Source organism: Panicum virgatum, chromosome 2N (assembly GCF_016808335.1).
Source record: "Panicum virgatum strain AP13 chromosome 2N, P.virgatum_v5, whole genome shotgun sequence".
NCBI classification, from domain to species: Eukaryota; Viridiplantae; Streptophyta; class Magnoliopsida; order Poales; family Poaceae; genus Panicum; species Panicum virgatum.
Window position 1 is genome coordinate 29657949 of NC_053146.1, and position 144179 is coordinate 29802127.

Genomic DNA, 144179 nt, shown 5'->3' on the forward strand with positions numbered 1-144179 from the left:
ATAGGTTGAAGACAATCTAATGTAGGCTTGAGAGACTTGATGAGATGAGTATTTCCATGATCTTTTGCAAGAGAACCTCACTTATGTTTGATATGCATTCTTTTGAAAACTCTTCACAATGAAACAAGGTAAATGTTTGAAGTTCGCTTAAGTTTTAGAGCATTGCATTTATCTATTATTGTGGCTTGTTCTTTAATTGCTAGTCTATCTCCCATAATGAAAAAGTAGCCGGTCACAACATGAACTTAAATGCTAAATACTTGAGAGAGCAATATGTCTTGTTATGTATGACTAAGTGCAGAGAGGACATTGAGGGGCAACGCTGATTTCTTTATAAGCAAAGCTCCTGGACTTACTCGAGGACGAGCAAGGTTTAAGCATGGGGGGAATGTTGGCGCTCCTTAAGTACCCCTTTTATTCCTTGTTTATCCTTGATAATGGCATGAATTTAAAATCAAAATCACTAACCGTCCTAACCCCAGCCTAATTATTGGTTATTTTCACACTTGCACAAATATTTTGGAGGAACTTCATTTTTGCAGGTTTTTGGCCTATTTTGAAGCATGAAATGACGAGGCCCATGATCGAGCACTAACATGGAGAAAGACGAAGGCCAAAGCCCAAAGGGAGGACCAAAGCCCATGTTGATTCGAAGCCCATTCACGCACATCCATCCTCCAAGAGAGCCCAAAGGACCGAGCCCACGAAGATGAGATCAAGATACTTCGGGATTAAGCAAAGCAAATGAAGATTTAAGGAAGGATTCCCTATCCTATCCTTTCCTCGAAGATATCTCCAAGATAATGACGTCCAAAGGGGTGCAATCGTGAAGGACATAAACTCTAGAAGATGCGAGGAGTCTACACGCGAAAGATGAGACCGAGGCGAGCCCGAAAGAGGGTAGGCTGGCCGGCCTAGGCCCATGGGGCCGGCCGGCCCTGCCCGTTTTTGAGGCGGTTTGGCCTCCCCTTCGACCGGTGGCTTCCTCGGCTTATAAATAGCTTGCACCTTATTCAACTCGAAGCATCAATCCACCCAGAACTCGACGAAAACCTAGGGCCAAGACCGGAGGAGGCTGACGGCCGCCGCGAGTCTTCGAGGGTACCTAGGAGATGGCTTAGGCCACCCCTAGCCACCATGGCCTCCCTGCGAGGTTGTGCCATAGTGGAGTTCGAGAGTCACCCCCAACATTCGTCGGGGTATGTACACACACGATGGTGATATCAATCTACTCTTTATTCTAGTTGTCTCGACTTTGGTCTACTTCAATGCATGCTTTCTTTCTCATATGTGATGCATCCATATGTTCACAATAAAATTAGATCTATTCGTGGTGATTAGTCTATATCTTGCGGATACGTTGAGGTAGCGTGTTTTAGCTAGTTGGTTGATTACCCCGGTGTGGTGACAGCATGGCGGAGGGAAAAATTCTAGCGATGACATGATGAGATGATTTCGTGTACCTTTAGTTGAGATGCAATCTATGTTTTGATCACCTTTTTGACTAGAACTGTACCTAGAGACGATAGGCCCTAGCTCCTTGGTTGTGTTATCTCATCTACGGTTGTGGGTGTGATGAACACTTATGCTTCATTCATATCTATCAAGTGTTCAGTTTATATGCAATCTTCGCTTCATGTTTAGGATAGGTTCGATAGATTAGATGGTAAACCCTAGTCGGTTCGTTTCCGATCCACGGATTGATAAACCTTGGGGAGTACTCTAAGGGAAAAGCTACCACGATCCGTGCACTTGCGGTACGTAAATTGGCGCTCTAAGGAGCGTCAACATATACTGAGGGGTGTTCTACCGGAAAATGTGAGATTGGCAGTTGTAAAACTTTGTGCATTCATGAATGAAATTTCGCAGAAAGCAATTAATCCAAATAATCTAATAAAGCTGCAGAAAGATATTGTCGAATGTCTTGTCAGCTTCGAGATGGTCTTCCCACCTTCCTTCTTCAACATTATGACACACCTTCTAGTTCATATTATGACAGAAATAACTATCCTGGGTCCTATTTTTCTACACAATATGTTCCCTTTCGAGAGGTTCATGTCAGTATTGAAGAAGTACGTGCGTAAACGTTCTCGCCCAGAAGGATGCATTGCTAAGGGCTATGGAACAGAGGAGGTCATTGAGTTTTGCGTTGACTATCTTCCTGATCTCAATCCGATTGGGCTCCCCGTGTCACACCATGAGGGGCGACTAAAGGGAAAAGGCACACTATGAAAGAAATGTAATGTGAACATCCCTTGTAGTGAATTCAGCTAAGCGAACTTCACGGTTCTTCAGAATTCATCCAAGGTGGCTCCATATATTGACGAGCACATGAATATTATACGGTCCAAAAATCCACAGAAGAATCTTGCTTGGATTACACGCCAACTTATAAAAAATTTTGACGGCTGGTTCAGACGAAAATTATTGGGCAACAACACAGTTGATCAGGAACTTCAATGGCTGGCTAGAGGACCATCAATCACTGTCCAGCAATACCAAGGGTACGAAATCAATGGGTATACATTTTACACGAGAGCTCAAGACAAAAAAAAGCACCAACCAAAACAGTGGTGTCCATATGTGTATAGTAAACAATAATGGAGAAAAGAACAACTACTATGGTGTCATAGAGGAGATATGAGAACTTGAATATGGACCCATAGTTGTCCCTCTGTTTCGTTGCAAATGGGTGGCTGGAGGAGGCGTAACGAAGGACCGGTATGGGATGACCATAGTCTATTTTAAAAAGATTGGATATAAAGATGAACCATTCGTTCTAGCCAAGGATGTGACACAAGTGTTCTATGTGAAGGACATGTCAAGCAAACCGAAGAAGAAGTCAGATAAGACGCCTGAAGCAGACAAGGCTGGAAATGAGCCGAAACGGCACATAGTTCTTCCAGGAAAAAAAAGTTGTTGGAGTTGAGGATATTTCGGACAATTCGGAAGATTATGACCAGATTGATGACCTTCCTCCATTCTCAGTTGACATTGACCCTAGCATCCTCTTATCCAAAGAGGACACACCTTACTTACGCCGTGATCACGCTCAAGGCACTTTCGTCAAAAGGAAGATTATCAATGTTCCAGTAGATAATGATAATGAGTAGTAGTTTTATATAAGTTATATATTAATTGAATTCTCTGAATCAGTGATGTAATGTAACGCAGCGCATCGTATTTATCTCAATTCTCGATACTATTTGTCCAATTATGACACAATATCATGTTCAGATAATATTATATTTTTGCATGGTATAAATATTTTTTACGCTCTCTAATTTTGCATTACTAGAAAAATTGAAACATTAAATTACAAACAAATAATCAAGTAATATGCGAATTGATTACATCATTGTATAGGCTACTATTGAAAAGTTTTTTGAATATTTTTGCATGGATCAAAATGAAACGTTTTCGATTTATTACAAATTAAAGAAACATATACACATATAAACCCTATAAGCTACACATAATTGATAATGATTGCATATTCGTTAAATTACTTCGATTACTATTATTAGTGTGTAGATATAATTAACAATATGCTAAAAAAATTTAAGATATCAATTTTTGTTATAATATTCTAATTATTAAGCCTATTAAGAATAAAATTTTGTTATATTATTGTAAATATTAAAAAATTAGGGTAAAATGGAATCGGCGCGGGCAATTTTGGTTTCGCGCCGGATGGGAACATGTTAGTGCCGGCTGGTAAATCTAGCCGGCACTAACTGTAGAACGTTAGTGCCGGCTGATCTTTCCAGCCGGTACTAACCTGCACCATCTGACGTCACGGGGTCAGGTTACTGCCGGCTGGAAAGGTCAGCCGGCACTAACATGCTGCTCTGCCCCCAAAACAGGGATCCGGCACCCACACTTGGTTATTTCTTCAGATCGACGTGCCTAGCGCCGCCGCCGCCCTCGGCTCGTCCTCGCCGCCGCCCCGGCCGGCTCCCTGACCTCACGTGTCGTCGTCCTCGTCCTCGCGCTCCCGCGCCTCATCTCCGGCGGCCTCCCCGACACGACGCCTGCCCCCGCCGCTCCGGCTCCTCGAGGTCGTCCTCGCGTCCCCCTCCGCGCCGGCGCCCTGACCTCGTCGCCACCGTGCCAGGCTGGCCAGCTGCCCCCGCGCCGCCTCGACCTCGCCATCCTTGGGCCCGCACCGCCGCGCACCTCGTCGTCGTCCAGGCCCTGCGGCCGCGCGCCTCCTCGACCTCGTCCAGTCCGCGCTGCCGCCCCTCCTCGTCCCCATCGACGCCCCGGCCAAGGTTCATCTGAATTTTGATATAATTGCTAGGGATCATAATCAAGTTTGTTCACAAATACAAACTATTTTCCGTTAACATATTTGCATGAACAAAAATCAAGCTATAGAAAGCAATAATACTGATTGCATCAATTACCCTACAACATGAACCAAGACATACATAATAATAGTCCGATCCCAATCAAGTGTTCAATGGCTCGATGTGTCACCTCCCTTTAAATTCAAAAGTGACATCTATAGCTTTCTGCAAACCAAATTCTGATCCTTTCCCAAAGCATAAGCATAGTTATGCACCGTTGCTACCAGCCAAATTTAAGGAAGTTTGGTCATAAAGAATCCAAGGTCACCGTAATTTTAATTTTTTTTAAATAGTTAAATTTAGAAACTTTATAGTTTTTGCTCTGGTACTGAACAATTAACTCTAACACAAGTTAAGGCTATCATTGGAGTCTTTAGCGGAAGAAGGGAAAATACATTTTCTGCATATTATGAAATCATTCAAAAAAATCACTTCCATACGCCTAGAGTCAAAATAGAATCAGGGGATGCATCAAATATAGCAGACCTGCATATTATGTTTACCATCAAGCAAGGCAAGTCGTGACAATTTACGCATTGAGGACATCAAGAGAAATTCGAACCTACCGCAGCAATACTGTCTGCAGGAGAAACATAGGAGCGAGAACATCTTTTTATAATATCTGGGATCAAAACACTCACCTTGATTCATCAGCCAGCTGTGACTGATGCCAGTAGATGGTATGTAAATTGGGAACTCGTATTTCGAGGTTTTGAAATTAATCCGACTGCCATATGAATTGATGCTACCTGCATAGCCCTCTAGTTAGCAAGTGTTTAGTCTAGTTCTTTTGGCGGTGCCTTTTGGCCGTGTCGGTCTCTAGAAACTTGTTCTGCTCTATGAGCGCGGTAGCTTAAAAACTTGTTTGCTCTCTGAGCGCGGTAGCTCCAAAGGTTTATTTCTCAAAGACTCTCTTTTGTTCTCTACGTTGGATACTTTGGAGACTATGTAATTTTGTTGCTGCTTGGTAATGAAATTCGGGCCCTGCCCTTCATGGAAATCTCTTAATTCATGGGAGCTGGGCTTTGTGGGGCCTATTTTTTAGCTTTGTATTATTGGAGGAAATGAGGCAATTGTTCCTTATCCTCAAAACAACTGTTTTGCTCACTGAGATACTTAGTAGCAGTTCAGCATCCATCTGCACCAGCAGACGGAACAGCCCCTATTTTTTTTCTCCTCGATGTACTTCCTAAGGTCCACTGCACCTGACTATCTATTCTGTTCTTCATGCCACTAGAGATGCCATTGGCTCTTGCTTGTTTCTACAAGCCTCTGCACCTGCGGCAACAGGCTCCACACAAGAAGCCAGATGATTCTTGTTTGGTGATCGAGGATAACCACCAGAACCAGTGTAGAAGACGTGACCATAGGTGGTCAGCAGAGAAACCTACCACTTCAATATATGGAAGAGGACACTATAACAGATGGCCATGGCTGCAGCATTATCTGGCTTGATTGTACATGATTAATATGGGTGTACTGTTGCAGTTCATCTTTTTTCCATTTGGTAATACGAGGTGCAGCCATTATCTGGCTTGATTGTACATGATTATTGAATGTTGATCAGGTTCACTGTGTACATAATATTTCAGCTGCTCGAGTATTGTGAAGTGTGAACCAATCAAATTTTGCTTTCATTCTACTTTCTTTACCACACTCTTTATTCAGAATATGCAAATGCTTTCTTTAATATGTTTTGCCAGGTCTGTACCTGTGTGCCGCTAAGAAGTTTTTCTCGCACCTACATACCATCGGTTTTCACCGTTCATGCCTTAGCTGCCCCGTCCTGTGGAAATATGCAACACTAATTTCCTATGATGCACCTAAAATATACTGCGTTTTCTAAGGAGCAAGGTATTACTTCTATGCTCATGGAGGCACACTAGACCCCGACACTGGAATGTTTGTGACTAGCGACGTACTAAGAGAGGCTGCCCAAAGACTCGACGACGCAATGAGGCGTACAGAAGAAGGAACATTCCAGCCCAACAGAGAGAATGATGAGCTGACTTACACTCTTGGGAATGTGGAACACACTGGACGGACCCGAGGCGTGGGCGTAGTTCCATGGAAATATGACTTTTCCGGAGATCTCGAAACCTACCGAAGACGATGCAGAAGCAAGACAGTAGTGACAGAGAAGATCCGTAGCCTAGAAAACCGGATAATGTCACTTGAGGCAACAGTTGGGCAACGCTCGGACCAACCAGCTACCAATGTGGAGATCAGCCCCCCTTCTCAGCGTCGTAGCAGTGTTGCTTCCACAGAGCACCCTAATTTGGGTGCCGACAGGCCGAGGGACCCCATTTACGACATCACCGTTAGGACCCAATGTGAGCTTCTGGTTCTTTATGGGAAAAAGCTCAAAGTTTGTGCTGAGGGTTATGTGGAAGTCCAAGAAGAAGGCGGGACAATACATTGCCAGCCGATTCCTGAAGGATTCGCCAGAGTCTTTGTTGACCGAATTACTGAAGAACGCTGGGAAGACATGGACCTCCCGATCCCTGTAGGTCCTGAAGAAACAGAACTACAACATGCCGTACACACATAGATCGCGTGGCCAAAGCGCGACATAAGATTGGTGCAAGCAGCCACAGATTCCGCTCGGTGCTCAAGGCAAAGATCACCAATGCCAGCTGACAGCAATCCTAGTGTTGGCCCACCTTCTCCACCGCCTGCACGGGACCCCAGCATGGATCCGCCATCACCAGCCGCACAAAGCGAGCCAATTCCGGCATCATCACCAGCCGCACAACAGAATCAGAGTCAGCGACAGAAGGCATACACGGTACCTTCGGTCCAGCCATCTCATAAGCAACAAAGAAAGAAGAAAGCGAAGGCTCCAGAAGAGGAAGAGGCAGAAGAATTGTTTCAAACCTTCTTGCTGAAGCGCAAGCTACTGAGGGAGGCTGCGAACAAGAAGCCAGAAATAGATCCGGTTGCAAAGGCACACTTCATTAAACACTTCATTAAAGAGCCCACCAAGGAGAAAGAAAACGAGTCGGATTATGATCGGCAGATCAGAAAGTGCTATAGCAACCCCAAGAATCGGCGGATTAATGCAAAGATTGTTCCCCAGCTCGGAGAGCAGTCCAAACAATCGATCCCTCCGTTGATAGTGCCGCGTGAAGAATGTCCCGATGAATCAAGAGATCCGTTGACCATGGCTGGGATGATATTGCAAACTGATCTAACAAGGGCTCAATTGCTTGGGGAGGCCCTACAGAATGCACACGGCAAGAAAAAGTTTGTACTTGGTGAACCTTTGATATGGCCAGAGTTGCTGCCATTCCTACCAACGAGAATGACCGAGTTACACAAATGGTATGCCGTGCAATCTAAAGCTAATGAATTAGAGATGTTCCCAGCTCGGATTAAAGATGAGCATTTTTGGCGGGGGGAAGATGATGTATATATCGAGTTTGCAGCACTTTACGATTTATACCATCAAGATGCCCTTCACAAGTCCCTCGTGAGTGTATGGTGCATGTAAGTATTGTCTCTTGTTTCATTATTTTTAGCCTTGTGTGTTGACTGATCCCCATTTTTCTTGTGTCCCGTAGGTCAAAAATTCAAATTTGCCAAAAAAAGAACTTCCATAACGTCGGGTTCTTCGACCCCGATATTATACACGAGAAATCGGTAGCGCAAAAAGCCTGAAGAAATAGTCGATGTTATATAAGGGGGTTGCGTAAGAATAGCATGTGTCCCTTCATTCTCTTGCCATACAACCATCAGTGAGTCGTTCTTTGTTAGCCTCTTTCTTTCAATCCCTTCGTATTAATAATACTATTTAATAACTATTATAATCAACATTAATTGGTTACGCGTATGTATATGCACAGCTTTCATTGGATATTGCTTTGTATTCGGATTGAGGAGCACAAGGTCTTGGTGTACGACTCGTTAAGGCAAGATAAATCAAAGTACCAAGATCTCATCGAGATGGTAAATACTGCATGGAGTCGCTACCTCCGCAAACACATAGGCTTGCCCATAGGTCAAATCGAGCCTCTTCGTTGGGTGACTGATTTTCCGGTATGAATATACTCTCGCAACTAATGTCATTCGCAATAAACATCAGAAAAATTCTATATCGGAACCCATATTTGTACATAGTGTTGGAGACAGGAACAAGAAAACAACTTATGTGGATACTACGTATGCGAGTGGATCAACTCTTTTGCAAGTGAAAAAGGGCAAATGACAGTGGAGGCATTCAATGTACATGAGCACAATCACATCTGCTCATTATTTTAATTCATTATTTTTTATTCTCATGTTTTTATCGAAAAATGTGACAGCGTTGGTTGATGAAAGAAGAACTCATTGAAATGGCTCGGATCAGGGCAATTCAAGAAGCTATATGCGGATTCCTGCTCGATGAAGTCATAAATCCTAAGGGCGAATTTCATGGCGATCTCCGTACAAGCGTCGCCAAAGAAGATCCGACGACAGGGAAGCTGATAAATTACTATAGTTGATGTGCTTAATAATTTGTAATATCTCAAGTACTTTTGAACTCCTAAGTGTTCCATACATGACGAGAATATATATATATATATATAATATTATTGTAATATGCTGTCTTAATATTATAATATTACTGTGCAATGCAAAGAGTACGACTATGTAGTCACATACGGTAGAAATACGCATAGCCATACGTATAAAAACGAAAAAGAAAATAAACATAAAGAAGAAAAAATATTTAGTGCCGGCTAGTTATACCAGCCGGCACTAACCTTGCTGCCGGGGGGCGGGCGGGGTCGGGCACGTTAGTGCCGGCTGGTATTTCGGACCGGCACTAACATGCGCACGTTAGTGCCGGTCAGAGTAGCCGGCACTAACGACGGTCACATTAGTGCCGGCCATTTAGTGCCGGCCACTGGGACCGGCACTAAGCCGTCCTGTGACCGGCACTGATGTGCCTTTCTCCAACAGTGAAGGTTGAGCCTATGACATGTGGGCCCGATGGTTCTAGAAGGACTTGGCTGAACCCTTGCGAGAGAACCAATATTTGATTGAATTAGTCTTCAGTTATTAAAGATATGGCTTCTAGAAGGAGAAAACAAATTGAGAGCCAATGCCTCGCGTGATGGCCATATCCTGCTCATCTACGTGTGCTATCACGATTTGAAGTACATTGGTCTAAGAGCTGGCCTGCCTGTCAGTGTCCACGAAAGTGCACGAATCCAAGCTCCTAGAGATAATTGATAGAATCTGGACTCCTCGATTGCCTTGCGGATAGAGTTAATCAGTTTTGTTTTAACGGAATACACAGGCTGATCTCGTTGGAGATAAAGATACGCACTCTGGATGAAAGAATCCAATTAGTTTAAGCTCCTACACGGGCTGCAGTTCTATCCCAACAAATACGTGCAGAGTCCGGCTGATTTAGTAATCAAGCTGGCCCACCTGTCATTGGGTATAGGAGTCAAATCAAGTGTATCATACGGCGGCTGGTCAGTTTGTTTTACTTAGATACTTTGAGATAAAGATATGCTTGTGCTTGCCGTTAGTAGAGATAAAGCCTTGGAGATAAAGATGAGCACGTAACAGGCAGAGGCATCGACGCATTGAGCAGACGCATCACGCACACAAGCAAGCGCTCGCTGCACGCACACGCCGCCGGAGAGCCGCCGCCGTCGCCTTGCCGGAGAGCCGCCGCTGTCAACAAGCAAGCGCACGCCATCTCCGCCAGCTTGCCGCATCCGCCGTCGAGCGACTCTGAGCGACTCTGTTGCCGCATCTCGCCGCCGGCCAGCCGTTCATCAACTCGCTCGCCATGATTTACGGTGAGCATGCAGCCCAGATACGATGAGTATCTGCACCAAACCTTTCTCTTTCCTCCCCCCTCCGAGCGGTAGCTCAGTATTCTTCACAACGGCGGATGCTCCAAGCAATACTGCAATGATCTCCAATGATCTGTACTACGGTGAATGCTCCTGGCAATGGCTCGAGTAAATAGATTTCATAGCGACAGTACTCGGATGAGATAAGCTACGGCTATCCCCGAGTTGAGATGGCTACAAAAAAAAGATTCCATAGCGGCAGTGTACTCGGATGAGATAAGCTACGGCTATCCCCAAGTTGAGATGGCTACAAAAAAGATTTCATAGCGACAGTGCACTTGGATGAGATAAGCTACGGCTATCCCCGAGTTGAGATGGCTACAAAAAAGATTATATAGTGACAGTGCACTAGGATGAGATAAGCTACGACTATCCCCGAGTTGATGAATACATAGCGACGGCGTCCTCGGAAGGAAACGGTCATGACTTGCATTCCCGATTTCCCCGAGATGACACGGCTATAATTGTTATGCAAATTGTTTTCTAGCCATCTCAACTCGGGGATAGCCGTAGCTTATCTCATCCGGGTGCACTGTCACTATGTAATCTTTTTGTAGCCATCACAACTCAGGGATAGACGTAGCTTATCTCATCCGAGTGCACTGTCGCTATGTAATCTATTTTGTAGCCATCTCAACTCGAGGATAGCCGTAGCTTATCTCATCCGAGGACACTGTCGCTATGTAATCTATTTTGTAGCCATCTCAACTCGAGGATAGCCGTAGCTTATCTCATCCGAGGACACTGTCGCTATGTAATCTATTTACTCGAGCCATTGCCAGGAGTATCCACCATATCTCATCCGAGGACACTGTCGCTATGTAATCTATTTACTCGAGCCATTGCCAGGAGTATCCACCATAGTACAGATCATTGGAGATTATTGGAGTATTGCTTGGAGTATTGCTTGGAGCATCCGCCGTTGTGAAGAATACTGAGCTACCGCTCGGAGGGGGAGAAAATACTCATCATATCTGGGCTGCATGCTCACTGTAAATCATGGCGAGCGAGTTGATGAACAGCTGTCTCGGCGGCGAGATGCGGCTGGTTGATGGGGTTGCTCGACGGCGGCGGCAGCAAACTAACGGCGTGCGCTTGCTTGTCGACGGCGGCGGCTCTCCGGCAAGGCGACGACGGCGGCTCTCCGGCGGCGTGTGCGTGCGCTTGCTTGTGTGCGTGATGCCTCTGCTCAATGCGTCGATGCCTCTGCGTGGATGAATGTGTGTATGCGTGCCCTCTAGCTTGGGGTCTCGGCTGCTTTATATAGGTAGAGGAGGAGGCCCTTTGACCCTCCGCCAAGAAACAACCGATCTTGTTTAACCTAACCAGAACTTTATCTCTACTAACGGCAAGCACAATATCTTTTATCTCAAAGTATTCAGTAAATTAAACTGACCGGCCGCTGCTTGACTTAGATCTCGTTGGAGCCCAATGACAGGTGGGCCAGCTTGATCAATGAAACTCCTAGCAGTAGCACACGTGCTTGAGAAAGCTAAGAAACTAACTAACGCGTGCATGCGTAGCTTTATCTTTAAATCCAGATCAGCTTGTACACGGCCAATCCAACAAAATATATGGGTTTAACAACCGGACTCTATCTCTAATCAAACGAGAAATTGTCCAAGATATGCTGGCCTTATCTCTAATCAACCGGCCTGGATGCCAATCAACACAAACCAACGTGGATAGAGATCTTGCATGGGTACCGACAGGTGGGCCGGCTTATAGAACATCCAACATAAATCAATTCGTGAGATACACGCGTACGTGATTAAGCCTCACCTGACGAACTACCAACGGCACCAAGCTTTAGCTATTTCTTTTCTTCTTCTAGAAGCAAAATAATTTAAGATTAATTCGTTAAACCTTGGTGCTCTCTCAGGGAAGCTATGCAAGAGTTTAGCCAGGATCACTACTGGAAAAATGCACATTTGTCCGCGGCCGTTAGTACCGGTCACGGCTTTGGCCGGTACTAACGTTCAAATTTAGTACCGGGCCAAATGAACAATGGCCCTGGAGCCTATTAGAACCGGCTGGTGGCTCCAACCGGCACTAAAGTGCGCCACCGACAGGCTCTGACCTCCGCCTGCAACGGCTAGTGACAATTTAGTACCGGCTGGAGAGTACCGGCTGGTGGCTCTAGCCGGTACTAAATGTGGCGCGTTAGTACCGGCTCGAGCCACCAGCCGGTACTAATGCACCCACTATAAATTGGCGCCTTCTTCCTCTCCGAGCCCGAGCCAGTGCCATTTCACCAGAGAAGCTCGAGCTCGGGGTTGTTCTTCCCCTTAGAGAATTGCCGCCATTTGTTCTAGTTTTAGTGAGTGTTCTTGTCATCCAAGTGCGCCAAAGTTTGCAACTTCATCCTCTCTTCATTGATAGTCTTTATTCTTCGTTTTATGCTCCATAGTTAGAGAAATTTGTGCCTTTTGAAAATAGTGAGGATGAGCATGATTTCTTTGATTTATGCAATGATTTGAGATATATAGAACCGATGACTTGAATGTGGGAGTAGGTTTATTGGCTAGGTTGAATATGGAAAATTTATAGACATATTTTCAATCATTTTCTATATATTAGAAATGACCGTAGCATATTTTTTATTTTTAGATTAAGATGAGCATGTGGATAGTAGAAATTTTTAGAATGAGTGCAAACAAAGCATGTGATTGTAGTAGATATGACCATAATGTGAATAGTTAATTTTTTTATAATAAATTAATGAAAGAATTATAATAGATTTTTTATTATGAATTGATTATTTTGACACTCTAGTGATGACACTAGAGTATACGTCGTTAATCTCCATCCAACAGTGATGACACTACCTTTCGGGGATACACAATGTGCTATATGGATGTCGCGAATCGGCTGGTCTCATCACCAGCACTTCCGATTGATAAGAAGACAGCATTTGATGCAGTCAGCGTGGCCGTTGTTGCACTGAGAGCATATCAACGAGCATGCTGCCTGTGCCAAGTGCTATGTTCCTATTAACCGGAAATGTTAGTGCTGCGACTGGCCGATTTGTGACATCCGTGTACCGCACCGTGTCCCCCCGAAAGGCAGTGTCATCACCACAGGGTCGAGGTTACCGACATATACATTTTCCGAAATAAAGTTTTTTTTTCTTCTAGATGGTTTCTGGATATTGAAAAGAGTGTTCTCCTGGAACTAAAGGGTGTCAAAATAATTAAGAGTTATAGAGACTTATTTCAATTAATTAGAGATTTCTTTCAATTAATTTATTTAGGTTTTTCTGATTGAGAATTAATGTGATTTTGCATTGTAGTTCACAGACACTTACCAGCAAGTGTGAAATGTAAACGAAATAGTGTTGCTATTGGGGCATTAGTTACATTGTGCCTGCTCTGTCACATATCTTTCTAGACCCTTCATTATGTAGATAGGGTGAGGTCAGGACCGACGAAGAATAAGGGCTTAGACAAAGTTGTGACATAGCACGGCACACAATGATAACTAATGCATCAATAGCAACTCTAATTTCATTACATTTCAGATTTCGTTGTAAGTACTTGTGCAATTCGAATATGAGGATATAATGATGTACATATTTACATTGTAATTGTAAGAGTTTTTTCAATCAATTTGCAAATTAATGTGATTTATTTTAATTAATTTATTCAGATTTTATTGTAATTGTAAGAATTTATAATGTTGTAAAAAATAATAGTGTTTTCCAGTAAAATATGGCTTCAGCAGCTGGAGGGAGTGGCGCCGATGGGGTGATTATTGTGGAATGTATGTGCTGTGGAATAAAATGTGTATGTGTTGTGGAATCTATGTATGTGTTGTGGAATAAATTGTGTTGGATGTAATTAAAATATTTGTTATTACAAAATTGTGAAGTTCTTTTCCACTGAATGAAATTGCTTATCCAACGAGAATATATTATTTGTAGATGGATCGACAATGGATGTACGGCCATCATTGCACAATGGATTGGATTAACGGTCTTAAAACTTTCCTCGATGTTGCTGAGGCCCACAAGTCGTCGAAAGGTTTCAAGTTCTGTCCATGTCGCATTTGCAGAAATCAAAAGGAGTTCTCAAGAAGACATACTCTACATGTCCACCTTTCTGAAAAGGGTTTCATGGATAACTATACTCTTTGGACCAAGCACGGTGAACCTGGAGTTCTGATGGAAGACAATGAAGAAAATAATGATGATGATAACATCCCAGACTGGGCTCACTTGTATGAAGCGGGTGTCTTTGAAGATGAACCAATGCATAAGGCAGAAGCAAATGCTGCAGAAGAACAACAACCACCCGACGAACTAGGTCAGGTTTTAGTCGATGCACACAGAGACGTTGAAACTTTAAAGGAGTCAAAGAAGTTTGAGAAGATGTTGGAGGATCACAAAAAAATGTTGTATCCAGATTGAAATCAAGGGTTAAAAAAATTGGGAACCACACTAGAAATGCTGCAGTGGAAGTCAGCTAATGGTGTTTCAGATAAGGGATTTGAGGAGCTACTAGGACTTGTAAGGAAGATGCTTCTAGAGGGGAACGAACTGCCCCCGACAACTTACGAAGCAAAAAAGATTGTTTGCCCTCTTGTGTTGGACGTACAGAAGATTCACGCATGTCCTAACGATTGTATCATCTATCGCGGTGAATACGAGGAACTGGATGCATGTCCTATATGTGACGCAAAGCGGTATAAGATCAGGCAAAATGATCTTGGTGATGTCGACGGTGAGCCCGCAAGGAAAAAAGTACCGGCTAAGGTGATGTGATATTTTCCGATAATACCACGCTTGAAGCGCTTGTTCAGAAACAAAACAAACGCTAAGTTGATGCGGTGGCACAAAGGAGAGCGTAAGCAAGATCAGCTGATGAGACACCCTGCAGATGGGTCTCAGTGGAGAAACGTGGATAGACAATTCCCAGATTTTGACAGGGACCCAAGGAACATAAGGTTTGGTTTAAGTACAGATGGAATGAATCCATTCAGTGAGTGGGGGAGCAGTCACAGTACATGGCCTGTGACCCTTTGTATGTTTAACCTTCCTTCTTGGTTATGCATGAAGAGGAAGTATATATTGATGCCGGTGCTTATCCAAGGCCCCAAACAACTTGGCAACGATATTGATGTGTACCTAAGACCGTTGGTTGATGAGCTTTTATTGTTGTGGAAGTCAGAAGGTGTACGTGTGTGGGATGAGTACAAAGAAGAGAATTTCGACCTCCGAGCATTGCTTTTTGTAACCATCAACGATTGACCTGCACTTAGCAACCTGTCCAGGCTATCGAACAAGGGATATCAGGCCTGCACTCATTGCTTAGATGAAACCGACAGCTTGTACCTAAAAAATTCTTGAAAGGTCGTCTATATGGGCCATCATCGATTTCTGCCCCTCAAACACCCCTTGAGAAGAAAAGGGAAACATTTCAAAGGGGAACCAGAAACTCGTGCTAAGCCTATGTTCCATGATGGAAAGCATGTTTTCTCGATGATAAAGGATGTTCATGTAGTGTTCGGAAAGGGTCGCGGCAGCCAACCAGTTCTGAATGATGAAAATGGCCATGCACCGATGTGGAACAAGAAGTCTATATTGTGGGAGCTACCTTATTGGGAAGCCTTGGAGGTCTGCAACGCAATTGACGTCATGCACCTGACAAAGAATCTTTGCGTGAATGTACTATGTTTCCTTGGTACTTATGCTCTGGGAAAAGATACACTCGAAACAAGACGCGACCTGAAAGAAATGAAACAACGAGAAGATCTTCAACCTGAGAAGAGAGAGAAGGGACAACACTATTTACGTCCTGCTAGCTACACTCTCAGTAAAGAGGAGAAGCAAAGCATGTTTGATTGCTTGAACAGTATAAAGGTACCGTCCGGGTACTCGTCAAATATACAAGGAAGATTAAACATGAAGGAAAAAAAGTTTACAAATTTAAAGTCTCATGACTGTCACGTCCTAATGACACAATTGCTTCTAGTTGTGTTGAGGGGTATTCTACTGGAGAATGTTAGATTGGCAATCATGAAGTTATGTGCTTTCCTCAACAAAATTTCACAGAAGGCAATCAATCCGGAGAAGCTCATACAACTACAGAATGACGTTGTGCAATGTCTTGTCAGCTTTAAGATGGTGTTTCCACCTTCGTTCTTTAATATTATGACATATCTCTTGGTTCATATTGTCAAAGAGATAAATATTCTGGGACCTGTATTCCTGCACAACATGTTCCCTTTCGAGAGATACATGTCAGTTCTTAAGAAGTATGTTCGCAATCGTTCTCGACCAGAAGGTTGTATCGCCAAGGGCTATGGAACAGAGGAGGTCATTGAGTTTTATGTTGACTTTATTGATGATCTTAATCCAATAGGGGTCCCCATGTCACGCCACGAGGGGAGATTGAAGGGAAAGTGCATACTAGGGAAGAAATCTAATATGCACATCCCACAGAGTGAAATCCGCAATGCAAACTTCACAGTTCTACAAAATTCATCCCTCGTGGCTCCATATATGGATGAGCACATGAATATCGTAAGGTCTGAAAACCCAGGGAAGCCTGAGACCTGGATTACTAAGCATCACATTTATAACTTTGCTGTTTGGCTTAGAGCAAAGTTGATGGGTGACGGCACGATTGCAGAGCAACTTCAATGGCTGGCAAGGGGCCCATCAATGACAATCATGCAGTACCAAGGGTACGAGATTAATGGGTATATATTTTACACAAGAGCTCAAGATGAAAAGAGCACCAACCAAAATAGTGGTGTGCGTATAGACGCAATAGGCAATGATGGAAATAAGGATAGCTACTTCGGAGTCATAGAGGAGATATGGGAACTAGAATATGGGCATTTGATGATTCCTTTGTTTCGGTGCCAATGGGTGAACCGAGCTGGAGGCGGCATAACGATAGGCCGGTATGTGATGACAATTGCGGACTTCAAAAAAATTGGATATAAAGACGAACCATTCGTCCTAGCCAAGGATGTCGCACAGGTGTTCTACGTGAAGGACATGTCAAGCAAGCCTAGGAAAAATTCATTCAAGTCCGACGACGAGCCAAAACGCCACATAGTTCTTCCAGGAAAACGAAAAATCATTGGAGTTGAGGATATTTCGGACAAGTCAGAAGACTTTGTTCAGTTTGATGACCGTCCTCCGTTCTCGGTTGATGTTGACCCAAGCATCTTGTTAGCCAAAGAGGAAACTCCTTATTTACGCCGCGATCATGACCAAGGGACGTTCGTCAAAAATAAAATTGTAAATGTTCCATTAAATAATGTTGAGTTATAGTATTGTGTATCCATTATATTTTACTTTATTGTTAATTTCATTAAGTGATTTTTGTAATATACATTAGCATTTTCATGAATTTTTTGTGATCATAAATCACTAATAGAATCTACTACGTTCCCTGGTGCCAAGGACACAAGGGAAAGAGCTGGAAATACTGGGAAATTCCTTTCCCTAGTGCCAACACTAGGGATTAGTCACTCGGGAGAGAAAAGTAGGGAAAACATTGGATTTCCCGAGTGTTTTCAGAAAACACATAGGAACTACTATAATTTTCCGTGTGTTATGATTCCCGAGTGTTTTAAAGGAACACATAGGAACTACTATAGTTTACCATGTGTTCTGATTTCCGAGTGTTTTAAAGGAACACATGGGAACTTACTATAAGCTACCATGTGTCAATTCAACACACGGGAATTCTAGCACAAGGGAACAATGCGTAGTCTCCGTTAGGTAACAGTAACAGTAGCAAAGTTCCCATGTGTTTTTTAGTTAGTGACACATGGGAGAGACATGTGCATGGATAAATAGTTTGATGACACGTGTAGTTTTTAATTCCCGTGTGTTTGAGAAAAACACACAACAAACTGTATTTACATATGTTTTTACTATTGACACGTGGCCCTACTTTCCCTGTTTTTTTATTATACAGGCAAGAATCACCACAATGACTCAATAGACCTCTTCAATCTTACATATTTTTGACTTTTATACACACCAGCACTACAAGCACATAATCGAGCATCCACAGAAATAATAGATGATCAAATCCAACTTTACTTTAATGGCAGCGGTCACTGAAACAGTACATGCATAGGCTTAAGTCTGGATAACTAGTACTTGAATAGATGGTTCATATATACAAATATACAAAACAAAGAAACGGTTTGTTGAACATACTGACATTATTCAACAAAACCATTGCTGCCAAGAAAGAAAATTATGAGGTAAATCCTAGAATTGCCATGCTAACCATTGCATCTGATGAACCAATCTCTCTTGCTACCATACTTGGAGCATTTGAGGCATGGCCCAAGTTTCATGTAGACTGAAAGAGAACAAGTAGTGAACATGAGCAACACTAACTTAAATAAGTACAATAATATAACTATATTATTCAGTGCTTACCAGATGAGAAAATATTGCATGTCCAGGATGTGGAGGTGGAGGAAGGTCCATCTGTAGGCGTTCTGTAATGGCCTGCATATACATGCTATGTTACATTTCTAATGCATTTCTAGAAAAGGGAAAGATGTTGCATATAAACTTACAGATATGACAGTTTTATAGTACTCCCTCTCCGGTTGTATCTCAGACTCCCACGCCTCACGTTCCTGTTGTAGCTTTTGTTCCATCTGAGCGTGCTTCTGCTGCATCTTCCGCTCCATGTCCTCACGCTCCTGCTGCTGCTTCCGCTCCATCTCCTCGCGCTCCTGCTGCAGCTTCCGCTCCATCACCTCATGCTCCTGCTGCCGCCATCGCTCCATCTCTTCATACATGTGCTGCTCAATCTGCTACGCTTCTTCAGGATTAAGTCGACGTCTTTGTTGTTGTGGTGGTGGTTGGTCTGTTGGCTCGCCTGCAGTGCTGGATACTCGCACCTCACGTAGCACTGTTGGTGTGCTGACCATGCCATCTCCGACTAGATAACGACCATGCTTCTTGCCATGCCCCGTCTTGTATGCAGCTACACCATCAATGGGTTATTTGTCCCATTCGAAGTCAGGACCATGCAATGCTTCACAAGCTTCTGCATATGCCATCTATAGATGCCAAGTGTTTTCTATGAGAAAGTTAATTTTGCCTCAAAATCAGTTTCTCTTGAGTTTATGATCCAAGAACTTACAACATTATCATGAGCATCAATATCAGCATAATCTTTCCCCTCTTCTGTTCTTGCCATTAGGTAGGCCTCAATTTCAGGAACTGGCCTCTTCAACTTCTTCTCCTACAACCAGGCACAATGTAAATTGGGATTCACTCAACATCATCCTAGGGAAATGAAGCTAAGGTTCACAATCAGCTAAGTAATTGTCACATATTTCTCAATTGTCATATTTTTCATGTTCTATAACACTATTCGCTTGTATATAGGAGACTAGAAAGTTATTCTATTCCATATCTGTATAAGAGCATCCATAATAATCATGTAATTTAAAGAAACAATGTTGTGGCCTAGTACAAACTGATTCTGTAAACTAAGCTTACCATATTTCTTTGGTACCTAGCAGCAGAAGCACTTCCTTGGCGATGGATTCGAAGTTTCTTCTCCTTCCGTGCCCTGCCTGCTCTTGATTTAGCTATCCATTCAGGGGTGTTCCACATCTCTGCGAGCATCCGCCATGCGTTTGGGCACGTTGCAAACCAATAAGGAATTGCCTACAATATCACCATATGTTAAGTTTATCCATGGTAATAAAGTAATTAATACTAGTGTCTATTCAGTTTAAAGTCAGTGCTATTTTTTTTCTTGAACAGTAAATAATTGACCCTATTTCATCAACTAGTTTAATAAATTGTGCCATAATGGTGTGCATTGTTGTATAGAAAACTATTTTCACGAAGCACCAAAAAAATTGCAGCTAACCTGCATGTACTGCTGCACTGGGGGGTACATCTTGCATGCCTCACTTCTACTGATGTAACTTTGCGAACATGCCTGTGGTTTTCTGCATCCACTCCTCACTAATCTCATCCCGATTCCTACGCCCAGTGTACATCCAACTACGGTGGTTTGCCATCCTATCCTTTGAAAAGTGGCACATAATTGTTAGTTACAGAATTTATTTTTTCATAAACTGAGGGGAGTAATAAGGTTCCAGACCAACTTATTTAATTCAAGAAACAAAAATTCTATTATGCATACACATAATCAGTACTAGAATCAACAATTCAATGTGTGCATTCACAAACCCAGTTGGTAACTGACATATCTGACAAAACAGAGCAGCATACATGGACGGATATGATCCACAAACTAAAGATCATATTAGATTGTTTTTAGCCCATCAGATTGAGTTTCAGAATATGGCTAGCAACACTACGTCAAAATATAAGTGCGTACTACATCTAATTTGTTGCTAATTAGAAGAAACCAGGAGTACTTTAGCAATAAAAGATTGATGAAAATTGGATGAACAATCGTGCTTAAACGTCATGTCAGACATAAAGAAAAAACAAGAGGATGTCAATCTTGCCAATCAAAGACAGACTTAATTTAAATAGCAGTTGTACAACAACCTAATATAGAATGAGAATAAATTATACAGCGACTAATCCTCTAAAACGTAACCAAATCGAATTTTCTGGAAGAATCAAAAAGGAAGAATCATTAAGACGTGAGGAAAGAACCCGTTGGATCCCATATGCACTCACCTGAGTTGGAGGGACTTTGGCCCGTTCTAATCTGCAATGGCGGTGATGGAAGGAGCACCGACCAGATCCTCGGCACGCGTACGACAACATTGAGCAGCCACGGTGCCCCCAATGTGCAACAGAGTCGGGTCACCTGGCGTCAGGTGTACGGCGGCGGGATTCGATTGGAGAACGGAGGGAGGCTGGGTTCGTAATGGGAGGAGGAAGGATGCGGCGGCGTGAGCTAGATTATAGGATGACGTGCAGTGTTAGTTTTTACTTTATGGGTCCAAGCCCGCCATATTTGCTGGGTGGCGCGCGCAAGTCAGCGAAAAATATTTTAGGATGGCGGGAGCGGAGTTGGTCCACTGATCAAAAAATTGGAAGAGTTAATCTCTGAGGATAAGTGGAGAATCCATGTTCTGGGCGAGCTGAATTTGAAGCTTCTGTTTGGTGGAAAAAAATGAAGCGACAAGAAACTTTGGGAGGAAATGGGAATAAGCGTATCCAGTTATAGAGAGAAAAAAAATCACGTTTATGCTGTTCATCTTCTTTTTCGTGCACTGCAAACAAGATACAGCTACTCAATAATTTTTTCGAGCAAATTCAATAGCCAAATCCACTAGAAACCAAGTTTATTGCAGAAAAGAAACATCAGGAAGACATCCATAACCTACCAATTCCCTGCATCAGTCCCCAAATCTCAATACTTGCTGACCACATATGATCCGTGCTAGGTCGGAGAAGGGCAGTTTGATTCGAGGCTCCACGCACTTGCATCTGCTCCGGATGCTCCATTAATGGTTGGGATGGGAGACGATATGAGCTTGAGAGCGTGGAGTGAAGAAAAATGTTTCTGCTCATAGCAGCAAGGATAGGATAAGAACGAAGATCGGATCTGTGGTGGAAGGTGAACCGTGAGTGAAATCCAGTGTGTGGGGCATGGCCATGGGCCCCACTTTGAGGAGGGTCACTATATAAGTAATTCCATATGCAGGTATGTTTGTTAATTAATTTTATCACTTAGTATAAAAGTTATTTATTTTTTTCTATTAGGCTGAAATGGTTATACTATAATTTCAAAAATAACACTATCGCTCAATTGATGTGCAAATAAATAGATTCACTTCACGATATAGGCTCCATTTGGATCCTTTTGCTTAAGTTTAGTTGTTAAAATTTAGCAACTTTGGATCCAAATAGATATTAATAAAATCTCACAAAACTATTGTGGGACCCCAAAATGAGCTGTACTCCATTCATTCAACTAACCAAGATCCATTTGTTTTTGTCTCAAAGACCAAAGAAGAGTTAAGCTGAAGAAAAATATAATTAATTTGTCCCCGTTTAACGCATACAGTTTAGCACTGGAATCCAATGAGCATGGGTGGACGTGCGATAGGTTAGAAAAAAAACTATGGTGCCACAATAAATCTGGGGACGGAGTTACTCCGCAACGGTCCACAAAGTGTCGCACGCCATGACTCCGAGAAAAATTGGAATAGGCCTTGCATACCTGGATTTTTCAGATTTTTTAATAGACCTTGGATAGTTGGATGGAGGGAGTAGTTATTAGCCAGTCAAGTGTTGCTAAAAAATTTAAAGTGAGAAAAAGTTCAAAAATATCCTCTGTAATAACTCCATTGGAGATCTTGGAGAAACAAAGCACACGTAGGAGGTTGATGCAGAGAAATTATTGATCTAAAAAGAAAGACATTTAGAAATTATTTTAATATTTTAATAAATACTTTGCCTCCCGTACACTTGGATTTCCAACTGTAGGGCCCCCATGTTATTCAAATAACTTTGCGAAACAAAATAAAAAGTTCATGAGGTTCGAACCCATGAGCTGCTCTACTGTTTATGGCGGACTAGCCACTACAATGAAATTTGATTTGTACAAGATCAGTATTTTACTAATTTTAAATAAACCCATTGTTTTTATTGCTCCTCAAATTGTCCCGTGTGTTTACATAACAGACATGGGAAAAGTCATATTTCCTTCCGTTAGCTCCCGTTACTTGGCTGATGATCATCTTTTCTCTGCACAGTAAACAAAAAGCTTGCCGTGTGCACTTATGACCACTAGGGAAATTTTCCCAGAATTTTACCGTGCGTTATAACCCATCCCATGTGTTCAATTGCAACACAAGGAAAGATAAATATGATCCCGTGTGCAGAAAAAAGTTTCCCGAGTGTCCATTAACAACACATGGGAAATATTAGAAAGTTACCAAGTATCTTTTAAAATCCCGTGTGTTCAATTGCAACTCTAGGAAAGATAAATATGATCCCGTGTGCTGAAATAGTTTCCCGTGCGTCGATTATAAACACATGGAAAATATTAGGAGATTACCAAGTGTTTGTAGAAAACACACGGGAGTCCCTCTTGACACTAGGGGGCGTTGCCGATTCTAGTAGTGAATAATATATTAGCACAAGTAATATCAATTAGTAGCCAAAGATGTTACCATAAGTAATATATAGTACCAAAGCGATGTTACCATTTTTCTTGATCTAAATAACATATATTAGCATTTTCATGAATTTTTTAAATATATGTTACACACCAGAAACATATAAAAGGAAAGTGAAACAAATATTATACGCATAAACATATTCTACAATTTTTTGTTAATGAAAAGTATTATACAATAATTTTGCATGTTCAAAATATTATATCCTTCTATTTTAAATTAAATTATCAATTTTTTACCGATTAGAAATGCATAATCCATTACCAAAAACAATGGCAACAAAATATAAAAAGTTTTGTTTTAGTACCGGGCCAAGGCTTTGCTCGGTACTAAACTGCCTCCACGAAATTTTCCCACCGGTGGAGGCAGTTTAGTACCGGGCAGAGTCTTGGCCCGGTACTAAAGTGAACAGATTAGTACCAGGTCGTGGCTGCGCCCGGTACTAAACTGCCACAGGCCGCACATATATAACCGAGCACTTAAACGATTTCCCCATTCGCCCTCTCGATCTCACTCCCTCACTCACGTCGTTGTCGTCGCCGCCGTCCCGCGACCGCCGCCGCTGCAGGAGGACCTTCCGACGACCTCCGCCGCCGGACCTCCACACCGAGCGCACCCATGCACGCCGACCCGCGGCGCGCGTCCCGCTCGCCGGTCCCTGCCTCGACGACACCCGACCACGCGCTCGCCCCGCCGCCGCTTTATGCTTCCTCGACCGCCGTGCCCTCGTCGCCGCCCCACCGCCCCGGGCGCCCCCTTCAACACCGACACGTGCCGCGGGACCCGCTTCGGTCGACCGCCGCCGCCCCGCACCGCCCCCCGGCCGCCCACGACGGCCGCCGTCCCTACCGCGCGCCGCCCCTGGACTGCCGACGTGCCGCCCTCCTGCCCCGGACCGCCGGCGCCCCTTCCGCGCGGTAGCCGCCCTGTTCGCCGGCCGGCGACACCCTGCCGCCCCCAGTTCGACGCAGGGCAACGTAAGCCCTTGCTGACGTCAGCACTACTACGTGCTGACATCAGCTTTTTTTTATTATTCGGACTATTGTAAGAATTGTAGAAAATAGTTAGAAAATATAGAAAATTGTTAGGAAATATAGAAAATAGTTGGGGAATTATAGAAAATACTTAGGATTTTTTTAATTATGTTGGAAAAGTCAAAAAACATAGGAAATAAATAGGAGAAAATAGTTAGGAAATTATAAAAATAGGTAGAACACTATAGAAATAGATAGAAAAATCATAGATAATTTAGAAAATTGTTGGAGGATCATGGAAAATTGTTGGAGAATCGTAGAATCATTTCGTTATTGTCGAAACTTGTTAGAGAATCGTAGAATCATTTCCTTATTGTTGAAAATTTTGGAAAATTGTATAATCATGTATTATATATATGAGTTTAATATTTTTTATGTTGTTGTAATATGATGTATACCTAATGTATTTATGATGTATTCATGTTATAAATTTCTCTTATATTCATGAAAATTTCATATTATCCGCTGTATTCATATTTTCATGACACATATTTATTGTTGAAAATTGTTGGAAAATTGTATAATCATGTATTATATATATGAGTTTATTTTTTTTATATTGTTGCAATATGATGTATACCTGATGTATTTCTGATGTATTCATGTTTTAAATTTCTCTTATATTCGTGAAAAATTCATATTATCTGTTGTATTCATATTATCATGACACGTAATTCCATATGTATCACCCTAAACTCCGCGTATTATTATATGTTTGCATAGGGATCGAGATAGATCCCTTTCAACGTGATTTCGAAGACGACGAGTACGCGCTCCATAAATGATCCAAGCAGGCACCGAGGCCGCAGGATCTTTCCAAGACGAACAAAATGAGGATGATGGCAGCCAGTATCTCAATGATATTGGTGATGGTGATGCCGAAACTAGGGAAGAAATGCATGTGGAAGATGACATCCCCGAGATATATGGAATCCGATCACAGAATATGACATACTTTTGTATCGCAAACGTGTAGTTATATATATACATATATATAATTTCAGGCTTCCGGATCAAAGAGCTCGAAACGTAAACGAGGCTCGAAGAAAAAGATGGAGGGCCGTACGACGATCACCTCGTTGCACCCGGATGGGGAACCCAAGTCTCCCAAGGGGGTTAAGACGACTGTGGTGAATCAGTGCAGATGTTATGTCAGGGAGAACATCCACATTAGCTTCAAGCTCTGGAAGAAAACCAAAAGCATAGATAATGATGCTGACATCGTCCCTGAAACAGAGAAGCAAATGCTATGGAATGATGTGAAACAACACTTTAGTTCCCAGAGGACAAAGAAGAAATCTTTAAGGATTGGGTCATGGAGAAGATGGCTATTTCTTTCCAGACGTTCAAGAAGAACTTGAACAAAGACTACATAAAGAAGGGCCGCGTGCCAGACTTCGAGAAGCACTTCAAGAAGCCACATCCATTTTGGGATGCATTTGTGCAGTACAAATTGTCCGAGGCTAGTGAGAAAAGGACAGCACAAGCCAAAGAGAATGCGAGCAAGAAGATACACTTTCATCATCTTGGGCAAGGAGGTTATTCGACGGCGATCCCCAAATGGCAGAAAATGGAAGACGACCTCACTGCGAGGGGAATCGTACCGGCGACTTTTGATTGGCCAGAGGGAGCAAAGCATTTCTTCTAGGCTCATGGAGGCTCCCTAAACCTGGAAGATGGCTCGCTTATTACTAGCGATGCCATAAGAGAAGCGGCCAACAGGATGGATGAGGCACTAAAGGCCATGTCCGAAGGCAGTTTCAAGCCCGACAGAGAGAAAGATGAGCTGACGTATGCTCTCGGGACACCGGAACACACAGGACATGTGCGAGGTATGGGTGTAGTTCCATGGAAGCATGGCTTTAGTGCTGACATTGAGACCTATCGAAGCAGATCCAGGAAGAAGGCTGAACAGGAAGATAAGATGCGTGCCCTAGAACAGAGGATAGCTTCGATTGAAGGGGCAATGGCAGGTAGCAGCCAGTCACACCAACAAGAAGCCAGATCAGCCGCCAATTTGGAGAGCAGCCCCGGCTCGCAACGCCATAGCAGCGTCGCTTCCACGGAGCACCCAGCCGGAGGTCAACCCACAGTGGTTGCGGACGAGTCAGAACATTACCCGGTGGATGACATCACCGTGAGGACACCCTGCGAGCTTCTGTATCAGCAGAGGAAAAAGATAAAACTGGTCGCGCACGGCATTGCTGAAGTGCCTGTCCAAGGTGGGACAATTCATGGCAGGCCGATTCCGGAAGGATATGCTATGGTCATGGTCGATCGAGTCGAGCCAAGATGGGAAGACCTCGACCTCGAGATCCCTGGAGGCAATGGAGAAGAGGAACTCGGACACGCCATGCACACGTGGATCTGTTGGAACAAGCAGTACATACGATTGGCCTCTAGGATACAATTTGCCGATACATCAACAGCCCAAAGAGGTCCCAGTCAGAGTCCAGCTCCGAGATCACCACCGGCAGCACATAAGAGTCCCAGTCTAGCTCCGAGATCACCATCGGCACCACAAATGAGTCCCAGTCCGGCTCCAAGCTCAGCACCGACAGCAGAAAAGAGTCCCAGTCCGGCTCCCGATGATGCAAGGGACTCAAGTGCCAGCTCAGGGCCTTGGGTCCCACCGTCACTGCCTCCGAAGGCGAAGAAGGAGAGCGCGAAGCCTTCGGTCCCACCGCCACTGCCTCCGAAGGCGAGGAAGAGCACAAAGGTCACGCCGCCTCCTAAGAAGAGGAACACCCCTAAGAAGAAGAAAGAAAAGCCTCCACCACCGAAGTTAGCATACCATAAGACTCAGGATGAATTGGAAGAAACTATGCGCGAGCAAGTCAGAGCTCATTTCGCGCCAAAAAAGCCTCCACCGGTGCATCAATGGTCAAAGGCAGATAAGAAATCCTTCAGATCTTTACTCCAACCGAAGTACAGCGCACCCCTATCGGACTACGACCGCCAGATCACAAAGTCCTGGGAGAAGCCAAGAAACCGTCTGCACAACCAAGTTCCCCAGCTCGGACAACAGTTAAAGCAATCGAAACCCCCGCTCAAAGTCCTCTCCGACCAGGATGCAGCTACTGCTCAGTTTGTGCTGGAAAGCGGCCTCACAAAAGCTCAGCTGCTCGAAGAGGCTCCAATCGAGGTTCACCTAGGGGCAAATAAAAAACCTTTCGTGTTGGGGGAACCTCTTATGTGGGAAGAGTTGATTCCAACGCTACCAACTAGGATGCGTGAGTTGCATGCATGGTATATGAAAGCAAGTGCATCGAAGGATATATGTTTTCATGCCCGAGTACAAGATAGGCATTTCCATCGGGGGTTGGATGACATATGGATTTATTTTGAAAATCTTTATGATCTGTACCATCAAGACGTCCTAGACAAGTCTCTCCTCTATGTATTTTGTATGTAAGTGTACTTCGTCCTACCATTTGTATATAGTACCATAGCTCTACTAATTGTGTGTTTTCTCATCCTCTTCCTTCATTTTTAATCGTGTAGGATGAAGGTTCAAGAATGCCAGAGAAAAGGGATATATCACGTCGGCTTCATAGACCCATGTAATATACATGAGGAGAGTGTCAGGAAATGGCCTAATCGGACCGAGAACAACATACTCAGGGCCTTGCATAAGCAGAATACTTGTCAATTCATTCTACTTCCATACAACTTCGAGTGAGTTCTTTATCTTTTTTCTTGACTTAACTGTATATATGTGTATATATATCCAACATTTCTTATACATATATGTGCATGAAACAGGTTTCACTAGATCCTTCTTATTATCGAGATCGATAGATGCCGAGTTCGGGTGTACGACTCCTTGAGGAAGCCAACATATTATTACCAAGACCTCATAAACATCATCCAAAAAGCATGGGCTCGCTTCCTCCAAAAACATATAGGAATATCGTCACCTCCAGCCCCACTAGAATTCACAACTAACTGGCCGGTATGAATACATATCGCACATCTACTGTCATTTCTTTAATCAACATCAATATTTCATAACCCATATATATATATATACATATGTATGTATATATAGATTTTGAGACAGGCGGAAGGAAACAACCTATGTGGCTACTACGTTTGTGACTACATGATGGATTTTTGCTGCCGCTGCTCGATATCACAACATGAATTCAATGTACGTAGAACAACATTACTAACAATTACTTGCATTTAGTTCCGTCTAGGTACTAATTCAAAATATTGGTGTTTGCACTTGACAGATTTCTTGCATGGAGAATGCCCTCATCCAACCGGAAAGAATCAAAGCAATTCAAGAATCAATCTGTGGATTCCTCCTAGATGAGGTCATAAATCCAACTGGAGAATTTTACGCGAATCCTTGGATAAGTGTGGGTCGAGCGGATCCGAATAAGGACATCAACGATGATGAGGCGCCTAAAGACCCTTAGTATCTTGTAAAAATTTGTTGGACAAAACTTATGTGCACGACGACTAGTAAATATATTATGAATCCTGAGTTTATTATTAACATATTTATATTAGAAGTACATATAATATTTCAAGTTTATGTAATTATAATAAAGGTATTCAATTGTATGCTAGATACAAATATATACGAATACGTAGACGTGCTAGAATGTGAATACGCAGACGTACACGAATACAAATACGCAAACATATATGAATTAGTTGAAACCCAAAAAATAGAAAAGCAGAAAAGAAAAAAAAAAGACATTTAGTACCGGTCGGTAACACCGACCGGTACTAAAGTGCTCCAGCTGCCGCGCCTGCGTGGCAGGCACTTTAGTATCGGGCGGCCTGACCGGTACTAAATGGCGGCCCACTTAGTACCGGCCAGGCGGTACCAGGCGGGCGCCCGGTACTAACCGAGGGTTCCCGCCCGGTACTTATGCGCTTTTTTCTAGCAGTGGATTCTCCTGGAATCATGAGTGATGGGGCCCACAAGTCACAGGCTCAACCATGAAAAGTAACTCAACACATGCATATCACGTACATATATTTTGGTGCATCTTATTATTATATATATATATATATTTAAAAATAATCATCAAACACACCAAATCAGAATGAAAGGGTCCAACCAGCTCACGACTTCTTTTATTACCCCTTTCGGCATGTACTGCTACATTACGATACCCTTTGGCCTTAGAAACGCTGGAGCCACATACCAGCGATGCATGCTTCACGTGTTTAGAGACCATATCGGGCGAACTGTAGAGGCGTATGTCGATGACATCGTTGTAAAATCCAGGAAGGCGGACGACCTAGTAGCTGATCTCTGGATCGCATTTGATTGCCTTAGGGCTAAAGGGGTAAAGCTCAACCCCGAGAAGTGCGTGTTCGGAGTCCCTCGAGGCATGCTCTTGGGTTTCATTGTCTCCCAGCAGGGCATCGAACCCAACCCTGAGAAATTTTCGGCCATCACTCAGATGGGACTGATCCGAGACCTAAAGGGGGTACAGAAGGTCATGGGTTGCCTAGCAGCTCTCAGCCAATTCATCTCACGCCTCAGTGAGAAAGGCTTGCCTCTGTATCGGCTCCTAAGAAAATCCGAACGCTTTTCGGGGACCCCCGAGGCCCAAGAGGCCCTCGACAAACTCAAGGCGTCGCTCACAAGCGCTCCGATCCTAACGCCACCGATGGACAGCGAGCCCCTGTACCTATACGTGGCAGCCATGACTTAGGTCGTCAGCGCAGCCATCGTTGTGGAATGACAAGAGGAGGGACACGCTCTACCTGTCCAGAGGCCGGTGTACTTCATCAGTGAAGTACTGTCTGAAACCAAGACACGGTACCTACAGATCCAAAAGCTGCTTTATGTAGTGATCTTGGCTCGGTGCAAGCTACGCCACTATTTCGAGTCTCACCCCGTCATCGTGGTCTCGTCCTTCCCCCTCGGGAAGATAATCCACAATCGGGAGGTCACGGGTAGGATAGCCAAGTGGCCAGTGGAGCTAATGGGAGAGACTCTCACCTATGCACCTCGCAAGGAGGTCAAATCCTAGATCTTGGCAGACTTCATCGCTGAATGGACCGACACTCAGCTGCCCCCACCCCAGATTCAAGCCGAATGATGGCTCATGTACTTCGACGGGTCGGTGATGAAGACCGGCGCAGGCGCGGGCCTGCTTTTTGTCTCACCCCTTGGAGAACACATGCACTACATGGTACGCATGCACTTCCCGATGTCGAATAACATGGCAGAATACGAGGCCTTCCTCAGTGGGCTCCGCATCGCCATTGATCTCGGCATCAAGCGCCTCGACATCCGGGGACACTCTCAGCTCATCATCGACCAGGTGATGAAGGAGGCCAGCTGCCACAACGAGAAGATGGAGGCGTATTGCAACGCTGTACGTCTCCTCAAAGACAAGTTCGATGGGCTCGAGCTCAACCACATCGTGTGCAAGTACAATGAGGAAGCGGACGAATTGGCCAAGATCGCGTCTGGGCGAACCACCGTTCCCCCTAACATCTTCGCCCGCGACCTCACCAAGCCATCCGTCGACTTCAAGAACTCTGCGGAAGCCACCGGAGCAACACCCGAACCCTTGGGGGCTGCAACCATCGAACCATCGGCTGAAGACCTCTCGGCAGAGGAGTCTGAGGCCCTAGACGCTGAATCTGAGACCTCCTCGACGGACGAGGCAGAAGCAATGGAGATCGACGACGCCCTGCCTCCGCGAGACTGGCGCACCCAGTACCTCGACCGAATGATTCGGTGGGTCCTACCCTCGGACCATGCTCATGCGCGGCGCATCGATAGGCGGGCCAAGTCCTTCGTCTAGATCGACGATGAGCTGTACAAGCGCAGTCCTTCGGGCGTCCAGCAACATTGTATCCCTATCCCCGAAGGCAAGGAATTGATCCGAGATATCCACGCGGGCATCTGCGGCAACCACGCTATGCCACGGACCCTCGTGGGCAACGCGTTTCGACAAGGCTTTTACTGGCCCACCGCAGTCACCGACGCCACCGACGTCGTGCGAACCTTCGAGGGCTGCCAGTTCTACGCTCGGAAGACACACCTCCCGGCTCACGCTCTGCAAACCATTCCCATCACATGGCCTTTCGCCGTGTGGGGATTGGACCTCGTCGGGCCTTTGTAGAAAGCGCCTGGGGGCTTCACTCACTTGTTGGTAGCGATCGACAAGTTCTCCAAGTGGATCGAGGCTCGACCCATCGGCAAAATCAAATTCGAGCAAGCTGTGCTATTCTTCACCGACATAGTCTTCAGGTTCGGGGTTCTGAACTCGATCATCACCGACAACGGCACCCAGTTCACGGGTAAGAAGTTCTTGGCGTTCTATGACAATTACCACATACGTGTGGATTGGTCGGCTGTGGCACACCCGCAAACAAATGGCCAAGTAGAGCGTGCCAACGGCATGATACTACAAGGCTTCAAGCCAAGGATCTTCAACAAGCTGAACAAGTTTGGCCGAAGGTGGCTCGCAGAGCTACCCTCGGTTATCTGGAGCCTGAGAACAACCCTGAGCAGAGCCATGAGCTTCACTCTATTCTTCCTCATCTATGGCGCCGAGGCTATCCTCCCCAAGGACATGGAGTACGGATCGCCAAGGCTCAAGGCTTACCAAGAGCAGCAGAACCAGCAAGCCCGCGAGGACTCGCTAGACCAAGTAGATGAGGCTCGAGACGTGGCGCTCCTGCACTCAGCGAGATACCAGCAGTCCCTACGACGATATCAAGCACAGTGGGTTCGACATTGAGACCTCAACAAGGGAGACTTGGTGCTGAGGCTTCGACAGGACAATAGGGGGCGCCACAAACTCTCTCCGCCATGGGAAGGGCCATACATCGTCGCTGAAGTACTCAAGCCTGGCACGTACAAGCTAGCAAACAAGAATGGCGAAGTCTTCACCAATGCTTGGAACATTCAGCAGCTACGTCGCTTCTATCCTTGAAATTCCAAGCTATTTGTACATAGTTTGTACTTATATTTCAAATTTCCCGAAGTAATAAAGAGCATGCTTTACTTATTTATTTTTTGGGAACCTTCCGAACCCTCGGGGGCTCGGACGCTCATGAACACTGAGGTAGGCTCGGCTTTACCCTCGGCAAAGCCGAACCTTCCTCGGGGGCTACTGCGGGGCGAACACCCGAACGTCCCCAAAAATGCCAACATTTTTTTTTGAAAAATTTCCGTGTCCAAGTTTCTCGTATACTTAGAAAGATGGACGCAAGGCATAAGCGACTATGGAATGGGATTGGCTGAGCCACGGGACCACTTACACCTCCGGGATACGGCATCCCCACTCACCTCCCTACGCCTAAGTTGCTTATGAACGCTAACTTCCTCGCAGAAGCCTATCTAAGACGCACACGAGAACACGAAAATAATGTAAAGAAAACGAGGGCACGAATACACAAGGCCTCGAGTGGCCACACTGTCAACATGCATTAACTAGTTCTCTCACAGAAAAACAGTTAAGACAAAATACTAATTCATTTACATGGGCTCCGAGGCCCAGACTTCCTACAGGTTGCCTTCTCCCCCCTGCGGATTCTCAGCAGCAATGTCTTCGGCTTCGGGGAGGAGATCATCCTCAATCTTCTTGGACAAGGCGGCGGCGTCAGCCTCTTCCATAGCAGCCATCGCAGCATCCCCCTCGATGCCAGGCGCGATGACGTATCCCATCGACACCCGCTCGAGGTTCATGTCGTAGTGCGTCGAGGCCACAGCGAGGGTCCTCTGAACGCTAAGGAGGAAGGCGCTTCTGATACACTCGGCCACCCAACTGCCCAGCGATCGTAGGCGACTGGCCACCGAGCTACCGGATGAGGCTCCCTCCCCCTTGAGTTCCTGACACACGGCCATGGCGGTCTGCTCCAGGTCTGCATGTTCAACTTGCGCCGCTGTGAATGCAACCTTTACGGCTTCCTTCGCCGATGTCTCGTCTGCCACCGTCTTGCTCAGCTTTGAATGAGAAAACAAAGATAAGTTTCGGCAAGCTAAGAAGCAATTCTAGCAAAAACCTCAGATACTTACCCTTAATGCATTCTTGCGCCTCCTCCAGCTGAGCCCGCGCGGCGTCCGCCTGCTCCCGGAGCGCGGACAAGGAGGCCTCCCTCTCCTTGAGGGCGGCTTCTGCGTGTTGGGCGGCCGCCTCCTGCGCCTTGAGGACGACGTCCTTCTCCGTGAGGGTGACGGTAAGCGTGGTGACGGCCACTTTCTCGCGCTGGAGCTCAGTCTCCTTGCCCTGGAGCTCGCCTTCCTTCACTGCGAGCGCTTGGTCTTTCTGACGCAGCTCGGCTGCCTGCTCGTCGACCACCTGGGCCTTGTGCTTGGCTGCGGCTCTCTACCTTTCGCGCTCGTGGTGGGCTTGGGCCAGCTCCTCCTCCCGCACGTGGTCCCACTGCTCTAGCTCGTCCACCCGGGCGTTGACTTCGCTTATCTGCGTAAGCAGACGGGTGTTGTCCTCTGCGAGCAAGTACGCCCTGGTGTACTGGCTGCCCAGCTCTTCGCTGTTGTCGAGCGACATTTGTTTCAGCTGCTGCAAAAAGAAAGATGTGAGCAAGAAATCATGAAGCGCAAAGTGATAAAAATCGCAGGACAGTTACTTACATTCTCAGTCTGGAGGTGCTGCTCCTGGAGGACGTCCAGAGCGAACCAGAGCGCGCGCTCGATGTCGCCGCTGGCCCGATCAAAGCCCTCCCAGGCCTCGGTCTCCGTCTGTTCGTTACGGTCGAAGGCAGGGGGATCCCAGGCTTGATCGCCGCCCAAGTCCCCTCGCGCACGGACCTCCTGGGCAACCAGATGTTGGCGCCACCCTCGGACATCCCCGCACAGCCCAAGGAGGCCGAAACAAATTCGGCGATCCTGGCAGCTGTAACACCCTAATTTAAATTTCAGCTTTTATTAAAAAATTTAATTGGCTTTAATTAATTTTCTAAGGATTATTGTGTTTAGTTGGCATTTAATCTAATGTTTGATCCTCAAGTATTTAAAATTTTATCATAGGTTTAAATTTTGTTGTTGCATTCATGCTGGTGCATAGTTTTTAATTGAGTGAGTGTGTTTTGAATTCAAATTTGAATTTGAATTCAAATGAGTTTGGTTTGTTTTGAAATAGAAATAGGAAAAGAGTAAACCCAAAACCCCAACCAGCCCAAAACTCCAAAAACAACCCAGCCAGCTCCCCTTCTCTTCTTTCCCCGCGGGCCCAGTAACTCCCCGGCCCACTTCCCTTCCCCCGGGTCCAGCCCGATCCCTTCCCCTTTCTACCCCTCACGGGCCTGTCTCGCCCACGCGACGCTCGCCCCGGGCCCAACCCGGATGCTAGTGCCCAGCCCCGCAGCTCTCCCCTCTCGCTGGCAGCCCGGTCCCACAGGACAGACTCATCCCCTTCCCCCGCGCCGCGCTCCCCTGTTCCGCGCTCGCCGCTCTCCCTTGCTGGCCGTGGCCCCGCTCTGCCCCGCGCGCGCCCGAGGCCCATTGGCCGGCTTCCCAGAGTCCTCCTCCTTCTAGAAACCCCGCCCCGGCCGGATTCAACGGGGATCGGTGCTCGATCCACTCTCCCCGCGCGGCACCGAACCCGGCCGCAATCTCCGGCCTTCCAAACCCGGGCGCGGACGCCGAGATCCCCACGCTAGCCCTTTAAACCACCCAGCGGACCCCCCCTGCGTCATCAATCGCCCCACATCGCCGCCCAAACCCTAGCTCTGCCCACACCCCTCTGCTCCGCCACACCGAGCCCCTGCGCCGCCGTAGGCTAGCCACCTCGGTGCCTCCTAGCTCCGGCCCAGGGCCACAGCATCTCCGCTTTGGGCTCCGGAAGCTCCTCGAGTCCTCTGCCCCCGACTCCGGACCTCGCCATCGACGAATCGCGTTCCATCCACCCGCAGGTGAGCAAGCGCCGCCACCAAAATTCCTCGCCGCCAGCGACTTTGGAACCCCCCTGACCCCCGTAGTCTTTCCACAGGGCCGCGTCGACCTTACCCGAGGGTCAGAAGGACCGAAGCACGACCTGCAGCGCCATCTCCCCGCGCTCCGCACCATCGCCGCCGCCTACCTCACCAATGACTCCCCTCGGCGCCGCATCTCCGGCTGTTTCCAAGCCCGGTGAGCATCGCTTGGACCTTCTCTCTCTTGTGCTCTTGTTGTCTTAGATCGTAGGCCGCTCTAGTGCTTAGGACTTCGTTCGCCGGCAAACCCCGCAGCTCAGCGCCGCCCCCGCCGTGGCAAGCTCCGACCAGGCCCCCAATCCTTTGTTTTGTGGTCTCAGGTGAATCACACATGTCGCCCTCGTGCCCCTGGGCCACATTCTAGGCCAAGCCGAGCCCGGAAACCCCAGAATCGCCACACGCAAGCGAACCCCCGCCGCGGGAGCACGCCGCCGGTGCGTTCCACCGCCGCCCTGCGCGCCCAAACCGCCAGATCCGTTCGATCCAAAACCAACGGCCAGGATTAGATCGTTGTTTGGTTAGATCTGAGCCGCGGGATCGTGATCCAACGGATCAGATCCGCGCATACCCCTTCGGCCTGGCTCTTTTTCTAAAGAGTCCCTAAAGTTTCCTAGATTCAACCCGAGCTCCTGGCCAGTTCAAAAGAAATTAGATTTAGGTCCAGTTTTTAGCACTTAACACCCTGAGTTTCTTTAAAATAGAACCCACCGTCCCGACGAGGCCTTTTTGCAGGTCAGACCCTAAACTTTCCAGTTTTTATATTTAGGCCCTCAGTTTTAGCAGAAAAGTCCCTGGGACCCTGTTTTTATTACAAATAAGCCCCTAGAACTTGTTTTTAGCCTAGAATATGCGTTTTAGCTCCGTTTTAGGTGATCTTTATGTTCACGCGATCGTTGTAACGCGTAGAATAGTTTTAGACTAGTTTAGGGTGCTGTTTCTATGTATTGATGTACTGTTTCCTAGATTTTGTTAGTGTTTGCTTGTATGTTTATGTTGTGCTTTGTTTTTGGCCATGTGTTCGTGAGTAGACGCTGAGCTACCGGAGGAGCCCCAGTACCAGTACCCGGAGTAGCCGTCTTCCGAGCACTTTGAGCAGTAGCAGGAGCAGTACGAGGAAGGCAAGTATAACATGAACAACCTATCATCTTTAAATACAATTTCATACTGCATTTTAGTACTGTATGCCCATAAGGACTTTCCTAGCCACTTTATATCCTTTATATATACCTTTGGGTTGCTATTTTTTTGGTTAGTTGTGCTAGGTGCCGCGCTATAACACACTCTGGTCCTTTCTAATTAATTTGATTAATGGTTTACTTGAACTTAATTCTGAGAGTGGCCCTCTATGTGGATGAGTGGCTCACGTCTCGTTAAAAGATGGTTTTTGTAGAAACATGGTTTAGGGGGCCAGCACGGTGCTTAGTGCTTGGTTGGCCACTCTCCATAAGGACCGGTTCATAGAGCGAAAACCTGGGACAACAGCGCTACCACAAGGCTAGAATGGGATAGACTTGGCTTACTAATTAGGTCTTTTTGGTTTGGAGTAACTTACCTGCGGGGCAAGAGTAGTAAGCTTCAATGGTCCCTGCTCCTCCGGCTGGTCTGTGCTTGGTTTGCGCACCTGTGCTTGTACCCCCGTGAGGTGGGCCCCATCGTCGCTGACCTAACTCTTGCGGTTACGCCTTACCAACGAGATTCTTTGTAACGGCCTCGTAGTGAGTCGCTAGCCATCTCACCTAAGGAAGTGTGATGAACCTCTAGCGTAGCTCATGACTTGTGGGTAAAGATGTGCAACCTCTGCAGAGTGTAAAACTGGTATACTAGCTGTGCTCACGGTTATGAGCGGCCCAGATCCTCCTTTTGATTAGTGGGGTTGTCTCCTTCCGACGAGGGAGGTGCCTCTCGGGGTTACCTTGGTGGCTTGGTTTTGGTTTGGTTCTCAGTAGTTTCTTAATTAATTTTGATTAATTAGTATGTAACTGGGTTAATGGTAATTCATCAACTCGTAGTAAATAGCTTTAATAAAATTTTGCCAACACTTAAAAGCTAATGCAGTTGAGTCAGCCAACCTTAGAGCCTCATAATTTGTGTTATACTTGTTGAGTATAAGTTGTGTACTCACTCTTGCCTCTTCTCTACTTTTTCCTCTTGGCTACGCTACTGCTGCTCAGTTCCTGCCGACACGAGAGAGTTCGCTCAGTGCTATCAGGACTACGAGGACTTCTAGGCGTTCGTCTCCCAGTCGACGTCCCTGTGGCGCCCTGCTCAGCTTCGGAGAGTTTTATCGTATTTGTACTTCGCTTCCGCTGTATCAGACATTTTGTCATTAATGTAATAAATAACATTCGTATTTCGATTTATTATGTCTTTTTACGTGATATGTGCTGTGATATACTGTTCATTCTGTTGTATATACGTGTGACTTGATCCTGGCACGTATATGATTGCTCGGTTTATGTCCTTTTATAAACCGGGTGTTACAGCAGCACCGCTAGCCGTGGCCGCCGAGTCGATCTCCTCTGAGTCCCCAAACTCCTCGTCCGTCGGCGTCTCCTCCACCGGCACCTCCACCGAGGGCGCCGTCTGCGCCGCCGCCGATGCTGCGGCACCCTCGACCCATACCCTCGTGGGCTCTGGGACGAGGGTCTCTTCCTCCTCCTGGCCGGCGGGGTGCTCCGAAGCATCCCCGCCACCAGTCTCTCCTCCCCCTCCTGCTCTCGGCTGGGCGGCATCACAGGGACCACCTCGGCCGGTGTCATCCCCGGCTCCCGGCCGGGCGGCGTCCTCTGTGTCACCTCGGCCGGACCCAACTTTGGCTTCCCGTCGGGAGGCGTCCTCCATGTCGCCTCGGCCGGGCTCGACTCCGACATCCGGCCTGGCGGCGTCCTCCTTGCCGCCTCGGCCGGCCTCCTCCTCGGTGTTGGCCCGAGTGGCCGTTGCTGCGCCACTCTGGTCGGCATCATTCCCGCCCTCCTGCGCTCGGGTCTACTGGGCCGATTGGGCCACCCAGGCCACCACCTCCCGGAGCGCCTCAACAGCCGCCTCAAGCAACTGGGACCCTCCGGTCGGGGGCTGCGACGCCGAATGTGGGGTCGCACTCGCCCCAATCTTGAGGGCCTTGGTTGGCGCAAGGCGGACCAAACCCTTGGTAGCGGCCCTGTGACTGGACCAAGCGGGAGAGAATGCCAAGATCAGTAGGGACTGGTGAATCTAACGAACAAGTACGAAAAATAGAATCAAAATCACTTACTTCGACAGGGAGCTCAGCTTGCGCTAGCCCGTGCCGCTCCTCTGGGCTCGCGGCACGCTGACGCCCCTGACGACTGGCCTGGGGGCATCACCCTCGGGCTAGCCTAAACCCTCGGGACCGTCCGCCCGGGAGTTTCTGCGTCTGCCATGGACGCCCCGCCACTCGTCAATGTCGCGGACGCAGATGTCCGCTTGCCCATCGCTGCCGCTGGCGTGGGCGATCCCCTGTTCGTCGCCGGCGCGGATGAATCCTTGCCCGACGCTGGCACGGGCGACCTCTGCCCCGCCGCCAGCGTGGGTGACCTCCGATCCTCCCTTGCTGCGGGCGTCTTGATAAGCATCGCTGGCACGAGCGTCCTCTCGCCCAAAGACAACATCGAAGCCTCGATGCCACCCCCTCGATGGGCCGGAGGAGGACTCGTGCCCGTCACCACCTCGAAGTCGTCAGACTCCGAGAAATCTACCCCGCCGGTCGAGTCGTCTTCCTCCTCGATGGACTCGGGCATGGTCGGCGGGGAGAGTCCCTCCCTCTTCGCTTTGGCGCACGCCTTCTCGTGCTTCTCCTTCCTCTCTCTCTTTCTGGCAGCCTTCGCTTCGTCCTTCCTTTTCTTGTTTGCCGCCGCGCGCAGGTGGTTCGCTTCACGGACCTCGGGGAGCGGGGGCTTCGAGACATAAACCTTATGGCTCAGTCCCTGCACACACGAACCAGATCAAAAATAAGAAGAAGGAAAAGCGACAGCGCAAAATTGACAACAATCAAAAGCCAGACTCACCAGACTGATGTCCCCTCCTCGGGGCGCATCTTGATCTTCCAGAGATCCTCGGGGTCGGAGGGGAAGTGCGGCACCGCACTCTTCGCCCTCAGGGCAGCGGCGTCGGGCGAGAGCAGCACACTCGACATCCTCGAGCCCTCGGCTGCGGCCTCGAGAGTCAGCTCAAAGATCGCCAACCTCCTCTCCATGAGGGGAGTCACCCTCTGCCGGTGAAAATTCGCGATTACGGTGGGCACCGTCAGCCCCTTCCTCGCCAAGCGCTGCAGCGCATTGGTGAGCACCTTGTGCCTGGACTGGCGCTCGTGGGGCACCCCCCACTTCCATGCATCTAGTTTCTCCCGGAGCACCTTGTCGATGAACGCCGGGAGCCACTCATCGTTGTTGTGCAGATAAAACCACCCTCGGGTCCACCTGGCATTGTTTGTGGTCATCTTGCAGGGGATGTACAGATGCCCCCTATTCTCGCGCACCTATAGCGTGAGGTCACCCGCGTGCGCGTATCTCCTTGCCTGTCCCTGGACGTACTCGGTGTAGAGTTCGCCGCGGAACAGATGCACCCATAGGTCCTAGTGCGCCTCCACCCCCAAAAAGCCCTCGCAAACGGCGACGAAGACCGCCGCCTGCGAGATGGAATTGGGGGCGAAGTTGTGCAGTTCCATCCGGTAGAGGTGGCAGAGCGTGCGGACGAACTTGCCGGCGGGGACGCCGAATCCTCGCTCGTGGAGCCGCACGAGGCTCATGATGTAGCCGCTCGGGGGCTTCGGCTCCCTCTCCTCTGGCCTCGGGGTGATCCACACCGGCTGCGACGGCTCGGTGTTCGGCTGCAGGAGCCCCTCGTCGACCAGCGCCTCCAGGACCGCCTCGGTGGCGGTGGACTTGCTCCATGGTGCCGGCTCCGCAAACTGCGCCATCACTTCAACCGATGGGGAACACGGGGAATGGCTCGAATGAAGGCAAAGGCACGCTCCCTCCTCCTCTTCTTCTTCCTCTCGCTTCTTGGCTTTGGATGCAGGGGAGGCGAAGGAAGCAGGGAAGGCAAGAGCAAAGGGCCAGGTGAGCTGAACCAACCCCCCCCCCCCCTTCTCGCTTTTTATCTACTGCGCCGGGCGGATTCATCGCAGCGACCCCAGATTTGCCGCATTGAATGCGGTAGATGTTGCGGCCGCTGACAGCCGGGTCCCACGCCTGAGAAACCCCCACACATGCGCACAATAAATACCGCGGTGCGGTAACCGACAAGGCGCGACGGACTGTAGCGCCGTCTCATCGGCCAGTCGCCGCCCATGCCTCTCCGCCTACCCGAGACGGCCGCCTGAAACGGCGCGCCCGCACCGCATGCCCCGAGCCACGTCACCCATGATCAGCAGGAGACCCGCACGACCCGTGGCTCCACGCCATTTACTAACTGAGACGGAATATTCCCTCCGGGGTTCCTTATCGTCGAGGGAACTTTTATTTCGAGGACTTACTGATCAGGTGTTCGAAGCCTAGCCATCGAGGGTTCGACAGGTGCCCCAGATCACCAGAGTCAGGGACTACATGGACGTGCCATACAAGCTACCCTCGAATGCTGAGTTCGAGACGCCCTACGTAGTGTTCAAGGCCAACCGTGGGTGCCTAGTAGGGGGATCCCACCGAGGGAGAGCGTCGAGCCCTCGGATCCTATCGAATGGGTCCGAGCCCCGCCTAGTGAACCCTTGCAAGCACTTTATGAGACGTGTCTATGGACCACGAGCCGACCCTTATCGAATGGGGCACGAACGTCCACTTGAACTACCTGCTAATAGCTCACCGAAGCAGCCATAGTTCGCGGCCCGAGCATGGGTAGCATAGCGTGCTTCACCCCTCCTCCCTGCGGAAGGGCGACAAGGGTCGTAATACGAAAGTCGAGGGTCCCCTGAACGCCTTCACACTGGCCAAAGGCTTGGGGGCTCCTCACACGCCACAGCTCAGTTCGCACCCCCGAATAGATCGGCCACCGCCGATTGTGAAGTTCCACGTGTCGAACAAATCCCCCCCCCCACACGATCGTCTAAAGGGCAACGGGCTACTGTGTTAGCACTAAAAAACGCTGAGGCCGGCTGAAAGGAACATCGAGGCCAGTTGAAAAGGAAGCTGAGCGGTCACCCCACCCGATCAATCATGCTACACAACGTTTATAGCCCTTGGATGAGTGCTAGCACTCCTCCAAGGCCTCGGGGGCTACACCCGCGGGTGCGCTGACGCGCCCCCACGGAGGAAACTTCACATATTCGAGAATCAAAACCCCCAGCCTAGCACCCGAGCCTTCACCTCGTTCTAGCTAGTGTTGGGTTCGAAGTCGGACCCGTCTCCACCCATGGCCTCCAGCTCCAAATAAGGCCGAGAGTACCCCACTCTTTTCCTCGTTTCTATCTTGCTCCACAAAGCAGCTCAAACCCTCCCGTTAGTGCGGCGACGACACCCCCAGCGGCGACGCCATGGTACTCGAGGCGACTATGATCTGCATAGACAACTCGGAGTGGCCCTGCCGCCGCTTCTCTGTCGGCGAACTCCGATCTCGAACTAATCTCCTCCAACGACAACCGCGGGTGCACTGACACGCCCCCGCGAGGAAACCAAAACCCCTACAGTCAGCATTCGAGTCACAGCTTCGAGGGATCAAGCCTCTGTAGGGCTGATGCTCATCCCTACAAAGCCTCAGGGGCTACTGTCGGGTACCATGATTTGGGGCACCCTAACCCAGGGACTAAATCACCCCTAAAAATGCAAAATACAGTTGGGCAACCGGGCTCAGCTCAGTTCCGCTCCGCGGTACAGCCCATCCGAGGACCCCCCCCTTGAACCCGCAGAACAATCTCCGCCTCGCTCGAGGCCTCCCCGCCGAGACCCTCAACAGAGCACCGCGTCTCCGCCTCGCTCGAGGGTAGCGGACCTACCCTCGGGCAAGCGGGATAACTCCGCCTCGCTCGAGGCAACCCCTCGGCCGACGGAGATAGCGATCCACCGGCTCACCCGCCCGCCTGACAGAGGCAATAAATGCCAACCACTCCACCGCGGAGTGGGGAGTCAAGCTGTGTCAGGCCACCACGCCGCACAGTAGCTATGACCGGAGTCCCGTCCGCCAACTCCGGTCACTGCTCCGCCATCCCCGGCCCTGTGGCGACACTGTGGGAACCTGCGGCGCCCTGTGCGTGTTGACACTAGATTTTGGTAAATCTGATGTAATATGAATCATGAAGCAATCAATTGTCTGTGTACTTGGACAAGAGTATCAATTTGGAAGCCGATATGCATTGGTGGTTGCTAGTGGAGCTTAGAGCATGCAAGTATGTGAAGGCAAAGGGAGAAAGCTAATAAAGCTTGCATACATATGCGTAGCTATATCTGTGAATGATCTTCATTAATGAAATGGGATTAGCATCATGGCCGGATTATTTTATATGATAATGAAGGAGAATCAGATGGGAAATCAAATATGCATGCGTCCATGGACTTATGTTACAGATGGCGTAGGAATTATTCAGCTTAATCTGACCGGGTAATCGCGTGATTGGCATGCAAAATAAAGAAAGCAAGCTTCCTGTGCGAGAGGCCGGAAAGGGAAAGATGCATGTGCATGTATAGACAAACAAGAGGCATGCGGGAAGGGAAAGATGCATATGCATGTTAGCATGTATAGACAAACAAGAGGCAAAGCTCCCGCATGGTGGTTTCCATAATTAATACGGGTGATGATTTAATTAAAATAAAGGAAAGAGAGGCTACGGCTTGGATGAATGACCCGTGCGAGAGGTCTGGTTAATCACGCATGTGAAATTGCCTTATCGTGGACAGATCGGCGAGAATGCTTCATTTGTGAGGATTCTGTAGAAAGGAAATCAGAGTCCATGTATCTTAATATTAATTTGTTTAGATATTTCTTCTTTAGCAAGTCTGGTATGCCGTGACTGGCTAGGTTGTCTAGGCTATAAATATGTACTCCCATCCATTGTAAAAAATTTGTCACACGACCAATCAACAAACTCTACTTTTTTCTAGCAATTTACTTTTCTGTCGGCGACTTCGCTATTTTCTTTTTCTACGAGTTCTTTCAAGTTGATCAAGGACGCCTCATATTCGAGCGACTTGATCTGCTGGTAAGTTTTCGTTTACCGAGTAAATCTGAGCTTTAACTTCCGGGCGCATCGCTGTCGCTTCGTTCAGATCTATTCTAAAGTTATCGAATTCATGTAGGCTTTGATCTCTGGCGCATCGTTATTTTCTCGTCTAGATTTATTCACAATACACGGCTTAGCAATCTATTTAATCGGCTATTAGTTCCTTTGTTGTAGCGTTAGATCTTGAAAAGCTGATTAGATCAGTTGTAAGCTTAGCGTTGCTCAGATCCATACATTCGTGGGTTTGTGCATTGTTATCTGGCATGTGTCGGCTTTAGATATAGCCGTCTGTTGCTACCTACATCGGCAGCTTCATGCCGATCTCTCGCAGATCGCTTTAAATACTTGTTTATCCCGTTCGATCTGTCATTTTCTACCTACATCGGCAGCTTCATGCCGATCTCTCACAGATCGCTTTAAATACTTGTTTATCCCGTTCGATCTGTCATTTTCTGTATCGACAGCTCCTTGCTGATACGCTGTGTGAGGGTTATTCGGAAATCCAGCCGATATACCCTCGAATTTAACGTGTACCGTGTTTCCTTGTCAATCAACAGGTCAGATTGACTAGCATGCTTGGTTTGTATTCTGAAGCTTGGCGAACGGTGTCTTCAGATTCCAGTGTGCTGATTTTTGCATCAACACATCTTTTGGCACGCCCAGTGGGACACGACAGTGGAATTATCATCATGGATTTTCCAATGGATGCAACTAAGTTACTAGAGACGATTGATCAAGCTATGAAACAAGCAATGATCAACTGGACTAATAGCCTGGCGAGCACGGCGAATAATACAGTCGAAGGTGTGGATGCTAATAAAATTGTTCATCAGTTTGATTATCATACCTCACAGCCGATGGTTTTTCAGCACCAAACATCGGCTCAGACGTGCGGTTATCAATATTATGCATCGGCTTCGCAGCCGATGACTTGTCGGCAACCATAGTTAACAGTTCAACAGCCACAACATGTGAATCAGCCACTGCGGCCGATGGTTTATCGGTTACAACAACCAGCAAACTATCAGCTACAGACGTTGACCCCTTCACTGATGAGTTATCAACCACAACAGTCAGGCGATTACCAGCCAGGCATCGGCCTATCAGCCAATAAGTATCAACCAAGATTTGGTTGCATCCTGCATGGCCAAAGTGGACAACGAAGATAAGTGTGTCGAGTCTGAAAATTTGAATTCCCGAATGACTGATAAATCAAGAGACATAGATTATAAAGTACAAAATTCAGTTAACAAATTCAAAGACGAAGACCAGTATGGAGAAGGACATAGTTTTGAAAAGCACGAAGAGGAAGCTCCAACCGTTGAGAAGGAAGAGGGTGAAATTGGGTAAAGAATATAAAGCTGACCTCATGCCCATACGTCAAAGAAGAACCTGAGAAGTCTGGATCAATGGAAATTGCTATGCTTGATGGCCGTCTTCCAAGAGTGGCCAATATTTTATTCTTCCAGTTTGAAATAGTCGATGGATGGATGAAGATTGCGGAGGCAGGGAAGAAGATGGTTTCTTGGAATAATTATTGCCCACCTCCCAGAAATATTGCTCAGAATTATCGGCTACTTGGAGATTATTTTCTCTGGGATCCAGGTGGATAAGAGCTGCATGTGGACATCTAAAATAAGATACATGCACGAGCTACCTTGGGGAAGCACCTACCAATGGAATCGAGTGTTGGGGTTGACGATACCAGCGACGATCGGCAGAAACATAGAGCCGATAGTTTGCCGGATGGCAAGGGAAATATCGGCTGATTGGTGTTGGCATTGTTGTTAAAAGAATGACAAGGTTAATCAAATGCAGCTGATGGTTTCAGAAAACATGATAGATGAATTAGCCATATTCTTCTCAATCAACAGTCATAATTATTGATGGGGCAGAAGATCACGGTTGATTTATGAAAACATAGCTTGAGTATTTTTCGGCTTGGTGAGATGGGATATTTTAAATGGCCGATAGATCACTCACTGGTCGCAGTTTAAGGAGTATCGGCCCATGAAGAATATGGAGCCGATAAAGAGGAGTTAGCAGATAGGGGCCAATCCGTCGGTTCACTGGAGTTAATTTCTTCATCGGCAATATGGATAATACATGGAAGATTACTGCACATCCGAGGTGTACTTACATAATTATGCTATCAGCTGATTGTTTTGAATGGCACCATTCACGGATATGCCTCAGTCACTAGTGGTGGAGTTGATGCCGATGAGAAGATATAAACAATACGTTGGGCATTGATGTTTATTCTAGATCTTCATGACATCTTCATTAATGGTAGATTGTCTGGAATATCTGTTTCTCTTTCGACGTCGGCACAAAACACAAGCTGAGCATGACCACTAACGATGATGGCTGCGATGCTGCCGACGATGTCATAAGTGCGTCAACGCCGGAGACGTACTCACTTCTGCAAAGAACTGATGGTCTAGTGCTTAATTCTCGTTAGGTCGTCACTCTGCCATTATAATGTGCATCTACCCACAAAGAACTACACGACCAATGCAAAGAATCTCCTGTCAGGCTGATGCTGACATCATTATTGGGAGCCGATGAAGTTACTATTGGTCAGGTGATTATTTAAATATTGAGTGACCGTCACGAATTTGTCGGTTAGAAAATATATTGTGGCACAACTCTTCAAGCCTGGCATGTCAGATAATTAATCGGCTAATTGATGATCAGTACATACTTCTATAATGTGCTCGTGGTACCAGTACATGCATGTAGAATACAAGGGGCCGATCGTCTTGATATGGTGTAGTTAATAGCCAGCTGATGGTTCTAGTTGATAACGTGCCAGCAGATGAAAGGAAGAGACAGGCCATCTGTTTGAGTTTCTGCTGCCGCTAACAAGAATAGCCAGTGGAGTTGTTGGACTAGTTCATCGGCTGCCCTGTTTTCAGCTGTGGAGGATTGATAGGCAACAAGAGGTATATAATATTATTTCCTGGCCGATGATATGCAACCGATGGTCCGGTTTGAGCATTAGCCGATCTGCACTTCCATTGGATACGTGAAGATAGTTACTTTTTGACTTGGTCGACTGCTTTGGAGTTCATTGGCCATGGAGTCGGATCATCGGAGTTAACTTCCTTGATATATATATATATATATATATATATATATATATATATATATATATATATATATATATATATATATATATATATATCATAGTAAGAAAATGAAACAGGGCATCAATGTGATGTGTTATTTTTTTTTAGCATCAATATGATACGGTACATGGTGTCTGCTTTTATCGGCTAGTCACATGCAGAGAATTAATAGCCGATAGCAAAGGAAGAAGACAATGTAGATGCTAATTACTTCCTGGTGGTCTATTGTACATGTCGTGAGGGTATGGGCAATCCACTGGTCGCCAGCCTATATTTCGTCAATAAGATTTGGCCAAGGGAAGTAATGAAAGACGATTTTTAAAAGAAAAGCATTATTTTATACTTGGCCGGTGTCTTTCCAATGAGTGATTGCGCCAATATATCTTTCTCGAGCTATCAGTTTCAAGGCACCAAGCCGGGCTCCTGGTTGCAAAATACAGAGATCGGCCAAGGACAGTCCATCTCCAGTACACTTCACCATTATTCGAAGTGAGACATTGATTGTTGTTTGGAAATGGATTTGACAGTATGGGAATATAATAGTCTGATGCTCGATGAATCGGCAGCTAATGAGATCATGGTATTTCTGGGCAAGTGAAATAATTTGTGAGCACCATTTTGGTCAGATTAGTGAAAAGCCGATAGAAGATTCGGCTAGTCCCATGTTAATGTATCAAGCAATTCAGTATACATCGAAGTGTACTTAATATCTGACTACCGGACAGAGCGGATGTATGCAATGTCAATGAATGTTAGTTCTACAATAAGAAAAAGTATACATCGGCTATACGAAGGTACGAGATCAGAATGGCTGCTATATATAATGTATATATATATCTTCCAGTCAAACGATCAAGCAAAGGAGAAGCTGATGTCCATGCTTATTACCTTCGGGCAGCAAATTCTGAATATGTATCCCAGGGGCATCGACAATCAATTTAAAAGTGATGAACTGATCAGGGCGTTACAAGGCCGATAGGGAATTCGGCTATCTGCAGATTAATGTATCGAGCAACTCAGCATGTGCTCAAGGGGGCTCAATATACATAATCTGAATCTAACACTGATTGGTGCAAGTTTTATAAAGTATATACCAGCTGAGCAAAGATCAGGAAGATTCTGCAGCTCGGTTTGTTGAGAGCCAGCCGGTCGGGCAGAAAAGTAGTAGCCATGCGTGTGCAGAGTTTAACCCGGCGACCTTCAAGATTCTTATCTACACCTGCTCGGAAGTACTCTCGATAACCCACGTATCAGCAAGTTGAAGTAGCCATGGTTTTTCTGTTCATCTTGGGCATTATGTATCATGCACATGCTCGCAGTCTGATCGAGAAGTAATTCGCTCGATATGTCGCCGGCTGCATCAGGGCAATGAGTTCTAGCCGGATGAGGACTTGATGCCCACCAGGCCGGCGGCAATGTCGCAAGTGTGCAACACGTGGCTTACATAGGAGACTGCTCACTTCGCCATCTGCTCGTCTTATCACCGAGCTCGGTGCTTTGGGCACCAGGATCAGTGGTGCCACCAGCTCACCATCGCCGGTCACTGAGAAGATGATGAAGCCATCAGCCGGAAGCAATAGACGACGAGCACTAGAGGAGGTCGACGGGCTGATCAGATATTGGGTCTGGACTAGACAGCCAATAGTTCTTTATTTGTTGGCTTGGCTTTTGAATAGCCGATATATATGCACCTATCGGCCAACTCTCGGATAATAGTGGGAATTCCATCGGCTATTGGACGGTTCCTGGATGATGCCGATGATGTCATGCTCGTGGGGACGTAATGCAGCTACGTTGGTACTACTATACCATACGACCCATGAGCTTCGAAGGCTATGTCGACAGCCAATTCTGGCAGTTTATAGGCCGACCGGTCTGTCCAGTTGTAATCCGAGTAGACTTCGTTTTATTTTGGAAATTCTTGTATAAACCGACTTGGAGACTCGGCCTATAAATATAAGGGCTAAGGCCGATTGAGGTATTCCCGATCGAATCAATCAAAATATCGCATTACTTTGTATCTCTCAAACCCTAGTCTTTTCCAACCCTAAATTACTTTCTTCTTTCGTCTCGACGACGTTTGAAGACGTTCTGAGTGGCCTGCCGACCTCAGAGCAACCCTAGCCGCGCAAGCTTCGACAAGGTCCCTCCCAAGCTCGTGTTTCTAGATCTTCGCGGTTCTCTGCTCCACACCAGTCAGACCGGTCTGCGGAACCGGTCAGACCGGTCCGCAAGGGCATCGCTGGTTCAGATCGTTTTGACGATCTCCTGCGCGTTCTAGCGCATTCGAGTGTGTTGGTGCGATTTTGTGTCAACACATTTTTTGGCGACTCCGCTGGGGACAGATTAATCTGGTTTTAAAACCGATCTAATCTACTCCTTGAAGAAGATGGGCTCTTCAGAGATCGACAAGGAAAACATCATCCCGGCTACAATGGAGGAACTCACCGAAGAGGAGCGCAAGTCCTACCTTCTTGTGGAGGAGCACGTCAAGGCACAATTCTTGAAAGGATTTAAGAAGGATCGTGGTGGCCTCGTCAACAGGGTGGAGGAGTTCGTACTGCCGTCTCTCAAGCTTAGCAAGGATAAGATTGAAGAGATCCCCAATGTATGCCTCTCTCCCTCTGATATGTTTGATAGAATGTCATCCATAATGGATCAAAAGATTGTTGCTGCACAAGCTGCTGCGGGTGACATTTTGATTAAATTGAGTAGTGATGTTGATGCGCTTAAAGGTAAACAACCCATGTCAGATCCTAACTCATTAGATCCGAGTTCGGCTACCCCTGAGTTCACATCTGAACCACTCTATGGTATGCCACCGAACTCGTTCTTAGGGCAAACCACGCCACCATCGACCGTGCACACAGCACCAGCCGGACCGGTCCCACAGACCGCTCAGACCGGTTACTTAGTACCGTCGCCGACGCCTCTCGAGACAATTCCAGGTTCGGCTACCCTAGCCAAACTAATGAATTGTCACTGTATACACCACCTCGCACTACTACTGTAGCAGGAGGGCCATGAGGATCTGGACCTAACCAAGGACCGATTCCGACTTCTTTACAGACGATGGCGCATGGAAATTCTAATGCACATCGTTTTTTCTGAGTTTTATACCAGCCAGCACTATCAGGCCGATCTCCTTAGGTTCAAAGAGGATCTGGCAAATGCGATTAAAAGTAAGCTTGGGGTGATATGGGTACTACACGTTTATATCAAAAACCTTATCCTGCTGAGTTTGATTTTACTCCTTTTCCTGTTGGTTGGCGTATTCCTGAGTTTACTAAACTTAATGGTGATGATTCTCGTACAACTTGGGAACACATTAGTCAATATGTCTTGCAATTAGGAGAAGCCGGTTTCAATGATGCTTTACGTGTGCGTTTATTTTCATTATCTTTGACTGGAACGGCTTTCTCTTGGTTTTCCTCGCTTGCTCCTAATTCTATTCGCAATTGGGCTCAGTTAGAGCATAAGTTTCATGATCACTTCTTTAGTGGGGAAACCGAAGCAAAATTGTTGGACTTAACATCGATTAAGCAAGGACGTGATGAATCTTCTTCGGATTATTTCAAAAGATTTAAAGAAATTAAAAATCGGTGTTTTAGTTTGACAATTTCCGAAAAGGATTTGGCGGATTTGGCGTTTAATGGTTTACCTTCTTATTTGAAAGAGAAACTCGAGGGCTTTGAATATCATACTGTGAATTTCTTGCAAGTCAAAGTCATAGGTTTAGAGTTTAAACTTAAAAATGCCAAAGATACTTTAAAGCCTCATCGGTCCAACACACATATTCTTGATCATGATTCGGATAGTTCGGACGATGATAGCAAGGAGGTATATGCTGCTAAATTTGTTTGGCCATCAAAGGCCAAACCCGGTTCAGTTCTGTCTCTCAAGCCAATTCAAAAGAATTGGCAAGAGGAGCTGAAATTTACTTTTTATGTTTCTAAGTGTGATCAGATTTTTGATGAATTGCTTAAGAATGGTAACATCCGATTGTCACATGCTATTCCATCTCCCGACGAACTTAAACGACATGCATATTGTAAGTGGCATAACTCTACATCTCATGCTACTAATGATTGTAATGTTTTTCGTCGACAGGTACAATCGGCCATTAATGAAGGACAATTGGTACTTTCTGAGATGCAAATTGACAAGGCTCCTTTCCCTGTTCATACGCTGGAATTGAACAATCCAAAGGTGCTCATTCGGCCGGAACAAGCCGAAGGAGCTAAGGGGAAGCATGTTGTCATCTATGATCCAAGACCGATGAATACAAGTGACAAGATCCTTGCCCGGGAAGTTATCAAAGAGAAGACTGATGATGGCAAGGATACTCTGAAGATCATTATCAGAAATCCCAGACTCGGGGGGGCCAAGGAAGTTCTCCACCAGAAAATCGGTCTGCTGATCAGGCACGACCGGTCAGACCGGTCCGACCGGTCAGACCGGTTCCTCCAGCCGGTCAGACCGCTCTGATGACGGTCCCCGGACTTTCAAGCCGCGTCCAGAAGTGGGTACTTGGAAGACCAACAAGGTGAAGGTGCAGGGAAGGGCTGCTAATCAGAAGCCCACCTTCGACCAGTTGTTGAACAAGTACACAAAGGCCGTTCAAAAAGATCGGCCGCTAAAAAAGAGACCGCGATCGCCACCGCGCCAAGATCGTCCAGTGTCTCCAAGGAGGGAATCCGGCAGGCGCAGAGGTGATGTTGTCACATTGTATCCTCCCCAGAAGATGTATGCTACCATGCCATGTGTGCCACCGGCGTCAAGTGCAACAAATCCGGCATGGGAGCATGAAGGGATATGGATGCAGTGTTTCCCGATGCCTTATCCTCCACATTATCAAGGGGAAAGCTCCAGGGTGCCCGTGCACGACCGATTGGGACCACGCCAATCTGGTCCAGTGCGGCAGGCTGCACCGGTCAGACCGGTCACCTCTGACCGGTCAGACCGGTCTCACCAGAGGCCTGGCCAGGTTCCTGCTCCAAGATTCGAGTTTCACATCAAGGAAAAGAAAGAGGAGCAGAAGCCTATTGCTGATCCAGAGAAGCCTAAAACCGATGTTGTTCAAATCGGTGAAGTCAAGGTGCCCATAAAGGATACGGGAAAAAAGCCGATGGATATTGAAGAATCGGCTGATGTTCCTTCACAAAAGCCGCTCATAGCTAATGATCATGAGGTCGGTAGCAGCAAGAGCGTAGAGGACAAGTACCATCAGCCTAGGTGGTGCCCTTCTAGTTTAACTCATACACAGAAGAGGAAATTACAGTGCCTTCGCAACGAAGAAAAGAAGGAGCAGGAGAAAGAGAATATGAAGGATGAGGACTTCAACAGATACAGGCCCATGTTCCCTCAGAGCAAGGTTTGGAAGGTCAAGACAGCTGATCAGCTAGCCAGACCGGTCGGACCGCCGCAGCCGACCGGTCAGACTGCTCTGACCAATCGGTCAGACCGGTAGAGCCTATTGCAGAGCCAGTAGCCGAATCGGCACCGCCAGTTTCGGTTACTTCTGTAGACGAAGCCCCAGCAGTTCCTCTAACAGCAGAAGACGAGGAATTGGTGGATTATGAAGCGTCTCCGGAGCGCACCAACTTGGAAATTAATGTGGTGCACTTGTCTTCGGATTACTTCATGGTTTCGGAAGAGGATTTGGCTCATCTTCAGTTTGGGCCCCGTGAAGCTATATTCCAGAAGCCAAGCGAGAAGGACAACCATCTGAAGGCTCTTTACCTGAGGGGACACATCAACGGGAAGCCGATGACTTGCATGCTAGTGGATGGTGGGGCCATTGTAAATCTTATGCCCTACTCGCTGTACAAGAAGCTCGGTGGCCAAGACGAGGACTTGATCAAGATAAACATGATGGTCAGTGGTGTTGGAGGTAGCGAGCCCCTTAGCGCCAAGGGAGCTGCTTCCATGGAGCTCATCATTGGGAGCAAGACGCTTGCTACGGCTTTCTTCGTCTCGGAGGTGCAAGGTAACTACAATTTGATTCTTGGGAGGGATTGGATTCATGCAAATCAGTGTGTTCCTTCACCTTGCATCAATTTCTTGTTCAGTGGATCGGCGATGAGGTTGAGATTGTCCATGGGGACACTTCATCCTTTATTGCTTTAGCCGATTCGGATTCTATTAGTGCACACGACAACGTCAAGTGTTTATCGGGTGTGGATCTGTCCGATTATGATTTGATTAGTTACACTAAGGATGGTTTTGTTTCTGCTGTACTAAAGCCGATGGATAATCGGCTAAATCATTTAATATAAATCAGATGAGTACAACAGAAGCTCCAGAAGTGACCGGTCAGACCACTTGTGCCGACCGGTCAGATCGGTCCAGTCCCGTTCGGTGCACAGAGCCGACCGGTCAGATCGGTCCAGTCCCGTTCGGTGCACAGAGCCGACCGGTCAGACCGGTCCAACACAGAGTGGTTACAAGCAGAGGCTAGATCAGTATCGAGCACGTACAAACGATATATGTGAAGCTATTGAAGATTTTGATGATCTAGACAAGCTGGGCCAAGGGTTTGCATCGGCCGATCCTTTAGAAAAGGTAGACATTGGTGATGGAACTATCCCTAGGCTGACCTTTGTAAACAAAAATTTATCGGCTGAATATAAAGCCGATTTGGTTAATTTATTGAAGGAATATGTTGATTGCTTTGTTTGGGAGTATCATGAAATGCCCGGTTTAAGTCGTGATCTTGTTGAGCATCGTTTACCGATTAAAACCGGTTTTAGACCTTATAGACAACCGGTTAGGCATTTCAATCCCATTATTAATGATCGAATTAAAACTGAAATTAATCGTTTACTTTATGCTGGATTTATTCGGCCTTGTCGTTATGCTGATTGGATCTCTAATATTGTGCCCGTTGAGAAATAGGATTCGGGGAAAATTAGTGTGTGCATTGATTTTAGAGATCTTAATAAAGCTACTCCCAAGGATGAATATCCTATGCCTATAGCCGATATGTTGATCAATGAGGCTTCCGGACATCGTGTCATTAGTTTTCTTGATGGTAACGCTGGTTACAATCAAATATTCATGGCCAAAGAAGATATATCTAAAACGGTCTTTAGATGTCCAGGATTTGTCGGCTTGTTTGAGTGGGTTGTTATGACTTTTGTTTTGAAAAATGCAGGTGCTATTATCAAAGAGCTATGAATTTAATCTTCCATGATTTGCTTGGTGTCATCTTGGAGGTGTACATTGATGATATTGTCATTAAATCGGCCGATTTAGATAATCATTTAGCCGATTTGAGACTTGCTCTTGAGAGGATGCGCCAGTATGGTTTGAAGATGAATCCACTCAAATGTGCTTTTGGTGTATCGGCTGGAAAGTTTCTTGGCTTCATTGTTCATGAGAAGGGAATATAGGTTAATCCTAAAAGAATTGAAGCCATGAGGAAGGTTGAAGCCCCTACATGCAAGAAGAATTTACAGAAGTTCTTGGGCAAGGTAAATTGCTTGAGAAGGTTTATATCTAACTTGTCCGGGAAGATTGATGCTTTTACTCCTATTCTTCGGTTAAAAGATGAAACCAAATTTACTTGGGGGGAAAATAGCAAGAAGCGTTTGAGAAGATCAAGATTTATTTGTCTTCGCCACCCGTACTCAAAGCACCTAGGAGAGGAGTACCTTTCAAACTTTATGTGGCTGCTGAAAACAAGGTTATTGGGGCTGTTTTGACTCAAGAAACCGAAAGGAAGGAGTATATCATTACATATTTAAGCCGACGACTTATTGATGCGGAGACGAGGTATACATTTATTGAGAAGTTGTGTTTGTCTCTTTATTATGCTTGTACCAAATTAAGGCATTATCTACTATCTAGTACTTGCACTAGTAGTATGTCAGACCGATGTGATCAAACATATGTTACAAAAACCGGTTTTGAGTGGTAGAATCGGCAAGTGGGCTTATGCTTTGGTTGAATATGATTTGGCTTGTGAACCTTTAAAATCTATGAGAGGCCAAATTGTAGCGGATTTTATTGTTGAGCATCGGATTAATGACAAGCATGATCTAGAAGTCAGCTATATTACTTGCACACAATGAAAGTTGTACTTTGATGGATCGGTTTGTGATGATGGTCAAGGGATTGGTGTTGTTCTTATTTCTCCGAATGGTGCTGTTTTTGAATTTTCAAACCGATTGGAAGAAGAGTGCACAAATAACCAAGTTGAATATGAGGCTCTTCTATTTGGCTTGGAATTCTTGCAATCCATGGGCGTGAAGCATGTTGAAGCCTTTGGAGATTCTCTTTTGGTGGTGCAGCAAGTATCTAAGGTATGCCAGTGCTATAATGGTTCTCTAAATGCATATCTTGATAAATTCCTCGATATTATTTCTTCTTTCGATAAATTTATTATCAAACATATTCCGAGGGAAGAGAATGGAAAGACAAATACTCTGGCTCAGCAAGCATCTGGCTATAATGTTACGAAAAAATATTTCAACATTCGCAAGCCGATGCAAACGAAAGCCGAGTGTCTAGTTCTGGATGCACCGGTCCGACCGGTCAGCGAGACCGGTCTAACCGGTCTGACCGGTGATGCAGCTGCTGGTTCTGATTCGGCCAAAAAAGATGACTCAATTGTCCCAGCCGAAGCCCAGGATTGGAAGGTTCCTCTTATATCGTATTTGAGAGATCCTGGTCGTGGAGCGGAGAGAAATATTCGGCGTTTGGCTTTTAAGTATGTTTTAATTGACGATGAGCTTTATCGTCGAACTGCCGAAGTTTTGATTCTCAAGTGTTTAGACTCGGATCAGGCCCGGGTTGCTATGGGTGAGGTTCATGAAGGTATTTGTGGTACTCATCAATCGGCTCCCAAGATGAAGTGGTTACTTAGAAGACCCGGTTTCTATTGGCCCACCTTGTTATTTGATTGTTTCAAGTACTATAAAGGATGTGAAGAATGTCAGCGGTTTGGTGATTTGCAATTGGTGGCTGCTGTGTTGATGCATTCTATTATTAAACCATGGCCATTCCGAGGTTGGGGGTTGGATTTCATTGGACAAATTAATCCTCCGTCTTCAAAGGGGCATCGCTTCGTGTTGGTTACTACGGATTATTTCACTAAATGGACCGAAGCGGTTTCTTTGAAGAATATGACACATAAGGAGGCAATTGAGTTTATTACTGAGCATATTATTCATAGATTCGGCATTCCACAAACTTTGACAACGGATTAAGGTTCTTCATTTATATCAAAGGAGGTGTGTGCCTTTGCCGAATCTTAGAAGATTAAGTTGCTAAATTCATCTCCATACTATGCTCAGGCCAATAGGCAGGCCGAGTCTAGTAATAAGATTTTGATCAAACTTGTTAAGAAGAAGCTAGAAAAAAATCCTAAGAGGTGGCATGAAGTGTTATCCGAAGCATTGTGGGCTCATCGTATATCTAGACATGATGCTACTAAGGTTACTCATTTTGAGCTTGTGTATGGTCAAGAGGCCGTTTTACCTGTTGAGGTAAATCTGGATGCATATAGATTGGCAAAGTAAAATGACCTTTCCGCTGTTGATTACCATGATTTGATGATGGATAATATTGATAAGGTGGCCGACAAGCGTTTGAAGGCTTTGAAGGAGATTGAGAAAGACAAGCTTCGGGTGGCCAGAGCTTACAACAAAAAGATAAAACTTAAATCTTTTCAGGTTGGAGATCTGGTTTGGAAGATAATTTTGCCTCTTGGGATGAAAAGCAACAAGTTTGGCAAATGGTCGCCAAGTTGGGAGGGTCCATACAAGATTATCAAAGTTATCTCTGGTAATTCGTATATGGTGGAGACGGTGCAAGGTGAGCGTCTACCAAGGGCTATCAATGGGAGGTACTTGAAGAAGTTCTATCCTAGTGTATGGAAAGGTGCATGAGGACGAAGATGACTGGTATTGGATACCGCCCTTAGTTTTATTTTTAGACTTGTATGCTGTGTAAAACATGTACATCAGGATAGTTCTTGCTTTTTGACTTGTGAAACTCACCAAAAAGCAGGGGGGGCATATATTAACAGCCAATTCTGGCAGTTTAGAGGCCGACCGGTCAGACCGGTCTGTCCAGTTGTAATCCGAGTAGTCTTCGTTTTATTTTGGAAATTCTTATATAAACCGACTTGGAGAGGGGTACGACTTCCCCGGCCTATAAATATAAGGGCTAAGGCCGATTGAGGTATTCCCAATCGAATCAATCAAAATATCGCATTACTTTTTATCTCTCAAACCCTAGTCTTTTACAACCCTAAATTGCTTTTTTCTTTCGTCTCGACGACATTTGAAGACATTCTGAGTGGCCTGCCGACCTCAGAGCAACCCTAGCCGCGCAAGCTCCGACGGGGTCCCTCCCGAGCTCGCATTTCTAGGTCTTCGCGGTTCTCAGCTCCACACCGGGCAGACCGGTCTGTGGAACCGGTCAGACCGGTCCGCCAGGGCATCGCTGGTTCAGATCGTTTTGACGATCTCCTGCGCGTTCTAGCGCATTTGAGTGTGTTGGCGCGATTCTGTCAACAGGAAGACCTTACTTCTCGACATGCAAACAAGGAGATCACGTGGCCCTTATGTGGCTCCTCGGAACACTTCGTCCGCATCGCCGTGGGTTAGCAGTGCTGCCAACTCATCATGGCCTGGCCATTGCTAGCATAAGGCCTCTGAGGTGCCAGATATGATCTACATCACCGTTGATAGCATTATGCTGGAAGTGCCGCCATGATGATATAAGATTGCCGGAGCTTAAGGAAAGGGTGGTGCCATTGATGACGACGACGATGATTACTGAGCTGCATGGATTGACAATTACCACATTATAATGCTGCCGCTCTACTGCCATACTGGTATGATCAAAGAGACCTTGCTTCTTACTGCAGAAATACTTGGGGCTTTATTTTGCGAAAAAATAAAAATAGCTTAGCTCCTCAATGACATGATAAATTCTTACCAGAGCCATATGTTGACATATCTTTGAGAACCTTTTACATATGCTACTTGTGGTTGCATTGAGTATTGTCAAACTGTTTGTGACCCTTGTGAGATTCATTTCATGCTTTTAAGATCAAGATCACGTACACTCCACATATGTTTCCATTGCTGGGTATTCTAGATATTGATTTTCATTGCTGTTGTTTTATCTAGATTCACCTACCTAGCAACTCATATGCTGACTTCTACAATGGAAGTGATGCAAAGAAAAACATGCCTTCCATTCAAAAAAAATGCTCCATCCTTTTAACATGACCCTGATATTCATCTTGCAAAAAGATATGGGCTATGAAAAAAAGGTATATCAGTGCCTAGAAGTATAAAAAAAGGGAAAAAAAGAAAAAGAGAAGACAAGAAAGATAGCCCATATCTCAAATAAAAGATAGAGTCATGTAGAAAGGGGTGCGAGTTACAACTAGAAAAATTCTGCACACATGCAAATCTTGATCTGATTGTATGACTTGTTTTCATCATTGGATCTGGTTTTTGACTTTGCAAAATATACAGTACAAGTATGCTTCTTCTTCATCCCCTACCCTGAGCTCTACCAAAAAGCCTTATTAGAAATAGGGAGAAGGGAGGCGACACAATGCTTTGGTGAAGAATCATATACAATGAGCGATCTGAAAGAGTCATTTGAGGAGCAAAGTTTTATTTTGATTTAATAAAAAATCTTTCAAAGACCCAAGTTGTTTAACAGGAAGAGTATGGTTGACTTGATTCTTCACGTTGGTTTTAAAAATTCTGACAAGAAACTTGAAGTAAGACATCGGCTATGAAAGAGCAACATCGGAAAAGCCGAGGTCTCCTATCCATGAAGTGATTGAGCAAATTGAGGCATTAGATTTACAGAGTTTCGAAGCATGAAGTCTTCATACTCCGAAATTGGGGGGCTTGTGTTCACACCAAATTTTGATAAATCTGATGTAATCTGAATCGTGAAGCAATCAATTGTCTGTGTACTTGGACAAGAGTATCAATGTGGAAGCCGATATGCATTGGTGGTTGCTAGTGGAGCTTAGAGCATGCAAGTATGTGAAGGCAAATGGAGAAAGCTAATAAAGCTTGCATACATATGCGTAGCTATATCTGTGAATGATCTTCATTAATCAAATGGGATTAGTATCATGGCCGGATTATTTTATATGATAATGAAGGAGAATCAGATGGGAAATCAAATATGCATGCGTCCATGGACTTATGTTACAGATGGCGTAGGAATTATTCGGCTTAATCTGGCTGGGTAATCGCGTGATTGGCATGCAAAATAAAGAAAGCAAGCTTCCTGTGCGAGAGGCCGGAAAGGGAAGGATGCATGTGCATGTATAGACAAACAAGAGGCAAAGCTCCCGCATGGTGGTTTCCATAATTAATACGGGTGTTGATTTGATTAAAATAAAGGAAAGAGAGGCTACGGCTTGGATGAATGGCCCGTGCGAGAGGTCTGGTTAATCACGCATGTGAGGATTCTGTAGAAAGGAGATCAGAGTCCATGTATCATTTGTGAGGATTCTGTAGAAAGGAGATCAGAGTCCATGTATCTTAATATTAGTTTGTTTAGATATTTCTTCTTTAGCAAGTTTGGTATGCCGTGACTGGCTAGGTTGTCTAGGCTATAAATATGTACTCCCATCCATTGTGAAAGATTTGTCACATGACCAATCAACAAACTCTATTTTTTCCTAGCAATTTACTTTTCTATCGGCGACTTCGCTATTTTCTTTTTTTGCGAGTTCTTTCGAGTTGATCAAGGACGCCTCATATTCGAGCGACTTGATCTGCTGGTAAATTTTCATTTACCGAGTAAATCTGAACTTTAGCTTCCGGGCGTATCGCTGTTGCTTCGTTCAGATCTATTCAAAATTTATCGAATTCATCTAGGCTTTGATCTCTGACGCATCGTTGTTTTCTCGTCTAGATTTATTCACAATACACGGCTTAGCAATCTGTTTAATCGGCTATTAGTTCCTTTGTTGTAGTGTTAGATCTTGTAAAGCTGATTAGATCGGGTGTAAGCTTAGCTTTACTCAGATCCATACATTTGTGGGTTTGTGCATTGTTATCTGGCACGTGTCGGCTTTAGATATAGCCGTCTATTGCTACCTACATCGGCAGGTTCTTGCCGATCTCTCACAGATCGCTTTAAATACTTGTTTATCCCGTTCGATTGTCGTTTTCTGTATCGGCAGCTCCTTGCCGATACGCTGCGTCAGGGTTATTCGGAAATCCAGCCGATACAACCTCGAATTTAACGTGTACCATGTTTCCTTGTCAATCAACAGGTCAGATTGACTGGCACGCTTGGTTTGTATTCTGAAGCTTGGCGAACGGTGTCTTCAGATTCTAGTGTGTTGATTTTTGCTTCAACAGTGCGGACGTGCCCGGCACTGCTCCCGCCACTGGGCTACCAACCCCGCGTACTTTTCTCTACTGCAAAACCCTCGACAAGTATGGGCGCGACCCTCGAACGCGGCCCGTGCCTTGACCAGAGCAAGACCCCCTCCCGCAGGACCCTCGAGATGCCTACACGTCAGGTATGGAGGACGGTACCCTCTACAGAAGACACCACGACACCCACAGGAGTCACAAGGACGCCGACGCGATCTCCGCAAAACCGAGGACGACGCCTAGGACAACTGCCACGCCCGGCGCCTTACTCTCCGGTGCCACACAGTGTACTTTCTACAGCACACATCCACCGCGCGCCCCCGTTTCGGGGAGAAGACGACGACTTCTAACCCCCTGCGTAAATGTACTCCGCCCCTCCTTGTGTCTATAAAAGGAGGAGGCGGGCCTCTCATCCGCTGGCCTGATACGACCAACTCCTTAGCTTCACTCGCTCACTTTCCTGATATTGGCACGTGCCTCAATCACTTAGCAGAGACCTGGGAGCTTTCCACCCCTCTCGCCTCGCTTGTACCCCTACTACAAGTACCCCGGTGCAAAATAGTACAGTACACTCGCACACTCCTTTGCTGGACGTACGGCCCCGCGGCCGGAAACAGGATAAACCCGTGCGTTACTGTGTTGCCTCTTGCATCAACCATCTAGGGTGAGGGATCACGCAGCATCTTCACTAGTTGGTGCCGGACCGCCGGGTCTGGACACCGACAAAATGAAACTAATCGATTATTCAATACCTTCAATCTGCGAGTATCCACCATCTGATTGTGCAATTATCTTTTTTCATATTTATGGTTAACAGAAGGTAGAAATAATTAAAATTTATACAGTAAAGATGAATAAGATAAACTGCAAATCTATACGGACTTGCTTGCTGTTAGTTTCGCTGGCATGCCTTTGGTATTTTAGGGTCTTAATTTGATGATTAATTTTTTTTTGAAAACTGGTGATCTCTTTTATACACATGCGTGCATACCCACGTGCACTCTACTGATGCCTCGTTTAGTTACGTGTGTAAAGTTTTTGAAATAGAATATTTGCACATTTAAAATACTAAACATAGATTAATCACAAAACTAATTATCGAACTCGTCTGTAAACTATAAGATGAATTTATTAAGTCTAATTAATTCATCATTAGCATGTTATTGTAGCAATTTAGTGTCATCATAGCCTAATTAGACTCATTAGATTAGTCTCACAATTTACAAACAAACTATGCAATTCGATTTTTATTCTATCTTGATTTTGCAACTAAACAAGGCCTGAATAATAGAAAAGGGTTCATATCTGTACCCCGCAAGCTTCACTCCATGTCCCCAAGCAGCCTAAATCGATTACGCGTGAAATTTGCACTCCATGTCCCCAAGCAGCCTAAGGCCCTGTTTGGGTAGCTAGAGCTTTTCCAAAAGCTGCTGGTCTGAGAAGCTCATCTGCTGGTCCGAAAAGCTGCTGGTCTGAGAATCTACTGGTCTGATAAGCTGGCTTGTTTGGCAACCTAACTTTTGGATGGCTGGCTGCTGAGCTGAGGAGTGGAAAGTCTGAAATACCCTCTAGTATAACGAATACCTAATTACTTGTGAACTGTAATGATTCGTCTGATCAGCTTGGTTAATAAATATTTTGTATTATTTTTTGATAGCTTAATATTTAAGATGGCCTATTAAATCATACTATTTCAATTATTTCATTGAGCTTACACAAAAGCACATCGGAAGCATGACTAATATTTTTGAAGCCATACAAAATACCAAAGGCCTACTATTTACAAACAAAATGAGTTGTGCACCATCACAACTTGTCTACCCTCTATCTGCCATCAAGGAGTTCGCAATGAAATCACGAAATGCACACATATCAACATCATCTGATGATGGACCACTGTTATGCACTTCTTCTTCTGATGATGAATCAACCTCTGGCATGTATTCTTCATCCTCATCGCACATTTGAAATAGCTCATCACTCAAAGTGCTATCACGAATAAAGTTATGAAGTGCCATGCATGCAATGATGATCTTCTTTTGCTTCTCAACCGGGAAACTTAGCATATGTAACAGAACTCGTCATTTCATTTTCAGCACCCCAAAAGAACGTTCAATCACATTACGAAGTGAGGAGTGAGCATGGTTAAAAACCTCTTTAAGACCACTTGGCCTTTGGCCACCTTGAAATTCAGGTAAATGATACCTTTGCCCTCTGTAGGGAGCTAGGAAACCTTTCTTGTTGGGATATCCAGAATCAACAAGATAATATTTTCCTATATATCAAAATAATATGAGATCACATATATGGAACAACATGACAAATAAAGATTGACATGATTTTCGGCCATTACCTTCAGGAGGATGTGGGAATGCATCTGAGTAGCGGCACAAAGTATCATTGAATATTCGAGAGTCATGCGCAGATCCAGGCCATCCAGCTACAACAAATGTGAATCTCACATCAAAATCACACACAGCCATGACATTCTGTGTTGGGTATCCATGACGGCCAATGTGAGGAATCATCTCATTTGCTGGCACGACAACACGTACATGTGTGCCATCAATGGCACTTATGCAATTGTTGAAGTGGGGTGAAAACCGATCATCTTGAAGCCTTGGATGCACTGTTCTGAATTGTGGATCTTTTGGTTTGATGATGTCTCCAGCTAGTAGATTGACAGACTCTAGCACATCATTAAATTTTCGACTAATTGTTTCAGTGGATCTCTTGAATATATTCTCAGCAGTGATAAATGATTGAGGACCGCCACACATCCACAAGAACATTCCTAGGGCTTCAACAGAACTCATACGTCTTGTGCACTTAAGCTCATAATTCTCAACCAATGTTTCATGCAACCTGGCAAAAACATGACAATTCATACGAAACATGTTGTAGCAATCTTTGTTGACTTGCAGCTGATCCATGACCCATTGATACCCAGATTGGCGAGGAGGAGGTCTCTTTCTTTTACCAAGATATTTTTCACTGTGATCCATAGCAATGAGAGTGACTATTGATGCTACCAATACTTCTGTTGAATCAGTGTCACTTTCACTCTCACTAGATGAATCAGTGTCACTTTTACTTGATGTGCTCATCTAAAAAATAGGTTGACAATAATCAGCTAGCACATACAATAGGAAATAAAAAGAGAGCATTACATAGACACGGCTGAAATAAAAAGGTAGCATTACATAGACACAACTAGAATAAAAAGGTAGCATTACATAGAATGACTGCTGAAATAAAAAGGTAGCATTACATAGACACAGCTGAAATAAAAGGGTAGCATTACATAAAAGGATACAACACATGAGTGAGACTAGTCTATTTCCTTTTCCTCTCTTCATACATCCTCTTCAGCCAAGCCACCTTTCCTTCATTACTTTTGATGGAACGAAACACTGCACGATTTTCGCGCTTAACAAAGAGTTGGCTGGCCATAAAATGCTCATCACTCCCTTCCCTAGCCCCTGCATTGACAGCTTGATCCATGAGCTCTATGATGTCATCTTCAACCTTTTGGTCATTTTTGCTCTTACTAGTAGCCAGCACATCGATAAGTCGTGACACTTGCTTAACCATAGGGTTCCTACCCTTCTTCTTAGGGCTAAAAATATTATCAACAACATTAGCTTTATGTTTTACTTCCTTTTTTGCATCCTGTCCAGTATGTCCATTGTCTTCGTTGTCATTACTATCATCATCAACATCAATGGGAGCTGTTGTTTTTTAAACTCCTGGAATGACCGAAGATAAACCTGTGACATTGATGTGTTGAAACATAACTTCAAGCTCATCAAGGTTGTCCATAGGTGCTTCACGAAAGGCTGCATATTTCTTGTTTTGCTGAAAAAGAAGTCATATGTGTTATTTATCAGAACTTTGTTTTCAAGGATAAAAAAATAACCAACTTTCAATTTTACTAACCGCTATCTTGTCCTCCCACCATTCATCACTTGCTGTAATTATCCTCTTTGTAACATCGAAACCAAGACCAGTTGCAGCCCTCTTCAAATCCAACCACAAGTTGTACTGTGGCTTCAAAGCATCCCATTTGTTCTTTAATTTTCCATGTGGATAGTGTCGTTTGGTGACAGCAAAAAAATTTTCCTCAAGATTCTTGTACCCAATGGAACTCAAGGTAGTCCCTGGCCTATTCCTAGCTAGAGTTTCTTCCTTACAAATCTGGCAAAAAAATTTGGTTGCATATGCATCCCATACTGCTTTTGGTGTCTTCAACTTTGCTTTGTCCATCTATATTAACAAAATTACTCAACAATAAGCAACATACAACTACTCATACCCATACATCTATCTACGCTCATCCAATGTTCAGTCATGAACTAATCAAATCCAAACTCTATGCATAAATCCCTAACTAGTGTGGGATGGAAGTTGTGCTTACCATGGCTACACGGAGCTGGGCCGCTGGTCAGAGAGGAAACGGATCTCCGGCAGGCGAAGCTGCGAGGCCATCGGACGGAGCTGCTACACGGCGTCGTACCTCCGGCCGAACGGGCGAGTAGGGGCAGGGCCGCTGCCACCGCAGCTTGCACGGGGGCGCGTTCTCCGGCCGCGGACGGGCAAGCAGGGGCACGACGTCGGCTGGATCTGAAGGGCGCAAGTGTAGGGCAGCTGCCGCCGCCGCATGGGCCGACGGGCTACAGAGGGAGTGGGGGCCAACCGGCGATGAAGGGAGCGGGGAGCAGGGTCCGACCGGCGATGGAGGGGTCCGAGGAGCAGGATTCGAAGGAGGGGAATGGAGAGCGGGGTGCGCCAGGCGCTCTCGCGCCTGGCGAGCGGAGCGCTCGGGAGGAGGCGGCGCTAGACAGAGCGCTTGGGAAGGAGGTGGGGAACGGGAGATTTGCTATATATACCAGTGGCAGAAGTGGGTAATTCTATACAAACTTGATGGGGAAGTTCGTAACCCTGATGCGCAGAAGCTCGGGAAGCTCCTCTCGCCGAGCTTTTCGACCGTAGGCAAAAATTAGCTTTTGCATCTCCTCGCTGGTGGGAAAAGCGAGTCCGTTTGGGGTAGATTGTAGCTTTTTCAGCTAGTTGGAGTAGCACAAGCTGCAGGAAGCTAAAACAAACAGGGCCTAAATCGATTACGAGTGAAATCTGTTGTAAAAATCACCGCGGGAGTGATATTTAAAAATTGTGTAAATATGTAAAATCTAAAAAAGTTTCAGGTGTGCATTCCATCGGGAGCCCATGTACCACAAAACGGAAATCCAATTCAGCCCAATACTTTGATCCACCAAACAGGCAGACATTCCTCCGTCCGACGGCGGCGCTCCGCCCCGGCCCACCTTGATCAATCCCTCATGGCCCCGCCTGGTTTTTACATTTTTACCACTATACCGAGTGACAATCGTCCAAATATCACTCTTAGGATGACGCCTACAACTTAACATTCTTGTTCCACGACTCTTACATTTTTACCATATTTGCCTATATGGTACGTCACACGATGTGACATGCTGTCGCACAGTCAATAAGTGCAGTCAAAATGTCCTTCCTACCCTGACCAACTCCTCCTTCTGTCTCACAGCCAGGTCCTACAGGTCCTCTCCCTGCCTAGTGGGTCTCACTCGTCAGCTTGGTCTTCTACCTCTCCTCTCTCTGTTTCCCTCTCCTCGAACAGACATGTTTGAGCGCCGCTGCAGCGGCAGAGATCCTCCTCCTCCTCCACATGGCGTGGCGACTGTGATCCTTCTCCACGCTATGCGGCCGGGGAGCGGTCTCCTCTTCCCAGCGTGGATGACGAGATCTATGCAGGCCCGCGCAGGGGGCGGCCACGATGGAAGCGCAGGGGCACCGAGCCGGCTGGTGGCGTTTTGGTGGCGGCGGCGCCAGAAGGGAAGGGGAAAGAGGCCGGGGAGAAAGCGGAGCACACGAGGAAGCTCGCCGCGGGCTCCAATCGACGGGGAAGTGGCCGGAGGGAGGCTCTAATGGCGGCCAGCATGAGCGAAGGTCAATTCGGGGACGACCTCGCTCGCGTTCCAAGCCATCCGCGTTGAGCGGGCCACCCTTTCACTCCTGCGCAGCGTCGGCGACGCCCACCGCCCGCGCGCGATGGCGGTGGAGCCTGTTCGAAGCATCTGCATCCTGCCAGGTGGCGGTCCCTCCCGCATCGGTGCCTGCTCCCTTCTCCACTTCTCTTCTCCAATGAACAAACAAGCAATCAATGGCAGCAGCTCCTTCTATCGATGGCACGTGAGGGTGGGGCTCACGGGCCACCATCGGAGCTTGCTGCATGTCACACGAGGGAGAGGCGCATGGGCCACCGTCGGAGCTAGCTGGGCGGCACACGAGGGAGGGCAGATGGGGTGGGGCGGTTGCCGGTGCTTGCTACGTGCCCGCCGCCGTGCTTGGCAGAGCCGAGCTGGCCATGGCGCTGGGAGAGCCGAGCTGGCCATGACGCTGGAGGTGGGAGATGAAGCTGATTAGTGGGGTCCACCTGACAGTGAGAGGACTGGTAGGATCCGGCGGTCAGAGAGGAAGAAGAGAGGAGCTGATCAGGGAGGGATAGGAAGGACATTTTGTATGTTTTTGCTGACTGTGCATCGGCGTGTCACGCCTCGTGGCGTGCCACATATGCAAACATGTAAAAATGTAAGAGCCGCAGAACAAAAATGCTAAAGTTGTAGACGTAATATTCGGACGATTGCCGCTCGGTATAATAGTAAAAAGGAACAAGTCCATTTTACCCCTGAACTTGTCAAGAAGTCCGCATTACCCTCCTCAACTACAATACCAGGAATAGAACCCCATCACCTCTCAAAACCGAACAAATCACCCCCTGGACTGTGTGGAGGCGGTTTTCCACGGTGGGCCCCACCTGTCAGCCTCTCATCTCTCTTTCAATCTCCCCCGAGCTCACCGCCGCCCCTGAGCTCCACATCTGGAGCTCCGCCCCGCCTCTCGAGCTCCTTTGCGCGGCCCTGCCGTTGGAGCTCCTTCGCGCGGCACTGGAGCCGGTCGCTGCTACGGAGAAGAAGCAGAGGAAGGGGGGAGAGAGAGAGAGGGAGGGAGGCGGTGAGGCCTTGCGGGGATCCGGCCGCCGCCGCCGCGGCCGCCGTGAGGGAGGAAGAGGAGCGCGCGGCGGTGAGCTCGAGGCCGGCCGAGCTTTGCCTGGGGCCATGCCCTGCTCTGCCCGCCCGCACGCCACCTGCTCCGCCGACGAGGGCCGCCGCAGCCATGGCCTTGCGCCGGGAGAGCAGGGGCGGGGCCGCCGCCACGGGCTCGCCACCGGCCCGAGACCGAGGAGGGAGGAGTGAGAGCGGCGGAGGATGGCGCGCTGGCATTGGGAGTGAGGGAGGGAGGGAGGGCGCGGCGGCTGGCGCATGGAGCCAAAGCTCCGCCGCGGTCGCTGTGAGCTGGAGCTCGGCCGTGGCCGTCGCGGGCTAGCTCCGCCGCAGTCGGCCTCCTCCACCACGGTAGGGTGGGGATGGCTGGCGGCGGCGGGTGGGAGAGAGGAAGTGAGAGAGATGAGAGGCTGACAGGTGGGGCCCATCGTGGAAAACCGCCTCCACACTAAGGATGGATTCGGATGTCTATTCGAATGTCAGATTTTTGGTCATTTTTCTTCGATTATGGACAAATAAGATATATAATTTACTATGTAAATTCATAGCCTTATATTTAACATTGATCTTGTAAAGATTCATAAAAACTAAACCTCAAATTTATCATATATATTCTCAAATAATAGATATAAAAATTCGAATACGGATCGGATACGGATACAAATCTTTTTTCACCTTTTTAATTGTAGGGAGCAAATAATACATAAAAAATTTATACAAAATTTTATTCTTATGTGTAATAATATGTTTGATAATATAAAAAAATTAGCATAACATTTTAAGCATATCTATTTTAAAATATTAAATTTCTTCTAAGAATTCGGATGTTTAGATCCATCCTTACTCCACACAGTCTAAGGGTGTAATTTGTCCGATTTTGAGAGTTGGGGGTTCTATTTTTAATATTGTAGGTGAGGGGTAATGCGGATTCTTCGACAAATTTAAGGGGTAAAATGGACTTGTTCCTAGTAAAAATATAAGCTGTGCACGCGTCCATGCCTCCCGTCCGTCTGACCGTCTCGACCTTCCCATCGCATTCCGCGAGCCGCAACCTTCTGGCCTCCCCCTCCGGCCCTCCCCCTCACCCCCCTATCTCTCTCTCTCTCTCAGCGGCGAGGCCTCGGGAGCTCCTAGGGCCTGCCCCTTCTCCGGCCGCCATATCCGCCGCCGCCCGATCCGAGACCCTCGGAGTTCAGGTAAGATCCGCCGCTCGTCTCTCCCTGCTTCCACCGCTAGATCTGCTTCTCGGTTCCAAGCTCCACGATCCGCTGTCGGTCCTCGATCCAACCGCTGGCGCCGCGAGTCGGGGCATTGTGCCGCCTTCTTGCTGTTTCGGGTGGTATCCCTTCCAGATCTGGGTTCTTTTGGTTCGATTGCGCTGGTTCAGGAGAGATTGTGCGAGTTTATTGTTCGTCCTGGTTTGGATTCTTGTTGGTTGGGAGAGCTAGGTGGCGTGTGTGGAGGTGGATTTGGTTGCTGGGTGGGTTTGTGGGAGCCTGGGAGGCGTTGCCCTATTGGTTATTTAGGTAGGTATCTTGTTGTTTGGATAGGTTCTCGGGACCATGTCTATCACCGTAGCTTTCTTATATTGTTCATCCTAGTCAATCCTAGGGATTTATTGAATTGTAAATTTTGCAATAGTTTGGTTCATCTAATATTTGATTATGTTATCAAAGATCTTATTGTTGATTTTTTTATCCAAACATGCCTTTCTAATTTGCTTCTTTTTGTTTATGCTTCCAAGGTTATGATAATTTTTCCTTTTTATTTGTTAGAAATTTTAGAATTACAAAGTTCCTTATGTTTCCTCATTTACAAATTCAGAAATCCTCGATAAACCTGATGGCTATGATTGATGAGCTTCTGTATCCCATTGCTGTATTGATTGACGAGCTTAAGAATGAGGATATCCAATTGCGTCTAAACTCAATCAGAAAACTTTCCACAATTGCTCGGGCGCTTGGGGAAGAAAGAACCAGAAAGGAACTGATTCCATTTCTTAGTGAAAACAATGACGATGAAGATGAGGTGCTTCTTGCAATGGCCGAGGAATTGGGTGTGTTCATTCCTTATGTTGGGGGTGTAGAACATGCTCATGTTTTGCTTCCACCATTGGAGACATTGTGTACGGTGGAGGAAACTTGTGTCCGCGAAAAGGCAGTAGAATCTCTGTGCCGTGTTGGTGCACAGATGAAGGAAAGTGACATTGTCGACTGGTTCATTCCAGCAGTAAAGGTAAGAGATTCATAAGTAGCAGAAAGTACTTCTTTTGTTGTTCTAAGTAAATATGCTGCCATTATTAATCCATTTAATATTTGCGGATGTTGTTAGCTGAAACAGTCCACATTATATTTCCTTAAGTATTTATCTAATTTTCCATGTTTGTCTTGCATGGCTCGCTTACTACTAAAGTATGTCTCTTTTGTTTCCCATTTCCCATGCTTTAGCAATTTAAGTATATCTTGTTTTGATAGGCTTAAAAAATTCCTGAACTGCTGAGTTTAGCATCTGTGTTTCCGAACCATGTGCACTGGCAACTGATAGTTCTGATATTTTAGTTTCGCAGGTATGTAATTCAGAGGTTGAATTATATATGCAAAATGTCGATTACGAGGCATCAGTGCTTAGCACATGTTATGTTATCACACCATTGATGCCACATGATTTTGTTCTATTTTTCTATTTGATCTCTTATTTATGCAGATTTTTGTTCAAATATGATTTTATCAATTCATTTATGGGGAATCTTCAGTGTGCTTGTAGAAATAACATGGGATATGACTGTTAATTGTGTGCTTGCATATCTTGTTGTATTGTTACTTCTATGTCCAGGAACTTAATTCTTCCATGTTTTACTCTGTTCAGAGGCTAGCAGCAGGTGAGTGGTTTACAGCTCGGGTATCATCCTGTGGTCTTTTCCACATAGCCTATCCAAGTGCACCGGACCAACTGAAAGCAGAATTGAGGACTATATATGGTCAGCTATGTCAGGATGACATGCCTATGGTCAGAAGAGCTGCTGCATCAAATCTTGGAAAGTTTGCTGCCACAGTTGAACAGAGTCATCTGAAGACAGAAATAATGTCTATATTTGATGATCTAACCCAAGATGGTATTTTTTTAATACATGTTGTCTTGGGACCTGAAACATGTGCCTTCCTTTTTAAACCTATATATGAGTAAAAGTTCAAGATATGTTTTAATGCTTGAATGTCTTGAAGTCAGAATTTACTCTGAAAGGCACACTACACTAGACCTAAAGTCTACCAATATTTTAGAACCAGGATCAATGAGTTAGTGTATGCACATTGTTATACGCATTTTGAACATCGTTGGAACTATGTCTAAAACTTGATTATCTTTATTTTTCAGATCAAGATTCAGTGCGTTTGTTGGCTGTTGAAGGCTGTGCTGCTCTTGGTAAATTGTTGGAACCACAAGATTGTGTAGCACATATTCTCCCAGTTATCGTCAATTTTTCCCAGGTACGTTACTCCCATTTTACGTCCATATGAGATTGCAACTAATTTGTTTACATAGCCTGGATAATGCTATTGGAAGACACATTTGTAATTGCATAATTTATCAGAGTTGCGTCTTAAGATTACAACTGTTTGCAGTTCAATGCATCACCACTGATATATGTTACATGCTTATAGTTGCATTGTTTCAATTGATAGGATAAATCCTGGCGTGTTCGTTATATGGTTGCCAATCAATTGTATGAGCTCTGTGAGGCTGTTGGCCCTGAGCCTACAAGGTATTATGTGTTTTCCTTACAAGATACCTAAATTTAACATACATAGTAGGAGAGTAAAACATATGCACTAAATTCTTCTGTACTATGTTAACCCATAACTTTTCAAGTACTTTCTCTTTTTTGGTAATAGAGCTGATTTAGTGCCTGCATATGTTCGTCTCCTTCGTGACAATGAGGCTGAAGTGCGGATAGCAGCTGCTGGAAAAGTTACTAAGTTCTGTCGCATATTAAGTCCGCAGCTTGCAATCCAACATATTCTTCCATGTGTTAAGGTTGTGGAAAGAAGTTGTTAAACATCATTTTGTTACACTTTTTTCCTTAGCGAACTAACTCATCCAACTGCATTTACAGGAATTGTCATCAGATTCGTCCCAGCATGTTCGTTCAGCTTTGGCTTCAGTCATTATGGGGATGGCTCCTGTATTGGGGAAGGTGATATCTGTGATGCAAACAAATGTTTCTAGAATTTGCTGCAAACTGTTGGTAGTCCATGCAAGCTGATCTATCTTAATTTCTGATTTTTGGCAGGATGCTACCATTGAACAGCTTCTTCCTATTTTTCTTTCTTTGTTGAAGGATGAGTTTCCTGATGTTCGACTCAACATAATCAGCAAACTTGATCAAGTTAATCAGGTCAGTGCCATTTTTTTATACTGGAGTTAATCGGTCGTTTTCCTTTTTGTTTATCTTTAAATTAGCTGTTCTTTTACCAGCTACAAGTATGTTGGGTTCCTTGTGTCCTCTTTTCAACTTTTCTGATGATTGGTGAATTTGTTTTGATCTTTCAGGTTATTGGAATTGATTTGCTGTCTCAATCACTGCTACCAGCCATTGTAGAACTTGCAGAGGATAGGCACTGGAGAGTCCGGCTTGCAATAATTGAGTACATCCCATTGTTGGCAAGTCAGTTAGGTGTTGGGTTTTTTGATGACAAGTTGGGTGCACTCTGCATGCAATGGTTGGAAGATAAGGTTTGTATTATTACAGTTATGGACGTGCTGGATATCATAACTGTAATTCCATGGGGATTTCTCTTGAGCATCTCTACTTATATCCCTGAGTGCATATACTCTCGAGCATCCCTACTTATATCCCTGAGTGCATATAGGGCATTGTAATGTATTGACTGATGGTTGGATTGGTGTGCTTAACTAACAACAATTTGAATTTGAATTTCAGGTCTTCTCAATCAGAGATGCTGCTGCTAACAACTTGAAGCGGCTTGCAGAGGAGTTTGGTCCTGAGTGGGCCATGCACCATATAATTCCTCAGGTTATTTATCTACTGATCTGAACACCTGATATGCATTTCTGTGCCTCAGGTTACAGTTTAACCTCTGATAGACCTTGGTCTTTAAGCATCCAGTAATTCCATGGCTTAGGTTTTCTCTGATTTGTTTGTTACCTTGTGATTGATAATGGTGCCAATTAGTAAATTCGTATTCTCTAAAAGAATTGCCCACACTCCAAATTCCATGCTGCTGCATATTATCTTGGCATCCAGGATGAATAGCTAACTTCAGGGAACACGTGCTACATTCGCATTCACTTTGCTGTGTTGCATGGAATTTCTGTCTGTCATAAAACCTCATTTGTTTGATATTTCAGGTGCTGGAAAAGATAAACAACTCACACTACCTGTATCGCATGACAATTCTGCAAGCTATCTCATTGTTGGCCCCAGTAATGGGTGCAGAAATCACTTGTCAAAAGCTGCTTCCAGTTGTCATTAATTCCTCAAAGGACAGGTGATTGACCAGAGCATTCGAGAGAGATAACATCTTTTCAATGTCTCAGTAACATGGTCTAAATTTTCAGGGTCCCTAACATCAAGTTCAATGTTGCAAAAGTATTGCAGTCGCTTATACCATTCCTCGATCAATCTGTGAGTTCCTATGGCTTTTATATGATCCTAATTTAAGGTACAACACTTGAAGTTCCTGTCATTGGGGAATATCATCAATGCTTACACTGCAGGTTGTGGAGAAGACCGTGAGGCCATGCCTTGTTGAGCTCAGCGAGGATCCTGATGTGGATGTAAGATACTATGCAAACCAGGCACTGCAGGCGTGCGATCAAATGATGGTGTCAAGCTAACTAGTCTGATATTTAGTGCTTGATTGTTTTAGTCCAATTTTGGAGTACCTGTAATCTGGCCTTTAGATTGAAGAAAAGTTCCTTCTAGCCTCAGTAACAGATTGAAACTGCCATGCTGAAAATGGACGGTCTTGATCCCTTGTTCGTTGTGTTATTAATGTTGTAATTGAGCAAGACACAACACGTTATTATGTGTGAATGTAGATTGGACTTCGCTTTCTGTTTTGGGTTTGATGTGCATATTCGCTGTGTTTGCTTGGCTGTGTCTGATGGCTGGTGCTGATTTGTTACGAGAGAATAGTATTACTGGCTGGTAGCTGGTGGCTAGTGCTGATTTAGTATGAGAGAACAATAATGTTGGCTGACAAGCTAAGCGAACACAGTGGCTTCCTCGAGCCTTGCACTTTTGAGATTATATCTGGCAAGTAGTTGAACAGCTACAGTTTTCATTCTTCTTGTTTGAGTTCGAGCAGTTGAGAATTGAACCAGTTTAAAATTTTCAAATATGGCACAGGATTGTGTAAATCTAGTCTTATTTATTGATAGCCCTTTGGTGTTTGCTCTGAAGTCTCGAAGACTAAATTGCTTTTATGTTATTTTAGAAACACAATAGACTTGCAAAAATTTTGGAACGGATGTGCTGGTTCTGAGTAAATTTAATACCCCTTGCCTGTTAGTGGTGGTGTTCATGGCCTAGTGGTACTGCTGTGGGGCTTCGTTTGCGTCCTTATTCTAAACATATTATTTGTTACGAATTATATATTCGTTTGTCCTCATTCTTGACACGTCGGTCGTGTACCGGCTGTGGCAGAACCACCCAAAGTAATTGGGACCCGGTGTTCTGATCTTTATTGTTAGGCAACGCCGATCCAAAAATAGTACTCACCGGTAGTTCCTCGAGTGAAGCCTCGATTAAAGTCACGCTTTCCAGAATCGCACAGACAACACTCACACGAAGGTGAGCCCAGAGATTACAACACAGATCATTTCATATATCTCAAAGTTGCAGCGAAAATTTAATTATTACAAAATAGTTTTGAAAATAAGACAAGTACTATATAAGTCTTATCTACAACAGTTCATCAGAGTATCATTATTTGCAGCGAAAGGATGAAAATAGCTAACGTCATAATGATGTCACGATGAAACCCGTACGAGACATCAACTAGTAGAGTTAGTGTTGGCCGGGGAAACAACCCACTCCACAGACCAACCCAAAGGTAAAGCAGTTAAACCAGCAAATGTATCTTCTGTAGCAATACCTGAAAACAAAGTCACAAGCAAGGCTAAGTATACTAATACTCAGCAAGATTTACCCGTCATCGAATATACCTTAGTCCATTAACTAGACATGCAAGGCTTTTTGGCTGGAGGAGTTTGTTTTGCCAAAAAAGCAACTAAGAGGAGGTCCTTAAAATTCAAATTTTAGCTTTTCCATATTCTAGTTCAATTAACCATTCTAGATGAGCGTCTATTTCTAAACAAGCATGGTAGTAAAAACATTAATCATTCAACATCATCATCATCATATTCCACTTGTTATTCTATGTAGCAGAAGTGTTAAGCAGTATCATTATCCGTGACGGGCGGAACGATTCGAATCGAGTTTATTAACCTTGCAAGGCAAACCTAACACACACATGGCGAGAGAAGTCACCCACGCAACATTTTCCCTTTCTTCCCGTTTCGCGGGACATGCCCACCGCCCTCGACTACAAGTACGACAACTCTGCACCCGCTGACGGTGGGGTGGTATGTCCCACGCCCCGGTCCAATCAGATACTTAAGCTTACCGATTATCATATTTCTCGACATGTAGTTAGTACGTTCAAACACTTAACAACTATTACCACACACTGCGGCCTTAGTACATTATTCCTACATGGACGGAGTCCCATGATCCCGCCATAAACCTTATGATTGCAGTATGTGGTAAAACAGTCAGATCCTATAATCTCGCGAGTAGCAGAAAACCACTCGACTTCTACCGTACCTAGTTAGCGGGGCAACTAGTCGAGAAAAAGAACCGGGTAACAATACATAGGTACCTAGGGACATGCAACTATGTTTTCGATCAACTCCTAAGAACGTAAATGCGCATATAAAATTATTACAACAAATAGATATAATACGTAAATGTAAATAGGCGCAAAAATAATGGGATTATGCACCGGGGCTTGCCATCCTGAGCAAAGTCAGCCTTGGGCTCTTCCGAACATTGGTCCGGATCTTGATTCAATTCAATTCAGTTAGATTCATCCGAGATTCTGCGGACTCATTCTCATTCGTAGGCACCAACTCAGAAATACCGTCGGATATCTCAGAATTTATATGAATGCAAAAGTACTCTTTGTTACAACAGGATACAATTTACGTTCATTTCCTTCACGATAAAGTTGCAGTCCAATAAAAGTGTTACTTAGGTGATGAACTTGTTTAACTTGCTTTTACTGAGCAGTCATTTATAGAGTAGTTCATATCTTCATTTTAATTCATAAAATGAACTGGGTGGCGGTTTTTTTAATTGTTATTTATTATGCATAAGGATATTTGACAATTTCATTCCCTAAGCAAAGAATAGTTTCTGGTGCTATGAATTTTACACAAGGTAGTAGTTCTAAGCATGAATAAGTAGTAAAAATTTTAGCTACAAAAATTAAAGCATCTAGACATGAAAAATCATTTAAACAGAGCAAGTGAATAAAAATATAAATTCATACAGAATGATCTGAAGCATTTATGGGATTCAAATTGTTACAGAAGACTACATGCATGTTATACTCTCTACTGTAATTTTTCCAGATTTTAATCATGTAGATATCAGGAGTAATAATTATGATAATATAAACATATGTAGAGCAAGATTAGTTTCTACAGGAAAGTACAAAATGTTTTTGTGCCTCAAACTCTTACAGAGGATTCTACACAAGATACTTAACACGCTGTAAATGTATCAGTATTTTACTAAGCATGAATCAGGAGAAATAATTTTGACAAAGTTAAATCACCTATAACAAGATTAAAATCTACAGAGAGTTCTGGAGTGTTTTAGGGTCTCAAATTTTTACCAGTGTCTACTATTAACATGAGTAAGCTACAGAAAACATTTCAGCACTTAAAACAATTTACAACTTCAGTAATGCATTTACTCATTTAAAAACATGCATAAATATTCCAGCTAGTTTCTGTTAAGTAAACATGTTCAAACTTTTTGTACAGCATCTAAATATCTATAAGGTTATTCTGTCCTACTTTCAACTATAAACATTTAGTATAAAGACCAGAGCAAAAATGACAAACTAAGCAAGGTGATATCAAGAGTAATTAATATCTTAGATTCTACTCAACATTTGACCCTCAAACTTGGCATGCAGGTTCATCTACTCAAAATTAAGTAATTTTAAAATTTTCAGATTTTTCCAGATGCAATAACTATTTATCATGATATAATGCTATTTCTAAGGATTAAATCATAACTCTAGCTACACAAATCTAAAAATGTTCAAACCTACTCCCTCTGCCCCTTTTTAAGTGTCGCCGTCGGTGTGCGTGCCACAAGTTTAACTCAATTTGTAGAAAAAAGTGCAACATTTGTATCTCCAAATAAATTTGTTAAAAAACTAGATTAAAAGATCTATCTAATGATATTAATTATGTATCATAAATGTTAATATTTTTTTATATAAAATTAAACAAAGTTATTTCTTGGGAAGCGAAAGTGACAATTATTTAGGGACGGAGGGAGTAGATAGTAGTGTTCACATAGTATGCTAAGCACACAGAAAAAGTTTCATGTACATTACTCACGTGAAACTGCTAGGAATAATATTCAAATTTCACTAGTAGATCTAGAAAAGAGCAAAGTTTCATCTAGTTACATTTGTTATCTGGAGCTCAAAATTTTACACCATGCTAAACATAGCACAAAGTATTTACCAGCCAAAAATCATTAACAGATACTGAGTAGAACTTCTTGAACATTTATGTGCTATTTAAACTAACTTTATTTATGGATTAAAATAGAATCATAATCTGAAAATGTGACTGTAAAAAAAGTTGTAGTTCTTGTTCTAAGGATTTCAGAACAATTTAGTTTGCATTTGTCTGATTTTTCTACGATTTTATATGGAGTTTACAAGTTCGCAGCTTTGGATCTAAAGAAGTTCTTGAACTATTTCATTCAGGTCCCTGAAATATGTTTTTCTTTCGCAACCAAGTCCCTGGCCGGACTTTAGAACAGGGGAGGCGTACAGGGGCGACGGCCGGCTGGAATCCTGCGATTCCGGTCGCCGGCGGCTAGGGCCTCTTATAGTAAAAGGGAGAGGGGCTCAAGAGCTACCTTTGGGTGGTCTTGGGACGCAGGGAGAAGGCCGGGAAGTGGCTCGCCGGCGTGGAGCAGATCTCCGGCGAGGAGGAGCTTGGCTCCGGCGAGGAAGAAAGGGTGAGGCCGGGCTGGGGAGCTTCCTGTAGTCGAGGGGAATCCGTTCCGGGGCTCAGCTCAGGAGGAGGATGGCCGGAGGTCGGAGGTCCACAGCGAGCTCCTAGGAGCCGATGGCCATGGCGGGCGGCATGGTTCTGGGTGCAGGGAGGAAGATGGGCCTCGGTTCAGGGGTCTGGAGTGGAGAGCGAGAGGCGAAGTTGCTTCTCGGCGAAGGAATGAGTGGGAGGGGCTGGTTAGAGGAGGGCACAGGAAGAAGCAGCACTCGACCAGCGATGGCTAGCGCCGTGGCGAGCGGACAGCAGGCAGGGCGCGTGGCAAGCGGTTGCTTAGGGGAGGGGGAAAACCAGGTGCGCCAGGGGAAGGTCGAGCTGGGGAACATGTGCTGCACCCGGGGGAGGTTCATCTGGCCGGAGGACGGACGACGCAACAGCAGGATCTCAACCACGGCGTCAATGGCGTGGCAAGCTGCGAGCTTGCGCAGGCGCGTGTCAAGCTTAGGTAGCACCAGAAGGGAGCGGGTTCATGCAAACCAGGGGCGCGGCCAAGTGGCCTGCTAGGTGTTGCTGGCGCCGGCGTAGGCAGGGTGCTGCTGCTGCCGCCGTCGGCGTAGGAGGGAGATGGACTCAAGGGCATTTTCGTAAATAGAGGGAAAAGCCGGGTGCTGCTGTAAACTCAATTTTTCTCCTTCAAGATGGACTCAAATGAAAAACTTTTGTATACCATTTTTGTTCAGTTTTTTGAGTTCTACAACTTTCGTTTCAGACACTTTTTCATTTGGCCAACGGTTTGTGAGTTATTTTAAGAGATTCAAAAGCTCCTTAAAATGATTGATTTAATTTGTTTATTTGGGTGGAGTTTGGGCCCACTTCCCATTCAGCTCATGTGACTAAATGTACCACATTTTTGTGTACAATATTCTTGTGAGATGATTTGGACAAGAAATGTGGTTAGAACCTTCTTTATTTGCTCTCACAAATTAGTCTCAGTGTTTGAATTTGAATTTATTTTGCCTCTTTGGTGATTTAAATAAAAGCTTGGCTTCATATTAATTCAACTCATTGTTTGAATTTACCTATTATTGACTTTCAAACACCTAGGGTGTCACAGCCTACCCCTTTAAAAAGAATCTTGCCCCGAGATTCAGATAAACAACTAAGTGCAGGAGAGTGCAAGTACCTTGGGCAGAATCGAGAAAACCAGGAAAATTCTGATTTAGATAATTCTCAGTCTCCCAAGTGGCTTCTTCTTCAGTGTGATACTTCCACTGAATCTTATACATCTTAACAACCCTTCTTCGAGGGAGGCAGTTACCAGGCGCCCGTTCGGTCCCGAACGGTTGCCATGGAGTGTGCGTGAGTGATGCCTATTGGTGGCATATGTTCGTCATGTATATATACATACAGAAAGATCAATTAAAGACTCTCTGGTTGTTGCTTGATTTCATTTATCTACTTGCAATCTCGTTTACACTTTCACACGTTATTGGCACTTGCTTTGCCACTGAGAAAGGCTAAATCCAGAAGAAGAAGAAGAGAAGAACAGAACAGAGAAAACTCGAACTCCGTTGACGGGAAATCGGTTTCGACTCGACGCAAGGTACATGCCGAGACGCTCACCGTCCATGGAACCGATTGATGGCTCTGTTCTACGTCTTCCTTGCCGGCAAGAAGGGGCGGCCGTATGCCGTCACCATGCCAAACTCGAGGTCAGAGGTTGGCGCCGCCGTGAGGCCATCATTCTCCTTCGTCGCATCTCCTTCGCCCATCCTACCGGCCCTGTGGGCCAAGGCACAAGGGTTGAACGCTGCAGGGAGTCGCTCTTCTCCTCCAACACAGGGGACTCCGGCTACGCGACCACACTCGACCCTGCCCTAGCGACCCCGCCTACACCGCCCGCATCATCCTCCGATGAGGAGGGGGTTTGAGGGGCGGCGGTGAACATCTTCAGGGTGGGGGAGGGGAGAGGGGTGCGGGAAGGCGCCGCTTGGCCACCGGATCACCAGATCCGGGTGGCGGAACGGCTAATCTGGCCGGTGGCGCGGTGGATCCGGCGACATGGAGTGGCGGCGGTTGCAAAAGAAGCAGCGGCACCGTGTGTTTGGGGGCTGGAGACCGGTTAGGGTTCATCACTAATGCCTGCTCCTATACCGGCTCGGGCCGGTGCGCCCCTAACGGGCCGTCCAAAGATGGTAGGCCGGTGCACAGCTCTGTTGACGCTTCTTAAAGCGCCAATTTACATACCGCAAGCACACAGATTGTGTAGCTTTTCCCTTAGAGTATTCCCCCAAGGTTTATCAATCCACGGAACAAGTGTATTACTATGCTTAACTAAGCACTAATGATGTTGGTAAAAGATCTATATTCAGTGTTTGAGTGTGAAATAGATCTAATCTGACCAATCTCTTCGCATGGCCGCACCCTTGCTGATTTTTTGTAGGAGTTGGGCGGCTTCCGTGAGTGTTTTCTCCATGAGATCTCCTCATGCACACATTTGAACAAATTGCATGCACTCGGGGGTTAGGGAAAAGTAAAAGGTATGCAAGAGTACTTCACCGGAAAATCCGAGCTTCGGTCCTTGTTCAATCAATCCATTGAATCTATCCCATGCTTGATCTATCCCTTCTTCTTCTCCTTGCGCGAAGTTGATCACTTGCTTCCGAATATGTTGAACCTTGCTTAACAGAAAGAACCGCTCACAAAATTTCTTCATCAAATCATCCCAATTTCCTTTTACCTCGAAGGATGCAAGTGCAAACCATCTTCTCGCTTCTTCTACAAGTGAGTATGGGAAAAGATTCCATCTAAACCAAGCTAGCAGGAACTCCGTCTTGTTGTACCGTGTTGCATAGCATTGTGAACCACTTGATATGTCTATATGGGTTGTCCGTCTCATCTCCTCTAAAGGGGTTTGCCGCCGCCATCTTGATGATTTGAGGCTTGATCTCGTACTCGGTGGCTCGCAACACCGAATCTGATTTTTGCATGTCGAAGTCCTCTGATCGCGGGCTTGCATAATCCCTTAGTGATTTTTCTCCTTCCTCCATATGTTGAATGCGATGGCCCATCTAGACAATCAAAACAAAAACAAAAACAAAAATTTTCTAGGAAAAAGGTTATGTGTTAGTAACCAACAAAATTAATACAAAGTTAAACGTAGCAAAATCGCTTGTTTCCCAGCAACGGCGCCAGAAAAGCTTGTTGACGCTTCTTAAAGCGCCAATTTACGTACCGCAAGCTCACGGATCGTGTAGCTTTTCCCTTAGGGTATTCCCCCAAGGTTTATCAATCCACGGAACAAGTGTATTACTATGCTTAACTAAGCACTAATGATGTTGGTAAAAGATCTATATTGAGTGTTTGAGTGTGAAATAGATCTAATCTAATCTAACCAATCTAATCTAATCTAGACTAGTGAGCAATGATAGATGTGTGCACAAGATATGAAGAGCATTTGTCCATAGGGTCTAGGATCACTAGTGATGTAATCACCAAGCAATGAAGAACATATCTAATCAACCAAAGGTGTGTTCCAAGATCAAAACCTTTCCCTCCCACATACTGTCACTACACGAGGATAATCGGTAACGAATCAACAAAAACACAATAGTTGATGTAATCTAAGTAAACCATGCAAGAGCAAAGCAAACCCAAAGCCAAGTCGTGAACTATTAGGCATCAAAACATCATCAACAAGAATCGTGATAGATCAATATCATAAAGGATTCGGCAATTACAACTCAAGATCTCCTTACAACTCCATGAACAAACGAGGACTTTACCCCATGAATCTAAGCGAAGTGTAGTCGATCATGGTGATGAAATCTCCGGCAAGGGATGGATCCCTTGCTGTCCTCCAACTTGCAGCGGTGCCGAGGGACGATGAGGCCTCCGGTGTCGCCTTTCTCTTGTGTCTAACTCGAATGGATCTCTGAACCTCGTCTCTGGATGCTTCCTCTCTGCGATCTCTAGATGCCCCCTCTTTGACGGTGGCTTCGGGGTATTTATAGGCATATATGGTCGGTGGTTTTGGTAAAACATAGATGAGGGTTGACGCATACTTCGTGCTGAAGAAAACCGAGATCGATTGGGCTCCGAAAAGGGCTAGGCCGGCCAGCCAGGGCCCTTTCTGGCCCCTTTTGGTCCCATCTTTTGCGTGTTGAATCTTCCTCTTATTCCTCATCTTAGCCCAGTTGTAACCATGCGTCAAAACATCTCCGAAATTGTCCAATTTCCTATCAAAATGTAACATGCTCCAAAATCCAGGACAAAATCGAAAATGGTCAAGTTCGGGTGCCAAGTGGTGGGTTAGTACATGAATCATCCCGAAGAATTTACCAAAACAACTCCTAATCATATAGTAAAAATGGGTACTTAAGGAGCGCCAACAAGCAGGAAGGCCACTGGCGAGCCGGCACGCGGCTGGTGGGCTGGCACGCGGCAAGCAGGCCGCGCGTGCGAGCGGGCCGGCGCTGCTGCGAAGGCCGGCGATTCGGCGAGCAGGCCAGCAATTCGGCAAGCAGGCCAGCAGGCCGGTTCCCGCCCTGTAGCCAATGGTGGGCCTGCACTACGAGCGGGCCATAGTGTTGCTTGCAGGCCGGCGCTTGGCTGGCAGGCCTAAGAAGCTGGCAGCCCAAGTTACCTTTGTTTATTTCTGTTATTTTCACTTCTGCAGTACTTTGTTTTAGTTTTTCATTAAAGTACTATTCATGCTGGTCATATGTGATTGTAAATATGTGTTTGTACTCAAGTTTTGGTTCATTGCCATGTCATTTTAATATTACATTGCAAATTATCGTTATGGTCCATTTTTAGTATGCTTCATACAATGCAATATGTTTATTCTCAAATTTTTGGAATAATTGTTCCATTTTCTTAGATGTTGGTCATACAGAGGAGGAATCTACGCTATGTTTTTACATAGTGACTATTCCCAAGTGAGATTCCAACATAGAATTTGGACAGAGGGTCTAGACCATTTTTGGTGATTACCATGAATTCAATTTGAAGATTGAATTCGCAATGGCTTACATCAAATTAGAGATTACCTTGATTCATTTTCAAATTGGTCATACACAAGGTAGTATCTCTATACTACTGCGGAATCTACACTATGTTCTGCATAGTGACTCTCCTCAACGTGCGTATCCAATTTTGAATTTTGAGTTATAAGGTCTACTCTATGCTGATGATTGCCGTCTCAATTATTCTAAATCGGGTTGAGAATTTGTTGCTGGAATTCAAGTTTATTGAATTCGCATTGGAATTTATTGCTGGAATTCAAGTTCATTGAATTCGCATAATTGCATTGTTTATGCCAAATATTTATATATTTGGCATTGGATTTTGTAGGAAAAATGGCCGCCAAAGAGTTCGAGGTTCTCGCACTCGATGGGTCAAACTTTCCTCAATGGGCGACGTACATCAAGGTTAGTGTGGACCCGTGGACTGTACTAGTGTTTGACTCCACTTGGTACAAATGATCCACCTATACCTGAAACAGTGAAGTATGGAGCCTTATATATTATAAGGAACCATATTCTCCCAGACTTGAAGTCTGAGTACATATTTGAGATGGACCCACTGAACTTGTGGGACTCCTTGAAGCAAAGGTATGAACATCAAAAGAAAATTGTCTTTTCTGAGGCTTCCTATGAGGGGAACCAGTTGCGCGTCCAGGATTTCAAATCTGTGGATGCATACAATCATGCTGTTCATAAGATAAGCCGAAAACTCAAGTTCTGTGAGAAGGAGCCCTCTGATCTAGAAAAGATTGAGAAGACATTGTCAACAATGCTTCCATCAGAGTGACTCATAACTCAGTAGTACTGTGAGAAGGGTTTCACAGTCTACGCAAATTTGATTTAGACTTTGCGTCAGGTAGAGAAAAATCATGAGCTCACTGTTTAGAACTCACAGTTGCGCCCTCCGGGTACTGCCCCTCTGCCTGAAGTGCATGTCACTCAAAGGACTAGGAGGGATGGCTCTAGCAGCCACCCTAGAAACTATTCTGGTGGAAAGCGGAAGAAGTTCTGTAGGCCTCGGGGAAACTTCAACAACAAGGGGAAAGGCATTTCTAAGCCCAAAAGTAACAACAACAACAAGGCTTTCTTCAAGTGTGATTGTTACGATCACTTTGCTAAGAAATGCAAGACCCCTCAACATCTGGTGGATCTATATCAGAAGTCCACGGGCCATGGGCAGAACGCTCAAGGCAAGAAGTATGAAGCACACTTCGTCACTCATGAGCATGAGGGAGGCACTTCGGCCCTGGGGTCCACTGGAGCGGGACCAAGTGAGACCAAGATTCCCCATCAGGGGGAGACTTCTTTGGGTGACGATAAGATGATCGTGGAGTACGAGTCCAACGACATCTTCGGGGACCTCAACTAGATTAATTATCCTATTTGTTATGAATTCGTATAATTAGATTTGCAAGGCTTGTAATATTGTGACATGATGTTGTCCTTACTTTGGTTTGTACTAGCACTCTGTTTACAATATCTATGACATTTGTAAGTGTTTCTATATATTTGCATGAGTTTTTATTTTCAAATTCAGCAAATTATATAGATTTTCTACAGGAGTCGATCCGATGGAGGAAGAGATGTTCCCGATGATAGTTGTTCATCAAATATTGTGCTTAGGAAAATAAAATATTTTTAGACTCTCACCATGGGAGGAGGAAATATTTTAACCATCGCTGGAAGCGATGCTATGATAGTGGGTTCTGGACGAGCCACTATTATACTCCCTATGGGTACACAGATAACAATCGAAGAAGCATTGTTATATCCTGATGCGACTCGTACCCTCCTAAGCTACAAAGACATCCGTTGTCATGGTATTCATGTTGAGACACATGAAGAGAATAAGGAGGAGTTCCTCTTATTCACCAAGGACAACAGATTAGGCAACGAGACACTTGAAATGGTGCTATTTCTTTTGTCTGGATTGTACATAAAGCCCGTACCATATGTTGCATAGAAGGTGATTTTCCAAAATGTCGATGCATTCCAAGTTTGGCATGATCAATTTGGGCATCCTGGAGTTGGGATGACAAGGAAAATCATAGGCAATTCTATTGGTCATGATTTGAGTAGTGCTAAGTTCTCATAATCTTCGGATATCATGTACACTTCATGTGCTACTTGGGAATTAATTTTGAGACCGTCGTATCTCAAAATTAAGGAAGAGCCTCTCAAATTCCTTGATCGTATCCAAGGTGATATATGTGGACCAAATCAGTTGTTCGGTTCCATATGTTCACTCATAGAATGGATTGGCAGAAGCTCTAATCAAGAGGATTAAGCTTATTGCTAGACCAATATTGCAAGGTTGTAATCTTCCAACAAAGTGTTGGGGTCATGCAGTTTTGCACACTGCAGACTTGATACAACTTGGCCCAATTGCATATCATATAGCTTCCCCGCTGCAAATGGTCCGAGGTGATCCTCCAAGTATTTCCCATCTGCGGAAATTCGGTTGCGTTGTATACGTACCGATTTCACCACCCAAGCGAATATCGATGGGGCCTTATAGGAAATTGGGGATCTATCTGGGATTTGTATCTCCGTCGATCATAAAATACCTGGAGTCCCTGACTGGGGATTTGATCACGGCCCGGTTCGCTGATAGTATCTTCAATGAAGATCATTTTCCGGCTTTAGGGGGAGAATTCAAGTACCACACTGAAAGCCAGGAAATAAACTGGGATGCAAGGGGCATCGCCAATGAGGATCCTCGTACTTAGGAATCAGAACTGCAAGTTCTAAGGATTCTGAATTTGCAAAATATTGCAAATAATCTGCCAGACCAATTTACTACTGGTAAAGACGTCACAAAGTCGTATATACCTGCTAGGAATGTGCCAGAAAGAATAGAGGTACCATTCCTTCCTCTGGGAAGAGTGGAAGAAGTACGGCAATTACTGCAGGTGCGGCTTCTCGTAAGCGCAATAGGAAAGAGAAGGATACCCCTTCTAGACTAGCAAATATGACTCAACAGTCAGTTGAGAGAACTGAAGTGGATAGAAAAATTCCACATCCCGCATCAACAGTGCACACCTTTTCTGATGCTGGGACTTCAGAACACCCTGAGGGGGTCGTATTGGGAAATGACGAACCGTCGAAGGGAGGACAAGAAATTTCCATAAATTATCTTGATACTGGAGAGACATATGATCGTAAGGCTACAGTTGTCGACATATACTTCTCCGAATCAATTGCTGAGAACCTCCATAAAGACCCAGAACCTAAGTCCATGGCAGAGTGCAAGAGGCGCTCAGATTGGGATATATGGAAGGAGGCAATTGATGCGGAGTTAGCCTCGCTTGCTAAGAGAGAGGTATTCTCATCAGTGATACCTACACCTCCTAAAACCTTTCCTGTGGGTTTTAAATGGGTTTTCGTTCGGAAACAGAATGAAAACAATGAGGTGGTGAGATACAAAGCAAGGCTAGTAGCACAAGGGTTTTACGCAGAGACTCGGAGTTGATTTTAATGAAACTTATTCTCCAGTTATGAGTGGAATTATGTTCCGATATCTTATATCTTTGGAAGTACAAAAACGTCTATCTATGCAGTTGATGGACGTAGTGACCACATATCTGTATGGGTCACTTGATTCGGATATTTACATGAAAGTTCCCGATGGGATTTTCTATACCGAATCAGGGTGCGAATCGCAACATGTATTGTGTAAAACTAAAAAAGTCTTTATATGGCCTTAAGTAGTCGGGACGAACGTGGTACAACCGACTGAGTGAGTATCTTATGCAAAAAGATTACTCAAACAGTGATGATTGCACGTGTGTCTTCATCAAATGATCCTCGTCAGGATTTTGTATCATATCTTTGTATGTTGATGATATCAACATATTGGTAATACACAGAATATTGATGAAGCTTGCAATCATCTTAAGACAGAGTTTGAGATGAAGGATTTGGGTAAAACCAAATTTTGCATTGGATTGCAAATTGAGCACCTTCATTCAGGAATTCTAGTGCACCAGTCTGCATATATCTAGAAAATATTGGAGGAATTCAATATGGAGTCATATCCAGCCAAGGCTCCCATGGTAGTAAGATCGATTGATCTCGAAAAAGACATTTTTCGACCACGGGACGAGGGCAAAGAGATACTGGGGTCGAAATTCTCATATCTCAGCCTCATTGGAGCACTTATGTATCTCGCGAATAGCACCAGGCCTGATATTGCTTTCGCGGTGAATTTACTTGCAAGACATAATGCGGCTCCGACGAAACATCATTGGGTAGGAGGGAAGCAGATCCTCAGATACCTGAATGGCACAAAGGACTTGGGTTTGTTCTATCAGAAAAACCAAGATCCTATGTTGGTTGGATACACTGATGCTGGCTATTTATCTGATCCCCATAATGCCAGATCGCAGACATGATTCATTTTCTTACATGGTGGAACTGTCATTTCTTGGAAATCGTCTAAACAGACATTAGTGGCAACTTCCACAAATCATTCTAAGATAATTGCACTTTATGAAGCATCACGGGAGTGTGTATGGCTTCGCAGAATGATTAACCACATACAATGGTCATGTGGTATGGGTGTTATGGAATCACCTACCATTATCTATGAGGATAATGCTACTTGTGTTACTCAGATGCAAATAGGCTACATAAAGAGCAACATCACGAAGCATATTGCTCCTAAGTTGTTTTATCCTCATGAACTCTAACATGGTGAGATAAACATCTTGCAAATGAAGTCTTGTGATAATCTTGCTGATTTATTCACAAAGTCCTTACCTGCTTCAACATTTGAGAAATGTGTTCGAGGTATTGGTATGAGAAGACTTCGGGATTTGCTAGATTCAGGGGGAGATACCCCAAATGGTATGCCTTGTTAGAACGCATCACATTGTACTCTTTTTCCCTTTATGAGTTTTCCCATGGGATTTTCGCAGTAAAGGTTTTTAATGAGCCAATGTTAACACAAGTATATGTCAGTATTTCTAGTTTTCCCCACAGGGATTTTTATGGAAATACAGAAGACATCGATTATTCTATTAAACTCATTGAGTTAATGGAGTAATCATCGGAAGGAAATATTCCTCTTTTTTTCTCACTGGGTTTTTGAGGAATAATGAAAGTTCATTGATCTAAAGAATGATTCGGCCAAGGGGAAGTGTTACGAATTATATATTCGTTTGCCCTCATCCTTGACACGTTGGTCAGGGAGGCAGTTACCAGGCGCCCGTTCGGTCTCGAACGGTTGCCATGGAGTGTGCGTGAGTGATGCCTGTTGGTGGCATCTGTTCGTCATGTATATGTACATACAGAAAGATCAATGAAAGGCTCTCTGGTTGTTGCTTGATTTCATTTGTCTACTTGCAATCTCGTTTACACTTTCACATTATTTTCCGTTCTCACACGGAAAGCTAAACGGAATGTGAGATGTGCTCTGCATATGAGATGCCATCTCCATTTGTGTCCTTGTTCTATTTTCACATGAAACAATTGCGAAAGCATCAGGTTTTCCATAAGCGAGACCATTTTATGCGAGTCAGGCTGTAAGCCTATTTTTGAACTTGGAATGTTAATTCATAATTGCAGTGTTGCGTTGCTCCGGGTGATAAAAATTTGTTATAAGAATTATTTGTAATAGTTGATTTGCCCATATAGTGATATAGGTGGCAAAAACTTCTAATGAGAACTCAAAATAATTATAGTCAAATAAAACATATAATAAATAACATCGTTCCAAACAATTATAATCCAATGATCAATATGCTTATGACACATAAATCTCTACTTGAAGCCCATAATTTTAAAAGTACATAAAGAAAGAAAAATCAACATATTGATCAAACTTCACTTATCTTTTAGGTGGGTTTGCATGCCATGAGTACCGTTGAAGGTAGCTAGTTAAACTCTTAACTGTGGCAGAATTTATTATCTTATTGCGATATCTGCATTTGCAAACATAGGCAATGCACGACTTGATGGCATGAATTCCTACTCACCTTAGTTAACAAAGGATATATAAGAAACAATCAAATATGCTTTCCTTAGTGACTTCTACAATAATCCAATCACATTTACCTGCAATTCTATTGTGATGACATGAATGTTGGTCATTAAATCGGTTCAAAAAAAAATGTTGGTCATTAAATTAAACCGGATGAATTTTGTTTCAACATTCATTTTTTTTTTCTTCCGCCTCCAGATGTAGCCGTTGATCATCTTCGACCTTTCACTGTTCCCTTTCCTCGTGTGCTCATCTTTGATTCGTTCTCCACCTCATACAGCACAGGATCATGCCGTAGCCAATACTAAACAGATGGTGCTTGTAGTTCGACTTGCCACTACAAACATGACCTATTAGTGGCAAAAAAGAATCTTAAACAAAGAAGGAAAACATGTGTTCTAGCTTATAAGACGTGCTCAAAACCCTTTGAAGAAAACATAAAAGAGAGTATTAGTAACATAATCGATCTGGAAATAGCCCAAGACACATTTTTGAGAGTGAAGCTTCTAACTTAAAAAACTGGCACATGCTTTCTTTGTCATATTGCTATGCATGGATACAAACACTGCAGCTGGATGTAAACTAAAATCAGTCACACAACATGGCAGCATCTTGACTGCTATAATGGTGAAAGGAAATGACCATGTTCTTTATAGCATATCTGTAGTACATATGTACTCTCATTGCCGTGTTCCAAGTAGGTTGCATATGATACATGTATGCCTTTCATTTTTCAGTTTTATAAACAGCAAAAATTCCTCCATGCTTTCTGAATAATTTGCAAAAACATCACCACTCAAAATTAGAGCTTTCACGCTATTTGTTATTGGCCAGTATCTGAGCAGGCCAACTGTCAATGAAGTTTCCAGCTTTGACTCCTTTACAAACTGGGTCATACAATAGGTTAGCTGTTAGTTGCAGATAGAAACTCAACAGTCCCTGTTCATGATGTCTATGAAATGCATGTCCCTCCTTTATGTACACCTCTTCAACCAATAACAAGCTAATAAATAGCATGAAACATAAAACTTGAAGAGCTAACCTCTTAATTACTAAATTCCAACCAACCAAGTTATAATCAGCTATTCAGATCAAAGTTGCAAAGTTGCTACGTGCAACTTAATCATAATTTCCTGACTGATGAAGCAATATGCAAGAAGAGTAAGCATCCAAATAAATAGGAGTAAAAATCTCAAAGTTTAAATTTACCTTGAGAGTATTCAGAGCATCAGAAGCAATATTGAAGTTTGGCAATTCAATGTACTGGAAATCAACTTGTTGAAGCTACTTGACTCTAGTAGCTTCTCAAACCTACATGAAAGAGCACTACAATATCAAATGTATGAAAATTTGATCAATTGACAAATTAATTAAACCATCTATTTCCGTGCTTGCTCAACTAAATAAACACACAAAATTTGAAGGGAATCCAATATTCATCTGAAATAGGGATATTTATTCAAAAATAAAATGCTTGAGCAATCTTTATTATCACTTAACATGAGAAACGGATTGGATAATTTAAGAGGAAGCCAATTTTAATTTCTAATGCCATTTTACATGGTCGTCCATTGTTACATACCTAAGTACATCACAATGGAATCCATTAAGCCAGTTCAGTTCAGAATTCACTTCGCGAAAGCCCAAGCATTCATAACATATAGTGTAGCAGTAAATTGATTAGCTGGAGTGATTGCTGGTTAATTAAAAAGCAGGTGGGGGTCAAGCAATCTACGGATACGTAGCTATTGTTACTACCCTTGTAGATGCGAGGATGCAGGGGTGCATCTTTGCAGCTTGTACTGCATGATTTCTGCGGTGTCTCTCTTTCTTGGGATCAAGCGCATGTCGCTTGGCAACAGACATGGTAGCAAGATTGCAAAGACGTGGTGCCCATCCACTTCACCACGCTGCCGCAGCCATCCCACCAGTACAGCCATGGCTGGACGTGGTGCCCATCCGCTTCACCACGCTTCCGTAGCCATCCCACCAGCACCCCCAGGGCTGGCCGTGGTGAGCAGCACCACCTGGACTGCTTCTCGGATGAGGTGCAGAGCTGCAGGAGTGCCAAGCTGAACGAGCCTGCAAGTGGTGGGGTAGTACTGGTGGTGTCCGCTGGCATCGACGCACCGAAAAGCGGAGGGGCCGCCGGTTCCAAGAACAAGTCCAAGCCGACCCTGCGTTGGCACTACGACCCTGTGAAGCATCCCTTCACATTCGCCATTACGGAAGCAAGTGCAAAATAGCAACAAAACATGCTGATCCACGTACCTCGCGGCCAAATCTGGCAGAGACAAAATCTAGATGAGGCAATCAGTCGAGCACCTGTTGGACAAGGTGTTGAAGAATTCCTCCACCAGGCAGCGCTGGGGTCGGCGTTGCGGGCGGGGAGGGACAGGATGGCGTCGCTGGCGTGCTCGGCGGGGAGGAATGCGTCACTGACAGATGCGTGCGGCCGACCCGCCTCGGCGGTGGCGTTGGGCGGCCGGGGTCGGCAAGCGCGAGGGCGGGGGCCGGGGGCGCTGATGACGCTGGTTGGGGGCGAGAAATTTTGATATTTGACACTCAATTCGCATGCCTCACGCAATTTGACACTCAATTCGTAGACTTTATGAAATATAACCTCCCGCACGTGAATTCTTTCGATTTAAGGGTTTTCATCCATTTTTCTCAATTTCTCTAATTTTCCTCTTCTTTTTCGTTTTACAACCCCCACAAAAATACGATATTGCCCTCACCTTATCCTTCCTCTCCCGGGCGCCTCTGTCCTCCGCCTCTGTTGACTTCGCTCTGCCCGTTCTTCTCAATCGTCGGCATCCTCTGCTAAGTCCTCCGCCGTCCCTCATCCATCGGCCTCCGCTCCCATGGCCTCTGTTGCCCCTCCGCTCTCGCCACCGTCCTTCCCATGTGCATCCTGCTTGTTCACTAGAGCGCGTCTTGCACCACATCTCGCGGTCGTCCATCAGTAGGGCACGCCGTTGTCTGCGCCCCCGGCTAGTGCTGCACACTGCGGTTCCACTCCAGCGCCATTGCTTCATGTTCAGTGGGTGTCCACGCAGCTGCACCGTTGTTGCTGCTGAATGAGCTCTGCGCACTCGCGTTGCTGTGCACCGCAGCAGCCGGTCCTTGTACCGGCGGCCGCGGAGCTCCGGCCAGGTCTCCGAGAACGCGCGGTCCTCAGCATCCGACATGATGGGGAGCTAAGCAGCCGCGGGACAAGCTCTGCTAGCCGCTGGAAGGTGGGTGCCGCACTTCGCCAGCCGCGAGTAGGAGCCGACGCGCTCCGGCGACCACAGGCGGGAGTAGCGCGGGCAGGAGCGAGCCGCGCTCCACCGGCCACGGGCGGGAGCGATCAGCCCAAATGTTCATGTCAGCAGCGCAGGTGGCATCTGCGAGGCGAACTCCGGCGGCAACCGCGGAGGCAGACTCCGGCGGCCGCGCGGGCAGGAGGGAGCCGAGCAGCGCCGGCCACGCTCCGCCAACAGAGAACAGACAGCGAGGAGGGAGAAAGAACAAATGCACGGGAGGGATAAGGCCAGCAGGCTAATTCCTCATAGTGCAAAGAGACAAGGCTAGGGGCAATGTGGTCTTTTCAGGGGTGTGTGAAATGAGAATGAGAAGAAAAATCAGAGAAATTGAGAAAAATGGATGAAAAACTCTTGAATTGAAAGAATTCGCGTGCGGAAGGTTATATTTCAAAAGACCTGCGAATTGAGTGTCAAATTGCGTGAGGCATGCGGATTGAGTGTCAAATATCGAAATTTCTCGTAGGGGCGTGCTAGTCGGCCATGCTGCTCCCATCCCCCATGCGCCTCGCAGGCCATGAGCGCTGGTGCCCGCCTGTACAGGCGGCGGCAAGCTCCGCAGGCTGCTACGCTGCGCTCGTCGCTCCTCCGCGCCCGACGTCCGGTGGCCACGCCGAGTTCATCCTCTACGCTCCTGCACGACGAGTGCCAGACCGCCGGTGGCCACGCGAGCTCCTCGTCTCCGCCCATAGCTTGCGGGTCCGCGCCGACCGCACCTCTTCTCGCCTCCAGCTGCAGCTCGCGGCCTTCACACTTGCTCTGCCCCACGCAGCTCCGTGCCTGCCTATAGCCTTGCTTCCTCGGTGTAGCGTCCGGTGACCCCCGCAGGCCGGCGGCATGGGTCCAAGACCCTGGGGCGCGGATGGCGCTGGACGCCGGCGGGCGCAGATGCCGGGCACAGCGGCCGAGGGGCCAGCGGTCGACCGGGACACGGGTCAGGGCCGGCTGCAGGCCTGTGGCGTGTGTGGTGTGGCGAGGGCTGCGCGAGGCGGACAGCGGAGCAGCGGCGACAGCGAGCGCTAGAGGGAGGCAAGATCGGCGCGAGGGGAATGTTGGAGTGGCGGCGTTGGTGAGCAAGAGGGGGAGGCGAGAGCGTTGGCGCGAGGGGCAAGGGTCAGGGATGCGGTGGTGGCACGGCGAAGAATGGGGGATGGGCGGCGGGGGCGAAGGAGGGGGCAGGGGTGCCCGGGGGTGGAGGAATCGTCGGTCACGGTCGTGGGGAGCTGAGGCTGTGTTTAGTTCACGATTTTTTTTGAGTTTGAGTATTGTAGCACTTTTGTTGTTATTTGGAAATTAATATCCAATTATGGACTAATTAGGCTTAATATTCATCTCATCATTTCCAGTTGAACTGTGTAGTTAGATATTTTTTCAACTATATTTAATGCTCTATGCATGTGTCCGAAGATTCGATATGACGGTTACTGTACAAAAAATTTTAGGAACTAAACATGGCCTGAGAGGCGAGGCGGGTCGAGGGAGGAGTGAACGGGCGAGATCATACTGGATGACGAATTGACGATTGGACGGGGAAGATGCGATGCGGGCAGACTCGCGCGCGCGGGGGAGGGGGGGCTGGGAGCGAAACCACAGAGGGGTAAACATCTACATCGTTCTTTTTAGGGTTTTTTGGATTCATGCCATTATAATTTTCCAACTTCTGAGATATGCCATTACTATTATTCACTTCTTTGAACCATGCCATTTTATACGTCTTTGATGCTCTTGGACCCACTGTTGTCGCTCCTTAAGTACCCATTTTATCCCTTGTTTATCCTTGGTAATGACATAAATTTAATATCAAAATCACTAACCGTCCTAACCCCGAACTAATTATTGTTCATTTTCACATTTGCACATATATTTTGGAGGAACTTCGTTTTTGCAGGTTTTTGGCCTATTTTGGAGCATGAAATGACGAGGCCCGTGATCGAGCGCTAACACGGAGAAAGACGAAGGCCAAAGCCCAAAGGAAGGACCAAAGCCCATGTTGATTCAAAGCCCATTCATGCACATCCATCCTCCAAGAGAGCCCAAAGGACCAAGCCCACAAAGATGAGATCAAGATACTTCAGGATTAATCAAAGCAAATGAAGATTTAAGAAAGGATTCCCTATCCTATCCTTTCCTCGAAGGTATCTTCAAGATAACGATGTCCAAAGGGTTGCAATCGTGAAGGACATAAACTCTAGAAGATGTGAGGAGTCTACACGAGAAAGATGAGACCGAGGCGGGCCCGAAAGAGGGTAGGCCGACCGGCCTAGGCCCATGAAGCCGGCCGGCCTTGCCCGTTTCTGAGGTGGTTCGGCCTCCCCTTCGACCGGTGGCTTCCTCGGCTTATAAATAGCTCACACCATATTCAACTCGGGGAATCAATCCACCCAAAACTCGACGAAAACCTAGGGCCAAGGCCGGAGGGAGACGACGGCCGCCGCAAGTCTTCGAGGGTACCTAGGAGATGGCTTAGGCCACCCCTAGCCGCCATGGCCTCCCTGCGAGGTTGTGCCATGGTGGAGTTCGGGAGTCATCCCCAACATTCGTCAGGGGTATGTACACACACGATGGTGATATCAATCTACTATTTATTCTAGTTGTCTCGACTTTGGTCTACTTCAATGCATGCTTTCTTTCTCATATGTGATGCATCCATATGTTCATAGTAAGATTAGATCTATTCGTGGTGATTAGTCTATATCTTGCGGATACGTTGAGGTAGCGTGTTTTAGCTAGTTGGTTGATTACCCCGGTGTGGTGACAACATGGCAGAGGGAAAAATTCTAGCGACGACATGATATGGAATAGGATCGATGGTGAGTACCATGGGAGTCGTTGCGCGGCCACCAAGAGGAGGAGCTTCGAGTAAGAGCACTTGGTGGGCGTTTGGGGTAAAGCTTTGGGAAACCTTAGGCGTCGACATGCACCTCGCACCGGCGACCTTGGGAAAGTAGGCTGCTTGCGAGCCGCCTTTCTGAGAGATGATTTCGTGTACCTTTAGTTGAGATACAATCTATGTTTTGATCACCTTTTTGACTAGAACTGTACCTAGAGACGATAGGCCCTAGCTCCTTGGTTGTGTTATCTCATCTAAGGTTGTGGGTGTGATGAACACTTATGCTTCATTCATATCTATCAAGTGTTCAGTTTATATGCAATCTTCGCTTCATGTTTAGGATATATTCGATAGATTAGATGGTAAACTCTAGTCGGTTCACTTCCGATCCACGGATTGATAAACCTTGGGGGGAGTACTCTAAGGGAAAAGCTACCACGATCCGTGCGCTTGCGGTACGTAAATTGGGGCTCTAAGGAGTGTCAACAAGCTTTTCTGGCGCCGTTGCCGGGGATCGGCAACTCGAACCCTAGGGAGATCTATCTATCTTTTTGGACTAACCCTAATTTCATTATTGCATATATCCTGTATTTCTTGTTTGTGTCCATGAATGCAGGTAAAACCCTAGACACAAAGCGATTGAGAAGTTCTCAACGTCCGTACTTTGACAAGTCCAATCTCACTCAAGCAAGTTGATGGCTACGTGAAGACCCGCTCTTTAGTGGTAGGTGCTAACTTTTGTTAGTGGCCCAGCATCCGCTATCGAGCCCACACTCAAAACAAGTAAAGATGAAAAAGGTATGTCACCGTGTCAACTTTGGCTAATGTCTCTTGGAGATTTCTTTGTCCAAGCCATAGGTGATGAAGTATGCCCAAAAAGAAAATCGTGCGATCGGATCATCATCATCTCTAAAGTACTGCTGTTGTGATGAGATTTTCATCCATGATCAGAGAAGTACCATGAGAGAAAATTATATATTATAAAGCTCCATCAAGCCTTCTTCCCAACGCATCAAGAATCGTGAATTTTGGAGATCGGTGTGAAGAGTTATGGTAAAATCTTTCAACGCTGCGCGTTCTGAAATGTCTCGGGACAGAGCGTAGTGCCGGAGTAAAAAGACCATAACTTCTTCATCCGGAGTCCGTCTAGGATCAATGACTACTCGTTGAAAAGGTAATTTCATAAGGCTTTCCATGGAGTAGAATTTTGGTACATATTCCGTGCGGGATGATCAAGGAATTCAATGAATAAGAGGCAGCAACAAACAATGGAGAAAGTGATGACGATGTCGCAAGATGTTTGGAGGACCTTGTGCACAAAAGTTGATGATTTGAAGTCGACCAATGCTGGAGGTAACAAGATTAGAGGAACCATGATGCCACCCATCTTCTCCATGGGATGCTCTAAAAGCTTCTAGTCGAGTACAATCAAAGAAAGAGACCACTCTGATCATCGACACAAAGCACGAGAGCCTCCTTCGATCCTGACATCTTAGGCAAAGCAAAAACCATGGAGATAGACCATTGGAGCCATGCTACTCGCTGGTGAATCAATGGTGATGACCTTGAAGCCAAGGATGCACAACAAGATGCTCCGAAGACCAAAAGATCAAGATCATCGACATCTTCGGATTGATTCGTAAGAAGTCATTGTTATCATCAATATTCTGCTCGACCTCAGAAGAAAATTGTAGTATATTTTTGGATATTCAAAAGCCCCATGAAGTTGTAGTTCCAACGAATCAAGAATGAAGTCAATCAAAATTTCCCACAAGAAGTTATGGCCAAAACATCGAAGGTCGTGGACTCTGAAATTTTCTGGACAGCACGCAACGCTAAAGTAAAACGGTCATAACTCTCTCGTTTGGACTCTGTTTAAAGCGAATGATCACTTGTTGGAAAGTTAATTTCATAAACTTTTCAATAGAGCTATATGTTGGTATATGTTCTATTCTGGACACAGGGGAAAATCCACGAAGGAGAGGCGAAGAGCAACGTGACGAGAACAAGGTGAAGGAGATAAGGATAACAATAATAAAGAGGAGCTTGCGCTGTGGTTTCATCAAGCATACATGATCGAATTCAGAAGCTCAGGACAAAATAAGGGCCCAAGGACGTTGGCAAATGAAGGCACGAGTGACAACATTCAACGCATGAAGATGTTAAGAGCGAACCATGATGGATTACTAAAGGCGTCATCAATACAAGCTGCATGGACAATTCGAATTCTCGCACGAAGGACCATGGCTTCACATCAATGAGAAGGTATGTGAGAAATTAAAGCTCTATGACTTTAAATGAAGCGCTTTGCGGGAGGCAACCCGTTCATTTTATTTATCTATTTATATATATTAATATGACCATCTACATTGCACTCTTTAATCGGAATATCAAGTAACATTGTACCATTGCTCTAACAAAAACCACAACTTCATGTTGTTCTTTCTAAATGTTATTGAGGGAGCACTTTGTTATTTGATCTTGGGAAACTTGTAGACCTTTTTGTGTGCCTATTAGTGTTTTGAGTCTTTTTCTTTGTGTCTTTTTAGAGAGATTTATGAAGCATTGCACCACCCTTTGATTCTAAACTTGTGGCTAGTTAACTTAGGCTAACTTTTGTTTTGTTTTAGACCACCTCATCATGTCATATCATTTTGTTCACCACCCCATGTTGCATTGCATACCATGTTGTTCGTCTCACCCTTGCATTGCATTGCATGTTGCATTTAAAAAAAACATTTTCTAAAAACATTGACTAGCCTCACTTTTGAGATCCTAAAACCCTTAGGAAAACCACTCATAGAGCAATCCTAAAACCATAGGTTATGTTTTTCTTTCAAAAAAAAATCTAACTTTTGTTTCTCTCTAGTTTTTTTTAAAAAACCACCTTAGATAGAATTTGTATACCCAACACTCTCTCTTCAAAATTTTTGTTTTAAGCCAAAAATATAGGAAACCCATAAACCTACTTCTAAGACCTTGTTAGTTCGGTTGCTTGTTCCTTTTCGATAAATAACCTTTTCATTGACAAAAGCCTCACTTCTTATGAAGTGTCGCAAAGGCTTTTTGTCACTCTTAACAATTGTTTTTGAATAAGCTAGTTGCGGAACAACATCGAAAGGTCCTTTCAACCTTGCTAACACTTGTTTTTGCTAACTTTGCATTTGCACTTTGCATCCATTCCATTGTTCATGCCCTCATTTTGCTAGCTTGGTCTCAATCTTATTGATGTATGCTTTCCTATCATTGTAATGCTTATCATGATAGCATTTATCTTTTGCAATCTTGTGTAAACGTGGTGTTTAAAATTGTTTGCGGACCTCCATCTTTAAGCTCTTTTGACCAAGATAGCAATCCATTTTCCTCTCATGTGCATACACACACCTCCCACTTGCATTCTCATACACCCATTAGGTTTAATTTTCACTAGACTAATTATGCCACAAGTTAAGTATCTTAGGGGATGTTTTTGGTTTGTTGGCAATTGTTTCTACTCCCAACTGTCACCTTGGGGTAGATTGTGCACTTGAATTGTTTTGCAGGCATGACAAAGTGTTCCCATGAATTCGTGATCAAAGAAGAAATCAAATTCGTCAACATCTCCAAAGTTCGAGAGCAAGCCCCGCTGTTTTCATCAAATTTTGCACATGAACAGAGATGTACAAGGAAGAAAAAGTTGATATTCAGAAGCTCCATGAAATTCCCGTTCCAACGCATCCAAGATCAATGAATTTGAAGACCGGTATAAGGAGATATGGCAAGAACATTGGACGTTGCGTGTTCTGAAATTCGTCGGGACAGATTGCAGCGCTGAGATAAAATGAACATAACTCTCTTGTTCGGAATCAATTTTGGGCGAATGAGGACTCGTTGGAAAGGAAAATTCATGTACTTCGCAATGGAGCAATGTTTCAGTACATGTTCTGTTCTGGAAATTTAAAGAAAAAATTTGTGAAGATGAGGTAGTAATGGGACAACGAGGAATTAAAGGAGGCGACGACGATGTGAAGCAATGATTGGGACCATGACGTAGTATAAGAAGAAGTTGAAGAAAATTGACGCAACAAAGGTGAAGACACATTGAAGATGATATTCATACACATGAGGGAAGGACTTCAAGAATTGCAAGATGGTCCATCTTCTCCTTCCACGCTTAGCAACATGCTAAGCATGGGGGAGGATTTCGTGGACAAGGAAGAAAGATCTCATGGAGTAAGATAATCATGGTTGCCACAAGATGCTCATGATTCTTCTTCCTATGCTTAGCACAATGCTTAAGTATGGGGGAGGCCGCGCTACACTTCATTACGAGCATCGAGAAGGATGGTAATTCTTCCTCAACTCTCTCTTTTTCTAATGCTTGTACATATATGCCTTCAACCATAGATGCAACCTTTGTATATCTCTCCCTATAATAACATGGCTACTAGGAGTACAACCTAGATTTGTTTTTGTTTTCAATGAATGATAACCACCATCACCTTGAGCTCACCACGATGATATTCTTATATGCTCTTGCTTATGAAAAGTAATGAAAGTTGCTGCTTTGTTTTACCTACGCTATGTTGTATATAACTTGACCATTTACTCTCAATTAAATGGAATTAAAATGATTAAAATACCGGCTCTTTTATTTGTGGAGGTTAAATGACTAAATTCTAGACCCACATATTCTATGTTGCTCTTTGATTTAAGTCTACCGATGACCTTACACCTTGTGTTGTTTAATTTGAAAACTTAATTCCTATGCTATCTACATTTGTGAATCTCTTGCAAAGTTCTACCTACTAAAGCCTATACATACATATTCTTTCATGATGAAACCTTTAGATTGCAAACTTATATTTTGACGAGTTGGATTAAGATTGATTTCTTTGGTATGAGACTAAGAAGCTGGCCATTCCATTTTTTTGTGTAACCTTCTTTTTGCTAGCCTATTTATCCATGCATTGTGAGTTTCTATTTCGGGAATTTTGCAAGCCTCGCTGGATATCCACCCTAAACCAAAAATATCTTTTTGTGATTACCTCCTTGACCACAACCCAATTTGAGTATATATTATTATTTCGACAGAATCAAAAGAATCAAAGGCACCATATAAAGAAAAATTTTGGGAGACAAGGCTCCCCGGAGATTCAAGAGGTTCTACGAAGAAGAAGGTGAATTTGAGATACTTACCCTAGCTAATTGGTTCTCCCACTATTCATACTCGAGGACGAGCATTTGTTCAAGCATGGGGGGATGGCTGGGTAAGTATTCTATGTTATCAAAAGTTCTAAGGAGCAAAAAGAAAAAAAGAGAAAAATAGAAAAATGAAAAAAAGAGAGGAGAAAAGCAAAAAGAAAGAAAAAAAGAAAGAGAAAAGAAAAGAAAAATAAAAGAAAAAAAGAGAAGAATAAAATGCTCCTTAGCTCTTTTTGGCTTTATTAATTTTCCAAGTTACTTTGAAGAATTATTCCATATTCAAATTTTCCAACCATGTGCAATCCGATAATGAGAACTTCATTTGTGTCTCGGGATCATCCATTTGCCACTTGCACATGTTCACCTATCTAAATGTGTGTGTTTCATCTTTCTCCCTCTCCAACATTATTTTCCAATGACCTTTTTGACTAGTCTCAGTAAATCCAATAGATCTTTCTCTTAGTTTGACAATATTTCAGATATAATGTTTTGCTAGGATTGTTTTGACCTACCAAGCTCCACATAAGCCTTCCACTTTTATATATGAGTAGAATAGGTTGAAGACAATCTAATGTAGGCTTGAGAGACTTGATGAGATGAGTATTTCCATGATCTTTTGCAAGAGAACCTCACTTATGTTTGATATGCATTCTTTTGAAAACTCTTCACGATGAAATAAGGTAACGGTTTGAAGTTCGCTTAAGTTTGAGAGCATTGCATTTATTTATTATTGTGGCTTGTTCTTTAATTGCTAGTCTATCTTCCATAGTCAAAAAGTAGCCGGTCACAACATGAACTTAAATGCTAAATACTTGAGAGAGCAATATGTCTTGTTATGTATGACTAAGTGCAGAGAGGACATTGAGGGGCAACGCTGATTTCTTTATAAGCAAAGCTCCTGGACTTACTCAAGGACGAGCAAGGTTTAAGCATGGGGGAAATGTTGGCGCTCTTTAAGTACCCATTTATCCCTTGTTTATCCTTGATAATGGCATGAATTTAATATCAAAATCACTAACCATCCTAACCCCAGGCCTAATTATTGGTCATTTTCACATTTGCAAATATATTTTGGAGGAACTTCATTTTTGCTGGTTTTTGGCCTATTTTGGAGCATGAAATGATGAGGCCCGTGATCGAGCATTAACACGGAGAAAGACGAGGGCCAAAGCCCAAAGGAAGGACCAAAGCCCATGTTGATTCGAAGCCCATTCATGCACATCCATCATCCAAGAGAGCCCAAAGGACCAAGCCCACAAAGATGAGATCAAGATACTTCAGGATTAAGCAAAGCAAATGAAGATTTAAGGAAGGATTCCATATCCTATCCTTTCCTCGAAGGTATCTTCAAGATAACGACGTCCAAAGGGGTGCAATCGTGAAGGACATAAACTCTAGAAGATGTGAGGAGTCTACACGAGAAAGATGAGACCGAGGCGGGCCCGAAAGAGGGTAGGCCGGCCGGCCTAGGCCCATGAAGCCGGCCGGCCTTGCCCGTTTCCAAGGTGGTTCGGCCTCCCCTTCAACCGGTGTCTTACTCGGCTTATAAATAGCTCGCACCTTATTCAATCTCGGGGAATCAATCCACCCAGAACTCGACGAAAACCTAGGGCCAAGGCCGGAGTGAGATGACGGCCGCCACAGGTCTTCGAGGGTACCTAGGAGATGGCTTAGGCCACCCCTAGCTGCCATGGCCTCCCTGCGAGGTTGTGCCATGGTGGAGTTCGGGAGTCATCCCCAACATTCGTCGGGGTATGTACACACACGATGATGATATCAATCTACTCTTTATTCTAGTTGTCTCGACTTTGGTCTACTTCAATGCATGCTTTCTTTCTCATATGTGATGCATCCATATGTTCATAGTAAGATTAGATCTATTCGTGGTGATTAGTCTATATCTTGCGGATACGTTGAGGTAGCGTGTTTTAGCTAGTTGGTTGATTACCCCGGTGTGGTGACAGCATGGTGGAGGGAAATATTCTAGCGACGACATGATATGGAATAGGATCGATGGCGAGTACCATGGGAGTCGTTGCACGGCCACCAAGAGGAGGAGCTTCGAGTAAGAGCACTTGGTGGGCGTTTGGAGTAAAGCTTTGGGAAACCTTAGGCGTCGACATGCACCTCGCACCGGCGACCTTGGGAAAGTAGGCCGCTTGTGAGCCGCCTTTCTGAGAGATGATTTCATGTACCTTTAGTTGAGAGACAATCTATGTTTTGATCACCTTTTTGACTAGAACTGTACCTAGAGACGATAGGCCCTAGCTCCTTGGTTGTGTTATCTCATCTACGGTTGTGGGTGTGATGAACACTTATGCTTCATTCATATCTATCAAGTGTTCAGTTTATATGCAATCTTCGCTTCATGTTTAGGATAGGTTCGATATATTAGATGGTAAACCCTAGTCGGTTCACTTCCGATCCACGGATTGATAAATCTTGGGGGAGTACTCTAAGGGAAAAGCTACCACGATCCGTGCGCTTGCGGTACGTAAATTGAGGCTCTAAGGAGTGTCAACACCCACTCGCAGACCCGAATATTTTCGTATGGCCCAAAATACCCCTGCTGCTTCTCTTCCTTCACTCAGACACGTGGGGCCCACATGTCGGCTTCTCCTCCAACCTCTAGCCTTCTTCAACCTCCTCCTCTCCACCACTACCCGTTGCTCACCTCCGCCCCTACCCCACACCGCCGCTGGCTTTCTCCTCCCGCCGGGCGAGCTCCTTCCCCCGCCGGGCGAGCTCCTCACCTCGCAGTGAGAGCCCCTCCCGTGCCTGGCCTTGCGCGGTACACTGCTGCCACACCCTCGTCCGGGCTCGCACTGCCACGCCCTCTAGCAGGTTCGCCGGCGCCGCAGACTCGCCTGGCCTCACGTGGGGCCGCCGCCATTGCGCCCCCGCCATTCTGTTCGCCCGACGGAGCTCCACACCGTCCCGCCGAACACCAGTACGAGCTCCCCGCGCCGCCCGAGCTCCAATCCACCCACGTCGCCCTGAGCTTCACAGCGCCGCCCCGAGCTCACGGCGTCGCACGCGGTCACCCCTCCCGCACCCGCACTGAATCTGCAATGTTGAGCTAGAAGGAAGAAGCAGCAGAGGTTGAAGAAGAAGCTGACATGTGGGCCCCATGCGTCTGTGAGTGAAGGGAGAGAAGCAGCAAGGGTATTTTGGGCCATAAAAAATACACGGGTGTGCGACTGGGTCCAAGAGCACCGAAGACGTATAAAATGGCATGGTTCAAAGAAGTGAATAATAGTAATGGCAAGTTTCAAAATAGGTGAATTATAATGACATATCTCAGAAATTGGAAAATTATAATGGCATGAATCCAAAAAAACCCTTTTTTATATATATAGTAGTAGATTTCATTTGAATGATAACACTAACGGCCTGCTTGGTTTGGGGATTAACCTCATCCGGAATCTCAGCTGATCCCGCTTGGACTGGTCCCTTGCAGGGTCGGATGGTTCGATTGGGCCTGGTTAGCGGAATGGAGGGTTTGGTTTGTGGAATAGAGTGGACCAGTGCGATGGATGTCTGGTTTGGGGAATAAGTAATGAGGTGCTAATTACTTGTTCCGTTCTGCAAACAACCAATGTAAAAGAGAGAATTACATGCACACATCCACGTCACATTCTGTGTTACAGTTTTCACATCTATCTCAAATACATTATTAACACAGTAACTTTTGGGTGACTACATATAACAAAGAGTTAAATACACCAGTGGTCCTCGAACTTGTCCCCAGATGCCACTTAGCTCCACAAACTCGCAAAATCAAAACCTGGCACCCTAAATTTGTTAAGTTGTGCCACTTAGATCCATAACCCTTCAAGTGGTATGAATATATGAAAAAAAAGCCTTGAGTTTCATCATCTTCTATATCTACATCCTCCGACCGGCCCACCACGCCCGATGCCATGCGCTGCTCACCTCCGGCCGCGCGCCGTTCACCGCCGGCCGGCCCGCCTTGCCTGACGCCGTCCGCACCCCTGCTCCTCCGTGCTGCCACGCGTGCCGCTCCGGCCGCGCGCCGCCCGCGCGCCACTGGATCCACCCGCCAGGCGGAGGGACGGGGCCTGGTTCTGGCGGGCGGCGAACCTCGAGCCGCCAAACCACGGTGGGCCGCGGCGTGGCCACTGCACCGCCATGGCCACGTGCACTAGAGGCCACGCTGTGCACAGGCCACGGTTGCCGCCGCGCGTAGGCCACAGCGAGGGGGCGGGGAAGGCGCGCGCGGCCCTTGTTGCCCGTATTCGCCGCCGGAGAGGAGGGAGACGCGGCAGACATGGAGGGTCCCGCCTGGCCGCCACTCCTGCGTAGGCCGCTCGCGCCGGCCGCCGCACGCGCGGATCAGCATGCCGGCCACCGCGCCGCCATGGCCACGTGCACTGGAGGACGCACCGCGCGCAGGCCACGGTCGCCGCCGTGTCGCTCGAGGTGGGGGGGGGGTGGCGACGAGAGGGCCGATGGAGCTCGAGGCGAGGGGGCCGGGAAGGTCGCGCGCAGCCCTTGTCGCCCGTATTCTCCGTCGGAAAGGAGGGAGGCGCGGCAGAGAAGGAGGGTCCCGCCCTGCTGCCGCTCCTGCGCAGTCCGCTCGCGCCGGCCGCCGCACGCACATATCAGCATGCCAGCCTCTGCTCCCGCCGCATGCTCCTTCCACCCGTGCGGATCCGGCCGTGTGCGGGGCCGACAGATGGCAACGAGCGGTGGAGCAAAGCCGAATCCGGCCGCCGTCGTCGTGAGAGAGGAGGGAACGAGGCTCTGCCGCTGCTCTGCGTAGGGTACTGAGCAAGGGAAGGAGGAGGAGTGCACGGTGGGGGAGAGGGAGCGTGGAGGGCCGGTTGTTGACGGTGCTCAAGTGCCATTTTCAGCCGTCAACTATACTCAATAATAACGGAAAACAACATGCCTTACTCACATATTTGTATCACTAATCTCGCTCCACAGTTGTTTTTGAGTTTTGTACATTTCAGATGAGCAAGAGCGGAATAAGACGAAAACACGCAGGAGACGCCATACAACTACGCAGAATATTGCATCCGGCGTCACCCACTTACAAAGAGGGCCCATCTGGCAGAGCAAATGGGCGCGTCACACATAATGCATACAAGGAAAGATATCAGGGCCCACATGTCAGCCTGCCAGAGAAGGATAAGGATGAGAGGCAGCCAAGTGGGGCCGGCCGACCCCCTGGGTCGGCCGAACCTGGACGACCTCCCGTCCAGGTGCATTTCGAGGAGGAGTCGCCCCCAAGTCTCCTGATCACCTTCCATACGTGCATTTGGCGGGAACCCACATCCACTAGTATAAATAGGGCCCCTCTCACCCCTCTCAACACACACGGACTTCATTCCATTCTCTCCAAGAAGGCTCTCCTCTCTCTTGCTCTCTTAGCTAGGTAGTGGAGCTAGGCTAGTTCTCTTTAGCGAACAAGTCGTCCTCGGGGTCGTTGAGCAATCCTCAGCTCCAGGTATGGCTTTGTATCCGACTTGTTAGACTTCTATTCATAATATAGAGTTTTGCCATGGTTGCTTTACTATATTGATAGTTTATCAATCCATGCTTAGATAGTTCATAAGTTATGCTACGGTCTTGGATAGGCCAGATGATATGGCTACGGGTAGAGGTTCGTTGTGCTTTCAGGCTTGATCTAGTGTTTTACTCGTCCATCCGAAGGGTGGGAGACCTGGGGGCACTAGAGTAGTGACTTCATACACGAGCGTGGTGCTCGGGTATACGGGATCCTTCAGATATGACCGTGCTCCACGGTGTGATAGGGGTAGACGGCAGGTGGTGATGGCCCTGTCCGTCCGGCGTAACAGCAGTGTTGCGTTTAGCGTACTGCCCGACGTTCGGGTTCAGTGTAGGAGTTCATGCAAAGAGGTAACAGGACTGGATGTACTCCGGTGCGGGACCTTCTCCCCGCTATCCCATTTTCCTGGCACCTGCAGTCCTAACCATGATCTAACATGACCCCAGCTTTGGGTAGAAGCACTAGGACACCTAACCTAGCCTATGCTCCAGCTGACTTGACGTAGGATAGAGTAGTTCTTTGTTTTATAGTTTCTCTCCTTTATTCCTTCCTCTTGGAGTGTGGATGTGTGCTGTGTCGCATTACCCTTGCTTATTCTTTATCTGTACTTACCCCTGTTAGAGTATTGCCTATTGCTTGAGGCACAATGTCATGGTTAATGTTGAGTACAATACCTTTGCCGCTGCCGTCCTTTGGGACACAAATAAATGGCGATACCCTTACTCCCCGGGTGAAATGCTACAACAGTATATCCGTGCGCTTGCGGATCCATCTGTAATCGTATTGATTATACCACGAGAGAGGCACCCCTTGGGTGCAGTTGCTAGGATAGGTTCGGCGCCCTCATTTCTAGTGATTGCACTAAGGACTGCCAACAGGCATTTCTGGCACTGTTGCCAAGGATTAACTATTCCAAGTGATTGCTCTAAGAAATGTCAACAAGCATTTCTGGCGCCGTTGCCGGGGATGGCATGTGAACAAAGATATTGTGCTGATATTAACTTAGACCTTGTACTCAGGATATAGTCTTTACTCTTTCAGGCTAATGTCACTTTATGTCTTCTTTTATTTTTGATTTGAAAGAAGACAGGGGTAGTGTATGACCGGTTTCTCCCTGCCGAAAAACTACACAGACAATCCAGAGAGTCTCGTGAGAAGGGCACGACCTCGTGTCATTCCTCCTCTCGCTATCCTCCTAGCACAGAAACCCATTTCAGAAGCACCACTCGTTCTTGAGGCTATGGCTGAAAAGACACTCCGTGAGTTCTCCGTCCCCTCCACCGACAATGTGGCCACTGGCCCCAACATCAGTGTCGGGACCTGAACTTCGAGCTCAAATCAAGTGTCATCAACATGGTGTAGGCTAGCCCATTCTGTGGCAAGCCGAACGAGGACGCAAATGCACATTTGCAGAATTTTCTGGAGCTTTGCGACACCGTTGTCATACGGGATGTCACCACCGACGTTGTCAAGCATCGTCTGTTTCCCTTTTCCCTCCCGGGGAAGGCGAAACAATGGTTTTATAAAGAAAAGGACTTCGACACCTGGGCCAAATGCTCCAAGGCATTCCTCATAAAATTCTTCCCGCTGGGTAAAACAAATGCCCTGCACGGGAGAATTTCAAGTTTCCAACAGACAAGGATGGAATCCATCCCAGAAGCTTGGGAGAGGCTGTAGGAATACATCCTGGCTTGTCCTCATCATGGCATGGACGAGTGGCTCGTCCTGCAAAGCTTCTACAACGGGCTCACAATGACATCTCGAGCCAATATTGATGCCGCTGCTGGAGGAACCTTCCTCGACCTGACCATAGCCAAATCCAAAGCATTGGTCGAGAAGATGGTCTCCAATCAGGGGTGGAGCGATGAATGACTCCAACCCCGCACCAAAGGCATGCATACCGTCAAAGAGACAGATATGATTGCCGCGAAGCTGGACCTCCTAATCAAGAAGATGGAGGAAGGGAGCAAACAACCGATCCATGCTTTCGTTTACGCCATGGGTTCGCACTTCACGAGCGAAGTCTGTTGTAATGATGGACACTTGGGGAACGACTGCCCCGAAACCCATAAAGACTGCGCTTACCTCAACAACAACAACGGGTACCATCCACAACAAGGAGGCCAGGGGTGGAACCAACCACGTCCACCTTTTCAGGGAGGTAATAACTACAATCCTTCTTATAATTTGAATTTCAATTCAAACCAACCTCCCTTGAGAGAACTTGTTCTTGGCCAAGTTAAAATCAATGAAAATATAAATAAAAAGCTTTTGGCCAATAACAAATCCCTGGAAAGTTTAAATGTAAAGTTTGAAACTTTGTCTTCAACTCTTAAAAACCAGTCAAGTTTCAATAAAAAGGTTGAATCTCTTCTTGCTCAAATAGCTGCTTCTGTTCCTGTCTCTGAGAATGTTAAAGCAGTGACCACGAGGGGTGGTAAGTCCACTCATGATCCACCACACCCTAACCATGTAGGAAAAGCACCGGCAACCCAAGAAGAAGAACAACCAATAGATCAAGAAGAAACCAGGGCACCAGAAAAGGGACTATATCGAAACCAGTTTCTTGCCGTTCCCCACCGGTAACAAGAAGGCAACCGTGGATGAGCAGTTTACCCGTTTTGTTGAGATGATCTAGAAGATACATGTTAACGTCCCTCTACTAGACGTAATGCATGTACCGACCTATGCCCGATATATCAAGGGCATCATCAACAACAGAAGTTGTCAAGCTCACGGAAGAGTGTAGCGCAGCTATACTCAACCAACCCCTGGAGAAGAAGAAAGATCCAGGATGCCCCACAATCACGTGTTCAATCAGGGCACAACACTTTGGCCATGCCTTGTGTGACTTAGGAGCAAGTGTCAGCGTGATGCCAAAAGCCGTCTACGACAAGCTAAACTTCACACAGCTCACACCAACCCCAATGCACCTCCAGCTGGCAGACTCCTCGGTACGGTATCCAGAGGGGATTGCAGAAGACATATTGGTAAAAGTTAGGGACAACTTCATCCCTGTTGATTTTGTGGTCCTGGACATGGACATTTCCAAGGATACACCACTTATTATAGGAAGACCATTCCTAAGCACTGCGGGGGCACAAATCAAGGTTGGAGCCAGAGAAATCCGCTTCAATATCAACGGCAAGGAAGAAAGGTTCCCATTTCAGCCCAAGGTTGAGAAATGCTCTATGATCAAAATCAAGTTTGGGCCAAATTCACGAGGCATACAAGAAGTCGTGGTAACACCACAAAAGAAGGACAACATGGTCAGCCTCATGAAAGAAGTCATAAAGGAGGGTAAGCATGAAGAGGTGGTAATACCAGTCCAGACTACTCCACAAGATCAACCCTCCTCATCAAGAGTGAAAAAATCAGAGAAAGCACAGCAATCCGTCACTGCTCCTCCCAGGACGGGTGCTCAATCGTAATCAAAGAGGAGTCGTGCACGTCGGACTTTAAACGACGCGCCCTTGCCAAAGGTAAATGGTATTTATCTCATATTTGTTTTCCGCTTTTCAACATCTTCTTTGCACCTTATTTGTTTTTTCTCCACTGCATGTTTGAAATTTTCAAAATTGTTTTCTGCATGCTGGAATTTTTCTAGCATTTTCCCTTTTTACAAAAAGACCAAATTTTTTTTTTGAGTTTTAAAATCCTTTGGGAAAAATAATTTGGACATCTTTTCAAGCAAACTTTTGGCCGTGCACCATATTTTCAAAGTTCATAACCGTTGTGGAAGCATCAGGCCGAAGGGGGGCACCAGGGGGCCCACCCTGGGGCCGGCTGACCCCACAGGTCGGCCGACCCAGGGCCAATGGCTCCTGGGCCCCACCTTCTCCAACGGCTCCATAGCCATTGTGGCTTGCCTCTCCACTGGTGCATGCGCCATCTTCTCTTTAAATAGGGGCCGAGAGGGGTGTTGAGCTCTCCCATGCTCACACTCACTCACACTCCCTCTCACACATTCTTGCTCGGGTTTCCATTGAATTTTGGCTCAAGTTTGGTTTCAAGAAATCTCTCTCTCATTTCTTTGCTGCAAGATCATCTGCTCATTTGAAGGAACAACTCTCGGGTAAGAATTTCATTTTGATTCCGCTAACATAACCCGAACCGAGTTGTTCTCGTTCATTCTTGTTCGCTCTTGTTGCAAGCATCAAGGGTGTAGGTCAGAAACTTTGCGGAGCTATCAAGAGGATGAAGAGGTTGGGCTCGTCCCGTTCGCAGGGCGAGTCGAGCTCTCATCATTCCCCCGAACCTGCACCAACACCGACTACAATGGATTATGAGCAAGACGAACAAGAAGAACAGTTCGAGGAGCAAACTGCAGAACCGTAAGCCGAGGACATGGAAATAGATGAAGATGATGCACCATACCTCAACTTGCACGACGACCGCGAGCGTCAAGCCTACGCCATGATCAAGAATCGAAGCTTTGGTCATACCAGAGCCTTCGATCTGGACCTTCTCGAAAAAATAGGTATGGACATTGACTTCGCTCATGTTTGGCATGCGGTTGGATGGGATGGTTTTGTGCCCGTTGAGAATGGTTCTCGTCTCCTCACCATTCAGTTTTTTTGCACTCTTCGGGAGGTGGACGATGGTGTTTCTTTACGACTTTTTGGAGTTGAACGCTATTTTAATTGGATAAATTTCAGTCACCTCCTTGGTTTTAGCGTGTGCTTGCCGATTTCCCTTGTAAAAGCTTGTCGCAGTTTTGATCGACATGAGTTTTGGGGTTTGATTTTGGGTCAAGTTGTTCATGGCAAGTTTGCACCTCGGTGCAATTACATTCAAAATCCGACTCTTCGTTTGATGCACAAGTGGGTAGCTATCACTCTCTTTCCAAGAGATGATCCACGACCAGTGCGGAACGATGAGTTGATGATATTATACGCCATGGTCAACAAGATCCGAATCTCCCCCGCACAAGCAATGGTTAAGCAATGGCTCATAAATTTTTGGATGACGGGTCCTATTGAATGCACTTCTTTGGTTACCCACATTGCATCAAACATGGGAATCTTAGATGGGAACCCTGTTCCCTTCATTGAGGAGCCCCGTGTTATGATCGATGAGGCGTACTTGGTTCAAGGCCACACGCTCAAGAAAGGCCCGGATGACTCCTTGATTTTCTTTTCGCTTGGTTATGCAAATGAAATCCCATTGCCAAATGCGGGGTATCATTTGAATAACAGCCGTTCGCTAACCCCTCTTGTTCCACAAGAGGAGAGCCGCCGGCATAGTGTTTCTGGTCTTCCTGGCAGGGTTACAAGAAGTAGGGCCAGAAGGGAGGAATTCATGCAGCAGCAACCTCAGCCTCAACCACAGCAATATGGGGCTGGAGGTTCGTCATGGCAGAGTGCCAGCTCCACTGAGTGGGCACAGCAGGCCTCAGAGCACCGGTCCCCCAGTTCCTGCTCCAGCGGACCCCCGCGACGTACAACTTCGTCCAGAGGTTTTGCCACTCTGACTCGACAGGTGGGCGAGTTGAACGTGCGCACCACCAACATCGACGAGTCGCTGGGCCAGCACATCGAGTCAACACAGAACTAGCAGCGATACACTGGCGAGAGGATCTGCAACCTGGAGCAGCAATAGCAGCAATCCCAGGAGGAGTGGAGGGCCTACTACCGTTGGGCTGGGTTTAATCCCAACCAGCAGCAGTGAGCCTGAAGCTAGCTTGGGGGAGGACCCCCATGAGAGGTACCTTGTATCAAACTCTATCTTTACCTGCTTTTCAAAACCTTGCATGAAACCAAACAAAAATTTGCAAAATTCTGAAAATCCATAAAAAATTGCATAACTAAAAACAAATAAAAATTGACAAAACCTTTAAAAACCCAAAAATATTTACTTGCTTTCCAGTATGTGTAGTAAGCATGTATAGTTTTTCCTTGTTGAGATGATGAATAGTTGCTCTGTTAGTTCCTTTCATATGCCTAGTTACAACCTTGTGCTCTCCCTAAGTTCTGAGTTTGGTGGCTAGATGTTCAAACCTTAAGCTTGAAACTTGTGGGTAGCGAAAAGCAGAATTCGAATCTAGGTTGTTGTGAGTTATGATATGGCTATGATCTTCTCCTACGTGATGCTTGATATCCGGAGTATTTCTTTTCAAAAATACAAAAAAATAGAATAAAGTTCCTCGGTGATATGCAATTCCTATCCAGAGCCATATGAGTTACAAGTTTGAAAAGCCTTTCTGTAACACCTGGTTTATAAAAGGACATAAACCGAGCAATCATATACGTGCCAGGATCAAGTCACACGTATATACAACAGAATGAACAGTATATCACAGCACATATCACGTAAAAAGATATAATAAAGCGAGTACAAATGTTATTTATTACATAAATGACAAAATGTCTGATACAGAATTTGCGGAAACGTAAAACATATACGAAAACTCTCGTTGAAGCTTGGCACCACAGGGACGTCGACTGGGAGATGAACGCCTAGAAGTCCTCGTACTCCTGGTAGCTCCGGGTGAACTCCCTCGTGTCGGCAGGAATTGAGCAGCAGTAGGGTATCCCAAAAAGAACAAGAGGAAAAAGTAGAGGAGGCAAGTGTGAGTACACAACTTGTACTCAACAAGTATAACACAAACTATGAGGCTCTAAGGTTGGCTGACTCAACTGCATTAGCTTTTAAGTCTTGGCAAAATTTTATTAAATCTAATTACTACAAGTTGATGATTTACCATAAACCCAGTTACATAGCAATTAATCAAAATTAATTATGAACTACTGAGAACCAAACCAAACCAAACCAAACCAAACCACCCGGGGAACCCCCCTAATCAAAGGAGAATGACCCCACTAATCAAAAGGAGGATCTGGGCCGCTCATGACCATGAGCACGGCTAGTATACCAGTTTTACACTCTGCAGAGGTTGCACATCTTTACGCACAAGTCGTGAGCTACTCTAGTTGTTCATCACACTTCCGTAGGTGAGATGACTAGCAAACTCACTATGAGGCCGTTATAAAGGACCACGTTAGTAAGGTGTAACCGCTAAGGATTCAGACTCCACAATGATAGGGCCCACCTCGAGGGGGTACAAGATAACACAGACCAAGCCTCGCAGCGCAGGGACCATTGAAGCTCAGCCCTCTTGCCCCGTCGGTAAGTTACTCCCGAACCAAAATGACCTATTTAGTAAGCCAAGACCATTCCATTCCAGTCTTGTGGTAGCGCTGTTATCCCAGGTTGTCGCTCTATGAACCGGTCCTTATGGAGAGTGGACAACCCAGCACTAAGCACCGTGCTGGCCCCCTAAACCATGTTTCTAACAAAACATATTTTAGGATGCACAAACCACAGAGGGTCGGCTCCAGAATTAAGTTACATAAGAATATTAACAAATTAATTAAAATGTACCATTAAGTGTGAGAGCGCAGCAACCTAGCACAACTAACCAAAATGCAACCCGAAGGGATATATATAAAGGATATAAAGTGGCTAGGAAAGTCCTTACAGGCATACAATATTAAAATGCAGTATGAAATTGAATTTGAAGGTGATAGGTGTTGTTCATGTTATACTTGCCTTCCTCAAACTGCTCCTACTGCTCAAACTGCTTAGAAGATGGTGGCTGTCCTGGGTACTGGTACTGGGGCTCCTCTGGTAGCTCAACGTCTACTCACGAACACATGGCCAGAAAAAAGGCAACAATATAAACATACAAGCAAACAAGTGCAAATACTAGGAAACAATACAACAATACATAAAAATGGCCAACAAAGCTAAGCTACCACTATTCTACGCGTTACAACGATCATGTGGACATAAAGAACGCCTAAAACGGAGCTAGAACGTGAAAACTACGCTTAAAACAAGATCCAGGGACTAAATTGCCAGAAAAACAGAGTTCTAGGGGCTTCTGCGCAAAAACCAGGGACTAAAATGTAATTAAAGGATAGACACATGGTCTAGACTGCAAAACTACAGGGGCTTGACGGTGGGTTCTATTTTTATAAAGCGCAGGGTTCTAGGTGAATAAAACAGGACTTAACTGGAATTTCTTTTGAACAGGCTTGGACCGCGGGTTGATTTCAAGGAAATGGAGGGGCTCTTTAGCAAAAGCGCCAGCCGAAGGGGTATCTTCAGATCTGATCTGTTGGATCGAGATCTGAGGGCCAAGGTTAGATTGGATCTGGATCTAATCCTGCGCGTCCATCTGGGATCGCACGGGTGGAGTCCATCCCGCGCGCGGGGCGGCGGTGCTCGCCCGTCGGCGGCTCTGTTCCGCGGCGGCGTAGGATGATGCTCGCCGGAGTTCACCACAACGGTGGTACAGGGCTCAACTCGACCGGATTTCGGGTCCCGGTGCCACGCCAGTGAGCATCGCGCGCGGTGCAGGGGAAAGCTAAGGGGTAACTGGGCACGGGAGAGTTCGTTACCGCGGCGCGAAGATCCGGGGATGCGTAGAGGTGGGAGAGCGGTGGTGCAGGAGCGGATCCGCGGCAGCATGGCGGAGCTCCGAGCCCAGCAGGGTGGCGGAGTGCGGTGGACGGTCGTGCAGTGCCTCTGTGGTCGTCCGGCCCAGCGTGAACGACGCGCGTCTGCTCTGCAAGGCGAGAGGGCAGGACAGGGGGGTCGGAATTGTGCTGGCGTCGTGGGAAATCGACGAGAGGATCACCGTGGCGGAGATCCAACGTCGGGGCAGCGCTAGGTTAGGGTTTGTGGGGAATGGCGGCTGCGGAACGGAGAGGTGCAGGGAAGGCATGTGGTGGTTCCTATTTATAGGGCGGCGAACCAACCTAGGCGTGCGCGCCCGGGCGAAGAATCATGGCGAGATTCCCGGCCGGAGGTTGCGTTGCATGGGGGAGACGGAGCTGACCAGCGGGCCCGGCTAGTCAGTGAGGGAAGGGGCGACGCGTAGCGCAGCTGAGCGGCGAGCGGGCGAGCGGCTCGCTGGGCCAGGAGGGAGCGAGCGCTAGCTGGGCCGCGGCACGAGCGGAGCTGGTCTGAGCGCGCAGGCCGTGCTGGGCCGTGCGGGGAGGAGGAAAAGGAGGGCTAGGCTGGATCTAGGGTTGAGCACGGGTTGGGCTGCCTGCGGGACTGGGCTAGATTGCTAAAGGGTTTGGGTTTTCTATTCACTATCATTTTCTATTTCAAACACCACTCAAACTATTTGAATTCAAATTCAAATTTGAATTCAACCCAAGCACTCAAACAAATAAAACAATGCGCCAGCATGAATACACAAACAAGTTTAACTTAGAAAAATTTTAATTGCTTATGAAACTAAATTTGATTAAATGCAAGACTAATCACACTAAACCTTAGAAAATTAAATAAAGCCAATTAAATTTATTATTAAATGCTGAAATTTAAATTAGGGTGTTACAGACCCTACCCCCTTATAGGAATCTCGTCCCCGAGATTCAGCTGGACTGGCTAGCAAAGAGATCTGGATATGTCTTCCTCAGCTCATCTTCTCGCTCCCAGGTAGCCTCAGCTTCACTGTGATGACTCCACTGAACTCTGCACATCTTGATGCGCTTGTTCCGTGTAACCCTCTCTGATGTCTCCAGAATCTTCACCGGATGCTCAGTATAGGTCAGATCTTCCTGCACATCTAATCCATCCAGTGGTGCCTGCTCCTCAGGTACTCGCAGACACATCTTCAGCTGAGAAATATGGAAGACATCATGCACTCCAGAGAGACTGGTAGGCAACTCCAGGTGATAAGCAACTTCGCCTTTCCTCTCCAGCACCTTGAATGGACCAATATACCGAGGAGCTAGCTTCCCCTTGACGTTGAATCTGTGGATTCCTCGCATCAGAGACACCTTCAGATATACATAATCATCAACGCTGAAGGTCAGGTCCCTCCGTTTGCCATCTGCATAGCTCTTCTACCTAGTCTGTGCAATCCTCAAATTCTCGCGCACAGTCTATACCATCTCCTCTGCATCCTCTATAATGTCCGGGCCAAAGAGCTGCTTCTCACCAATCTGATCCCAATAGAGAGGAGTCCTGCATTTCCTGCCATACAATGCCTCAAAGGGGGACTTCTTCAGACTTGCCTGGTAGTTGTTGTTGTAGGAAAACTCAGCATATGATAGACACTTATCCCAACTAGTACCATACTGAATAGCACAAGCTCTCAGCCTATCCTTCAACACTTGGTTCGTTCTCTCCGTCTGCCCATCTGTCTGAGGATGATAGGCGGTACTGAAGCGCAGCTTCGTATCCAACGAATCATGGAGCTGCTCCCAGAACCGTGAAGTGAACTGAGATCCTCTGTCAGATATGATCTTCTTGAGCACACCATGCAAACAGACAATCCGAGAGATGTACAACTCTGCAAGTCTAGCACCGGAGTAAGTAGTGTTCACTGGAATGAAGTGAGCTACCTTCGTCAAATGGTCCACTACTACCCATATAGAGTTGTACCCCTGCTGAGTACGAGGCAATCCCACTATGAAATCCATCGTGATCTCCTCCCATTTCCACTCAGGAATCTTCAACGGTTGCAACAAACCTGCTGGCCTCTGATGCTCAGCCTTGACACGCTGACAGGTGTCACAAATAGCCACGTACTCTTCCACTGAACGCTTCATCCCATACCACCAGAAGCATTCCTTGAGGTCATAATACATCTTCGTACTGCCCGGTTGAATAGAGTAAGATGTATCATGAGCCTCACACAGGATCAACTTCATGAGATCCTTCACATCTGGCACATAGATCCGGTTCTTGTACCACAAGGTACCCTGATCATCCTCTCTGAAATGAGGAGCCTTGCCCTTCTTGAGCAACTCACGGATCTCCTGCAGCTTCTTATCTTCTTTCTGGTGCTACCTGATCTCTGCCTCTAGAGTGGGTACTGCCTCGAATGCTGCACTCGAAGTATGATGCAAGAAACCCAGACTCAACTGCTCAAACTCCTCACATAACTCTGGAGGCATATGGAAAGTCACGACCATGTTGACATAACTTCTTCTGCTCAGAGCATCTGCCACAACATTGGCCTTACCCGGATGATAGTGAATCTCCAGGTCATAATCCTTGACCAGCTCTAACCATCTCCTCTGCCACATGTTCAGCTCACTCTGCGTGAAAATATACTTGAGGCTCTTGTGATCAGTGTAGATATCACATTGCTGCCCGAACAAGTAATGCCTCCAAATCTTCAGAGCATGTACAACTGCGGCTAACTCAAGATCATGAGTGGGATAGTTCAGCTCATGCCGACGTAACTGCCGTGAAGCATAAGCAATCACTCTGCCCTCCTGCATCAGAACACAACCAAGACCATCCTTCGAAGCATCACAATACACCGTGAACCTCTTGCTCTGGTCTGGTAGAGTAAGGACTGGCACCATAGTCAACCTCTTCTTCAGCTCATCAAATGCCATCTGACGCTCATCAGTCCATATGAAATCCGCATTCTTCTCTAGCAAAGAAGTCAAGGGCTTCGCGATCTTGGAGAAATTCTCAATGAACCTCCGATAATATCCTGCTAAGCCCAAGAATGACTGGACTTCCTTCACCGTCTATGGTGTCTCCCACTCGAGCACATCCTTCACCTTGCTCGGATCAACTGCAATGCCTCCCTTGGAGATGATATGACCGAGGAATGGAACCTCGTCAATCCAGAACTCGCACTTGCTGAACTTAGCATACAGCTGATGCTCCCTCAATCTCTGCAACACGAGCTTCAGATGAACTTCATACTCTGCCTTAGACTTGGAAAAGATCAGGATATCATCAATAAAAGATCACCACGAAGACATCCAGATAATCCATGAAAACCATGTTCATCAGGTGCATGAAGAAAGCTGGGGTATTAGTCAAGTAGAAGGACGTGACTGTGTACTCATACAGCCCGTACTTGCAGGTGAATGCCGTCTTCGGAATATCCTCGGGACGGATCCTCAATACGGGGCAGTGGATGCTTGTTCTTGATGGTAACTGCGTTCAAATCCCGATAATCGACGCACATTCTCTTCGAACCATCCTTCTTATCTACTAACATCAATGGAAAAGCCCAAGGCGAAAAGCTGTGACGGATATAGCCCTTGGCTAGCAACTCATCAATGGTCTTCTTGACTTCCTCATGCTCTATAAGTGCCAAGCGGTAGGGCCGCTTTGCAATAGGAGCTGTGCCAGGCAAGAGATCAATAGAAAAATCGATGTCGCGTTCAGGCGGCATACCTGGCAAATTATCCGGAAAGACATCCGGGAACTCAGACACCACGCAAATACCATCCGTGGGTCTAGCCTCCATCTGATAAAGAAATCCAAAAGGTTCCACTGAACTGATAGTAACCTCCTGACCACTGGGAACCGATAACAAGACTGTTCTCTGAGCAAAATCTATCCGGACCCCCCACTTAGCAAAAGTCTCCATCCCCAGAATGACATCGATGCCCTTGGTGTCTAGCACCATCAGATCTATATTGAATTCTACCCCGCTTAAGGATACACTTGTGGCAGAACCACCTGAATTATCCCGGCTCAAGTGCGCAGGGCATCACCATAAAGGCAACACTAGCTCAAACGCACTTCAAACGGAACAATTCTTGGTCTGCCGGGTAACGTCCCGATACAACCACCGGTTCTCGGATCGAACAAGCATACCCCGCACGAAGGCGAGTCCAGAGATATTACAACCACAAGTTTACAACATAGGCAAAGTAGTGATTACAACATGTTTCAAAGTACTTATTACAAAACCAAACTTTGTAAACAGTTATACAAACCACAACTTTAACTTCAGAGTTTGAAAAGCAGCGGAAAGAGACAACAACGGCTATAACACGTCGCAAAGGTATACCAAGCTAGCCCAAGCAAGGTATCACTCGTTATGGTCATTGCCGGCCGAAGACGTATCCCACTCTACGGACCAGCCAGGAGGCAAAGAGCAGGGCCAAGGCAAACTAGCGACCTGGTCCTCGAAACTCATACCTGAAAAAGGTATCAACAGCAAGGCTGAGTATACTAATACTCAGCAAGACTTAACCGTCAACGGGTATAAGTAGCCCACTTTAGCTAGACTATGCAAAGTTCAGTGAGGCTCTGGTTTTCCTTTTTGCTGAAAAGCAATAAAGAGTAGGTCCTTACTTTCAAGTTTTAGCTTTCAAGATTCTAGTTGATTAACCATTCTATGTAAGCAACTACTATCCAATCATGGTAGAAAACTAAGCAAATATGAAGATTGATAAATAATATTGTTGCTCTTATTACTCTGTGTGGCAAAGGGATCAAGCAGTCTCATTTCATCGTGAGAGGCGGACGATTCTGAATCGAAATTCAACCTTGCAAGGATAAACCTAGCACACACGTCTGGAACACCATCGGGTCGTTCCCAAACAACCGTTGACCTTTCTTTCCGGCTTGGGGATAGGGTCACTCTCCCCGACTACAGGGCTCCAAGGTCCACCCTTCTACGAGGTCCACCCTTGTCCCTTGAAGTCGCAGTGTTGATCAACAATAACATTTAAAAACCTATCTCTAAAGAGAGAGTGACAGGTATATCCACTCCCCGGTCCAATCGACTACTAGGCTTGCCGCGTACCATATTTACGGCATGTGGCTAGTACTTTCTAAAACTTAACCACCGCTACCACACACCGCGACCTTAGCAAGTTCATCAACACAGACATGGTCTCACATAATGTTATGATATCGAACACAACCCCGTCTGTCGTCCTTATATTGATAACAGAAAGGTAAACAATCGATTCCTATAAAGCTCTCGAGTGACATGCAATCACTCGACTTTTACCGGTCCTATAAGCTTAGCAAGTAATCAAACTCAAGTCTTGTATTCAGTACATAGGTTCCTAGGATCATGCATCTAGGGTTTCAATTCAAATCCTAAGAACTGTAAATGCACAAGTAAATAATAACAGTAAATGATAATAATTTGAAATATAGGTTATGTCCTGGGGCTTGCCTTCTCGGTAGTTGCTAACTATTTTAGCTCTAGGCTCTTCCGAACTTTGGTCCGGGACTTCAGTTAGTTCAGCGGCGTTCACCTGGACTTCGGGATCACCTCCGTCAGACTCCGGGATCAGCTCGTACGTCCCGTCCGGCAAAGTAGTCGTATCTATATGTAATGCAAGAACAACATTATAAACACACATGGGCAATCGTTTATAGAGTAGTAACTCAACAAATCTAACTACACAAGGCATCATGATCAACAGCACAAGAAAGCTATACTAACTTCATAGAGTGAGTGGTGGTTGATTCCTATAGCAATTAAATCTAGGTTTGCTAATAAATAAACAACTCAATGCACAAACAGAAATAAATTTAGCAAAAATTACCCTAAACAGAACATGAACAGATTAAGCTATCCTGTAAAAAATCATGCCAAGACATGTAGCCATTTATTCACAACAAACCATTCATTCAGACAACACCTAGAACAAGCTTTAATTATACAGGTCAAACTAGAAAAAGCAGAACCTCAAAATTTAACAGGAGGTCGACACAGAAATGAACTAGCAACTGTGAATTTTTCATGATTTTATCTAGATATAATTAATTATGAGAAAATAAACAAAACAGAACAACAGATTAGCAAGATTCATTTTTAGCTCCTGTTCTTGTCATGAACTGGTGCTCAAACTTCCAGGACAAGCTAAGCTACTCAAGGAGAGCATGCAGAAATATTGTCATGATTTATTACGAACAGAAACTATTTACCATAGTTAAAGTCTACTAAGCAAACATTAAATCAAATAAATAGCTACACATGAGAACTGAGCACAAAATTTTTATAGCAAAACTAGTGTCACATGAGTAAACTACCATAAAAATTTCAGAGCAACACAAGCTTTCAATCATCAGATAAGAAAAAGATTAAATAACTAGCCTTTATTTACCTAGTGACATAAAACCACTTGTACAGCAAAAACTTTCAACAAAATCCTAACAGATTATGATTCTACTGCATAGATCACTTCAAGAGGATTCCAAAACACCCATATTTGCTATTTTACGAATTTTCCACGAATTGATATTGAATTTCAAAGATCACAGCAAACTATTACAAACAAGCCCCTATAGCACTATTCCCCTGAGTCACTGACATCGCAGACAGCCCCCTGGGCTTTTTCAAATTCAAGCACGCGGTCCTTGGCCTCGGTCAGAGAGAGGGCACGGGTGTTGACTGGCCTTTACCGGCGACGGCGAGCGCCGGCGGCGAGGGTAGGGTTGGGGAAAAGGACGAGCAGGTCGAGGCGGTTCTCCTGGTGATTGGAATCGAAGCTGGGGTGGTCGGGAAAGCGGATGTCGACGGCGAGAGGTGGCTTGCGGGCTCGGAGCACGGCGGCGGGGTAACTCCGGTAGGTTTTGGGCGATGAGAAGCGGCTGGGAAGCTGCGCTAGGACGAGGCGCCTCTAATGGTGGGGGCTATTGGGGTGAAGCGGGTATGTGGTGGCGGCTCCGCGGCGGAGGTGAGCTCGCCGGGGTTCGGTGTGGAGCGGTGGCGCGTTCTGGAGTGTGGGGTTAGGGAACTGGCGAAAAGAAGATAGGAACAACGTGCGGGACTTCTTGTAGTGCTCAGACGCGTGAAAGATCGAGAGCTGGGCCTCTGGTTTGGGATCTCTACGGCGGCGGCGAGGTGGCGGCCGGCGGGGTTGGTCTGCGCTGCGTGGCCGAGCGGGGAGGGCACAGCACGACGGCAACAAGCGGTGGAGGCGGTCCAGTGCGACGCGTGGACGCCAGCACGAGCAGGAGGTGGCGCGGGGGCGGCTCTCCACGGCGGGCGGCGCACGGCACTGGCGGCGACCGGCGCTGAACGAAACAGAGCAGGCAGGCTTGGGAAGGGGAGAAAGGACCTAAGCGCAATTTCCAAAAATTCCAGGGACCAATCTGTAAACTAGTGATAACTTTTAAAATAGGGATCATATGAAAAAGTTCCCAACATGAAAGTTGTTCAATTTTTCAAGATCTACAACTTTGATGTTGTGCAAAAATTTATTTGATCAAAGAATAGAGAGCTAATTTTTAAAACATAGAAGGGAATTTGAATTCAAAGGAAACTTGTCTTTTTCAATGAAATTTCACTTCAAATTTGGGCTGATTTGAAAAGTTTCCTGCCAAGTAATGATTACACCACATTTTGCAAAAACACCCTCCACAAAAGCTATAATTGCACACCCAATTCAAATATAACTGCGGAAAGGACCTTGCATAAAATTATAATTACACATATAACCTTTATAATTACAAACAGGTCCTTTTTCAAGCAATCAAGCACATGAAGCATAGAAAACAAATGCAGTTTTTATTGTGCAGACACCTAGGGTGTCACAGCCTTCCCCCCTAAAAGGAATCTCGCCCCGAGATTCTGAAAGTTAGACTCTCGAGGGAAAAGGAGCAGACCAATTATCAAGCCAGCAGGACAAAGTTACACTAGAGAATATTGATGTTGATGATATGATCTTTTGTAGATAAGGATTGAGAACTTAGAGAAAGTTCAAGAAACAAGGTATGAATTTATGAGCAAGAGGATTTACTATGCGATTGTGTGAACTAATCAATTGTTTTTCCACACTAAAGGCTCCAGGACTTCATTCTTTGCAGCAAGAGTCTGTGGATAAAACATGAGATCACAACCACCATCAAAGTCGGCTGAAAAAGACCGGTGGATTATTCTAGTACTAACATGTAGTAGGATTTTTGTAAAGAAGAGAGGACCTAAGTTCTGGTAGAATCAAGGTCTCAATCTGGTAGTGAATCTAGATAGAAAAGATATCAAGGTGAGTTTTTGCTCAAGGACATTATTGCTCAAACTGTTGATTAAATTAAACAATATGATGCGAGATGCATGTGCTCGATGACCATGAGAATAATGCATCCTTGAGATGTATGATTGCAATGCTGGTGCAATGCAATAACAAAATATTTTATACACAATTGAAATGGTGCTTATGACACAATGTATTTGCCACGATGCTGGACCAATGATGCAGACATCATGATGCAACGATGACAATGTTCTTTGACGTATGCATGTATGAAATGCATAAGCATGATGCCCACAAGGATGAGTTGATGATGCACACAGTGCAATGCACACATCGTACCCATATTCCCGCGACTAAAACTCGTTAGCCTTGTACCCTTGAGTAAGGATCAGAAGTTAGGACACTAACAGGGTTGCATAGAAGGGGATTGCAGTGAGTTACGTCACACATACTAGACACCAGCGCGCTCCTAGTAACTCAATCATGTGGCTGCAGCGCACACGAGAGTCTAGGTTTCGTCGCGGCATCAAGGTTATATGACTAAACTCCACCACAAGAGAAATCAAGAGTGGAACCCAATAGCGCCAGCAATGATAAGATAGGAACCGAAGACAACCCACGAAGTGGTACTCAAACGCATACCCATTAGTCAGTCTACAGATTCCCGATCATGATGCAACACTATACACTGACGAATGACATGAAATGATGTGATGCATGATTATTGCATCAAGGACTGTATTTCAAAAGTTTATTATTATCATAAACCTTTTTAATTTATCTAAAATTAACTGAGCAAGAATGAAAATATAGGATTCAGATGTTGAAATCAAAATAGCTAGCAAGATCAGGCATAACACCAAGAGGAATAGAATGACTATTGATGGGGTTTTTGTTAACAAACATCATGGCTTAACCAGGGAGCCATGAAGGAAAAGGAATAATGGTTTTGATAGGAATAGATTCAAGGCATTGATCAAGGGTTGGATTGATTAACAAACTAAGATCAATGGTAAGGTTCATATAAGATCCATAGCCACTAACTTACAAAAGACCTTCTCAAATAAAGCTTTAAGAAGACTGCAGTAAAGCAAATGTGATTCTAACTCAAAAGATAATATGGTTCTAAACTTAGAAAATAATAAACCACAATTGGTACTGGTTCATCATTTGAGATTTTAAGGAATGAAAAGATCCTTATAACAACAAGATGGGGCTTAGGATGAAAACAAGGCTCAAAAACCATCTTTTTCTTCCAAGAAAGTCTAAGCATTTTAACAAGCATGCTCCTAAAATCAAAATTTAACTCACTCATGGTTTAAGCACACTAACATTTATCTATGAGGATTCATGCTAGAGATTACTTAAAAAGCTCATGAAACAACTTCAAACACTAGGAACCAATTCAAACATCAACTAGATATGCATGCACGTCCTGACCGTCCTCACAAGATAAACAATTGCCAACTATCGTTGGGCTTACGTGGTTAGCACGGTGGCATAACATAGGTACGGATCTCCCTATATAGCTAGTCGATACATTTTAACCGTTCTTAACTTACAGAATCGCGGTTAGTGTACCTGCAGAAGATTGACAGAACATATATATATCCACTGAACCTTTCATGACAGCACTCATGAAAGCGTTCCCAAACATTACCGCTCACAATAGAAGCGGCAGCCATACAATTTCCGCCGATGGCCAACGTTAACATACGCTACTCAGTGGCATATTCACGAGTTCCTTTACTCCCAATATAGTTGACCGAGGTCGATACATTGGCAGCAGCTCAAGTAGGCCACTGCTTGAGCGCAGCGTTCGGTTCGCATCGCCGACGGGAAGGTCAGACTCCCTCAGCTGACTGAGTACACTTTACTTCCAATATAGTCAACTAATCGTTGGTATATTAGGAGCACCTCAAGTAAGCCACTGCTTGAGGGCAGCGTTCGGCTCGCATCACCGACGGGAAGGTCAGACTCCCTCAGCTGACTGAGGATCCTTACCATCTTACCTTAACGTAGGTGCGTCGTTACAAAAATTAAGAGTTGCTTGTGAGTATGGTTTGACAAAATGTAAAGTGCTGGAAGTCAGATAACATAAACCATACATAGATAGCCACCTAGTAATTCCCGTAAATTCCCTAGGACTTTACGTTCTATGCACAATCCTTAACGAATCCAACATAGTTTTCCGAAATACCTTGTTGTTCCAATTTTATAAGAAAACCAGTTTTTAAGGTTCCAACACCTCCGGTGTATGCTTGCAGCTCTGATACCAGCTGTGGCAGAACCACCTGAATTATCCCGGCTCAAGTGCGCAGGGCATCACCATAAAGGCAACACTAGCTCAAACGCACTTCAAACGGAATAATTCTTGGTCTGTCGGGTAACGTCCCGATACAACCACCGGTTCTCGGATCGAACAAGCATACCCCGCACGAAGGCGAGTCAAGAGATATTACAACCACAAGTTTACAACATAGGCAAAGTAGTGATTACAACATGTTTCAAAGTACTTATTACAAAACCAAACTTTGTAAACAGTTATACAAACCACAACTTTAACTTCAGAGTTTGAAAAGCAGCGGAAAGAGACAACAACGGCTACAACACATCGCAAAGGTATACCAAGCTAGCCCAAGCAAGGTATCACTCGTCATGGTCATTGACGGCCGAAGACGTATCCCACTCTATGGACCAGCCAGGTGGCAAAGAGCAGGGCCAAGGCAAACTAGCAACCTGGTCCTCGAAACTCATACCTGAAAAAGGTATCAACAGCAAGGCTGAGTATACTAATACTCAGCAAGACTTAACCGTCAACGGGTATAAGTAGCCCACTTTAGCTAGACTATGCAAAGTTCAGTGAGGCTCTGGTTTACCTTTTTGCTGAAAAGCAATAAAGAGTAGGTCCTTACTTTCAAGTTTTAGCTTTCAAGATTCTAGTTGATTAACCATTCTATGTAAGCAAGTACTATCCAATCATGGTAGAAAACTAAGCAAACTATGAAGATTGATAAATAATATTGTTGCTCTTATTACTCTGTGTGGCAAAGGGATCAAGCAGTCTCATTTCATCGTGAGAGGCGGACGATTCTGAATCAAAATTCAACCTTGCAAGGATAAACCTAGCACACACGTCTGGAACACCGTCGGGTCGTTCCCAAACAACCGTTGACCTTTCTTTCCGGCTTGTGGATAGGGTCACTCTCCCCGACTACAGGGCTCCAAGGTCCACCCTTCTACGAGGTCCACCCTTGTCCCTTGAAGTCGCAGTGTTGATCAACAATAACATTTAAAAACCTATCTCTAAAGAGAGAGTGACAGGTATATCCACTCCCCGGTCCAATCGACTACTAGGCTTGCCGCGTACCATATTTACGGCACTGTGGCTAGTACTTTCTAAAACTTAACCACCGCTACCACACACCGCGACCTTAGCAAGTTCATCAACACAGACGGGGTCTCACATAAGGTCATGATATCGAACACAACCCCGTCTGTCGTCCTTATATTGATAACAGAAAGGTAAACAATCGATTCCTATAAAGCTCGCGAGTGACAGGCAATCACTCGACTTTTACCGGTCCTATAAGCTTAGCAAGTAATCGAACTCAAGTCTAGTGTTCAGTACATAGGTTCCTAGGATCATGCATCTAGGGTTTCAATTCAAATCCTAAGAACTGTAAATGCACAACTAAATAATAACAGTAAATGATAATAATTTGAAATATAGGTTATATCCGGGGCTTGCCTTCTCGGTAGTTGCTAACTATTTTAGCTCTAGGCTCTTCCGAACTTTGGTTCGGGACTTCAGTTAGTTCAGCGGCATTCACCTGGACTTCGGGATCACCTCCGTCAGACTCCGGGATCAGCTCGTACGTCCCGTTTGACAAAGTAGTGGTATCTATATGTAATGCAAGAACAACATTATAAACACACATGGGCAATCGTTTATAGAGTAGTAACTCAACAAATCTAACTACACAAGGCATCATGATCAACAGCACAAGAAAGCTATACTAACTTCATAGAGTGAGTGGTGGTTGATTCCTATAGCAATTAAATCTAGGTTTGCTAATAAATAAACAACTCAAAGCACAAATAGAAATCAATTTAGCAAAAATTTCCCTAAACAGAACATGAACAGATTAAGCTATCCTGTAAAAAATCATGCCAAGACATGTAGCCATTTATTCACAACAAACCATTCATTCAGACAACACCTAGAACAAGCTTTAATTATACAGGTCAAACTATAACAAATAAGAACCTCAAAATTTAACAGGAGGTCGACACAGAAATGAACTAGAAACTGTGAATTTTTCATGATTTTATATAGACACCATTAATTATGAGAAAATAAACAAAACAGAACAACAGATTAGCAAGATTCATTTTTAGCTCTTGTTCTATTCATGAACTAAGCTGCTCAAGGAGAGGATGCAGAAATATTGTTATGATTTATTACGAAAAGAAACTATTTACTATAATTAAAGTCTAATAAGCAATCATTAAATCAAATAAATAGCTACACATGAGAACTGAGCACGAAAGTTTTATAGAAATACTAGTGTCACATGAGTAAACTGCCATAAAAATTTTAGAGCAAGACAAGTTTTCAATCATCAGATAAGAAAAAGATTATATAACTAGCCTTTATTTACCTAGTGACATAAAACCACTTGTACAGCAAAAACTTTCAACAAAAGCCTAACATATTATGATTCTACTGCATAGATATCTTCAATAGGATTCCAAAACATCCAGATTTTCTATTTTATGAATTTTCCACGAATTGATATTGAATTTCAAAGATCACAGCAAACTATTACAAACCAGCCCCTATAGCACTATTCCCCTGAGTCACTGACATCGCAGACAGCCCCCTGGGCTTTTTCAAATTCAAGCACGCGGTCCTTGGCCTCGGTCAGAGAGAGGGCACGGGTGTTGACCAGCCTTTATCGGCGACGGCGAGCGCCGGCGGCGAGGGTAGGGTTGGGGAAAAGGACGAGCAGGTCGAGGCGGTTCTCCTGGTGCTTGGAATCGAAGCTGGGGTGGTCGGGAAAGCGGATGTCGACGAGAAGCGGCTGGGAAGCTGCGCTAGGACGAGGCGCGGCTAATGGTGGGGGCTATTGGGGTGGAGCGGGTCTATGATGGCGGCTCCGCGGCGGAGGTGAGCTCACCGGGGTTCGGTGTGGAGCGGCGGCGCGTTCTGGAGTGTAGGGTTAGGGACCTGGCGAAAAGAAGATAGGAACAGCATGCGGGACTTCTTGTAGTGCTCAGGCGCGTGAAAGATCGAGAGCTGGGCCTCTGGTTTGGGCTCTCTACGGCAGCGGCGAGGTGGCGGCCGGCGGGGTCGGTCTGCGCTGCGTGGCCGAGCGGGGAGGGCACAGCACGACGGCAACAAGCGGTGGAGGCGGTCCAGTGCGACGCGTGGACGCCAGCACGAGCAGGAGGTGGCGTGGGGGCGGCTCTCCACGGCGGGCGGCGCACGGCACTGGCGGCGACCGGCGCTGAACGAAACAGAGCAGGCAGGCTTGGGAAGGGGAGAAAGGACCTAAGCGCAATTTCCAAAAATTCCAGGGACCAATCTGTAAACTAGTGATAACTTTTAAAATAGGGCTCAAATGAAAAAGTTCCCAACATGAAAGTTGTTCAGTTTTTCAAGATCTACAACTTTGATGTTGTGCAAAAATTTATTTGATCAAAGAATAGAGAGCTAATTTTTAAAACATAGAAGGGAATTTGAATTCAAAGGAAACTTGTCTTTTCAATGAAATTTCACTTCAAATTTGGGCTGATTTGAAAAGTTTCCTGCCAAGTAATGATTACACCACATTTTGCAAAAACACCCTCCACAAAAGCTATAATTGCACACCCAATTCAAATATAACTGCAGAAAGGACCTTGCATAAAATCATAATTACACATATAACCTTTATAATTACAAACAGGTCCTTTTTCAAGCAATCAAGCACATGAAGCATAGCAAACAAATGCAGTTTTATTGTGCAGACACCTAGGGTGTCACAACACTGACTCTTGGGCAGAAGGTATGAGACCGCAATTGTCCTCCCGGTGAAGATACTAACAGGCACCTCTTTAATGTGCTAGTACGAATACCATGATGCTCGACAAAAGACTGTGTAATGAAGGAATGTGTAGCACCAGTATCGAAAAGCACTGTAGCTGGATATGAATTGACCATGAACGTACCAATAACCACATTGGGAGCCTCGGCCGCTGACTCGGCCGTAACGTGGTTCACCCTCCCCTGAAGTGGCACCCTGGGCTGAGCTAGGCGCCTCTGCTGTCCCGCCTGCGCCTTCCGGGGGCAAGAGTTGGCGTAGTGCCCCGGCTGGCCGCAGTGATAGCAGGTGCGAGGGAGTCCTGGAGCCTGCTATCCGGCAGGAGGAGCTGCCTGCCGTGGAGCCTGAGGTGCTGGAAACCTCGGGCCCTGGCCCGCCTGCTGCTGCTATCGAGGCGGGTACTGCTGCGGCCGCTGCTGGTACTGTTGGGGAGGCCGGTACTGCTGCTGCTGCTGGTACTGCTGGGGCGGCTGAAGGCGAGGACAGGTGTTGCTGCCGGAAGCAACTGGAGTGATCTTCCTCTTCTTATCTTCCATCTCCCGGTGCTTGCGCTCCGTGTTGAGCGCGCTGTCAACCAGATGGTTGAAGTCATCGAAGCGGAGGTTGAGCAGCGCATACTGGATGTAGTCCTCAAGACCCTCCATAAAATGCTCTTGCTTCTCACGGTCATCTGTGACCTCGGCAGGGGCGTAGAGAGCGAGCTGAAGGAAACGATCACGATACTCCGTGACCGTCATAGTTCCCTGCTTAAACGCAAGGAACTCCTTCTTCTTCATCTTCATCACGCCTGCGGGGACGTTGTGGCTGCGGAACCGCTCCCGGAACTGGATTCAGGTGAAAGCCTCGCGGTGCTGAATCCGGTGGGACTCCCACCGGTCCAAAGCTGCCCCTCGCAGCTGTCCTACTGCGTACAAGACATGCTCCCGATCATCGCACTGGGCGATGTCCAACTGGCGCTCCACTGCATGGAGCCAGTCATCCGCCTGGAGTGGGTTAGACGTGTGGGAGAACGTCGGCAGGTGACCCCTCAGAAACTCCGCACGCTTGTCGCGGGGTTGCTGTGGTGGAGGCGGAGGCGGCAGCTGAGCGTGGACCTGCTGCAGTGCTTGAACAGTGTTGTTCAGGGTGGCCATCATCTGCATCTGGAGCTGGAAGAACTGCTCCGGAGTCAAGGGTGAAGGCATCGGCATTTCGGTACCCTGGTTGTTCTGCCCCTGCAGGCCAGAACCGGAACCGGTGCCCCTGGTGTTCACCATCTGATTTGAACAAAAGATTTATGAGCAAAGATATTGCATAAATAATTTCAACGGATATGACATCTTTCTGCAAGGGAGATGTAGGCATGATAAAGTAGAGGGAATAGAGTGCATGGTTTTAACCCCAACGACCTAACTCAGTGTTATTAATTAATTAACTTTAACTTAAGACTGATTTTTCATTAAACAAATTTAACTACTAAACTATGCAATCATCCAAAAATCCAAATCAAACATGTAGCATAATAACAAGCATTCAAAAGTTCATACTTTAGTCGAGTTTATCACGCGACACGACTAACACAACGTGTCGCAGAACGTTCTATCGTGCTATTATGAAGGGAGTCATCTAGCTTACACATATGATGGTCAGACGATTTACTCCAGGCCAGAATCTACGGAAACTATTCTATAGAGATAATCAAGGCAAGACGAGTAAAAATCATAGAATTCAAGGAATATAATAGCAAAATAGTTTCAGCAGACAAGGCTTAGAGGGAAGAAGACCTAAAACTCGACCAGTTCTATCTAGGCTTTCGTACTACAGTCGATATAGCTCTGATATCACTCTGTAACACCCGGTTTATAAAAGGACATAAATCGAGCAATCATATACGTGCCAGGATCAAGTCACACGTATATACAACAGAATGAACAGTATATCACAGCACATATCACGTAAAAGGATATAATAAAGCGAGTACGAATGTTATATATTACATAAATGACAAAATGTCTGATACAGAGTATGCGGAAGCGTAAAACATATACGAAAACTCTCGTCGAAGCTGGGCACCACAGGGACGTCGACTGGGAGACGAACGCCTAGAAGTCCTCGTACTCCTGGTAGCTTCGGGTGAACTCGCACGCATCGGCAGGAACTGAGCAGCAGTAGGGTATCCCAAAAAGAACAAGAGGAAAAAGTAGAGGAGGCAAGTGTGAGTACACAACTTGTACTCAACAAGTATAACACAAACTATGAGGCTCTAAGGTTGGCTGACTCAACTGCATTAGCTTTTATGTCTTGGCAAAATTTTATTAAAGCTAATTACTACAAGTTGATGATTTACCATAAACCCAGTTACATAGCAATTAATCAAAATTAATTATGAACTACTGAGAACCAAACCAAACCAAACCAAACCAAACCACCCGGGGAACCCCCCTAATCAAAGGAGAATGACCCCACTAATCAAAAGGAGGATTTGGGCCGCTCATGACCGTGAGCATGGCTAGTATACCAGTTTTACACTCTGCAGAGGTTGCACATCTTTACCCACAAGTCGTGAGCTACGCTAGTTGTTCATCACACTTCCGTAGGTGAGATGACTAGCAAACTCACTACGAGGCTGTTACAAAGGACCACGTTGGTAAGGTGTAACCGCTAAGGATTCAGGCTCCGCAACGATGGGGCCCACCTCGAGGGGGTACAAGATAACACAGACCAAGCCTCGCAGCGCAGGGACCATTGAATCTCACCCCCCCTCTTGCCCCGTCGGTAAGTTACTCCCGAACCAAAATGACCTAATTAGTAAGCCAAGACCGTCCCATTCCAGAATTAAGTTACATAAGAATATTAACAAATTAATTAAAAAGGACCATTAAGTGTGAGAGCGTAGCAACCTAGCACAACTAACCAAAATGCAACCCAAGGGATATATATAAAGGATATAAAGTGGCTAGGAAAGTCCTTATAGGCATACAATATTAAAATGCATTATGAAATTGTATTTGAAAGTGATAGGTGCTGTTCATGTTATACTTGCCTTCCTCAAACTGCTCCTGCTGCTCAAACTGCTCAGAAGATGGTGGCTGTCCCAGGTACTAGTACTAGGGCTCCTCCGGTAGCTCAACGTCTACTCACGAACACATGGCCAGAAACAAGGCAACAATATAAACATACAAGCAAACAAGTGCAAATACTAGGAAACAGTACAACAATACATAAAAACGGCCAACAAAACTAAACTAGCACTATTCTACGCGTTACAATGATCGCGTGGACAAAAAGAACGCCTAAAACAGAGCTAGAACGTGAAAACTACGCTTAAAACAAGATCCAGGGACTAAACTGCAAGAAAAACAGAGTTCTAGGGGCTTCTGCACAAAACCAGGGACTAAAACGTAATTAAAGGATAGACACAGGGTCTAGACTGCAAAACTACAGGGGCTGGACTGTGGGTTCTATTTTTATAAAGCTTAGGGGTCTATGTGAATAAAACAGGACTTAACTGGAATTTCTTTTGAACAGGCTTGGACCGCGGGTTGATTTCAAGGAAATGGAGGGGCTCTTTAGCAAAAGCGCAAGCCGAAGGGGTATCTTCAGATCTGATCAATTGGATCGAGATCTGAGGGCCAGGGTTAGATTGGATCTGGATCTAATCCTGCGCGTCCATCTGGGATCGCACGGGTGGAGTACAACCCGCGCGCGGGGTGGCGACGCTTGCCGGCCGGAGGCTCTGTTCCGCGGCGGCGCGGGCTGATGCTCACCAGAGTTTGCCACAACGGCGCTACAGGGCTCAACTCGACCGGATTTCGGGTCCAGGGGAACGCGCGTAACATACCTAACCTAGCTACAGCCTTGGCGCAGGGCCGTAGCACGATGGCGTGCGAGCGCAGTGGCGGGGCGGGTCAGTGCCACGCCAGTGAGCAATCGCGCACAGTGCAGGGGTAAGCTAAGGGGTAACTGGGCACGGGAGAGTTCGTTACTACGGCGCGAAGATCCGGGGAGGCATAGAGGTGGGAGAGCGGTGGTGCAGGAGCGGATCCGCGGCAGCACAGCGAAGCTCCGAGCTCAGCAGGGTGGCGGAGTGCGGTGGACGGCCGTGTAGTGCCTCCTTGGTCGTCCGGCCTTGCGTGAACGACGCGCGTCTGCTCTGCAAGGCGAGAGGGCAGGTCAGGGGGGTCGGAATTGTGCCGGCGTCGTGGGATTTCGATGAGAGGCTCACCGTGGCGGAGATCCAAAGTCGGGGCGGCGCTAGGCTAGGGTTTGTGTTGAACGGCGGCTGCGGAACGGAGAGGTGCAGGGAAGGCACGGGGTGGTTCCTATTTATAGGGCAGCGGACCAACCTAGGCGTGCGCGCCCGGGCGAGGAATCACGGCGAGATTCCCGGCCAGAGGTTGCGCTGCGTGGGGGGAGACGGAGCAGACTAGTGGGCCCGGCTGGTCAGTGAGGGGAGGGGCAACGTGCAGCGCAGCTGAGCGGCGAGCGGGCGAGCGGCTCGCTGGGCCAGGAGGGAGCAGGCGCTAGCTGGGCCGCGGCGCGGGCGGAGCTGGGCTGAGCGCGCAGGCCGTGCTGGGCTGTGCGGGGAGGAGGAAAAGGCGGGCTGGGCTGGATCTGGGGTTGAGCACGGGTTGGGCTGCCTGCGGGACTGGGCTAGATTGCTAAAGGGTTTGGGTTTTCTATTCACTATCCTTTTCTATTTCAAAACACCACTCAAACTATTTGAATTCAAATTCAAATTTGAATTCAACCCTAGCACTCAAACAAATAAAACAATGCGCCAGCATGAATGCACAAACAATTCTAACTTAGAAAAATTTTAATTGCTTATGAAACTAAATTTGATTAAATGCAAGACTAATCATACTAATCCTTAGAAAATTAAATAAAGCCAATTAAATTTATTATTAAATGCTGAAATTCAAATTAGGGTGTTACACTTTCCTACATATGCAACTTGTCATATCATTGAGCTTTGTCAAATTGCTGCGACCCTTTGTGAGAATCACTTCATACGCCCATGATCAAGATCACGTACACGTCCACTCACATGCTATACTTCTACACCTGGAAGATAGCTAGTACATCCCCCATCCATCCACAAATAAAACTCCAAGATGTGCCATGTTTATCTCTCTCCAAAGTTATCATGATAATGTATGGGCTATACAAAAAGAAATAAAAAGATGCATACCCAAAGAAGGTATGCCACATGCCCACAAGGCATGTCAAAAAAAAAGAGAGAGAAAAGATGCATACACCCACAAGGTGTGTCAAAAAAAAAAAGAGAGAGAAAAAGAAAATATAGCCCATACCAAAAACATTTCAAGGGAAAGAGAATTCATATAAAGGAGTTTCATCCACCATCCACCAAAAATATCCACACACTTGCACATCTTGATCAAGGCTTATGACTTGTCTCTCCTTTGGATCCGGTCTTTGACTTAGCAAAATATGAGAAGCGGGTTGCCTTTACATCCTCCATACCTACAGATCCACCAAAAAGAGCCATTAGAAGTAGGATGAAAAAACAAAGGCACATAAAAAGGCCTTGGTGAGGAATGAAACACATTTGAGCGATCCAAGAGATCACCCGAGGAACTTACAAAATTTCTTTTCAAAAATTATATAAAACCTCTGGATTGACGGTTGAACAAAGGAGTGGTAAATGGTACTCTACAAAGCCGTTCTGACCCTCAACCGCCAAAGATGGGGATAATGCTATAAGCCCCACAGGAGTAAGGTAAAAGGTGCGAACAAGGCCAACTTATTCAGAATGAAGGTAAGAACACTCGGTTGTGCCTTGGGCATAAGTCAGGAATGCGACATTGTAGCAACTCCTAATCAACAACCCAAGTCTAAAACTTTGCTCGTGACGAGCAAAGGGCTAGCTTGGGGGAGTTGTTGACGGTGCTTAAGTGCCATTTTCAGCCGTCAACTACACTATAACACCCTAATTTAAATTTCAATATTTAATAATAAATTTGATTGGCTTTATTTAATTTTCTAGGATTTAATTTGCTTAGCCTTGCATTTATAATTTAATAATTTTGTTTCATAAAGTAATTAAAATTTATCTTAGGTTTAACATATTTGTGCATTCATGCTGCTGCATAAATTTTATTTAGTTGAGTGTGGTTTGAATTCAAATAGGTTTAGTTTGGTTTGAAATAGGAAATAGAAAGGAAAGGAAATGGAAGACCCAAACCAGCCGAAAGGGAAAAACCCAACCCAGCCCAGGAAACAGCCGGCCCACTCCACGCTCCCGAAGCCCAGCGCCCCCGCTCCGCTTCGGCTGTCCCGCGCACTCGTGCACTCCTCGACGCTGCCACCTGGACCCACTAGTCAGCCCCTCCCCACGTTCCTCAGTGCCCGCGGCTGCACCACGCACTCGTCCGCTCGCGCGTTGCCCGCCCCAACCCGCCGACCCCACCTACCAGCGTCCCACACCCCGTGTCCCCACCTCAGCTGCTGCCGACGCTGGCCCACCGATCAGATCCGTCGGAGGAGTACCAGGAGCCATCTTCCGCGGGACACTTTGAGCAGCAGAAGCAGTTTGAGGAAGGCAAGTATAACATGAACAACACCTATCACCTTTAAATACAATTTCATACTGCATTTTAATACTGTATACCTATAAGGACTTTCCTAGGCACTTTATTACCTTATATATATCCCTTGGGTTGCATTTTGGTTAGTTGTGCTAGGTGCTGCGCTCTCACACATGGTGCTTTTTAATTAAATTGTTAATGGTCTTATGCAACTAAATTCTGAGAGTGGCCCTCTGTGTTCTGTTCTTGAGTGGCTCACGTCTCATTAAAATTGGTTTTTCTAGAAACTTGGTTTAGGGGGCTCGCACTGTGTTTTGTGCTAGCTACTCTCCATAAGGACCGTATGTCATTAGAGCGACAACCTGGGACAACCGCGCAACCACAAGACTGGAATGGGATGGTCTTGGCTTACTAATTAGGTCTTTTTGGTTTGGAGTAACTTACCTGTGGGGCAAGGGTGGTAAGCTTCTATGGCCCTCGTACTGAGTGGCCTCGTCTGTGCTCTGTGTCTTGACGCCCACTAGACCTGCTCCATAGTCTCCGATCCAACCCTCGCGGTTACTCCTGACCAACGAGATTCTTTGTAACGGCCTCGTAGTGAGTTTGCTAGTCATCTCACCTACGGAAGTGTGATGAACAACTAGCGTACCTCACGACTTGTGGGTAAAGATGTGCAACCTCTGCAGAGTGTAAAACTAGTATACTAGCCGTGCTCACGATCATGAGCGGCCCAGATCCTCCTTTTGATTAGTGGGGTTATCTTCCTTTGATTAGGGGGGTTCCCCGGGTGGTTTGGTTTGGTTCTCAGTAGTTCATAATTAATTTTGATTAATTTCTATGTAACTGGGTTTATGGTAATTCATCCACTTGTAGTAATTAGCTTTAATAAAACTTTGCCAAGATTAAAAACTAATGCAGTTGAGTCAGCCAACCTTAGAGCCTCATACTTTGTGTTATACTTGTTGAGTACAAGTTGTGTACTTACACTTGCCTCCTCTACTTTTTCCTCTTGTTCTTTTTCGGATACCCTACTGCTGCTCAGTTCCTGCCGATGTGAGGGAGTTCACCCATAGCTACCAGGAGTACGAGGACTTCTAGGCGGTCGTCTCCCAGTTGACGTCCCTATGGCACCCAGCTTTCGAGAGTTCCGTACTTGTTTTACGCTTCCACATACTCTGTATCACACATTTGTTATTTATGTAATAAATAACATTCATACTCGCTTTATTATATCTTTTTACGTGATATGTGCTGTGATATACTGTTCATTCTGTTGTATATACGTGTGAGTTGATCCTGGCACGTATATGATTGCTCGGTTTATGTCCTTTTGTAAACCGAGTGTTACAGAGTGGTATCAGAGCCATATCGACTGTAGGACGAAAGCCTAGATAGAACTAGTCGAGTTTTAGGTCTTCTTCTCTCTAAGCCTTGTCTGCTGAAACTATTTTGCTATTATATTCCTTGAATTCTAAGATTTTTACTCGTCTTGCCTTGATTTCTCCCTATAGAATAGTTTTTGTAGATTCTGGCCTGAAGCAAGTCAACCGACCATCATAGGTGTAAGCTATATGATCCCTTTATAATAGCATGATAGAACGTTCTGCGACACATTGTGTTAGTCGAGTTGTGTGTTAAACTCAGTTAAAGTGTAAATTTGTATGCTTGTTATTATGCACATGTTTGATTTGGATCTTTGGTTGATTGCATAGCTTAGTAGTTAAACTTGTTTAATGAAAATCAGTCTTAAGTTAAAGTTAATTAATTAATAAAATGAGTCAGATCGTTGGGGGTAAAACCATCCACTCTATCCTATCTACCTTATCATAACTTGGGTTGCTCTTGTCTTGCTTGTTGAGAAGAAGGATAGTGCGAAGAGGATGTGATATCCAGGGATTCACCGATGAGGATGTCGGTTTCTGTAAGGGGGTAGGGATGTGACACCCCGGCCTACAGATAGTACAGGAGAATTTGAGAATCTCTCAGACGAGGCAGAAGAGTTATGCGATAGTTCCTTTTTTTCGGATTTATGCAACACCCATCTGGAGTTAGCAGCAGTGATGCCTGCGCGGTGTTGTCTAAATAAGATAGAACCTTAAATAGTGGGGGCTTTTCTCTCTTCCTTGACCTTACCAATCTATGTTTCCTCTTTACCCCAGCTTAGATGTCCGCTGAACAAAAAAGGCCTTGGAGACAGTGCAATGTGTGATGGTGTTCATGCAACAGTTCCGTGGAGCAGCCGATAATGGTACAAGATCAGTCTTCGCAAACAACATACCACCCGAAGAATGGTGAGAAAGCTTGCCCGTGTTGCCAATTCTATGGCGTTCCTTGTCGTCAAGTTCGTGCGACTGAAGATGAAGCCACAACTAGGAGGAACTAGAGGTTGTTCTCCAGTACAAAGAGAAAGATGTCTCATCAAGAGCAGCTAGCAGAGGATTCCCTTTTCCTTGACTTTCCATCGGTCGATGAGCTACAGACTATCTAGAAGAGAAAGGATCTTGTGTGCTCTAGAGATACACAGGTCAAGAACCAAGCCCTCTATGATTATGTTGATGGGTTGACTATCACTATGAATGTGATTCAGCCACACGGTCGCAAGGAGTCCAAAAAGCAAGCTACAGAAATAATGCAAGATGGGATGTTAAGTTCACAGGGAGGTCAACCAAGTAGCGCCATTCACCGCCGCCGCATGTGCTACCAATGCGGGCAAAAAGGTCATTATGCCAAAAGTTGTCCACAGAAGCGCCTGTCACCGGTAGCACCAGTCCAGGACCTTTCACCAATCCCGCGTACCAGTGGTGATGAGACCCACCTTATTTCCGGGAACTGCTCCAAGCAGGATGCCCAGAATGATCAGGATTAGTAGCAGGTGATACCAGTGTGCAGTGATCGTACAAAGCCTGAGCGATCCAAGAAGGGACCAAAAGAGTACCTCCCGGGTAGAGTTAACCATGTGTCAGCAGAAACCATTCGGGATGATAGTCCAGTCATTCTTGGTATGGTTCCAGTCAACTCATTTCCAGCCTCAGTGTTGATAGATCCTCATGCTACACATTCATTCATTATCATGCAGTTTGTTGCTAAGCATGAGATATTGAAGCTTCCCCTCAGAAAGAAAATGGTCGTCAAATCATCAGGACAAGAACAGATCTCCAGTTACATATGTCCTCGAGTCAGCATGAGGGTAGGTAAGGCAACCTTCCCGGACGACCTTATTGTAATGGAGTCAACAGGAATCAACATCATTCTTGGTCAAAATTGGCCAGTTCGAAACAAACTTGTGATGCAGCCTACCAAAAGAGTGGTAAAGGTCCAGACCTTGTCAGGAGAGCAAATTGAGCATGAGATTCAACATACTGCCAACTCAAGACATGTGGGTATCAGATCCCGACTCAGGTGTGCGTAAAGCTTAATCCCATCCTTTTTTCTCTTTGCTAGCCAGCCCAGAATCTCGAGACGAGATTCCTGTAAGGGGGTAGGATTTGTAACACCCTAATTTAAATTTCAGTATTTAATAATAAATTTAATTGGCTTTATTTAATTTTCTAGGATTTAATTTGCTTAGCCTTACATTTATAATTTATTTTTTTGTTTCATAAAGTAATTAAAATTTATTTTAGGTTTAACATGTTTGTGCATTCATGCTGCTGCATAAATTTTATTTGGTTGAGTGTTTAGGGTTTGAATTCAAATTTTATTTGACTTCGAATAGTTTGAGTAGGTTTGAAAAAGAAAAGAGATAGGAAAAAGAAAGGAAATAGGAAAACCAAAAACCGGAATCCAGCCCAAAACCCCAAACCCGGCCGGCCCAGTTCCCCTTCTCCTCTCCCCGCTCGGCCCACCCTCTTCCCGCACGGCCCAATGCGGGCCCAGCTTGCCCTCTCTCCCCGCGCGACCCTGAGCTTGCTCGCACCGGCCCAGCAGCGCCGCTTCCCCAGCATCCCTCCCCGCGCTCGGCGCAAGTGCCCCGCTCCCGCTCAGCCCCGGCCCACCTGCCAGCGCCCCCGCCTTCGCTGGTAAGGATGGCCCGCTTGCCAAGTCCGTCTCCCTCACGCCGCGCACGCGCAACGGAACCACGTGATCCCCGACCGTGATCTCGCCGGCCTTCCTTATTAGGCGCGCACGCCGAGCTCCCCGGCGCCCCCTTTAAACACCCCCTGTGACCCCCTTTCCCCTATCCTCTCCCCCGCAGCTGCCGCCGTAACCCTAGCGCCGCTCGCCTTGCTCCGCCGCACAACACCCTCTGCGCCGCCGTGCCCTCGCCGCTCTGCTGCACCTCCGCCACCAAGAAACCCCACTGGAGCTCCGCCTCGGGCCCAGGATTGACACCGAGCCTGCCATCCCCGACCTCGGACCCTGCATGTGCCCGATTTTGACCCGAGATCCACCACTGGTGAGTTGCCCCGCCGCCGTAATTCCTCGTCGCTGTTGACACTCCGGCCAAACTGACCCACCTCCCAGCTCTGCAGGTCGACCCCGAGCCTGACCGTGGGGCTAGCAGGCCCGGAGATGCCCTGCAACGACCCCGTCACCGAGCTCCGCCGTGCGCCACCGCAGGACTTCACCGCCGACGCCCCTGTACGGCCTCTCTGCGCAATCCAACCCCCCAGTGAGCACCCACGTCCTCCCCTGGTCCTTTTGCGTTAGCTTCTGTAGACTGTAGCCCCCCCCCCCCCCCCCGTGGCCGGAACACCGTTCATCGGCGTTCGGCTGCCACGCTTGCAAAGCCCCGCCATGGCGGGCACGCTACAGCGCATCTCAGCCGCGCGCACGCCCTGCACCAGGTTGCCCGCGCCTTGTACGCGCTTCACGACCCGGTTCCACCCAGATCTGAGCTCCAGAACAGCGCGCACGCGCAGCTCCAGTGAGCCCACCGCGCAGAGCCGCCTCCTCCGCTACGCGCCTTGCTCCATCCGCCGCAACCCCGCACGAACGGTTCCAGTTGATTACGCTTGCCGTGATCGTCCTCCCCGGCCAACCCGCTCCTCGAATCGAGCCCCGGGCACCGATTTCGGTGAAATCCGGTGGTGCTCCGCCGTGGACACCGCACGCCGGCGACCCGCGCCGCCGATCCGCGCCCCCGTTTGACCGTGCAACGCCCGATCTAACACTGACGCTCAGGATTAGATTCCGTGTACCTCTTTGATCTGAACCGATCGATCGCGAACCAACGGCCCAAAATAGAAGATACCCCTTCGGCCTGGCAATTTTGCTAAAGAGCCCCTGACTTTTTAGGGAATCAACCCGCGGTCCTTCTCAGTTCAAATGAATTTCCAGCCCGGTTGTTTTAGCGCTTTAGCCCTCGGATCTTTTCTGTTTTAATGTATAAGCCCCTGGATTTTGCCTAGAACCCCCCTGTAGCTCAGTTTTTGTCACAGATAGGTCCCTGGATCTTGTTTTAAGCGTAGTTTTCATGTTCTAGCTCCATTTTAGGTGTTCTTTATGTCCACGCGATCGTTGTAACGCGTAGAATAGTTCTAGCCTAGTTTTGTTTGCTATTTTTATGTATTGTTGTACTATTTCTTAGCATTTGCCTTTGTTTGCATGTATGTGTATGTGCTGGACTTGTTTTGGCGTTGCGATCGTGAGTATACGTTGATCCATCAGAGGAGTACCAGGAGGCATCTTCCGCGGGACACTTTGAGCAGCAGGAGCAGTTTGAGGAAGGCAAGTGTAACATGAACAATACCTATCACCTTTAAATACAATTTCATAATGCATTTTAAAACTATAAACCTATAAGGACTTTCCTAGCCACTTTATTACCTTATATATATATATATCCCTTGGGTTGCATTTTGGTTAGTTGTGCTAGGTGCTGCGCTCTCACACATGATCCTTTTTAATTAAATTGTTAATGGCCTTATGCAACTAAATTCTGAGAGTGGCCCTCTGTGTTCTGTGCTTGAGTGGCTCACATCTCATTAAAATTGGTTTTTCTAGAAACTTGGTTTAGGGGGCTCGCACTGTGTTTTGTGCTAGCTACTCTCCATAAGGACCGTACATCATTAGAGCGATAGCCTAGGACAACCGCGCAACCACAAGACTGGAATGGGACGATCTTGGCTTACTAATTAGGTCTTTTTGGTTTTGAGTAACTTACCTGTGAGGCAAGGGTGGTAAGCTTCTATGGCCCTCGTACTGAGTGGCCTCATCTGTGCTCTATGTCTTGACTCCCACTAGACCTGCTCCATAGTCGCCGATCCAACCCTCGCGGTTACTCCTTACCAACGAGATTCTTTGTAACGGCCTCGTAGTGAGTTTGCTAGTCATCTCACCTACGGAAGTGTGATGAACAACTAGCGTAGCTCACGACTTGTGGTTAAAGATGTGCAACCTCTGCAGAGTGTAAAACTGGTATACTAGCCATGCTCACGGTCATTAGCGGCCCAGATCCTCCTTTTGATTAGTGGGGTTATCTTCCTTTGATTAGGGGGGTTCCCCGGGTGGTTTGGTTTGGTTCTCAGTAGTTCATAATTAATTTTGATTAATTTCTATGTAACTGGGTTTATTGTAATTCATCCACTTATAGTAATTAGCTTTAATAAAACTTTGCCAAGATTAAAAGCTAATGCAGTTGAGTCAGCCAACCTTAGAGCCTCATACTTTGTGTTATACTTGTTGAGTACAAGTTGTGTACTCACACTTGCCTCCTCTACTTTCTCCTCTTGTTCTTTTTGGGATACCCTACTTCTGCTTAGTTCCTGCCGACGCGAGGGAGTTCACCCAGAGCTACCAGGAGTACGAGGACTTCTAGGCGGTCGTCTCCCAGTCGACGTCCCTGTGTCGCCCAGCTTCCGAGAGTTCCGTACTTGTTTTACGCTTCCGCATACTCTGTATCAGACATTTGTCATTTATGTAATAAATAACATTCATACTCGCTTTATTATATCTTTTTACGTGATATGTGCTGTGATATACTGTTCATTCTGTTGTATATATGTAACACCCGGTTTATAAAAGGACATAAACCGAGCAATCATATACGTGCCAGGATCAAGTCACACGTATATACAATATAATGAACAATATATCACAGCACATATTACGTAAAAATATATAATAAAGCGAGTACGAATGTTATTTATTACATGAATGACAATAATGTCTGATACAGCGGATCGTAAATACACATACGAAAAACTCTCGGAAACAGGGCGCCACATGGACGTTGACTGGGAGACGAACGCCTAGAAGTCCTCGTACTCCTGGTAGCTCCGGGTGAACTCCTCCGCATCGCCGGGAACTAAGCAGCAGTATGGTGTCCCCAAAGAGAACAAGAGGAAAAGAGTAGAGTAGGTAAGAGTGAGTACACAACTTGTACTCAACAAGTATAACACAAACTATGAGGCTCTAATGTTGGCTGACTCAACTGCATTAGCTTTTAATCTTGGCAAAATTTTATTAAAGCTATTTACTACAAGTTGATGAATTACCATACCCCAGTTACATACTAATTAATCAGAATTAAATATGAACTACAGAGAACCAAACCAAACCAACCACCCGGGGAACCCCCCTAATCAAAGGAAGATAACCCCAATAATCAAAATGAGGATCCGGGCCGATCATGACCGAGAGCACGGCTAGTATACCAGTTTTACACTCTACAGAGGTTGCACATCTTTACCCACAAGTCGTGAGCTACGCTAATTGTCCATCACTCTTCCGTAGGTGAGATGGCTAGCAAACTCACTACGAGGACATTATAAAGAATCTCATTGGTAAGGATTAAACACAAGGGTTGGATCGGCGACTATGGAGCAGGTCAAGTGGGCGTCAAGACACAGAGCATAGACGAGGCCACTCAGTACGAGGGCCATAGAAGCTTACGACCCTTGCCCCGTCGGTAAGTTACTCCAAACCAAAAAGACCTAATTAGTATGCCAAGATCGTCCCATTCCAGTCTTGTTGTAGCGCTGTTGTCCCAGGTTGTCGCTCTATGAACCGGTCCTTATGGAGAGTGGCCAACCCAGCACTAAGCACCGTGCTGGCCCCCTAAACCATGTTTCTAGAAAAACCACTTTTGAATGAGATGTGAACCACTCAAGCACAGATCACAGAGGGCCACTCTCAGAATTAAGTTGCATATACCATTAATCAAATTAATTAAAAAGGACCAAGTGTGTTATAGCGCGGCACCTAGCACAACGAACCAAAATGCAACCCAAAGGATATATAAAGGATATAATGTGGTTAGGAAAGTCCTTATAGGCATACAATATTAAAATGCAGTATGAAAATGTATTTAAAAGTGATAGGTGGTGTTCATGTTATACTTGCCTTCCTAAAAGTTCTCCTGCTGCTCAAACTGCTCTGAAGACGGTGGCTGCTCCGGGTACTGGTACTCCTCCGAAGGATTAACGTCTACTCACGATCGCAACACAAAAACAAGTCCAGCACATACACATACATGCAAACAAATGCAAACACTAAGAAATAGTACAACAATAGATAAAAATAGCAAACAAAACTAAGCTAGAACTGTTCTACGCATTACAAAGATTGTGTGGACATAAAGAACGCCTAAAACTGGAGCTAGAACGCGAAAACTAGGCCCAAAACAAGATCTAGGGGCTAAACTGTAAGAAAAACAGACTTTCCAGGGGTTTTCTGCAAAAATCAGGGCCTATACGTAATTAACGGTTAGATACAGGGGCTAGCGCAGAAAAACAACAGGTCTGGACCGCGGGTTCTAAAAGAGAAAAGTGCAGGGGCCTAAGTGCTAAAAATAGGGTCAAACTGGAATTTCTTTTGAACTAACCAGGACTGCGGGTTAATTTCAAAAGAGTTCGGGGACTCTTTAGCAAATCTGCCAGGCTGAAGCGGTATGGGTGACTTTCGGCCGTTGGATCGCGATCGGAGGGTTCTGGATGAAGGGGTATGTCTGATCTAATCCTGGGTGCGGGTTCTGGATCGGACGGCTCAGGGCCATCGCGGGCTACGGCGGCGGCGGGGATCGCCGGGAGACTCTTCCCCATGGCGGCGCGGCTCGGGAGTTCGCCGGAGGAGGCCAATCCGGTGCTCCCGTGGCTAATTCGGGCCGATGTTTGGCTCTGGAGCATGCACGCAGCATGGCTAATCCATCTGGGTACCCAGGTCTGAGGATTGGGGCTCGCGGCAGTGCAGGGCGGTGCTAGCTCGTCGGCGAGGCCAACTAGGTGCAGCAGAAGGAAAAAGGGCTGGGGAACGGGTATGGCGTGTTCGTTAGCCTCGTGCGATGCTGTTGACGGCCATAGATGTCAACGAGAGGTGGCGCAGAGCGGGATCGTGGCAGCGCGGAGGTGGCCGATGTCACTCCTTCGCGGCGATTCCTGACGTGCCAGGGTCGGGGTCGGCGGCTGCGGGCTTGGATATGCTCCTGGCCTCCGGGCAGAGCTCCTCCTGCAGCTCATGGTGGTGGGGGTGCGGCGGAGCGCTAGGAACATGGTGGCGGGGTGCTTTGCTCCGAGAGAGGCAAGGCGGGCGGCTGTGATGGGGATGTGCAGGGAGGGTCGCGGATCCTATTTATCGGCGGAGGAACCTAGGCGTGCGTGCCCGGGGCACTGACGTGGCGCGGAGATCACAACGAGACTCAGGCTGGCCGCTGCGTGGTGCGGGTAGGAAGAAAGGAAGGGGAGA

The 144179-nt window shown here is 45.9% G+C and overlaps 2 protein-coding genes, 3 long non-coding RNA genes and 1 other non-coding gene across 12 annotated transcripts; 2 read left to right on the forward strand and 4 right to left on the reverse strand.

Annotated features, from left to right (window-relative positions):
• Positions 1-18249: 18249 nt before the first annotated feature.
• LOC120660189 lies at positions 18250-21809 on the reverse strand. 3 transcript variants are annotated; one of them, XR_005669421.1, is made up of 8 exons: positions 21524-21809; positions 20868-21409; positions 20080-20239; positions 19717-19871; positions 19339-19440; positions 18764-19255; positions 18621-18692; positions 18250-18540 (listed from the first exon to the last, which is right to left on the reverse strand). It is a non-coding gene; the product is annotated as an uncharacterized LOC120660189 (long non-coding RNA). The 3 variants fall into 3 exon arrangements; XR_005669420.1 differs by having other exon boundaries at positions 19701-19871; positions 20080-20234; positions 21524-21807; XR_005669419.1 differs by having other exon boundaries at positions 19701-19871; positions 21524-21807.
• A 41326-nt stretch (positions 21810-63135) lies between these two features.
• LOC120658788 lies at positions 63136-64372 on the reverse strand. Its single transcript, XR_005668844.1, has 2 exons — positions 63894-64372; positions 63136-63812 (listed from the first exon to the last, which is right to left on the reverse strand). It is a non-coding gene; the product is annotated as an uncharacterized LOC120658788 (long non-coding RNA).
• Positions 64373-68052: 3680 nt separating this feature from the next.
• Positions 68053-73138, forward strand: LOC120660190 (serine/threonine-protein phosphatase 2A 65 kDa regulatory subunit A beta isoform-like). Of its 2 annotated transcripts, none has more exons than XM_039938603.1 (13): positions 68053-68253; positions 68882-69292; positions 69923-70169; positions 70430-70542; positions 70738-70817; positions 70948-71089; positions 71169-71249; positions 71346-71450; positions 71606-71788; positions 71997-72089; positions 72425-72564; positions 72635-72701; positions 72806-73138. In XM_039938603.1, exons 1-13 carry the CDS (start codon positions 68053-68055, stop codon positions 72911-72913), a joined length of 1971 nt encoding a protein of 656 aa, XP_039794537.1. In that variant the 3' UTR covers positions 72914-73138. The 2 variants fall into 2 exon arrangements, with proteins under 2 accessions (XP_039794537.1, XP_039794536.1); XM_039938602.1 differs by having other exon boundaries at positions 68054-68253; positions 72794-73138.
• Positions 73139-88370: 15232 nt separating this feature from the next.
• Positions 88371-91862, reverse strand: LOC120660191. 4 transcript variants are annotated; one of them, XR_005669423.1, is made up of 4 exons: positions 91096-91862; positions 90629-90888; positions 89567-90553; positions 88371-88707 (listed from the first exon to the last, which is right to left on the reverse strand). It is a non-coding gene; the product is annotated as an uncharacterized LOC120660191 (long non-coding RNA). The 4 variants fall into 4 exon arrangements; XR_005669425.1 differs by having other exon boundaries at positions 89567-90534; positions 90629-91859; XR_005669424.1 differs by having other exon boundaries at positions 89567-90545; positions 90629-91859.
• A 14953-nt stretch (positions 91863-106815) lies between these two features.
• LOC120663220 lies at positions 106816-106924 on the reverse strand. The gene has a single exon (XR_005670438.1). It is a non-coding gene; the product is annotated as a small nucleolar RNA R71 (small nucleolar RNA).
• A 1164-nt stretch (positions 106925-108088) lies between these two features.
• On the forward strand, positions 108089-108646 carry LOC120662523. The gene has a single exon (XM_039941655.1). It carries the CDS (start codon positions 108089-108091, stop codon positions 108644-108646), a length of 558 nt encoding a protein of 185 aa, XP_039797589.1.
• The last annotated feature ends 35533 nt before the right edge of the window (positions 108647-144179 follow it).

Coding starts and splice junctions, on each gene's coding strand:
- LOC120660190 (XM_039938603.1), top strand. CDS start 68,053: ATGCCTCCCGTCCGTCTGACCGTCTCGACCTTCCCATCGCATTCCGCG. Junction 70,543..70,737: donor TTATCGTCAATTTTTCCCAG/GTACGTTACTCC, acceptor TTCAATTGATAG/GATAAATCCTGGCGTGTTCG. Junction 71,789..71,996: donor TGCAATGGTTGGAAGATAAG/GTTTGTATTATT, acceptor TTTGAATTTCAG/GTCTTCTCAATCAGAGATGC.
- LOC120662523 (XM_039941655.1), top strand. CDS start 108,089: ATGCCAAAAGCCGTCTACGACAAGCTAAACTTCACACAGCTCACACCA.